This window comes from Phoenix dactylifera, unplaced genomic scaffold (assembly GCF_009389715.1).
Source record: "Phoenix dactylifera cultivar Barhee BC4 unplaced genomic scaffold, palm_55x_up_171113_PBpolish2nd_filt_p 000120F, whole genome shotgun sequence".
NCBI lineage: Eukaryota > Viridiplantae > Streptophyta > Magnoliopsida > Arecales > Arecaceae > Phoenix > Phoenix dactylifera.
The window spans coordinates 447,011-591,189 of record NW_024067688.1 but is presented as its reverse complement, the minus strand read 5'-3'; the positions used below and the strand labels follow the sequence as shown (position 1 = coordinate 591,189).

General features: G+C 42.5%; 1 protein-coding gene across 3 annotated transcripts; it reads left to right on the top strand.

Annotated features, from left to right (window-relative positions):
- The first annotated feature begins 48,555 nt into the window (after positions 1-48,555).
- On the top strand, positions 48,556-113,365 carry LOC103697491 (aspartic proteinase 39-like). 3 transcript variants are annotated; one of them, XM_039116696.1, is made up of 10 exons: positions 48,558-48,996; positions 49,116-49,245; positions 49,329-49,576; positions 60,348-60,572; positions 81,474-81,636; positions 81,717-81,787; positions 107,544-107,634; positions 108,148-108,223; positions 112,664-112,735; positions 113,038-113,365. In XM_039116696.1, exons 1-10 carry the CDS (start codon positions 48,785-48,787, stop codon positions 113,181-113,183), a joined length of 1,434 nt encoding a protein of 477 aa, XP_038972624.1. In that variant the 5' UTR covers positions 48,558-48,784; the 3' UTR covers positions 113,184-113,365. The 3 variants fall into 3 exon arrangements, with proteins under 3 accessions (XP_038972626.1, XP_038972625.1, XP_038972624.1); XM_039116698.1 differs by lacking the exons at positions 81,474-81,636; positions 81,717-81,787 and having other exon boundaries at positions 48,556-48,996; XM_039116697.1 differs by lacking the exons at positions 81,717-81,787; positions 107,544-107,634 and having other exon boundaries at positions 48,557-48,996.
- Positions 113,366-144,179: the final 30,814 nt, after the last annotated feature.

Here is a 144,179-nt window from a genome sequence, read left to right as displayed (position 1 = left end):
GTATATCCATTTAGTTCCTATTATTGAGTATTCAGTGGGTCTTTCTACCAAATTCCATACCTTGTTTCTAGTAAATTGATTTAGTTCCTCTTGCATAGCAGTTATCCAATTTACATCATTTTCAGCTTCTCCAATGTTTTTAGGTTCTAAGTGCGAAACAAAAGAAAGGTGATTCTTTAAGTTCCTAAGAGAAGCTCTAGTTCTAATAGGTTGTGATGGATCATCTAGTATTAATTCTTTAGGGTGATCGTATGCATACCTCCAAGCCTTTGTAAGCCCATGATCATCAATTACCTCTTGGCTTGTTGAAGTTTCTCCAATTTGCTTTGGTTCATTCTCTTGTAATGTCATATCATCTAACTTTTTCTCAAGTATTCCTGCATCATCATCAAGAGCTACTCTCTTGCTAGAAGAGACATCATTAGTATCATCAAAAACAATATGTATAGACTCTTCAATAACAAGGGTTCTTTTGTTGAAGACTCTATAAGCCTTACTTGATGCAGAGTATCCCAAAAAGATACCCTCATCAGATTTGGAATCAAATTTACCTAAGTTATCTTTTCCATTATTGTGAATGAAACACCTACACGCAAAAACATAAAAATAGCTTACTTTGGATTTTCTATCTCTCCAAAGTTCATAAGGTGTTTTCTTTATAATTGGTCTGAGTAAGACTCTATTTAATATATGGCATGATGTGTTAATAGCTTCTCCCCAAAAATACTTTGGGAGGTCACTTTCACACAACATGGTCCTAGCCATTTCCTCTAGGGTTCTATTCTTTCTTTCCACAACTCCATTTTGTTGTGGTGTCCTAGGTGCAGAGAAATTATGATTTATCCCCTTTTTACTACAGAATTCATCAAATAGATGATTTTCAAATTCTGTTCCATGATCACTCCTAATAGCTATAACTAAAGCATTTCTTGCGTTAGTTACTTTCTTATGAAATTTCTTAAATACAGAAAATGCTTCATCTTTATGAGCTAAAAACATGATCCATGTATATCTAGAAAAATCATCTACAATAACAAGACCATATTTGTTTCCACCAAGATTTGTGGTTCTAGTTGGTCCAAATAGATCCATGTGTAGTAGTTCAAGGGGTCTAGTAGTAGTGACACAATTTATGGATTTAAAAGAGCTCCTAGATTGTTTGCCATATTGACATGCATCACAAATTTTATTTTTCTCAAATTTTAGTTTTGGCAAACCAATTATAGAATCTCTTTTAACTAATTTAGATATTGTATCCATACTTGCATGACCTAATTTACGGTGCCATAACCAACTTGCATCATCAACCTTAGTATCACTAGCTACTAAGCAAGGACTGTTTTTAGCAAGATCTTCAAGATCTACTACATAGACGTTACCATGTCTAATTCCTTTAAATACTAGGCCATTATCAATTGAGTTGGTTATGATGCATAAAGATGGCTTAAACAAAACATCAAAACCTCTATCACATAACTGACTAACGCTAAGTAAGTTATGCTTAAGACCATCTACAAATCGTACATTATAAACAAAGGTTGAAGAGGTGATTTGTACTTTTCCTATACCAACGATGTGACCTTGGTTATTGTCTCCAAATGTCACAGCACCTCCCTTCTTAGGCTCTAGGGTGAAGAATTGCTCCTTGTCACCCGTCATGTGTCTTGAGCAGCCACTATCCAAGTACCAATAATTTTTGTCGACCTTGGCTGCAAGACACTCCTACACAAGAAAATCATACAATCTTAGGTACCCAAGTTTTCTTGGGTCCTTCATGGTTAGTAACATTGGTTCCTTTTGGAACCCAAATTTTTTTAATCTTTCTTTAATTTCAGGTTTTTTGTGATTACACACATTAGCTATATGTCCTACTTTACCACAATGAAAACAAGTTGCATTTTTGGTTTTACTTTCTCCGACCTTTACAAAAAAGTTTTTAAGAAATTTTTGTTTGTTGTTAGGCTTATACCCTAAGCCAGCTTTACTAAATACAACTCTTTGACTATTAAGTATCATGTCTAGTTTTTCAGAATTAAAGGTAAACTTCTCAACTATAGGTTTATACTTTTCAAGTTCTTTTGTTAAGTTTAATTTTTCTGTTTTTATTGAATTTAGATCTTTTGTAAAGTTATCTTTTAGAGTTCGGTTACAGTTTTTAAATTCTAAAACTTCCTTAGTTAGTCTTTCGTTATCTTTAATTAAGGTATTAGTTTTTTGAGTTAGCAATTGGTTGCTTGTTTTAAGTTCTAAGTTTTCCTTGATGATAGAGTTCTTGTCCTTAATTAATTTATCGTGCTTATGAGTGTAAGATTGATTAGTTAGTTTCAATTCTTTATTTTTAAGGTTTATTGTCTTATATTCATCCATTAATTCATTAAAAGCATCATATAATTCATCAAAGGTAAAATTTAAATGTGTTTCGGATATTACCTCATTATCATTTGCCATGAAGCAAAAATTTGCTTTTTTCTCTTGTTCCTCATTTGATGATGATGATGATTGATCAGAGTCTGTCAAGGTGGTGACAAGAGCTTTCTTCTTCTTGTATTTGATGCTCTTCTTCAGTAAGGGACAGTCGATTCTGAAATATCCCAGTTTCTTGCATTCATAGCAACCGGTTCCCTCACTTTCCCTTTCCTTACCTTTGTCCTTGTTGTAGGAACTTGAGGGACCTCTCCTTTGATGAAAGGACTTCTTTCGGTTGATGAATTTTCTGAACTTTCGCACGAGAAGAGCCTCATCATCATCTCCCTCATTGTCTTCTTCTTCGCTGCTGCTACTGCAAGATGGATCTTTGTTAGAAGAAGTAGATTTGAGGGCTATTACCTTTTTCTTATGAGAGAATTCTTCTTCGCTATGTTGTTTCATCGTGAGCTCATGCGTCATCAGGGATCCAAAAAGCTCCTTGAGTGGTAGCTTGTTCAAGTTCTTGGCTTCTTAGATTGCCGTTACCTTGGCTTCCCATGACCTTAGCAAAGATCGAAGAATTTTCCTGACAAGGTCACTGTTAGCATAACTTTTGCCAAGGCTTTTTAGACCATTGACAATATCAGTAAATCTAGTAAACATGCACGTGATAGTTTCATTAGAATCTATTTTAAATAGTTCATACTTATGAACTAGCATGTTTATTTTAGATTCCTTGACTTGATTCGTGCCCTCATGGGTCACTTCAAGTCTGTCCCATATCTCTTTTGCAGAACTGCAAGTAGAGACTCTATTGAATTCATTACGGTCTAAGGCACAATAAAGCACATTCATTGCTTTGGCATTTAGTTGTGCTCTCTTTCTATCATTGTCATCCCAATCTTTTTCAAGCTTGGGAATAGTAATGTTATCTACAAAAATAGAAGGAATGTATGGTCCATTAACTATGATGCTCCAAATCTCATAGTCTTGGGCTTGGATAAATATCCTCATCCTAGCCTTCCAATAGGTGTAGTCGGTTCCATTGAAGAATGGAGGCCTATGGGTGGATTGCCCCTCAATAAATGAAGATCCAAAAGGGTTGTCATTTTGATCTTTTACTCTTTTAATAGAAGAGCTCCTGCTCTGATACCACTTGTTGCCCAAGAAGACAACCCAAGAGGGGGGGTGAATTGGGTTTTGATTAATTTTCGATCAATTAAAAACTATGATTAGTAATTAACTAAATCTATCACAAGCAAATTAGTTAAGTTACTAGATGAAGTGAATGAAGAGAGAGAGAGAAAAAACAGCAACCAATACAAACACGAACCAATTTATAGTGGTTCGGAGCTAACCCTTGCTCCTACGTCCACTCCCCAAGCTTCACTTGGGAGTTCACTATAATCTCCTGGATTACAGCCGGTTGTTTTACAAGTTCACAACCCAACTTGTTGTTTTCGTGAGATCACAACGAACTCGGTCGGTTTTCACAGGCTCACCGACTAGAACCACCCGATTGTTTTCCCAGGATCACAATCGAACCCCTAAACCATTGGTTTTAACTTCGGCTCACCAACTAACCTTACAACCCTTGATTCAATCCCCTGACTGAATCAAGTAAGACAATAATTTGGGAAAAGTTACAAGGAAAGCTTCTTAATAAGCAAATATTAAACAATATGAATAGAGTAGAGTTAGAAGCCCTCAAACAGATTTTGAAAGAGGAAGAAGGGGCTTCTCGAACTTTGAGTCTCCTCTTTGAGTGCGCTGAAGATCTGATATCAGAGGAAGAGCCTTGAATGCGAAGGAAAGAGTTTGTTGGATGGAGTTCAATGCACTTCTTTCTTCTTTCTCTTGTATTTACTCTTAAGAGCCCTTGGTAGGTGGAAATCCCTTTTTGTTTGAATGGAATAGCTCTCTTGGTGTCTACTACTGTTCATTCTGACTATTTAAGCAGTTCCCATTGAAAACTAGCCGTTAGACACCAAATTGTGGCCGTTCTGCATATTCTGCAACTCCTGACAATGTATCCGTTGGGGTCGGAGTCGACTCGCTCGATCTGGAGTCGACTCGACTGTTGCTGGAGTCGACTCATGCTTTACTGGAGACGACTCGCCCACTGGTCAGGATTTGAATTAAAGTATTGTCCCGTTCTGGAGTCGACTCGGCCAAACCTGGAGTCGACTCGCCAATATCCGGAGATGACTCGGCCCTCTGGAGTCGACTCGTTCTCAGGGTTCCAGAGATCTATTTTTCTGCAATTCTTTCTCGAGTCGACTTGGATCATCTTGGAGTCGACTCGGCTCTCAGAGCCCAAAAACTGATCTTCTGTCTTTAGAGTTGAACTGCCTCGGAGTCGACTCGGATCGTCTTGGAGTCGACTTGGCTCTCAGAGCCCAAAATTGATCCTCTGTCTTTGGAGTTGAATTGCCTCGGAGTCGACTCGGATCGTCTTGGAGTCGACTCGGCTCTCAGAGCCCGAAGTTGGTTCTCTGACATTTAGTCTTGCTTTTCTCTGAGAGTCGACTCGGATGTAACTAGGAGTCGACTCGCCAAACTTCGGAGTCGACTCGTAACCTTCTGGAGTCGACTCGGTTGCAGGGTCTGAAATACATCGTTCTGTCTTTCTTCTGTTACCCTTAGGAGTTGACTCGGAAATGTCGGGAGTCGACTCGGAAACCATTGGAGTCGACTCGAAACCTTCTGGAGTCGACTCGCTGACAGGGTCTGAAAATCAACTTTCTGTTCTTCTGTCAGTTCTCAGTCGGAGTCGACTCGTAGTGTACCGGAGTCGACTCGAGCATGTGCCAGAACTTCTGAAACACTTGGAGTTGACTCGTAATCTTCTGGAGTCGACTCGAGCTTCAAACTTTGGTTCAAACTGAGTTCCTTACTTAACCAAAATATATTGAACCAAAGCTAAAGATACTTAAACATAAATTCACCAATATTTGCCTGAAACACTAGATTGAATTCATTAGTATAACATAAGATATACTCAAATGCTTTGAGCTCATCAAAATCAAATAGGGGTATAACCAATCACTCCACAAAAGAGTATTTATATATTTAACTAATCAAAGAAGAGTTTTGGCATAAGTTAAAATGGATGAAAACCAATGCTAAGAAGATCAAAAGCCTAGAACATAAATTGCATAAAAGAAAATTTAATGTATTGTATAAAAAGCAGAAAATTAAATTGAACCTAGAATAAGGATTGCATGAAAGAGAATTGGTGGATTTCATAAAAAGAAAACTGATTACAAATAAAAATGGAGATTAGAGGCCTAATACTCCTTCTATGTTGACCCCCTAATGGATTTTGATGAATACAAAACACTAGAGTATAATTCCATTTATCTTAATAATTTACTTGAGGATTTCATGTGTTTAATTAAGAATATTGTTAAGAAATGTCTAGGCAAGTTCCCATAATTTTTATGAATTTATTGAAGAATTTTTGAGATGAAGAAAACAGATCAGGGACAGCCGAGACGTCTCCGGTTTGTTCCAGAGACGTCTCTGGCACAAACAGGAAGAACTGGCACGTTTGGAGACGTCCCCGGCACCTGGCGAGGCGTCTCGCAGGGTCGGAGTTGACTCTCTCAGAAGCGGAGTCGACTCTCTCAGTGGCGGCAGAAAGGCCGATTTCAAGATGTTGCCCAGTAGATACAACCCAAGAGGGGGGGTGAATTGGGTCTTTTAAATCTTTTAACCTACTTCTTAAAGTTTTTGATTAATTATGCTAAGTTGTATAGATGCACAGTGAAAGTTAACTTAGCAACAGTTTGATGTATAGAATGTGACTTGATTGAATATGCTTGCAACTAAAGGATGTGCGGATAAGAGTTAAGCAAGCAATTTATCTAAGTAAGTAAGTGTGTTAGTTAGACAATGACAAGAGGCATTACAAACACAACAAACATATAGTGGTTCGGTGCACCCTAGCACCTACATCCACTCCCCAAGACCTCTTGGAAATTTCACTATAATCCTACAGATTACAGCCGGTTGTTTTTACAAGCTCACAACCCAACTTGTTGTTTTACGAGCGCACAACGAACTCGGTCGGTTTTCTCAGGCTCACCGACTAGAACCACCCCGATTGTTTTCCCGGGATCACAATCGAACCCTTACACGTTGGTTTTACCCTCGGCTCACCAACCAACCTAACACCGTTGGTTTTCCCTTTGGCTCACCAACAAACCTTAACCCCTTGATTCAATCCCTTGATTGAATCAAGTTACAAGATATTAAAAACAAAGTTTAAAACAAATCAAAGCTTCTTAAACAAGCAAATATAACAATATAAACAAAATAGTGTAAAGAGAAGCCTCAACCGAGTTTTGAAGATGAAGGAGCTCGGCTTCTTCTTTACTTGACCCTCTTCTGATTTGGCACGAAGTAGAGGATCACCGAGGCAGCACACGGATAAAGAGGAAGCTTTGTGATTCACTTGGATGCTCTTCTTCTCTCTATTTTGCTTTGAATGGCCCTTTTGTGCTTATGGGAGATTCCCTTGTAATCTCTTTCCTAAATGTTCTCTCCCCACTTCCATAACTTCTCCCCTAGCTCTCCTCTTGTTTTTATAGCTTTAGATGGCGTGGAAACAAGAATATAGCCGTTAGAGACAAAAATAGAGCCGTTGGACACAGTCTGTACTTCCTGACAATATTACCGTTGGGATCGGAGTCGACTCGCGCGATCAGGAGTCGACTCGTCTGTTGCAGGAGTCGACTCGTGCTTTACTGGAGACGACTCGGCCACTGTTCCAAATTTGAATTATTGTGCATCCTCGACTGGGAGTCGACTCGACTTAATCCGGAGTCGACTCGCCAACATCTGGAGCTGACTTGGCATTTTCAGAGTCGGCTCATCCCATGAATTTAGAGGACATTCTTTCTGATTTTCTTCCTCGAGTCGACTCGGATTCTCTTGGAGTCGACTCGGCTCTCAGAGCCCGAAAACTGCTCTCTGACTTTTTCCTTGTGTTCCACTGAGAGTCGACTCTCGCTTCTTTGGAGTCGACCTGCCAACCATTGGAGTCGACTCGCGTTCCACAGGAGTCGACTCGAATCTCAGGGTCGAAAATCGCTCTCTGACTTTTGCCTTGTTTTCCTTCGGTGTTGACTTGCCAGCTATTGGAGTCGACTCGAGTTCTTCAGGAGTCGACTCGCCTCTCAGGGTCCAAATAGCTTCTCTGTCTTTCTGTCTGTTACTCCCTGGAGTCGACTCGTTCTACTCTGGAGTCGACTCGAAGACTATTCTTTTGAATTTTCCTTTGAATTTGCTCCTCCAATTTGAATCCTTTGAACTTTAAACTTGGGCCAATAAATTGTAGCTTTCTTCCAACTTTTCTTGAGAGCTTTGGAGGCCTTCTTGTGTTCTTCCAACTTGCTATGTTCCTTGCAAAATAAATATCTTTCTCCTTGCAACATAAACATTAGTATCTATACTTCAAGGTTTTGTGATCATCAAAATCAATCTTTGAATCAATCTTTGGGTCATCAGTCTCCCCCTTTTTGATGATGACAAAACTTGGAGTATATGCAATATAAAAGATATTGTTTTCTAGGAGTAATACATAGCTAAGTTGCATGAAGTAGAAAACATATATATTTAAAAACATACTTCATGATAATGCTTTAGATTTAATCAGCTTAACACAATCAACATATTTCAATTTAAGCTGATTTGTATTCAATACAAAACACAAAGCATTATGAGCATATACTTAGATATTTCTCCCCCTTTTTGACAACATCAAAAAGATAGTGAAACATTAAGCACAAAGATAAGAATGCTCAAATATTTCTTTTCCTTATTGTACTCTGATTTGCATGTCAAATTATTGCAAGGATATGAATCATAAAACTCAAGGCAATAATATTAGAATCAGATTAATGAGCATAGATCAGAGCCAATTAAGATAATTTCAGAGCAGAACACATCGAATGTGATTTCAAGAAGTTTTCTAATTTGATACCACAGATAGTTTTCTAATCAAGTATAGGTGGAATCGTCCTTAGGTTAATACAAGAAGTACCACAAATGATATTCAAGAAAACACATGAGTGGAAATCTGCCCTCTCTTCAATAATAAGTATGAAAGCTTGTTCATTTAAGATCTTTTGCCCAATCTATTAAGTATTTTATCAACATGAGAGCAATTTAATTAATTTTCAGAGTAAAAGATCAAAACTTATATACTTGAAAAACATATCATCATGTTGGATCATTAATTCTTAATGACTTCAAAAGTTCTTTTATGATAATAAGAGCATTGGGGCACAAATACCAAAATATGAATTTATGCAGTTTTTGATACATCTTAGAGCTCTTTTAAAGACTTTCTTTTATTCCTTTAGAAAATAAGCACAATTTGATACATAAAATAATGAATTGGCACAAAATTGAAGTTCTAAAGAGCAAGCCAATTAGGACTCATTAGTGAAGTTCAAAATAGATTTTCTAAGAGATACTCAAGAAAATTTAACACATTATTCTCCCCCTTTTTCATTAAATTAGAGGCTCTTAAGATCAACTATTTGAATTGCAATTTGGTTCATGAGTGATGCATAAGATAGACTAACCAAATACAAGCCGCAAGGTATATCATAAAGATTTTCAGATTTAAATTTCAGATGATACATATTGGAGAGTATTAGGATCACTTTTCATTTAGTATTCTTTCCCTCTCCTTTAGTTATAGATTTATGCAATTAAGCTCCATAAGACCTCTCCTTCTGAAATTTTCTTTCTCCCCCTCAATTGATCATTCCATTTAAGAGTTTAAAATTTGAAGATAATGTTCATAAGATTGTCAATCTCAAAATGTATTTTCTATAAGTTTCAGCTTATTTTCATAAGACTCAAGGTTTTGAGATAAGACAACCTTTATAGAACTCATCTCAAGGTAATTAAAGCATGTCTTGCAATATAAGGAGGTTCATCAAAATCAATCCATAAAATCAAGGTATGCTTCAAATTGAAGTAACTTTAGGATAAGATATCTAAAGCTCCCCCTCAAAAGATGCATACTTCTTTAATCATTCTTTTCTTTTGTTGAATTTCAGATTTTAATGTTAAACGTGAATAAACCTGAAACTTTATGATATCAAGAATGTAGAGTGATCTAGAATTATTCAAAATTTATAGTAATCACTCTTTCTAATCCTTTAAGAACAAGTTATGCTTTCTCCCAATCTTAGAGAAAATGTATAGAAATATTAATCAGAAAATGATTCATTTGAAGCTCAGTTTCTTTCAAAGGCATTTACATTTTCTTTCTTTTAGAATCATTCGAGTGAGCTGAAAAATTTCTTGCTTTAAGATCATTCATTCTATTCTGTCTTTAATAATGTAGGAGAGAAAAACATATAGATGATCATTGAGATATATATATTTATAGAACTCAATTTCTTAATCACAGTTTTTCAGCAATGTATACATGAAGCCCAATAGTTTTTTTTTTAAATATCAAAATAAAATCATATATTTAAAAATATTTACTTGCAATCAAGATCATTGAAAGCCACCATCATTTAGGCCAATATTAGTATACTTTGAAGATAAGAAATGATATGTTTCGGATGCGTATCGAGCAATCAACCAAGGGCATCAAAATTAATTCTGTTTTTCTTTCATTAAGATTTTATTTAGAAATCATATGGAGTTTAAGCTTTTATACAAAATCAGATTCTGAATTACATAGGATTTTCAATTGAGGCTTTCAAAATCATAATTTGAGATATGTATCTTCCAGATTGTAGCTCATCTTAAATCATTACGTTTGAAAACACATATTTCAAACATGTAAGAGCATATTCAGAGTATTTGTATTTATGTTGAGTTTTGGTATGAGTTAAAACATTATATACCAAAGTTAATCAAGTTGAAGGATAAAAATAACTCAATTCATTTTGCCTAAATAGAGATATCCTTCTCTTCTCCTTTTTACAAATTTATTCAACTTTCAGGTTTTAACGATGATTGTTAACGACAAATCTGAAAATTTCTTTTCAATAATACCAACAAAAGATGTTATGTAGTATTTCAAACATTCAATCAAGTATGAAGCATTACAAAATATTGAGAACCCATAATTCAAGACATCATGCCACATGCAAGATATATTATGTGTTAAGTCATGCATTAAAATAATAAGACAAGCATATCAAGGATCCAAATCAATTCTTTTCAAATAAACTCTCCTTATTTAAATATAATTTTGCACTGATTTCATCCTTAAAGTGTGTTTTCAAGTGATTAAAAATTTGACTTGATTCTTCTTATATACTTTCATTTACTTTGTCTTTCATTTTTAACTTTCTTATGTTCTATACTCTATTTGCTCCCTATCCGGTGGAGTTGGGAAGGGGCACGAGGTACTACCACTAGCCTCCCTCTTGTGCCGTCCCTAATATGCCCTACACCGAATAGTTGGGTCAAATAGTGCCGGATACTACCACTAGCCTCCCCATTGGCACCATCCCTATGATGAGCAATATAGAAAGGTTAAAATGTTTACTTCAAATTCTCCCTGTTTAAGTGTAATTAATTATGGATTTTATTCCTTCCAAATGTGCCAAATATATTATGTTTGTTTTGCTTTTCCTTAAGATTGAAGTATTTGCCTTTTACTTAGATCTTTACTTCTCTTGAATAATGTTCATTTTCTTTTCTTTATCTCTCTTTCATTTTGTTATTCTCAAGTAATTTACATGAAAGAGCAGAATAAAGAAATAATCAAATGTATCATATAGAGGTATATCATGCAAACAACATTTTCATTATGCCCAAGAATTCGTAGCTTCTCACAAGTCATTCTAAATCAAAGTTTTAATCATATACTTGTGTATTTCATGGTTATGATATATCCATAGAAATATTTTAGTTTGAGCAAACCATGAAATAATTTCCAAAAGCATAAGTCAATGGACATGATATCAAAAGATTAACAATTAATGATTTTAATCATGTCATAATAAGATTTAAAGTTATTGACTTTGCTTAGCTAATTTATGAGAGAGATATCTAGAATTACTTATTCATTATATGTTCTTCAAGCCAAACTAGATTTCTTATGTGTGAACTTTTGGCTGAAGAAGATCCTCTCTCTTGTTTGCATGTGAATGTTTATTGTATCTTATGTGGAGGTGTCCTTCAAGCTGAAATCACTTATTTTCTTGCTCAAGGATTCTGCATTATTACCAAACTCCTTTTCTTTCTTGAAAGAAAGTCTTTAGTTTCTTTAAGATACAACCCATTCATCCAATATATTTCTAACTAGATGACTCAATTTAAGATAAGATAATAGTTGAATATTGAGTCACTTTACTCAAGAGATTGCCTAAATATAAGCAAGCACATATCACTTGAACTAAAGAAATAGTTTCATTAACCAAGATAGTTCAAGGACAAGCATGTGAGGCAATGGAAAGATTTATCAAGGTCAAATCAATTTTTTATTTCCAAAATCAATTTAGTTTAGATTCTATTTGCTTAAGATAATTATCAAAAGGATATGTTAGCTAGGTTCTAATCAACTTATCTTAAACGGTTGTTTCTTTCAAAATATGATTCATTAAAGTTGGATTGAAGTCTTGCATAAGGTCACATAATAAACATACATTCAGGTCTACTAGCTGTATGATAAAATAATTATTCTATCATGCTTCAATACAGCTTTAAACAATAGATCTACTTTGCTCATCCTTTTCAAATTCTACAAGATGGGGTCATAGATATACCTTCTTCATGCCAATCTTCTATAGGAGTTTTCTTGTGGACTAACGTTGGTCAATGAAGATCCCCTTTCCTGTTTGTCTTAGTTTGGAGTTTGAGAGAAGATGTTAATTCATTCATCATACGTATTTCAAACTCTCCTTGCATGAGCTAAGTAAAGTCTTCATATAACTCTTCATTAGTAGAACCAAAAATGATGTCATCAATGTAAACTTTGAGCAAGTAAGATATCACAAATTCTTCTTTTTGATGCAAAGATTTATCACTATTACTTTCTATCAAAAAGGTTGCTTAAGCTTTTGTATCATGCTGTTGATGCTTGTTCCAAATTATATATTGCTTTAACATATTTGTAATGAGTGTTTTCAAATATGGTGGTTATTTAACATAGATCTCCTTTTTAATGAAATAACCACATAGGAGTGCATTCTACACATTCATTTGACAGAATAGAAAGCTCATAAAGCAAGCACATGATGATGGTGATCTTGACTTCTAATCATGCAAAAATTTCATCAAGATCTATTTCATCTTTTCGTGATTTAGCCTTTTAGTAGTCATCAATTTTTTTTCATTAAGTGCATTTCTGAAAAGCTCAATTTGGTTCTAATTATTAACATGTTTTTAGATTGTTATATGTAAAAGATTAACCATATGCATATATAATTTGATCTTAGTATCTTGATAATAAATCATTAGTCTCATAAAGAATAAAATGAATTGATACCTCTACAACTAGAATTTTTCATGAATGTTCTATATGCATTGCTTGATGAATGATATCCAAGGATAGAAGTATCTTTATCAGATTTGGCATTATTTTCATAAGAGCATATCAAGTATAGTATGTACGACTGAAAAATATGAAAGATATGCAATGGTTCATTTTCCATTTTTCAGAAGATCATAAGGAGTTTTCATTAAGACTGGATCTAATAGAAATCATATGTATGACAAGCAGTGATGATAGTCTTTTAAAAATTATTTAAGTAGATGACTATCATATATAATTGTCTTTTTCATTTCTTCAAGAATTCTATTAACCCTATTTTACTTATGATGTCCTTGGAGCTGAAATAATTGAATTTAATATTATTTTCTGTATAACCTTAATCAGGATTTTGGTTTTCGACACTGTGCCATGATCTTCACAGTTTGGAAACCTTTTTCATTTGAAACGCTTGTACAAGATTCAGTAAATACAGAAAAATACTTTAGTTTTATTTTCCAAGAACAAATCCAATGTAAGCTTTTGAAAACTTAGAGATGGAAATAACATCTTTAGATTTAGAAATAATTTTTGTTTGTTTCCTTAGTTAGCATGCATAGCAAAACTTTGACCTTTAAGTAGATAATCTAAGTAAGCCTATGGCAAGGTCTTTTGAGATTAAGTACATACTAGCATGAGTTGATTCTATGTGCCAAGGATGGTTTCTTTAATCTTGGTATTCATAGTGCATATATTCACAAGCATACCAAGTACACATTATCATATCTATGATCAATAAACAATAATGCCATGGATAAAAACTCTCAATCAAGCATATAGAGAATTCATAGAATTAATCTTAATAATGATTAATCATTTAGCAACTTTATCCAATGGTGAGTAAAGTATCCTATAAAATGAAGTGATTTGATTATATTTTCAAAAGTATTTTCTATATCACAAAATTGATCAATACATGCAATTCATATTTTAATCAAATACTAAAGCAAAAATAATGATGAGATGCAAGGATTACTGATTTCCTTATTATTATTATTAATAACTTTTCATAAGTATATTTTAAGTTTCTTTTATTCCATGGGCATCTTGGCACACCTATGTTTGCATTCTCATATTTTCTTTTTGGGTACCCAAGCTTGCTTGGGTCCTTGAGAGTTAGGACATATGGTTCCTTTTGGAACCCAAATCTGTTTAATAGTAATAACTTTACCTTTTAATTTAATTGTGTTAGAATGATGGGAAAAGTTGTTATGCCCATTCTTTTCATGTTTGAAATAAGTTATCTTATTTAATGGTTTGCTTGGTGAATTGATAACCTTTTTCTCTAGAGATTTATGGCTAAGTGAAGGAGTCAAGCTAAATTTTGATTTATCAAAATCAGCATGTTGGCTTTCAAACATCATTTTTAATCTTTCAGAGCTTAGGGTGAATTTGTTAATAACAGATTTTAATTGATTAATTTCTTTACTTAAGTTTTGATTTTTTTTAATTAAGTTATGATTTTTTTGAATCAATTCTTCTGAAAACGACCTTAAGCTTTCATTTTCAGAAGTTAGTTTCTTAAGATTTTTATTCTTCATAGCTAGTTTTCTACATTCACCATACAAATCATGAAAAGCATTCAAAAGTTCATTATAAGAATATTCTTCATGAAATTCATTTGGTGTAAGATTAGATTCAGATTCTACTTTATCTTCTTGTACCATAAGACATAAATTAGTTACCTCTTGTGGTTCATTGTTGCTCCTAACTTTCAAATCCTTGTCTGAGTTTCTCTTGGTCAAGGCTTTCTTGCATTTTACCTCTTTCTTCCTTTCTTCTTGCTTCCTCTTCTTCTTTGTCTTTAGGAAGCTGATTTGCCTCGGAGTCGACTCGGACATAATTGGAGTCGACTCGGTTAACTTGAGGTGGGAGATTCAACACCTTTTTCTGCAGTCTCATTGTTAGTATGCAATTGAAACACATGTGAGCTAATCTGAGATTTATCATAAATATTTTCTAAAGTATCCCAGATTTCCTTAGCAGATAAGCATGCAGAAATTTCATTAAACTTTGTTTCTTGAATAGCACAATATAATATGTTCATAGCATTAGCATTCAATTGTGCTAAGTCCTTTTCATTAATAGTTTGAGAGAGTGTGTGAAGGTCATTTATTATAATTTTCCATAAATAATAGTTTTGTGATTGAATAAAAATGCGCATGCGTATTTTTCAATGTGTATAGTTTATGCCATTAAATAGTGGAGGTGTATCAATTGATTGTCCTTCTCCTAGAAAACTATCAATTTGAGTTGTCATGATCTTTGGCTCTAGTCGGTTAAGACTACAAATAATATTTGAGCACCTGCTCTGATACCACTTGTTGCCCAGTAGATACAACCCAAGAGGGGGGGTGAATTGGGTCTTTTAAATCTTTTAACCTACTTCTTAAAGTTTTTGATTAATTATGCTAAGTTGTATAGATGCACAGTGAAAGTTAAACTTAGCAACAGTTTGATGTATAGAATGTGACTTGATTGAATATGCTTGCAACTAAAGGATGTGCGGATAAGAGTTAAGCAAGCAATTTATCTAAGTAAGTAAGTGTGTTGTTAGACAATGACAAGAGGCATTACAAACACAACAAACATATAGTGGTTCGGTGCACCCCAGCACCTACATCCACTCCCCAAGACCTCTTGGGAATTTCACTATAATCCTACAGATTACAGCCGGTTGTTTTACAAGCTCACAATCCAACTTGTTGTTTTACGAGCGCACAACGAACTCGGTCGGTTTTCCCAGGCTCACCGACTAGAACCACCCCGATTGTTTTCCCGGGATCACAATCGAACCCTTACACGTTGGTTTTACCCTCGGCTCACCAACCAACCTAACACCGTTGGTTTTCCCTTTGGCTCACCAACAAACCTTAACCCCTTGATTCAATCCCTTGATTGAATCAAGTTACAAGATATTAAAAACAAAGTTTAAAATAAATCAAAGCTTCTTAAACAAGCAAATATAACAATATAAACAAAATAGTGTAAAGAGAAGCCCTCAACCGAGTTTTGAAGATGAAGGAGCTCGGCTTCTTCTTTACTTGACCCTCTTCTGATTTGGCACGAAGTAGAGGATCACCGAGGCAGCACACGGATGAAGAGGAAGCTTTGTGATTCACTTGGATGCTCTTCTTCTCCCTATTTTGCTTTAAATGGCCCTTTTGTGCTTATGGGAGATTTTTCTTGTAATCTCTTTGAAATCTCTTTCCTAAATGTTCTCTCCCACTTCCATAACTTCTCCCCTAGCTCTCCTCTTGTTTTTATAGCTTTTGATGGCGTGGAAACAAGAATATAGCCGTTAGAGACAAAAATAGAGCCGTTGGACACAGTCTGCACTTCCTGACAATATTACCGTTGGGATCGGAGTCGACTCGCGCGATCAGGAGTCGACTCGTCTGTTGCAGGAGTCGACTCGTGCTTTACTGGAGACGACTCGGCCACTGTTCCAAATTTGAATTATTGTGCATCCTCGACTGGGAGTCGACTCGACTTAACCCGGAGTCGACTCGCCAACATCTGGAGCTGACTTGGCATTTTCAGAGTCGGCTCATCCCATGAATTCAGAGGACATTCTTTCTGATTTTCTTCCTCGAGTCGACTCGGATTCTCTTGGAGTCGACTCGGCTCTCAGAGCCCGAAAACTGCTCTCTGACTTTTTCCTTGTGTTCCACTGAGAGTCGACTCTCGCTTTCTTTGGAGTCGACCTGCCAACCATTGGAGTCGACTCGTGTTCCACAGGAGTCGACTCGAATCTCAGGGTCGAAAATCGCTCTCTGACTTTTGCCTTGTTTTCCTTCGGTGTTGACTTGCCAGCTATTGGAGTCGACTCGAGTTCTTCAGGAGTCGACTCGCCTCTCAGGGTCCAAAATAGCTTCTCTGTCTTTCTGTCTGTTACTCCCTGGAGTCGACTCGTTCTACTCTGGAGTCGACTCGAAGACTATTCTTTTGAATTTTCCTTTGAATTTGCTCCTCCAATTTGAATCCTTTGAACTTTAAACTTGGGCCAATAAATTGTAGCTTTCTTCCAACTTTTCTTGAGAGCTTTGGAGGCCTTCTTGTGTTCTTCCAACTTGCTATGTTCCTTGCAAAATAAATATCTTTCTCCTTGCAACATAAACATTAGTATCTATACTTCAAGGTTTTGTGATCATCAAAATCAATCTTTGAATCAATCTTTGGGTCATCACAAGAGATGCGCGCGAGCCGTCTCCACAGTACGCGGAGTCGTCCCCGCAAGTAAAAGCTGAGTTTCCGAGTCGTCCCCAGAGAGTGCGGAGTCGACTCTCTCAGGGTATTCCAGAGGATGTCTTTTTCGGTGATAAGGCAGCGGAGACGTCCCGTGAAAGAGCGGAGTCGACTCTCTCAGAGAATTCCAGAAGACTTATTTTTCGGAGATATAACGGCGGAGTCGTCCCCAAGGCAGCGGAGTCGTCCCCATGCAAAAAGCGCAAACAAGCCGAGACGTCCCCGTAAAGTGCCGAGGCGACCCTCTCAGAAAAACAGAAAAACAAGGATTCAAACCGTTCATCATCGGAGTCATCCCCGTAAAGCGCCGAGTCGACCCCAAACAACGTCAAAAGTAAAATCTTACAGCCGAGACGTCTCGCGTTGAAGCGGAGACGTCTCCGAAGCGCTTGGGATGCGACTGACAACTTTATCAGGTTTGGTTTGAATTTCAAACTCCCTTAACTTTATCTCTAACGGCTATATTTGCTTTTTGGGCTATAAAAGGGAGCTCTTAAGTGCTTTCCTACAACTTCTCACCAACCCAACACAAGATCATTCAAGAGAGAAGAAAGAAAAAGAGGTTCAAGGGAGTTAGTGCATTCAAGTGAAGAAATCAAGTGCCTTCAAGCTTCCCAAGTGATTTCGTGCTCGACTACTCTCTTCCGCTAGGCATTCAAAGCTCACATTCAAGCCAACGCGATCCACATCGGAAGAACCACCATTTCCCACGCTTCCAACGACTAAAAGGGTTCTTCCAGGTTCTATTATTTCTCACTATTTTATTTGCTTCTTGAGAGCTTTTAAATCCTTGTAAAACTTTTTCAATATTGTGCTTGTTCCAGTCAAGGGACTTGGAACAAAGGAAAGGCGTCCCAAGCCTAGGTGAAATTGGGGGTTATAGGGTTCGTTGTTAGCCCGGTGTAAAACAACGAGTTGGGTAGTGCACTCGCAAAACTACCGGACTGTAATCTTGGATTATAGTGGAAATTCCCAAAGGTGCTTTGGGGAGTGGATGTAGGAGCAGTGGAAGCTCCAAACCACTATAAAACCTTGTGTTTGCGATTGATTGTTCTCATACCTCTATCTTTACTTTAGTTCATACATTTGTGTGTTTTATTTTTAATTAGGCAAAAAGTTTTAAAACACCCAATTCACCCCCCTCTTGGGTGACCATCTCTGGGCAACAAGTGGTATCAGTGCGGGTGCTCTGTGTATTTCTTGAAAGACCTAACCGTCTTAGCCAAAGATCTAGATGGCAACACCCTTTAACAATGTTCCTGCTGAGGGGCAGGCAACCAATAGACCTCCACTCTTCAATGGGACAAATTATACCTATTGGAAGACTAGAATGAGGATTTTTATTCAAGCACAAGATTATGCCTTGTGGAGGGTCATAATCAAGAGACCACACGAACCATCTCACATGGTTAATGGCATTCAAGTTCCCAAACCTGAGGAGGATTGGGATGAGAATGACAGTAAGATGGTTCAACTCAATTCTAGAGCCATGAACTCATTATTCTGTGCTCTAGATGTAAATGAGTTCAATAGAGTCTCCACCTGTAGTTCCGCCAAGGAAATATGGGATAGGCTTGAAGTTACTGTTAGATGTATGCCCTAGAAGCCAATTTGGCTGACACATTGTTGATTCTAGGGACATAATTTTGTACTTGACTATTTATTATTGAATAAATAAAAGGCATCTTTTCATTCATATTGTTTATGTGTCTATGAATCGTCCAAGAAATTAATAAGATGATGATACATATTCTCAAGAGTTGAGAATTTGAGCCATGTATCATTGGTGATTAATTTCTAAATGCTCCTGATCAATGGATCATCACGAGGACGGTGATCGATCCGATCAGTGCACAGATCACTTTTCTTCTGGATGGACGTGACTTGAGTCCACAGTGTAGGGACACTGAAGTGATAGTGCAGGTGCTTGTTAGAGAACAAGGGTACTGAGCGTGACCAATACAAGAAGTCACTTGGATGTCTATCCACTCGTCAGTGACTTGCTTGATGTTGCAGTAGTGTGACTGGTCCTTTGACCTGCGGTGCTTCGGCTACTCACAGTGAGGTTATTGTAGTTTGACTGCACACATACATGGTCTCTAGCCATATGGGTCCATGCAGTGTAGATTGGCTGCAGTAAGTTCACTGTAGGAGTAGGGTATGCACCTATATGGAATCTATCGACCTTGATAGATAAGGAGAGATCCTATGTGATTTATAAAACTGAGTTCGTAAGACCTCGGCCGGGGCAGTATACACAGTGGAGAAAGAGTTTTTCACTATCGAACTCGAGTCGAATAAATCTTGACATATGACAGACGATGGGGTTTGACGAGTTGTCCATGACCTCCGTCCTGTAGGGATCCACGATAGTAGGACTGTATCACACGTTAACTGCACCTAGAGGTTCATCTTTCTATTCTACTGGGTAGCCACTACATGCTGCTAGGTGTCACTGGTGGATGGTGGGACTCATAGGGATTATCTTGATGATCGATAAACCCTAATGAGTTGAGTTGGAATCGTTCCAATCCATTGAAAGGAGTTTTCAATGATATAGTGATAGAGATCACAATATATCTCACTACCAGTCAGAATAGAACCTATGGGGTCACACACACTAGAAGTATTGACCGATCCGATGGTTGAAATCGTGATTAGGAATCACAAGAAATCAATTTGATTGATAAGAAGTTAAAGAAGGAACAAAGGGAATTAATTAATTGGACTTAAACACAAATCCTACTTCGGGTAGGATTCCTAGAGTCCTAATTGGATTAGGACTGGGAATCCTAGTTGGAGTAGGACTGGGATTCCTATTTAGAATAGGATTCCTACAATCCTAATGAGATTAGGAATTTTGAATCAAAATCGGATTCCTACTTGGAGTAGGATTCCTAGAAATCCTAATTGGATTAGGACTACGGATTCAAATAGAGTCCTAATTGGATTAGGACTAAAATTAAACAAATCCTAATTGGATTAGGATTCCTTAAGTCTAAATTAATTATTAATCTAATGAATCAACATGACTCCTAATTGGATTAGGATTGAAGAGTTCAATTGAGTCATGGTTCATTCAAGTCCTAATTGGATTAGGACTAGCATAGATTGAACCCAATTGGCTAATCCTAATTGGATTGGGATTAAACCATGAGAGAGGCACCTAATCCTCTTTGGAAGAGGATTAGGTTAACCAAGTAAGAGGGACATCAGCCCCTCTCACATGGCTAGGGCGACATGAAGAAGAGGGGGCCGGCGCCCCCTCTTTGGAAAATTGTCTTGGAGCTCCTAATTGTTAGGAGCTCCAAACCTTATTAAAAGAGGACTAGGGCCGGCGCCCTAGGTGAAGCCTTTTCTTCCTCCAAGCCGTGGCCACCCTCTCCCTCTCCTCCCTTGGTTCAGCCGCCATCAGCTAGGAGAAAAGAAGAGGAGGCGTCTCCCTCCCCTTGGTCTTCTTCCTTGGCTTCAGCGCGTGTGAAGAGAAGAAAGCTGCGAAGGGATTTGATCTTCTTCCTCTTCTTCATCCTTCTTCTTCCTCCTCTCAAGTGCAATCAAGAGTTGATTGAAAGAGAGGACATCAGCCATCAAAGCTATCTCTGCAAGGGAGCTAGCACCCCGGTGAGATAGAGAGCTTGGATCGGATCCTGCTTCATGTGGATACCCGTAGAGGCCGGACGTTTGAACGGTTTCAAGCGAACCCTCTTCCTAAAACCATGAATTCAGATTCGCGGTGATCATCTACCCGCGCAAGGTGAAGATTTGATCTTCCTATTAGTTTTAAAAGTTTTAATTCTTACCTAATTACGAAAGGTCTCGAAACAAGCGTTCATGCGATGAACGTCGAACCCGTGCATGCCGATTCCGCTGCCATCTGAAAATTTTTGAAATATCAGCGGCATGGGCGGGTTCCCAACAGTGGTATCAGAGCCTAGGCTTCGTAGATTAAGGTAAGAATTAAATATCTAAAGGCATATTAGATCTGAAAATTAAATGATCATGCATGCTGAAAAATTCTGCATGCAGATTTTTTCAGGGGTGCTGATTTTTACATGCTGATTTTTATGTGATAAAAAGATGATTCTAATTGCATTGTTAATGGGATTACAAAGTTTAGAATCATGATTAGCATGATCAGCGACCTATGTCATGATATAATCAGTTAAGTTTCAGATCTGAAAATTATAATTGTAGCATACGGTGATGATCATAGGATTCAAACCCTTTTGGTATCAAATGTAATGACCTGCGATGTGATCTGCGATGTCATGTAATTTTTCAGATGCTTGCATGCATCTTATTTGATGTTTTGAGAGGCCTGCGTGCCTCCTAAAAGGAGATGTAAATTATTTTTATTTTTATTTTACATCTGGTTGTATTTCTGTGATGTGATGTACATCAACGATCAAGTCGAAGACGATGCATGAGATGAACAGGGGTCTAAGCGGTTGATGGCGATGGGATCAAGAGTTGATCAAGGATCGAATCAAGGAAGCTTGGATCCAATTCAAGAGTTGAAGACCACTTGATCGATTGATGTGCATGTGCTTGTAATACGACCTAATTAGAATCCATGATCATCACCTAGTTAAAGTTTAGCTTTAATTATTGCCGCGATTATAACTGCCTGCAATGCGCCGTTTGCATGTGATGTGAATGAGAGTCGGGTAGATAGGTCTACATGTGATGTAGCAAACCCAATTGAGACCTAAATCAAAACCTCCTCAATCAAGTCGAGAGTGAACCGACATGAGCAAGTCATATTAGATTAATTGATCTAATTGGTGTCTAGGAAAGCATGAAAGGTGGTTACTTAATTAGGACCTTACTCTCTGAGTAAGGGGAGCCTCCCACCTGCTTACCTGGCCAATTGTTCGATTACCTCTTATGAAAGGCTCAAGTTGCAAACACTAAGACCTGATTAACCAATATTAAGTCAATAGGTCTTCCACTGTAGTAGAGCTGCTAAGGCCTTTCTGATGTTGACTTGTCTCGGCTGGATACAGTGGTCAAGTTGCATTGGGGGGCTGGACCTCTCTATAGACATGAGATGTTGTAGGGTAAAGGTGGGGTTGGGCACCAATAACTGTTAGGTGAGGACCCAATGACGACTTTATTCCTACGGTTATACAGTGGGTCTGACTTAACTAAGAAATGGGACCAATAACTGTTAGGTGAGGTCTTCATGGCTTAGAGACCAAGTTGCACTGCAACATGCTTGAGAAGCATTGTACAAGAGTTGTACACTCATCCATCTATGTGTCACCAATAACTGTTAGGTGAGGTGGCATGTAAATTGGTGGGACCGCAGTACCCACTAGAAACCCTAGTCGTGTGGGATTTCCGTTTTCCTACCAGGGGAGTGTGAGGAATTCGAGAAAATAGTGGGAGTCACATTTGTTCTAAAAGACCTTAGGACAGATTAGGATCAAGTACAAAAGTCTAACTAGAATCTTTACTCTCTGCAGATACAATGTCGGCTTCAAACCCTTTGACCCGTATTCTTGAGACCAACCGACTGACCGGAACCAATTACAAGGACTGGCTTAGAAATCTCAAAATAGTTTTGGACTGTGAGAAGATAGGTTATATACTCGATTCAGATATCCCCACATTACCAGCACGTCCCACTGATGTTCAGCGTGAGATGCATAAAAAGTGGTTGGACGATGACATTAGAGTAAAATGCTATATGATGGCATCTATGTCTAATGAACTCCAATGCCAGCATGAAAATATAAAGACTGCTAGGGACATACTGGCACACCTACAAGAGTTGTATGGTGAGCAGAGTCGCACAGCTCGTTTTGAAGTGTCCAAGAGGCTTTTCAAAGCGAAGATGCGCGAAGGGCAGTCTGTTCATGATCACGGTCTGACCATGATCAAGGACCTAGAGGAGCTTGAGAAGCTCGGTATGGACATGCACAAGGAATTACAAGTGGATTTGATCCTACAGTCACTTCCTGATTCATTTGGTCAGTTTATAGTAAACTACCACATGAATAAGATTGAATGCACTAAGACTGAACTAATCAACATGTTGGTAACTGCTGAGGGAGCCTTGAAAGGTTCAAGGGGCAATGTCCTTGCTGCTGAGTTGACTTCTGGTTCCAAGAGAAAGTCTACTTGGAAGAAAAAGAAGCCTGCTAAGAAGCAGAAGAAAGACAAGAAGCCAAAGAAGGAAGTTCAAAAGAAAAAGGCTAACGACAAAGGAAAATGTTTCCACTGCAATGTCGAAGGCCACTGGAAGAGAAACTGTCCTTCATACCTCGAGAGCCTAAAGAACAAGAAAGGTGACACACCTTCAGAAGGTATAGACTTGCTCATAATTGAAACTAATCTAACGGTTTCTTCTACTTCTAGTTGGGTTATAGATTCTGGTTCTAGTGCTCATTTGTGCACTACCATGCAGGGTCTAAAGGAAAGTAGAAGGCTGGCGGAAGGTGCGGTAACCCTTCGGGTTGGCAACGGGGCAAAAGTTGCTGCTGTGGCTGTGGGCACCTACCATCTGCGACTACCGTCTGGATTTAGTTTAATACTTAGAGACTGCTATTATGTACCTGTTGCTAGCAGAAATTTGATTTCTGTTTCATGTCTAGCACAGGAAGGTCATGTTTTTAAATTTGACAAAGACTGCTGTTCTATTTATTTGAGAAATAAAATAGTAGCACGTGGTTTTATGATTGACAATCTCTACCATTTACATATGGATGTATCTGTGAATGTTACCGAGCAAGATGTGAGTGCCAAAGGATCCAAAAGATCCAGAGATGAGATAAACCAAAGATATTTGTGGCACCTCAGACTTGGCCATATTGGAGAAGATAGAATGAACAAAATGGATAAAGATGGGCTCTTAGGCTCATTGACTTCCGAGTCATATCCAGTTTGCGAGTCCTGTCTTCAAGGAAAGATGGCCAGACTACCCTTTGTAGGACATGGGGAGAGGACCACTGAAATACTTATCCTAGTACATACAGATGTATGTGGCCCATTCGATGTGCTAGCCAGGGGACGTTATTCTTACTTCATTACCTTTACCGATGATTATTCACGGTATGGGTATGTGTATCTTATGAGACACAAGTCTGAATCCTTTGAAAAGTTCAAAGAGTTCAAAAATGAAGTAGAAAAACAAACTGGAAAACCTCTTAAGGCTCTTCGATCAGATCGGGGAGGAGAATACCTTAGTGGGGAATTCCGGGACTATCTCAAAGAAAACGGCATAGTCTCACAATGGACACCTCCGGGTACACCTCAACTCAACGGGGTGTCAGAGAGGAGAAATCGGACCCTATTGGATATGGTCAGGTCCATGATGAGCTTCACTGATTTACCTATGTTCCTTTGGGGAGATGCCTTACTCACAGCGATTTATTTATTGAATAGAGTTTCCTCTAAATCCGTTCCTACCACACCGTATGAGATATGGCATGGTAAGAAACCAAGTCTGGGTCATCTCAAGATTTGGGGATGTCCGGCCCACGTCAAGCGACTACAGGCGAACAAGTTAGAGGCTAGGACCATAAGTGCTCGTTTTATAGGATATCCTAAAGAGTCATTAGGATACAATTTTTACGTCTCAGAGGATCACAATGCGTTTGTGAGCCGTCATGCCATCTTCTTGGAAAAACAGTTTATCCTTGATAGAGGCAGTGGGAGGAAAATTGAGCTTGAAGAGAAAGTCTCTGAAAAGCAACGAGTCATGGATCCTATAGAACCTATTCATAAGGAGCCAGTACACGATGTCCCTCAACCACCTCGTAGATCTAGTAGGGTCTCCCATCCTTCCGATAGATACTTAGGTATACTAGAAGAGGATACAGAGGAAATGTTCCTAGTGGGGGATAGGGATCACATACAGGATCCCAAAACCTACAACGAGGCGATATCTGATATCGATTCCGAGAAATGGCTGGAAGCTATGAAGTCAGAGATAGACTCCATGCATTCCAACCAAGTCTGGACCTTAGTAGATCCACCAGAAGGTATTGTACCTATTGGATGCAAATGGATCTACAAAAGGAAGATAGGTTCGGATGGAAAGGTAGAGACCTATAAGGCAAGGCTTGTGGCAAAAGGGTATAGTCAGCGCGAAGGCATTGACTATCAGGAGACCTTTTCACCGGTAGCCATGCTAAAATCCATCCGAATATTGCTTGCCATTGCAGCATTTCATGATTATGAAATCTGGCAGATGGATGTGAAAACTGCTTTCCTGAATGGATATCTTGATGAAGATATCTATATGAAACAGCCTTTGGGTTTCACTTCCAGTGATGGAGATCACAAGGTCTGCAAGCTGCAAAGATCCATCTATGGACTAAAGCAAGCCTCTCGGAGTTGGAACACTCGTTTCGATGATGCAATCAAAACGTTTGATTTCATCAAAAACGAGGAGGAACCATGTGTTTATAAAAAGGTTAGTGGGAGTGCTGTCGTTTTTCTCGTACGGTACGTAGATGACATTCTCCTGATTGGGAATGATATTCCCATGCTAACCTCGGTCAAGGTTTGGTTGTCAAAAGAATTCTCCATGAAAGACCTTAGGGAAGCATCCTATATTTTGGGAATAAAGGTCTATAGAGATAGATCTAAAAGGATGCTTGGCCTGTCACAGAAAATGTACATAGAGGAGGTGCTGAAGAGGTTCAGCATGGAAAACTCCAAGAGGGGTCTCTTACCCCTAAGGCATGGAATTCATCTCTCCAAGAAGATGTGCCCCAACACACTTGAGGAGATTCAACGCATGAGCAAGATTCCTTATGCATCGGCAATAGGAAGCCTCATGTATGCCATGCTATGTACACGACCTGATATAGCTCTTGCTGTGAGTGTCACAAGCAGATATCAGTCGAATCCAGGTGAAGAACACTGGACAGCTGTGAAGAATATTCTTAAGTACTTGAGAAGAACTAAAGATTTATTCTTGGTTTTTGGAGGATCATCAGAGTTAAAGGTAGAAGGGTACACAGATTCAGACTTCATGACTGATGTCGATGACAGAAAGTCAACATCTGGATACGTGTTCTTGTGCAATGGTGGTACGGTGAATTGGAAGAGTTCTAAACAACCGATCATTGCTGATTCGACTATGGAAGCCGAATACATCGCCGCCTCTGAAGCTGCTAAGGAAGGCTTCTGGTTCAAGAAATTCATTGCAGAGCTGGATGTGATGACATCAGATGCCATAACACTCTACTGCGATAACAATGGCGCCATAGCCCTTGCTAAGGAGCCAAGGTCTCATCAGAAGTCTAAGCATATAGAGCGGCGCTTTCACCTCATACGAGACTATGTGGAGAAGAAATATGTAGAGGTGCAGAGAGTAGACTCCGCGGATAACGTGGCAGACCCTTTCACTAAGCAGCTGAGTCAGCAAAAGACTGAAGCCCACCTTGAGAAGATGGGCCTAAGATATATGACCAATTGGCTTTAGTGCAAGTGGGAGATTGTTAGATGTATGCCCTAGAAGCCAATTTGGCTGACACATTGTTGATTCTAGGGACATAATTTTGTACTTGACTATTTATTATTGAATAAATAAAAGGCATCTTTTCATTCATATTGTTTATGTGTCTATGAATCGTCCAAGAAATTAATAAGATGATGATACATATTCTCAAGAGTTGAGAATTTGAGCCATGTATCATTGGTGATTAATTTCTAAATGCTCCTGATCAATGGATCATCACGAGGACGGTGATCGATCCGATCAGTGCACAGATCACTTTTCTTCTGGATGGACGAGACTTGAGTCCACAGTGTAGAGACACTGAAGTGATAGTGCAGGTGCTTGTTAGAGAACAAGGGTACTGAGCGTGACCAATACAAGAAGTCACTTGGATGTCTATCCACTCGTCAGTGACTTGCTTGATGTTGCAGTAGTGTGACTGGTCCTTTGACCTGCGGTGCTTCGGCTACTCACAGTGAGGTTATTGTAGTTTGACTGCACACATACATGGTCTCTAGCCATATGGGTCCATGCAGTGTAGATTGGCTGCAGTAAGTTCACTGTAGGAGTAGGGTATGCACCTATATGGAATCTATCGACCTTGATAGATAAGGAGAGATCCTATGTGATTTATAAAACTGAGTTCGTAAGACCTCGGCCGGGGCAGTATACACAGTGGAGAAAGAGTTTTTCACTATCGAACTCGAGTCGAATAAATCTTGACATATGACAGACGATGGGGTTTGACGAGTTGTCCATGACCTCCGTCCTGTAGGGATCCACGATAGTAGGACTGTATCACACGTTAACTGCACCTAGAGGTTCATCTTTCTATTCTACTGGGTAGCCACTACATGCTGCTAGGTGTCACTGGTGGATGGTGGGACTCATAGGGATTATCTTGATGATCGATAAACCCTAATGAGTTGAGTTGGAATCGTTCCAATCCATTGAAAGGAGTTTTCAATGATATAGTGATAGAGATCACAATATATCTCACTACCAGTCAGAATAGAACCTATGGGGTCACACACACTAGAAGTATTGACCGATCCGATGGTTGAAATCGTGATTAGGAATCACAAGAAATCAATTTGATTGATAAGAAGTTAAAGAAGGAACAAAGGGAATTAATTAATTGGACTTAAACACAAATCCTACTTCGGGTAGGATTCCTAGAGTCCTAATTGGATTAGGACTGGGAATCCTAGTTGGAGTAGGACTGGGATTCCTATTTAGAATAGGATTCCTACAATCCTAATGAGATTAGGAATTTTGAATCAAAATCGGATTCCTACTTGGAGTAGGATTCCTAGAAATCCTAATTGGATTAGGACTACGGATTCAAATAGAGTCCTAATTGGATTAGGACTAAAATTAAACAAATCCTAATTGGATTAGGATTCCTTAAGTCTAAATTAATTATTAATCTAATGAATCAACATGACTCCTAATTGGATTAGGATTGAAGAGTTCAATTGAGTCATGGTTCATTCAAGTCCTAATTGGATTAGGACTAGCATAGATTGAACCCAATTGGCTAATCCTAATTGGATTGGGATTAAACCATGAGAGAGGCACCTAATCCTCTTTGGAAGAGGATTAGGTTAACCAAGTAAGAGGGACATCAGCCCCTCTCACATGGCTAGGGCGACATGAAGAAGAGGGGGCCGGCGCCCCCTCTTTGGAAAATTGTCTTGGAGCTCCTAATTGTTAGGAGCTCCAAACCTTATTAAAAGAGGACTAGGGCCGGCGCCCTAGGTGAAGCCTTTTCTTCCTCTAAGCCGTGGCCACCCTCTCCCTCTCCTCCCTTGGTTCAGCCGCCATCAGCTAGGAGAAAAGAAGAGGAGGCGTCTCCCTCCTCTTGGTCTTCTTCCTTGGCTTCAGCGCGTGTGAAGAGAAGAAAGCTGCGAAGGGATTTGATCTTCTTCCTCTTCTTCATCCTTCTTCTTCCTCCTCTCAAGTGCAATCAAGAGTTGATTGAAAGAGAGGACATCAGCCATCAAAGCTATCTCTGCAAGGGAGCTAGCACCCCGGTGAGATAGAGAGCTTGGATCGGATCCTGCTTCATGTGGATACCCGTAGAGGCCGGACGTTTGAACGGTTTCAAGCGAACCCTCTTCCTAAAACCATGAATTCAGATTCGCGGTGATCATCTACCCGCGCAAGGTGAAGATTTGATCTTCCTATTAGTTTTAAAAGTTTTAATTCTTACCTAATTACGAAAGGTCTCGAAACAAGCGTTCATGCGATGAACGTCGAACCCGTGCATGCCGATTCCGCTGCCATCTGAAAATTTTTGAAATATCAGCGGCATGGGCGGGTTCCCAACAGTTACCCACGAGGGTACGAATCAAGTCAAAGAGTCTAAAGTGAACATTCTAGTTCACAAATATGAGTTGTTTAAGATGGAACCCAATGAAACCATCACATGCATGTTTACACGCTTCACCGATATAATTAATGGTCTAAAGAGTTTGGGTAAATCCTATACTAATCCGGAACTTGTGAGTAAAATTCTCAGGTCTTTGCCGAAAGCATGAGAAGCAAAGGTCACGGCGATCATAGAAGCCAAAGATCTCAACACTTTGGGACTAGAACAACTATTGGGCTCATTGATGACGCATGAGCTCACAATGAAGCAACATGAAGAAGAGTTGCCAAAGAAGAAGACAATTGCACTCAAGGCTACTTCGAGTGTGTGTGAAGAAGAAAGTAGTGAGAGTGAAGAAGAAAGCGAAGATGAGGACTTGGGTTTAATAGTAAAGAAGTTTAAGAAATTCATGAGAAGAAAGAAACCCTTCCCAAGAAAGAAATTTGGAGGGAGAAATGATTGGGAAAAAGAAAAGGAAAAAGAAAGAGACCCAATCATATGCTATGATTGCAAGAGACCGGGACACATTCGTTCTGAATACCTTCAACAAAAGAAGCACTTTGGAAAGAAGAAGAAGAAGGCGTTGAAGGCAACGTGGGACGATAGTGACACATCCTCCTCCGAGGAAGAGAAGGAAGAGACCGCAAATTTGTGCTTCATGGCATTTGAAAACGACGAGGTATGTCAAAGCTCAACTATAAATTTTACTTTAGAAGAATTATATGAAGCTTTTCAAGAACTTATGAGTGATTGTAGTATGTTAGGAGCAAAGAATAAAGAACTAAAGGCCTCCAATCAAAAACTAAAGGATGATATTAAAAAACTATTGATTGAGAAAGAGAGCGTTGAAAATGTTAACACCATTGATCTAGAAAATAAAAATTCAAAACTTAGCATTGAAAATGAAACGGCAAAAACACTAATTAAGGAATTGAATCTAAAAGTTAAATCTCTACTCAATAATAATACCTCACTTGCACAAAATGTTGAATCCCTTAAAAAGGATAAGGAAGAACTAGTTAAAGAAAATTTGGATCTTAAGAATGAGGTACATAAGTACAAACCAATTGTTGAAAAATTTATACAAAGCTCTGAAAAATTAAATCTTATTCTTTCAAATCAAAGAGCTGTTTTTAATAAAGCCGGATTAGGATATAAAACTAACAAGCAACAAAAGTATCTAAAGAATTTCTTTGTGAAAGCAAAAGATGTCAAAACTGAAAAACCTACATGCTTTCATTGTGGAAAAAGTGGACATAAAGCCTACTCTTGTATTCAAAGAAAGATCCAAACTAACAAGAGTACATTTGTAAAAGCTAAAAACATAACTAAAGTATGGGTGCCTAAGGGAACCAACTACACTAACCACGAAGGACCCAAGAAAACTTGGGTACCTAAGAGCTTCACATGATCATTTTGCAGGTATGCCTTGCAGCCGGGAATAAAAAGAGAATGTGGTATCTTGATAGTGGTTGCTCAAGGCATATGACCGGTGACAAGAATCTCTTCGTCACTTTAAAATCAAAAAAAGGAGTAGTCACATTTGAAGACAATGCTAAAGGTCAAATCATTGGTGTTGGTAAAATCTCCATATCACCCTCCTCATTTATTGACAATGTATTGTTAGTTAATGGACTCAAACATAATTTATTAAGTATAAGTCAATTTTGTGACAAGGGCTTTAAAGTGTCATTTGAATCTTCACTTTGCATAATTAGTAGTCCAGTTGACAATGAGATCATACTTACAGGACATAGGCATGGAAATGTTTACATGGTAGATCTTGATGATCTCACCATGAAGGATGGCCAATGTCTTGTAGCCATGGATCCCAAAGTCAATGAGACTAGTTGGTTATGGCATCGTAGGTTAGGGCATGCTAGCATGGATTTAATCTCTAAATTGATTACAAAAGATCTAGTCAAAGGACTACCAAAAATAGATTTTGAAAAGAACAAAATTTGTGCTGCATGTCAATTAGGGAAACAAACGAGAAGCTCTTTCAAGTCTAAAAACATAGTCTCAACATCAAAACCCTTAGAACTAATTCACATGGATTTATTTGGACCCACTAGAACTGCTAGTCTAGGGGGTAAGAAATTTGGTCTTGTAATTGTTGATGATTTTTCACGTTTTACATGGGTTTCATTTCTTGCACACAAAGATGAGTCCTTTCCCGCTTTTATCAAGTTTCATAATAGGGTTTCGAATGAACTCAATCTTAAACTAAAAGCAATTAGGAGTGATCATGGTACCGAGTTTGAAAATCAGTATTTTGAAAAATTTTGTGAAGAAAATGGTATCAATCACAATTTCTCGGCACCTAGGACACCCCAACAAAACGGGGTGGTAGAAAGGAAGAATCGCACACTAGCAGATATGGCTCGTACCATGTTGTGCGAATCGGATTTACCAAAGTACTTTTGGGCTGAAGCAATAAATACTTCATGTCATATTTTAAACCGTGCTTTAGTTAGATCCATCTTAAAGAAAACACCTTATGAGTTGATAAAAAGTAAGAAACCAAATATAAGCTATTTTCATGTTTTCGGTTGTCGATGCTTTATTTTAAACAATGGAAAGGACAATCTAAGTAAATTTAGTGCTAAATCAGATGAGGGGATCTTCTTAAGTTATTCCTCATCTAGTAGAGCATACAGGGTCTTCAACAAGAGAACTCTCGTTGTTGAAGAATCCATTCATGTTGTTTTTGATGAAGCTAATGGAGATTCTTCTAGAAAAGAAGAAGATGGTGATGCAGGTATACTTGAAGACCGAATGAAGGAATTCTCCATACAAGACAAACAACATGAAGATGAGATCAAAGAAGATACAATTCAGCAAGATGAAGAAGATCAACCTCCATCGAGAAATCAAGATCTTCCTAAGGAATGGAGGTATGCACATGGTCATCCAAGGGATCTAATCCTTGGTGATCCTTCACAAGGAATAAGAACTAGATCCTCTTTAAGAAACACTAGTAATTATCTTGCATTCGTTTCACAAATCGAGCCTAAATCACTAGAAGAAGCTGAAAAAGATGATAATTGGATGAATGCTATGCAAAAGGAATTAAACCAATTTGAAGGAAATGAAGTTTGGACTCTAATGAAAAGACCCCCTAATGTTTCAATTATAGGCACCAAATGTGTATATAGAAATAAACTAGATGAAGATGGAATAGTAATAAGAAACAAAGCTAGGCTAGTGGCCAAAGGATATAATCAGGAGGAAGGAATAGACTTTGATGAAACTTTTGCTCCTGTTGCTAGATTAGAGGCTATTAGACTACTTTTGGCATATGCATGCTTTATGGATTTCAAACTCTATCAAATGGATGTAAAAAGCGCCTTTTTAAATGGTTATATAATGGAGAAAGTTTATGTAGGACAACCTCCAGGTTTTGAGAACCACTTACATCCAGATTATGTTTTTAAATTGCATAAAGCATTATATGGACTTAAGCAAGCCCCTAGGGCATGGTATGAAAGATTAAGTAATTTCCTAATTGAAAATAAATTTAAAAGAGGAAATGTGGACAAAACCCTCTTCATTAAAAGAAAAGGAAATGACTTATTGCTTGTGCAAATTTATGTGGATGATATAATTTTTGGTGCTACTAATGATAGTCTTTGTCAAGAGTTTGCCAAGCTTATGCAGGGAGAATTTGAAATGAGCATGATGGGTGAGCTCAACTTCTTCCTTGGGCTACAAATAAAACAATCAGAGGAAGACATCTTCATCAGTCAGTCCAAATATATCAAGGAGATGTTGGAAAAATTCAAGATGAAATATGCAAAGGAAATCAGCACACCCATGGGCTCAAGTTGCAAGCTTGACAAAGATGAAAAAGGTAAAAGTATAGACTGCAAATTGTACAGAGGTATGATAGGCTCTTTACTTTACCTTACTGCTAGTAGACCAGATATATTATTCAGTGTTTGTATGTGTGCTAGATACCAAGCATGTCCTAAGGAATCACACTTGCAAGCTGTTAAAAGAATTTTTAGATATCTAGTAGGGACATCTAATGTAGGCTTATGGTATTCTAAACAATCTGACATAAATTTAATTGCTTATTCCGATGCTGATTTTGCCGGGTGCAAACTCGACAGAAAAAGCACAAGTGGCACATGTCAATTCTTGGGTGCTAATTTGGTTTCTTGGTTTAGCAAGAAACAGAATTCAGTTGCCTTATCCACAGCTGAGGCTGAGTACATTGCAGTTGGAAGCTGTTGTGCCCAAGTTCTATGGATTAAGCAACAACTTGAAGACTTCGGTATCAAAATGGACAATATACCAATTAAATGTGATAATACAAGTGCAATTAATTTAACAAAAAATCCTGTCCAACACTCAAAATCAAAACATATAGAGATTAGGCATCACTTTATTAGGGATCATGTGCTGAAAAATGATGTGATGATTGAGTATGTATGTACTGAAAATCAATTGGCCGATATCTTTACAAAGCCCCTTTGTAAAGATAGGTTCAACTTCTTAAGGAATGCATTGAGCTTGTATGATCCTAGCAATTAAATTGAACTTGCATTGCAATGCTTTGCTACTCAAACTAGTAATCCACCTCAAGGTCAACATAAGTGAAAGCATGAATCTATCTAAGTTAAATGACGAATTGTTCGACTTTCTGGAGGATGGTTACCCTCCCTTGGACTCTTCATGGAGATATTTTCAGAGCCTATTTCATAGGTATTCGAAATTTGGTCAAACATTCCTCATTTCAATGTTAATAATTCAAAAAATCATTATCAAACTTTTATAGGATGTATTATTAAGGGGGAGGATCACAAACAAACTCACTCTGTATTCACCAAAAGAAATCATGTTGATTAGTGTGATTGAGTAAAATAAATTGGGAAAAGATAGAAATTAGTCTGAAATTTTTCAATGCCGGAGACGTCTCTAGCAAATCGCAGAGACGTCCCCCCGGCGAGACGTCTCGCATCAGTCGCGGAGACGTCTCGGGGACCGAACGAGAGTTTTTAAATAGGTGAAACAGCTCGAGCCGACCCGAGCTATTCTCTTCCATCCCCGACAAAAACAAAAACCCTAGCCTCCATTTGCTCTCCACCACAAACCCTAGCCTCCATTTGCTCTCCATCACAAACCCTAGCATCCATGGCACCTAAGAGGGCTAGACGAACCGGTGGGAGGCGTCCTAGGGTAGCAACCGACGGTGAGGAACGGAGGGAAGAGCCATCCGCGCCGTCCCCTCCGGTTGCTCCGCCAACCACGACCATTTTCTGTGCGAATCGCACAGTAACCACCGGTAGGTACATAGATTTCCATTTTCTAGATAGTGAGGGGTTCTCTATTGGAGAGAAACTCCGTGCCCAAGGGTGGGAATACCTTTGTACCCTCAATACATCGACCTACCCCGGCCTAGTTAGAGAGATGTTTAGTAATATGGCCTTAGGGGACTTAGGGTACACTGCACATGTCCGGGGGACGTTGGTAGAGATTAATGAGGATGTCCTATCTAGCGTCTTGCAAATCCCTAAGGACGGTGAGGCTCCGACCTCACATCCCCAAAGGGAAATAGCCCTAAACTTGCTTTTAGGACGAGAGGACTGCGGGCCTCTTGATGTAGTGAACTCACAAGACCTAAATGCCGAAATGAGACTACTTTTGAGTATTGTCAACCGGGTCTTGTTTCCAAAAACCGGTCGCTTCGATTTTGTTTCGGAGCGAGACCTAGTTATCATGCACCACATCCTACTAGGGATTCCCCTAAACCTCCCTAGACTTATGTTGAACTACATTGCTATATGTCATAGGTATTCTAGGTTTAGCATACCCTATGGGATGATCTTTACCCTAGTATTCAAACATTTTAAGGTTCACATTCTAGAAAATGAACCTGCAAAACCCTTGAGAAACACCGACTATTATAATGAGAGCACAATGCGTAGAATGGAGTTTCACAAGGTAGATGGGTCATGGGTTAAGGTACCAAAAAGAAAAGCTCAAACCTTAGACCCTGAGATCCCACATCAGGAGCCTGACCACCACTCTCCTCCACTCAGCCACATGGACTTCCCTGATATACCCTCCAGCTCAGCTGGACCTTCCACCTCTATGCCACCTCCTCCTACAGTCACTGGGCCCTTCTCCCTATCAGAAGAACAGATGCGCACTTTAGCATCTGTGATATGCCAGCAAATGAGGGAGGAAATGAGATCGATGATCTCTACTGAGTTGGCCCCCATCAGAGCCTCACATGAAGGGCTTCTACAAGAGTTGAAGGAAATCAGAACTCAGATAGAAGCTACAGCGCAAGAACTAGTTAGTGTGAGTGCCACCCAAACCTTCAGATCAATTGAGCTACAAGACAGCTTGAGGAACATTTCAGATGGTCTTCAAGAGTTGACAAGCCCTGGAGGCAATGTGGGCACCGTGGCTGCCCAACTTAGAGGAAGAATTGAAAGGGCAAGCATTGAATTTGAAGCACTAGTGGCAGCCTTCCATCAATCTCAAGGAGAGCAGTTCAAAACTCTACTGGACTCAATTAATGCATTTATAGATGCAGCTGCTAGGGCTTATGAGCAACGTCGCCGATGAGGGACATTTTGTAGACATCTAGAGTTCATCTGTTTTTGTAAAACCCTAGGCTCATTTTGAAACTTCTTTTGTATTAGGAATCAATACTTGTAATGATTTCCATTTTAACCTTGTAATGACTTCAAATGTTTACAATGAATGACATACAATTCCTTTTGAAACCTTGTGTATGTAAATTTGACACAACTTATCAATGCATATGAAATAGGGGGAGCACAACCTGAATATCAAAGGGGGAGTGAAATGAATTCTGAATTCATTAATAAAACAATAGACAGAGGGAGCATAACTTGAATATCCTTGAGTGGTTCATTGTAATATGCTGAATTCCCCTAGGAATTGTGCTTTAAGTACTTACGTATAATTTGTCCCCTTCATTGTTGATGACAAAAAGGGGGAGTAGATATATAGAACTTATATATGGAGTAGAACCTGAATATGGAATGCAAAATTTACACTCATACTTAAAGTTGAATTAGAAAAGATAAAATTGAAGAATATTGGCTTTAAGATAATTGCCCTTCTGAAAAAGAAAGGGGAGTCAAAAAGAACTTAGCTTTCAATTATCTTTAGCATCAATATTTTATTTTAACTTGATTCAAATTCAGTTGATATGCTAAAATTGCTTAAGAGCTATTAAGATCAATCTTATGCATAAGGATAGAACTGAAAATTGACTATTTTGAATTATGCACACTGTATCTAGCTCTAATCAAAACATTATACTTGTACATCTGATCAAATACTGTGTATATGTTTAAATTTCGAATTTTGCATATACTCAGTGTTTTGTCATCATCAAAAAGGAGGAGATTGTTGACCCCCTAATGGATTTTGATGAATACAAAATACTAGAGTATAATTCCATTTATCTTAACAATTTACTTGAGGATTTCATGTGTTTAATTAAGAATATTGTTAAGAAATGTCTAGGCAAGTTCCCATAATTTTTATGAATTTATTGAAGAATTTTTGAGATGAAGAAAACAGATCAGGGACAGCCGAGACGTCTCCGGTTTGTTCCAGAGACGTCTCTGGCACAAACAGGAAGAACTGGCACGTTTGGAGACGTCCCCGGCACCTGGCGAGGCGTCTCGCAGGGTCGGAGTCGACTCTCTCAGAAGCGGAGTCGACTCTCTCAGTGGCGGCAGAAAGGCCGATTTCAAGAGATGCGCGCGAGCCGTCTCCACAGTACGCGGAGTCGTCCCCGCAAGTAAAAGCTGAGTTTCCGAGTCGTCCCCAGAGAGTGCGGAGTCGACTCTCTCAGGGTATTCCAGAGGATGTCTTTTTCGGTGATAAGGCAGCGGAGACGTCCCCTGAAAGAGCGGAGTCGACTCTCTCAGAGAATTCCAGAAGACTTGTTTTTCGGAGATATAACGGCGGAGTCGTCCCCAAGGCAGCGGAGTCGTCCCCATGCAAAAAGCGTAAACAAGCCGAGACGTCCCCGTAAAGTGCCGAGGCGACCCTCTCAGAAAAACAGAAAAACAAGGATTCAAACCGTTCATCATCGGAGTCATCCCCGTAAAGCGCCGAGTCGACCCCAAACAACGTCAAAAGTAAAATCTTACAGCCGAGACGTCTCGCGTTGAAGCGGAGACGTCTCCGAAGCGCCTGAGATGCGACTGACAACTTTTTCAGGTTTGGTTTGAATTTCAAACTCCCTTAACTTTATCTCTAACGGCTATATTTGCTTTTTGGGCTATAAAAGGGAGCTCTTAAGTGCTTTCCAACAACTTCTCACCAACCCAACACAAGATCATTCAAGAGAGAAGAAAGAAAAAGAGGTTCAAGGGAGTTAGTGCATTCAAGTGAAGAAATCAAGTGCCTTCAAGCTTCCCAAGTGATTTCGTGCTCGACTACTCTCTTCCGCTAGGCATTCAAAGCTCACATTCAAGCCAACGCGATCCACATCGGAAGAACCACCATTTTCCACGCTTCCAACGGCTAAAAGGGTTCTTCCGGGTTCTATTATTTCTCACTGTTTTATTTGCTTCTTGAGAGCTTTTAAATCCTTGTAAAACTTTTTCAATATTGTGCTTGTTCCAGTCAAGGGACTTGGAACAAGGGAAAGGCGTCCCAAGCCTAGGTGAAATTGGGGGTTATAGGGTTCGTTGTTAGCCCGGTGTAAAACAACGAGTTGGATAGTGCACTCGCAAAACTACCGGACTGTAATCTTGGATTATAGTGGAAATTCCCAAAGGTGCTTTGGGAAGTGGATGTAGGAGCAGTGGAAGCTCCGAACCACTATAAAACCTTGTGTTTGCGATTGATTGTTCTCATACCTCTATCTTTACTTTAGTTCATACATTTGTGTGTTTTATTTTTAATTAGGCAAAAAGTTTTAAAACACCCAATTCACCCTCCTCTTGGGTGACCATCTCTGGGCAACATTCTATTTTGTAAATAAAATAAAGAAAAGAAAAAAAAAACAAATTACTTCTCTTCTCCCTCTCTCTCCCACGGTGGAACATAAAACACTAATTTCCTCTCTCTTTTTTTCTTTCTTCTTCCCAAAAGAAACAGAGCACTCCCTTGTTCCCTCTCCTTTGAACCAGCCGACCACCTCCCTGCAGCTCCTCCTCTATTCTTTGGCCCCCAATCCCAACCGAGCTCACCTCCCCTTCTCCCTCTCTCTCCTCTACAGAGCTTCCATTCCCCCACTTTATATAGATCGCCCCCACCCCGGCGATGGATTCTCTGGATAGGGGGAAACGGACGCGTGATCTGTGAGGCGGGATGCACGCAAACAGCTGAATCATGGGAGCTGGTCGTTTTGCTGGGAGGAGGCTGATCCGGAATGAAGAGTGCCACAGGATCGACGGGAGGAAGGACGTGATACCCATCTAGCTGGCCATGGAATGCTGAGAGGTTGATTCGGGAAGGGAGGAGATGCGGAATGCCCATCCGGCTGGCCACGGAATCGCTGGATTACGGGATGGAGGCTAATGCCGCGAGATCGATGGGAGGATGCCGTGGAATCGCTGGGAGGAGCCGATCACGGATGCGGTGCTTGGGTCACAGAAGAGCTGGGACGTTGCGGACAGGTTGATGCTAGGAATCCGGAAGAGGGTGCTGCAATCGGGCACGGGAGGCTGGGGATGCTTCACGGGCGGATGGAGTGCTGGGCTGCATTCGAATGGGAGCCTGGGATCGAAGGAAATCTAGGACGCTGCATCGATCGTGTTGATGGCGTGGAAGCTGGATGCGGACGGGTCCTTGATGAAGGGCGCTGCGGAGGATCTAAAGGAAAAGGCTCCTTTCATTAATTGGTGAAACCGAGTGAAGTGTGGAAGGAGGTGGCTGCATGTTGGTTCGGCTCTGCTGGGAATTTGCTATTTGGGCACGAACCGCTGCTGTGCTATGCTGGGTTGTAGCTGGACTCGGTGCAGCTACTTTGTTGGTTGGAAATGGGCGCTTGGATTACTTGCACTCAAACACAAATAAAATATTTAATTAATCAATTTTTATTATTAATGATTAGCTATACTACTAATTAAAATAGTATGAAGATTGCACTTTTGTGCTCTTATCACTAACCTTAAACTATGAAGCCTAGGCTCTGATACCACTGTTGGGAACCTGCCCATGCCGTAGAAAATTTTAAAAAATTCAGATGGCAGCGGAAGTGGCATGCACGGGATTAACGTTCATCTCATGAATGTGTTTCAAAATCGTTCGTAGATAGATTAGGATTAAAAACTTTTGAACTAATTAGGAAGATCAGATCTTCACCTTGTGCGGGTAGATGATCACCGCAAACTAAAGTTTGTGGTTTAGAAAGAAGGCTCGCTTGAAGCCGCACACGTGTCCGGCCTCTACGGGTATCCACACGAAGCAAGAAAACCGATCCAAATGCTTCAATCTTCCCGGGGTGCTAGCTCTCTTGCAGAGATTTATTTTGATGGCTGATCACCTCCTTTACAATCAACCCTTGATTGTGCTTAGGAGGAGGAAGAAGAAGGATGAAACTTGAAGAAGAATCAAAGCACCTTGCAGCCCTTTTCTTTTTCCTGCGTTGGATGAAGGAAGGGAAGAGGTAGGAGGCCACCAAGACCTTCTTTGCTTTCTCCTTGCTTGCGGCTGAAACAAAAGGAGGAGAGGGGGCTCACAGCTGGAGAAGGAAGAGGGCTTGAATGCCCTAGTGTGCCGCCCCATACCCCTTTATAAAGGAAGTGGAGCTTCTAACTTTTAGGAGCTCCTTGACAACATTCCAAGAGGGGCGCCGGCCCCTCTTATTTGCCGCACCAAAGAAGAACCAAGAGGAGGGGCGTACGCCCCTCCCTCTTGTATAACCTAGTCCTCCTCTAAGGAGGACTAGGATGCCCCCACATGGTCAAGTCTTAACTATTTAGGCTTTGACCCAAGTGTGAACCAATTTGGGTTTTAATCCATGCAAGTCCTAATCCAATTAGAACTCAAAAGAATTATGACTCTATTGAACTCTTCAATCCTAATCCAATTAGAAGTCATGTTAATTCATTAGATTAATAATTAATTAGGACTTAAGAAATCCTAATTAATTTAGGACTTATTCAATTTTAATCTAATCCAATTAGGACTCTAATTTGAATCCGAAGTCCTAATCCAATTAGGATTTCTAGAAATTCTATTCTAAGTAGGAATCCAAATTGAATTCAAAATTCTAATTCAATTAGAATTGTAGTAATCCTACTCCAAGTAGGACTTCCAGTTCTAATCCAAGTAGGACTCCCAGCCCTAATCCAATTAGGACTCTAGAAATCCTACTCCAAGTAGGATTTGTGTTTAAGTCTAATTAATTAATTCCCATTGTTTCTTCTTCTACTGATTATCAATCGAATTGATTACTCGGGATTCATAATCACTTTTCAACCATCGGATCGGTCAATACTTCTACTGTGTGTGACCCCATAGGTTCTATTCTGTCTGGTAGTGAGAAATATTGCGATCTCTATTACAATATCATTGAAAACTCCTTTCAATGGGTTGGAACAGTTCCAACTCAACTCATCAGGGTTTATCGATCATCAAGATATTTCCTGCGAGTCTCACCATCCACCAGTGACACCTAACAGCATGTAGTGGCTACCCAGCAGAATGGAATGATGAACCTCTAGGTGCAGTTATCGTATGACACAGTCCTACTATCGTGGATCCCTACAGGACGGAGGTCATGGACAACTCGTCAAACCCCATCGTCTGTCATATGTCAAGATTTATTCGACTTAAGTTCGAGAGTGGAAAACTCTTTCTCCACTGTGCATACTGCCCCGGCCAAGGTCTTACGAACTCAGTCTTATAAATCACATAGGATCTCTCCTTATCTATCAAGATCGATAGATTCCATACAGATGCATAGTCTACTCCTACAGTGAACCTACTGCAACCAATCTACACTGCATGGACCCATATGTCTAGAGACCATGCATACGTGCAGTCAAACTACAATAACCTCACTTTGAGTAGCCGAAGCACCACAGGTCAAAGGACCAGTCATACTACTGCAACATCAAGCAAGTCACTGACGAGTGGATAGACATTCAAGTGACTTCTTGTCTTGGTCACGCTCAGTACCCTTGTTCTCAAACAAGCACATGCATTATTACTTCAGTGTCGCCACTCCGTGGACTCGAGTCTCGTCCATCCACAAGAAAAGCAATGTGTGCACTGATCTCATCGGATCGATCACCGTCCTCGTGATGATCCATTGATCAGGAGCATTTGGAAATTAATCATACATGGCTCAAATTCTCAACTCTTAAGAATATGCATCATCATCTTATTAATTCCTTGGACAATTCATAGACACATAAGCAATATGAATGAAAAAGATGCCTTTTATTTATTCAATAAAGTCAAGTACAAAACTATGTTCCAAAATTAATAATGTGTCAGCCATATTGGCTTCTAGGGCATATATCTAACAATTTCATGGTTCAAGAGGGTATAGTCTTGGGACACATTGTGTCTAAAAGGGGTATTGAGGTAGATAAAGCAAAAGTTGATCTTATTTCTAATCTTCCTCCGCCCAAATCTGTGAAACAAATCCATTCTTTTCTTGGCCATGCTGGTTTTTACCGTCGTTTCATTAAAGACTTCAACAAAATCTCTAGGCCCTTGTGCAATCTCCTTGCCAAGGATACACCCTTTGTCTTTGATGAAGCATGTAAAGAGGCCTTTGAAAAACTCTGATCTAAGTTGTCTACAGCACCTGTCATACAACCTCCCAATTGGACCCTTCCATTTGAACTTATGTGTGATACTTCTGACTATGCCATTGGGGCAGTTTTAGGGCAACGACTAGATAAGTTACCTCACGTCATCTACTATGCTAGTAAGACACTCTCAAATGCATAATTGAATTACACCACTACTGGGAAAGAATTACTAGCTATAATATTTGCTTTGGACAAGTTTCGGTTCTATCTTTTAGGGTCCAAGTTATTGTGTTCACTGATCATTCTACTCTCCGGTACCTCCTTTCAAAGAAGGACACCAAGCCTCGCCTAATTCGATGGATCCTGTTGTTACAAAAATTTAATCTAGAAATTCGTGATAAGAAAGGTACCACAAATGTTGTAGCAGACCATTTGTCTAGAATCCTTCTCGAGCCTCATAATATTTCACCACTTGATGACTCCTTTCCAGATGAACAATTGTTTGAGGTACAACAAGTGAAAACCTTGGTTTGCCAACATAATGAACTATCTTGCCATAGGACAAATTTCCGATCATTGGTCCAAGCAGGACAAGGATCAATTCTTTTCGCAAGTTAAGTTCTACTTTTGGGATGACCCTGATCTGTTTAAGTACTGTCCTGATCAAGTAATCCGTCGATGTGTGCCTGAATGTGAATTTCAGAGTATTCTTGATTTTTGTCATATCCAAGCCTGCGGGGAACATTTTGGGGTAGAAAAACTGCAACTAAAATCTTACAAAGTGGATTTTATTGACCCTCCTTGTTCAAAGATGCTCACAATTTTTGCCAGACTTGTGAGCGATGCCAGCGAATGGGTACAATCACCCGTAGAGATATGATGCCACTTAACCCCATTTTAATTATAGAAATTTTTGATGTCTGGGGTATTGACTTCATGGGTCCTTTTTCGCGTTCTTTTGGTTTTGAGTACATTCTTGTCGGGGTTGACTATGTCTCGAAGTGGGTCGAAGCAATTGCCACTAGGACTAACGATCATAAGGTTATGGTTAAGTTCTTACAAACCAATATATTTAGTCGCTTTGGCACACCCCGAGCTATCATTAGTGATGGGGGATCACATTTCTGCAACCGATCTTTTGAAGATTTGGTTCGCAAGTATTCAATCACCCACAAAGTTGCCACCCCGTACCATCCCCAAACAAGCGGGCAAGTTGAAGTTTCCAATAGGAAGATAAAACACATCTTAGAAATAACAATACGTCCTGATAGAAAAAATTGATCTCAGAGGTTAAACGATTCTCTCTGGGCCTACCGTACTGCCTATAAGACTCCTATTGGCATGTCTTCCTACCGACTGATTTTTGGTAAAGCTTGCCACTTACCGGTAGAACTTGAGCATAGAGCTTTTTGGGCTATTAAAAAGTTTAACTTTGATATGGCAGTAGCTGGTTCTAACTGGAAACTTCAACTGAATGAACTTGAAGAGTTACGCAATGAGGCATATGAAAATGCCAAAATATACAAGGCAAGGACTAAAGCTTTCCATGACAAATACATTAACCGTAAGTCTTTCGAGCCTAATCAAAAGGTTTGGCTATTCAATTCTAAATTGCGTCTCTTCCCTGGTAAACTTCGCTCTAGGTGGGATGGTCCCTTTTTAGTTAAGAAGGTTTTTCCTCATGGTGCGGTAGAAATTCAGAACATCAGTGATGGTCGTGTCCTGAACGTCAATGGTCAAAGATTAAAACCTTACATAGAGTGTCTTGCAGATGGACAGTTGATTGAATCCCTTGATTTGATGGATCCTATTTATCAGGATAATTAAGGATGTACTGCGTCTGGCTGAAGACGTTAAACTTAGCGCTTGTTGGGAGGTAACCCAATTTTCGTAGGTCATTTTTGCATTTTTTTTCTTATTGCATTTTTTTAACAGGATCCCTCATATTACTGATGCAACTACGGTAAAATGCTTCTATCCTCCATATGCATCATATTTTCGTCCAAACTAAAATAAAATAAAATAATAATAATAATAATATAATATTAAAAAAATTGAGGACAATGTCTGATCTAGGTTGGGGGGTATGGGATTGGAAAATTTTTAAAGAAATTTTTCAAAATTTTTGATTTTGTGAATAAGTTTTTCAAATTTTTGTTTTACCTTAAAAATTAAAAAAAAACCTAATTTCTATGCCTTAGTGCTGAAATGATAAATACACGAAGTATATAAAATCTAAAAAAGCTCAATGACTAGTGAGGAGTAAGACAATTTGAGTTCTTTTTATCAAAAGTTCTTTTAGCAAGTTGTAAGTTAATTTTTACTTTGGAATTTTACAACACACATGGCCTACACTTCTAAGGGTTAGGTTCAACATTATGTTGTTAAGTCTGGAAGCAACCTTGAGTCCTGATGAATCATACCTATCTAATTCACTATTATCCCATATTTATTTAAAAAAGAGAGAGAGTGAATTTAGTCAGGTACATTGAAAAGGGCTACCTATCATTAAAGATCAGCGGGCTTGTGATGATGAACCCGAGCATAGGTCCGTAGGGGAGTCTTGATGCCCAACACCCTATGCCATCTGGTGTGGGAGTTGTTAACTGAATGCTCGCTACACGGAGGAATCATTACAAGAGTAAAAGTGCATAATTTATTTATAAATACACAAAAAAATAATAATAAAAATAAAAATAATAATAATAAAAAGAAGAAGAAGAAGAAGAAAGAGAAAATAATATTGATCTTGAAAAAGATGATAGTGTGAAAGCCATTGCTATAAAAATTCGGGTAAACTGGAATATTATAGATAAAGCTCATGAGGTATTAAAGTAAACATCCACAACTCTCGAAATCCTACAAGATAGGATGATTTATAATCAGTGAATAGGTCTTATCTGACCAATTTTTGGAAACTACTAGCTTTAGCAGTATTTTGGGGGATCTAAAGCCTTAGCTTGTGTATGGTCCAGATTTCACCGAGCACCCAAGTATAATTAAGTCTTACAACTCCCTAACAGAAACTTAATGACTTCAACTTAAGTTGCATACTGACCTAGGATTTGGGCTGACTTAGTAATTAAAACTTTTTATGATTTCAAAATTATTGGCACTTATGCATTTGAAATTAGATTTTATAAAATAGTAAAATAAATTCTTTGGGTAGAGACAGCAGTTTGTGGGTAGCTGCGCCGAAACCCTCACGAGACAAAACTCGTCCACTAGGGCCACTTAGCGGTTTAAAGCCTTATTGCATACGCTAAATGCAATCGCGATTCCTGCGAAAGTGAGTTAGTTTTTTTTTATTTTTTATCTTGCTCGAGGACTAGCAAAATATAGGTTAGGGGATGTGATAAGTGCTAAATAATGTATAAATTAATCTATTTTACATGGCACTTATTCTTAGTTTTATGCACACATTCTAAATTTTAACATGAGAAAATATGTTCACTCTCATCAATGCACTTTAATTCGATTATTGATTGAGCCTAATGGATGTAGGTCGAGCCTAAACCTACACTGCATTATTCCACAACTCTGTATCTTCCAGAGTCGACTCCAAGAACTCTCCTCCAAAACCCAGTGCTCCCATTAATTCCTGTCTCTTCACAAGTTCACCTACTTCCCTTCCCACATTTTTCAATCAGATCTCAAAGTATATCATCTATTCATCTATAATCACACAGAACTCAGAGAATTCTAGTTATTAGCCTCTTCCCAGCCGGTGAACATCTCTTCTCAGGAGGCCGAATCCCATAGATAAAAGGAGGGAGAATACTTTTGGGTATTGTGGGAAGAACTTCCCACGGAAAAAAAAAGAAGAGATGAAATTCTAAGGGAGTTCCCACCGAATCCAGTGAAGGGAGAAGACAGAGAAAGAAAGGAGATGGCCGTGATGGGAGTCCTCTACATCGCTGTTACTACCCCCCATACCATGGAAAGCTGAGCTCTGCACTAGGGCTGGATGCAGCCCTAGCAAAAGGATAAGGGTTTTGTATTTTTTTATTTCTATTCTTGGGGTTGTATGAACTTATTGTTTTTAATGGATATTTTCTTTTATCTCACGTTTAATTTCTGTAATTTTAAATGTGAAGTTATACAACTGTTCTTCATGACCACGAAGTTAATAAAAGATCACCCATGCTTAGGGAAGATGCAGTGTCTTGCCATATTAGTTTAGGATAGACATTTCATGCCAACCGAAGATGGATGTTCCTAAATTACTTTTGTGAAACTTTGTTTAAATGCTTATTAGGCTTGTAGCTAATTTGCATGTTAATCCAAGAATAAATTAAAATACAAATAATCCTTGTTACGATGTTAGTGGTGAATTCCTTGCCCTAGGTTCTCTCTTAACTGATATCATTTCAATTGCATTTCTTTGAAATTATTTAGTTCAATAGTCATCACAAATTTTTTTTTTAAAAATATTTTTAAGAAAACAACTGTATCCCAATCCCTGTGGATCGATACCCGTAATCACTATCCTACCAGATACGTGCTATTGCGTGGTCTTTAAAATTGACTATCACCTCCATCCTTCGGCACATTCAAGGGAGACTCAGAAATCGAGAAGCCCCCACTTCCTCATCTAAAATCTGTTTGAGGGCTTCTAACTCAACTTTATTTATATTGTCTCACACTTGCTTTTTAGAAGCTTTCTTTGAGAACTTTTAAACTCTTATTTTGTATACTTGATTCAATCAGGGGATTGAATCAAGGGTTGTAAGGTTTGTTGTTGAGCTAAAGATAAAACAAACAATGTAAGGTTGTGGTTGGTGAACCGGACAAAACCAACTGGGTTTGATTGTGAACCCAGAAAAACAATCGGGTGGTTCTAGTCGGTGAGCCTGACAAAATCGACCGAGTTCGTTGTGACCTCGTGAAAACAACAAGTTGGGTTGTGAGTTTGTAAAACAACCGGCTGTAATCCTAGGGATTATAGTGAACTCCCAAGTGCGACTTGGGGAGTGGACATAGGAGCAAGAGTTGGCTCTGAACCACTATAAATCTTTCAGTATTTGTATTGCACCTTGTCTCTTTCACTCTCTTCACTCATTGCGTCTAGTGATCTAACTAATTCACTTGCAATACATTTAGTTAATCACTCATCTTATTTTTAATTGATCAATAATTAATTAAAACCCAATTCACCCCCCCTCTTGGGTTGTCTCCTTGGGCAACAACTTCAACCTCAACTTTTGATTGTAGTGAACATATATAAGGTCATTGAGACGCTTCTATGTCAAATAGTTTCTTTGCTTGCTATGGATGAGGGCGAAGATGGACCAGCTGCATTCACAACTACTCAAGAAGACTGTCTAGAAGAGGATCCAGATAGCTAGCTGTTTAAGATACGTTGGGATAACCGCCAACAAAGTGCCGCTTAAGAACTTTATGTTGCACCAGTTGTACTTTCAATGGTACTGATCCGAGAGCATTTGCCCATAATTCCAATCAATGCCACGCTCTAGCTCCTTCTTTTTCTTTGATGGTTCCATTCCTACAAGTTTATCATGTACATCAGTTTATCAATTATTTAAAAATAACAAAATTTTGTTACGATGAAGATAATTTTTTACCTTTAAAAATATATCTCATTTATCCAATACATAATACTAATTTTTTATTTTTTATATTTTTTAATAATTTTTAAATTTAAAAATATGTTTTCTACTTCAAAATATACTTCTGAATTATATAATATGTAATACTAATTTTTTATTATTTTTGGTATTAATTATCTATTTTTAATAAATTTTAAATATAAATATTTTTAGAAGATTAATTTTACGTCAAATCTATATAGAATTCAATAATAGATGTTACATATATTTTTCTAGGCCCGTGGGCATGCATCAAAGGCCTAGGCCACTATGCCCATGATCGCATCAAAACTTTAATAAATGGACACCAAATTCTGTCGGAGAGTAGCTTGTATGCTTCTAAATATACTTCTGATTTTATAATTTTTTAATTTTTTTTATTTTTTAATTCAAAAAATATATTTTATTTTTTAAAATTTATATATAATCCAAAAATTAAAAATTTTTATGTTATCATGTAGATCATCCATAGGTTTACAACATATTATAAAATCAAGCTCAAATAAAAAATTTTAGCATAATTTTTTCTTATTTTATAAATGTTGATCTATTTTTTAATAGAAAAAAGGAATGAGATAGGGAAGAGGAAACTCAAATTAATTGTGTTGAATCGATGTAATTTTACAAATTGAGAGAAAGTAGAAGCTGTTTAGGCCTTAAAACTTTAAATGAAATAGAGAAGTCTCCCATCACCTTCTTTTAACAAAAGAAGGAAAGGAGGAGGAGGCTCGATTCCAAACCAGGTCGACTCGGTGCAATCCAGACAGTTTAGGCTGGCAGTTTTCAACCAATTTGGACATTTTTTGGCCAGTTTTGGTCAATTCGGAATTCGTTCCGGCCAGTTCGGGGCCAAAACCAAATTTAATGGATGAATTTCTACCAGGTCGGCTCGGTATAAAATGAACGGGGCAGTTTGGTCCATCGAGTTCGGGCAACCTTGACGTGAAATAAATACCCTAGATAAATTGCCACCTAATCACTAGTAGCAAGCTTCGACTCTAGTTGACAGATCGGTGTGCAATATTGCAACAATCTGAAAGATAGATATTACAACAATCGAAAATGCCAAAAAATGTCTGCAAATTTATGCAGATTAGAGGATGTTTTCTTTTTAGCCAAAGATTAATTATTATAGCATGTGGGTGAAAATATCAAAATGTTGCTTAAAAGTAACCGTTGAAGTCTTCTCGGGATCTCCCCACCATCGTTTTCCTTTTGAAGTCTTCTCACGATCTCCCCACCATCGTTTTTCTCTGTCCTCCGCCTTTTTTCGTTCTCCTTCCCTCGGCCCCTTCTTCCTTCGTTATTCTTTTTTTTTATTATTGCGTGTGCGAATAAGGAATTATTTCCTCCCCCCCCCCTAATCTTTTCTTCGCGCTATATCTACCAAGACGTACTCATAAGAAACTGCAGCTCCATAGCAAAGGAAGGAAAGGAACAAAAGAGCCTCCTCTCATGGGTCCGCGGAGACGACTTCTTTCTCTCCTCTTCTTCTTTTCCTTCGCCCCCTTCGCCCGCGCCACCGGCGTCTTCCCGGTCCGCCACAAATACCTCCACCACAAGCGCCCAATCGCCGATCTCCGCTCCCACGACGTCCGCCGCCACGGTCGCATCCTCTCCGCCGTCGATCTCCCGATTGGCGGCGTCGGACTCCCCACGGACACCGGGTCCGCCCCCCATTCCTGACTCGTTTCTTCTTCTTCTTCTTCTTATCATTAACTATTGTTTTGAACATCCAAGAACTGAATTGAATTCAACAATTGCTTTCCTTTTCTTCATATTGTAGTCTGTATTTCGCGGAAATCGGGATCGGAACGCCTCCGAAGACGTACTACGTGCAGGTCGACACCGGAAGCGACATTCTTTGGGTGAATTGCGTCACCTGCACCCGCTGCCCCAAGAAGAGCGATCTCGGGGTATGCTTGGGAACTTATAACTTCCATTGGATCTCATGTTGTAGCTTTGAACGATTAAATTGGGGATTGGATATTTGATGCAGATAGAATTGACGTTGTATGACCCGAAGGGTTCCCATAGCGGTAGTTTGGTGTCGTGCAACGAGAATTTCTGCACGTCGACTTATGGGGGTGAGATTGAGGGCTGCTCGCCGAACAACCCATGCCAATACAGTGTGATGTATGGAGATGGGAGCTCGACTGCTGGATACTTTGTCACGGATGTTGTAGAGTATAACCAAGTCTCTGGTAATCACCGAACAACACCAGCCAATGCAAGTGTTTCATTTGGGTGAGTTGCATTCTGCCTATTCTGGAGCTAAATGGGTAATTTCAACTAAATGTACATAATGTCTGTTTTCTTTCATTAAAAGAGATGTGTGACACAAATATCTTAGAGATTTTGCATGACAAGGAATCCAAATATAGTTGATATATGTATGACTTGAGGATACAGAATCTAACTTAAGACATGACATTCCTGATTAACTTGTTCTTATTTGGTTCTAGTATTCCATATAAATTGTGTTAGAGGAGCATGCCTCTAGTAGAATTTTAGTGACAACAATATGATCATTTGGAATGTTAAATGAATTATCATATACCATAGAGACTTGAATGGAAGAGCAAATATTAGCACATGTTAGTTAATATTTTTGACATTGAAGAGGAGGTATGAGAACATAGGAGCATGGTGGGAGTAAGGGTGTTAAGATTTGTGTTTGAAATGGAAATGATTATATTGTTAAACAAGGTGATGAGAGGTTTCTTATATGGTTTGGACGCAATGTAAACTAGAGATTTGCGATGGCTTTGGAATGAGGCTTAAAGACCTGGAGAAAGCAAGCATAAAATAAAAATACTCTAAACCAAAGTTGTCGGACAGTTTTTGAATATACATTTCTTTTTGAAAGAATCTTGCTTCCATAGGAACCAATGGTGAAGTTTCAATTATAAACTTGGTGCTCTCGGTAGATTGTGAGATGCCTATTATTTACATTTCATTGTATGTTGGCATCTAAAAGGGGTCTTACTTGATGTATATAGATGTGAAAGATGTTTGAAAAGATTTTATATCTTACTTTCGCAAGCAAATAAAGAACAATTATGGCAGAAAAATTGATTGGCGAAGCAAGATAATGTCATCTTAAATAGCATATTTCTGGCAATTTAGTTTTAGGAGTTTATAGAGTGATTCAGAAATCACATTCTCCAAGTCCTTTATTGCTTAGTATGGAAATTACCAAACTACTGTGACTTGGTTATTTTTTGCAACAACTTTTATTGTCAAACTCTCATTTTTAGTCATTCAATTTTCATGCTTCCAAAATGGATCCAAATAGGAATTAGGTCAAAATTGTCTGTCAATTTTGTTGATGTACGATGATTCCAAACAAATTCTGTTGCTCAATCTTAATTTCTAATTCTTAGGGCCCAATGTCAACACAACACTTTGCATCTGGAATGCTTGTTATAACATGTTGTTTGCATATGGAATCATTGTTATAACATGTTGATCATAGCTAATATTGATGTTTCTGGGCAAAGATTGGGTTGTTTTCGGTACTTAAGGACCATGATGGAACCTTGCTGCATCTATCTTGTACTCTTCTGACAGATTCCATTTAGTTGCTCAAACTTGATGGCATGGTTTCTTTTGTTAGTTTTCTTTTGCATCCAGTAACAACCAATCTATGGTTGGTACTAGGCTCCTTGTTTATGACTAATTGTAAGACTTTGTTAGATGCCCATGGAGACAGAATTTGTTCCTGAGCTCATGGAGCTGTTTAGCTAAAGTGCCTCATTTACTAAGAGGTGAGCCAATGGCTCTTATATGATTGCAAAGTGGATGGTTAACTGTTGGTGAAAATTTTCTCCCTTGAAGTCATGGTAGCTCTGAGAAACAAAAGATGGTGTTGTTGTTTGCAGGACAAAGAAGCTTCTGTTTGGTGTTCATTTTTGAACATTTATGGCTTTTTGTACTGTTGACTTGGGATAAATAAATTTGAGAGTTAGGCATCATTTTCAGATATATCCTCAGAGAATTGTCCAGATGAAAACATGAATAAACTTGGAATGACACTTAGGGGGACTCAATATTCTTTTGTTCTGGAGCAGTGAGTCCCATTCCTCAATAAGTAGGCAGAGATCTACAGAAAAAAAGAAGAAGAAAAAGACTTAATAAAGAATTAGACTCTCTGCTGTTTTCATGAATGCCTAAAGGATCTATATTCACTCTCAATACAGTAGAAACACTTAAAAAGAAAATTCTCCATTGGGCTTTCCATGATCTTCTCTTAACTCAGTATTTGCATGCTATGTGGATATAGAGTTTATTTCTTCAACCTGTGACTTCTCACAGCAAATCCATAATTTCTCCTTCTTTAGTGGGTACTATGCCCAACCATATCTCTTGAATCAATTGGTCTTGGTATAGACAATATCTTGCACTGAGTGTTTTGTAGACTATATTAACCTTGTATGTGTGGCCAGTTCATAGAACCATCTTGTGTATTATTCAATTTTTTCCTCTCCTCATTGTAACTTTGTTTTAATATAGTATGAACTAGACGGTACCGGACGTACCGCATCATACGGTTGGGTACTTGTACCGGTACGGATGGCTTGCCGACCTTGGTACGCCAAAAAAAAACTCCGTACCGTACTGTAGCGATGCTATGCTACTGTGACACCGGTACGAGCTCTGGTACCGGTACGATGAACCTTGGTTTTAAGATTGTCTTCATCTCTACCCCTTCTGTGATGTCTTGGCTTGCTCTTCTATGGGCATCGGCTGTATCATCAACTACATATAAGCTGATCATCCAATGGGTTGTGAATTGTATTTTATGAGTATCAAAACTTTGATGCCACTCTGGTGTGGACACCAGTGCCAGATCGCCCGTCACTCGAGTCTACAGTCGCCGCAGGAGGATGGTTCAGCTAGTTTCATTGTGGTTGGAGTGATTTTATTTTATTGGGCTTATTAGGATATTTTGTTATTTGATAGCCTCTAGGGCTTATTTTGGTATTTCGTTATTTTGAGGATCTTTTGTGAGATTAGTTTCTTTAGTGGTCTTTTTGCATTTTTTGGATCTTATAAATAAGTTGGACTGTGCATCGTTTAGGGTTATGCTATGAATGAAATTGTGATTTCTTTCTTTTAGCTCTCGTGTGAAACCCTGAGCAGAGCTAGATGCGAAGCCCAGTTCTTTCTTCCTCCTTCCTCCTCTCTTCTTCTTTATTTCTTCTTCTCTCTCTCTTTTCTTCCTCTGCTGCCGGCATCAGCATTTGTATCAGAGCATGCTACGGGAAAGAAACCCTGTCTTTCCGTGCCCTCCCTGTTCCGTGGGTTCCTTCTTCCCGAAAGTTGCACTCCAAGCCCTAAATCAAGTGCCGGTCCCTCACGGCTACAATGTTTGCCTTTGGATCCCATCGCTTCCAACCTCGCCGAATCATCGTTTCACACGCGGATCGAGATCCTTCATGGCCAGACCAAGCGAACCCTCGCTCCCTTTCGGCCGGATCAAGCGGCTCTCGTCGCTGCCCGTGACCAGTCGTGTTGCCCAAGGTGACAAGCCAAGAGGGGGGGGGTGAATTGGTTTCTTCTAAAATTTTGGTGCTTTAAACGTTTTCTTAATTAAGTGCGGTGGATGCTTCCTTAAACTATTTGAATGATTTAAACTAGTGCAAAGATAGAAGATGATGCAAGAATAAACGTAAGCACAAGCACAACACAAACACAACAATATATAGTGGTTCGGTGCTCTCCTTAGCACCTACGTCCACTCCCCAAGCGTCCCCTTGGGAATTCACTATAATCCCGCGGATTACAGTTGGATTGTTTTCCGGGCTCACAATCCAAAAACCTTTGTTGGTTTTACGGGCTCACCAACGAACCTATACACTTTGGTTTTCCGGGTTCACCAAAAACCTTTGTTGGTTTTACGGGCTCACCAACGAACCTATACACTTTGGTTTTCCGGGTTCACCAAAAATCTTTGTTGGTTTTGCGGGCTCACCAACGAACCTTTACAAAGTGTTTAATAAATAAAAAGAAAAGATTCAAACTCCTAAATGAGCATATAAAACAATATGAACTACAAAGAAGAGTTGGAAAGTATTTATCGCTTTAAAGTCGCTTTGCTCTTCTTTGTCAAGGATGCTTCACTCTTCAAGGGAGGATGGAGCTCTTGATGACTCTTTGAATCTGCTCAACCCCTTTCTTTTGACTCTTGAATGAAGCACTTGGATGAAGCTTGCCTTGCTAGGGTTCTCTCTTGAATGCACTAGATGTATTTTCCCAAAAGCTTGCTTCCTCTGATGAATACTCCCTCTTAAATACTTCTCCAACCTCCAAATAGTCCTTTCTGACCGTTGGATTGAAGAAACTAACCGTTTATAGCCGTTGGGAGTCCAAAAAGCATTTCTGCACAACTAGCCGTTATGTTCAGCCCGTGTTTGGGTCGGCTCAACCTGTCCTTGGGTCGACCCAACTTTGCCTTGGGTCGACTCAAACATTCCTTGGGTCGACCATCTCAGAAACCACAGAAACTTCAATTTCAGCCTTCCTTCCCATGGGTCGGCTCAAACTTTTCTTGGGTCGACCCAACTTTCAGAAAATTCAGAATCTTGAATTTCAGCCTTTCTTCACTTGGGTCGACTCAACCTTTCTTTGGGTCGACTCAAGGTTTACTTGGGTCGACTCAACTTCTTCTTGGGTCGACCCTCTCAGTAAATCCAGAGAACCATTTTCTGAGTTGTTTGAGGATCTTGATGTTTGGGTCGACTCATGCTTTCCTTGGGTCGACCCAACTCACTGTTCATCTGTGCCATTTTTGCAGAAGTGTGCCAAATGATTTCTTGATGTGCCGGGATCGACCTAATCATCCTTTGGGTCGACTCAATCCACACTTTGCTGCATCTCAAGGTTAGATTCATTCATATAAACAATGAAATGTATTTATATCAATTTATACAAATATACTGAGAGTAATGAACTTATAAATGAAGTATCGATTTAACTTATAACATACTCTTGTTAAATGCTTGTTAATCATCAAAATAACACTATCATTCTCAATCTCCCCCTTTTTGATGATTACAAAATAAAGAGTATGAGCCTATTGATACTTATCTTAAAATCAATTTTTGAAAAGGGCTTAACTTGCTGAATTTCAGCTTTTCATATATAAGAGTGAAGTCTCCCCCTATATCATTTAAATGTTGCCAATTTGACTTTTTGAGTTACTCCCCCTTTCATTTATAATTCATTAAAGATGAAACTCCAAAAATTTGAGATAAAACATGAGTTTCAGATTATGTATCGAGGTGTGAAAGGTGCGTGCCAAATTCTAAAATTATGTGTGCCAAATTCTGAAATTTGATATAAATTTTTGAGTTGATCATTTTCATTGGTGCAAATTGCTCCCCCTTGGATGTATATGCTTTCCTATATGATTTTCAATTTATTTTACAAATTATTTCTCTTTCTTTCTTTACTTCTCCTCTTATTACTCTTTCTTTACTTCTCCCCCTTTTTGTTATTCTATTTACTCTAAAGATATCTTTACTTCTCCCTTTACTTCTCCCCCTATTACTCTTTCTTTACTTCTCCCCTTATTTCTCTTTCTTTACTTCTCCTTTCTTTACTTCTTCCCTTTTTGTTACTTTATTTACTCTAATTTATTTACTCTAAAGATATCTTTACTTCTCCCCTAAAGATATCTTTACTTCTCCCCTAATACTCTTTCCTTACTTCTCCCCCTTTTTGTTATCATCAAAAAGATACATGGGAAAAGATGCAAAAAAATAACAAACTTCAAACTTCATTGATCAAAATAGGAACATTTTAGTACATTCATGCCAAAAACAAAAGCACAATGTTCCTTAATCAAAGTTTAAGATACATGATAAACACAAAATAAATATGAGAACTAGATACATATCCTAGGCTTTAAAGAAAGATCGTGAGACTCTCCCGGATAGCTTGACTACGGCTCTCTTGGGTCCCATTTCTCCAAGATCTTGAAGTATTCTACTATTTGGAGATGATTGGAGAAGATTTGAGAGTGGGGAATAGGGTTTTTGGAAGAGGACAAAGGGTAAACAGTGCCCTAGATATGCTCTCAGGTCCCCTTTTAACAGTGGGGTCCCGACGTTGGGTCGACTCAAGATTTTTCTTGGGTCGACTCAACGTTGGGTCGACCCTGTTCTGGGTTGGGTCGACCCAAGTGCAGAATTTTTCTTTTCTCTTCCTTTTTGCTTTTAAAAATTTTTCTTGCTTCCAATCCTTATAAATTCTTTCTGGGACAATGATACATGAGTAAGAAATCTATAAATAACACGTTTGACTCATGTTTCATGGGTTTTTAGAAATTGGAGGAATGTATCATGAGACTACTTGCTCCCTTTTATATTTCTTCAATATAAAGGATCACATATGCCTAATTTCCTCCTTAGCGTGCAGAATCTATCTTCACTCAAGGGTTTTGTGAATATGTCGTCTAATTGTTTTTAGTGCATATATGCTTAATACATATGTTTCTATTTTGCACATGATCCCTAATAAAATGATATCTTATTTCTATGTGTTTGGCTTTAGGAATGAGATATTTAGGATGTAAGCCAGAAGTGATCTCTAAATGTAGATTCCAAAGATAGTTTTGAAATCAAGTGTAGATGGAATCCTTTTCAAGTTATTTCAAGGAGTATCAAGAATAATATTCAAAAAAAGCACGAATGAAAATCCAATACCCCTTTTTTTTAATATATTAAGTATATAGCCACATTAGAGCAATCTAATTAATTTTTAGAGTATAGTATAAGAGCAGATAAAGATCAAAACTTATTTACTCGAAAAACATAAGATCATGTTGAATCCTTAGTTCTTAATGACTTCAAAGTTCTTTCATGATATAAAAGTGTTGGAGCATAGATACCAAAATGTGAATTTATGCAATGTAGGATACATAAAATTCAGGGCTTTGAAAGTTCTTTTAAAGCTCTCTTAAAGACTTTCTTTTACTCCTTTAAAGATCATAGCATCAAAATCAATTAAAATGAATTGGCTCATGATTGAAACGCTAAAGTGCAAGCCAATAAGAGCTCATTAGTAGATTCCAAAGTAAATTTCCAATACTAAGACAAATGGAATCCTTTTCACTTAGTTTTCAAAACAAGTGATTTACCAATTAAGTACAGATAAAAATCCAACTTTCAAAAGATATTCAATGAAGCACAAAGTTTAATACCACTTTACATTTAGTATTCTTTCTCTTATCTTTAGTTGAATTTCAGATTTTAATGATAAACGTGAATAAAACTGAAACTTTATGATATCAAGAATGTAGAGTGATCTAGAATTATTCAAAATTTATAACCACCACTCTTTTTAATCTTTTAAGAACAAGTTATGCTTCCTCTTAATCTTTGAGAAAATGTACTGAAATATTAATTAAAAAATGATTCATTTGAAGCTCAAATTCTTTCAAAAGCATTTACATTTTCTTTCTTTTAAGAATTATTTGAGTGAGCTGAAATATTTCTAGACTTAAGATCATTCACTCTTTTAATAATATATATACATATATTTTTTGATGGAAGTCTTTAATAATGTAGGAGAGGAAAAACATATAGATGATCATTGAAGTATATATATTTATAGGACTCAATTTTTTAATCAAGATTTTTCAGCAATGTATATATGAAGCACAATAAATCTTTTCAATATCAAAATAAAATCATATATTAAAAAAAATATTTGTTTGCAATTAAGATCATCGAAAGACACATCATTTAGACCAATATTAGTACACTTTGAAGATAAGAAATGATATGTTTCAGATGCGTATCGGTGCAAGCAATCAAGGCATCAGAATTATTCTATTTTTCTTAAGCTGTAGTTTTATCGAGAAATTCATATTGAGTTTAAGTTTTTATACAAAATCAGATTCTGAATTTCATAAAGATTCTCAAGGAGGCTTTCAAAGTTGTAATTTGAGATATGTATCTTCACATTGTAGCTCATCTTAAATCATTACGATTGAAAACACATATTTCAAGCATATAAGAGCATATTCAGAATATTTGTATTTATGTTGAGTTTTGGTATGAATTATATACCAAAGTTAGGCAAGTTGAAGGATAAAACAAAATCAATTCATTTTGCCTAAATAGAGATATCCTTCTCTTCTCCTTTTTACAAATTTATTCAACTTTCAGATTTTAAAGATGATTGGAGCATTACAAAATATTGAGAACCCATAATTCAAGACATTATGCCATATGCAAAATATATTATGTGTTAAGTTATGCATTAAAATATTAAGAGCAAGCATGTCAATGATCAAAATCAATTCTTTTCAAATAAACTCCTCCTATTTAAATATAATCTTGCACTGATTTCATTCTTAAAGTGTATTTTCAAGTGATTAAAAATTTGACTTGATTCTTCTTATATACTTTCATTTTTACCTTCTTATGCTCTATACTCTATTTGCTCCCTATCCGGTGGAGTTGGAAGGGGCACGAGGTACTACCACTAGCCTCCCTCTTGTGCCGTCCCTAATATACCCTACACCGAATAGTTGGGTCAAATAGTGCCGGGTACTACCACTAGCCTCCCCATTGGCACCATCCCTATGATGAGCAATATAGAAATGTTAAAATGTTCACTTCAAACTCTCCCTGTTTAAGTGTAATTTATTACTGATTTTATCCCTTTCACTAGTCTCACAAATGTGCCGAATGTATTATGCTTGTTTTGCTTTTTCTTAAGATTGAAGTATTTGCCTTTACTTAGATTTTACTTCTCTTGAATAATATCCAATTTTTTTTTTTATCTCTCTCTCTTTTTGTTATTCTCAAGTAATTTACATGAAAGAGCAGAATAAAGAAATAATCTTATATGCTGCATATAAATGAATATCATGCAAACATCATTTTCATTATGCCCAATGATTCATAGCTTATCACAAGTTATTTTGAATTAGAGATTTGAGGCATAAACTTGTGTATTTCATGGTTATGCATTATATAAAAAAAATAAACTTCAATTTAATCACACCATGAAACAATCATCACTAGCATGAGAATGAAGCATGATATCAAGATGATCAGCAATTAAAGGTTTAATCATGCTACCATATAATTTCAAACTATTGATTTTGCTCAACTAACTTACAAGAGAAGAGTTTAGATTACCAGTGCATTTAGCATTCTTCAAGCCAAATACCTTTTAGATTCTTTATACCCTTGGCTGAAGAAAATCTCTCTTTTTTTTTTGTTTGCAAGGGAATGTTTATTGTATCTTTCATCGAGGTGTCCTTCAAGTTGAAATTTCTTGCTCATAAATCCTGTATCATTAATAAAATCTTTTTCTTTCTTGAAGGAAAGTCATTAGTTTCTTCAAGATACAAAACATTCATACAATATATTTCTTAGCTAGATGACTCAACATAAGATATGACAATAATTGAATATTAAGTCACTTTACTCAACATAAGGAGTTCCATGGGTACAAATTATTTGAATTATTTTTGTTTTCCTTTCTTTCTTTTTTTAGTGTGTTTAATCTGAAAATGAATAGTCAATTCTTTCTTTTCCCATGTGGTAGTAGGATTTGCTCTCTTAGAGAAGGATCCTCTCCACCCCTCCCTTTTCCTTTCCTATTTCCTCAATTTACAATGACCAAGAAGGGCCTGCATAATTTTTGGTAGCAAAGAAGGGCCTGCATAAGGTTCCTGCTTCAATCTACTTTTAAGCAATGAAGCAAATTTTTTTCTTGTTTTTCATGATGTAATGACCTATCAACCCTAGGTGCGACTCCTAGGTACCTCGGTGGTGGCATTTGTGGTGACAAAGCCAATTTATATTTTCTCAGTAATCTCTCTATTTCTTTGAGTTCCCTTTTTTTCCTTGTTCATTTTTCCAATATGTTGAATTTCTGATATTACATGCTATGGAGGGGTGGATTAGGGCTCACAGTGAAGTTGCGCCTGTCGCCACCAGATCAGGCTGGCCTCTGCTAGTTCTAGTTTGCAACCAGGATAACCCCAGAATGGTGGCTGTGACCTAGGTTGTGGGCTTCAATAAAGTGGTGACTGAAAGAAAATCTGATGTAGGCTAACCTAGTGGATAGGACAAGTAAAAGTGAGAAAGGACTGGAAAAAGAATGAAAGATGGAGAGGTTTAGAGAGGAAAAGAGGTGGTAGAGGATGAAGGTAGGTATGAGAAGAACATATGTAGAATGATTATTGTTGATGATTGGTTTTGCATGGATATCATTTATCAAGAGGTGATATGTAGGTCTTTACCAAAGCAAAAAGCTGATGCAGAGAATCCTCAACAGCAAGCAAGATAATTGTTTTCTGTTCGATTAAACTATAAGTAATTGAGTCTTCACCTTACTTCCATCTATGGTGTTGTTGAAAATTGAAATCATCCATGTTTCCCTAGTTGTATCCTGTAGAAAATAAATTAAAGAGACTAGGCTAGGGACAGGCTGCTCCATTTTCATTGCCTGTAAGTCGGATAGTCAATTTTCTACAAGGTAGTCATTTTCTAAGACATTGGAAGTTTTAACACATTTCTTTCACTAGAAAGCTCTTGACTTAATCTTGATATGAGAAATGGTTTTTGTATACTGAATACAGAAAAAGGATGAAAAATTAGCCTTTTGATTTTATGTATTTATTTTTGTTTCTTTTTGTCCTGTCTATGAATTAATGATTTTAAATCTTGATGCAAGAATTTGTCAAAAGTCTCGGTACTGGACCTCGTACCGATACCATACTAGCATAACATCGATACGGTACGGTATACAGTTTTTTGGCGTACCGAGTGTTGGAACGTCTACGGTACGATACGTTCGGTACTGTCCGGTTCGGTACGTTTGGTATCATTCGGTTCGGTACGGTACGACATATCATCTCAAAACAAATCCCGAGTGCCTTGACTTTTTAGTGTTTTTTTATGTTATAACTTATCAGTGTGTGATTTTTTGGTTGTTTCATGTGGCTTATCAATCTTCTTTTGGAAATTACAATCTCATTTTGGTACAGGTGTGGTGCACAACAATCTGGGGATTTGGGTTCATCTAGTGAAGCACTTGATGGGATTCTTGGTTTTGGTCAGTCAAACTCATCCATGATTTCACAACTAGCTGCTGCTGGAAGAGTGAGGAAGGTATTCGCTCACTGCTTAGATACAGTAAAAGGAGGCGGAATTTTCGCTCTAGGAAATGTTGTGGAACCCAAAGTGAAAACAACACCATTGATACCCAATATGTATGTTATGCTAGACCTAGCTATTAAATTAGTTTGTGTTTTATTTTTCTATCACTTTTATTCATGTGTAATTACTATGACAATCTCTTTACTTAGAACGTTATGCGCTGGATGCATAAAAAATATATTCACCATAGAGAGTTTCTTGTTTAGTGGACATGCATACTAGTTATATAGCAAAATATTGGGTGCATCGAGCAAGGCTGACAATTATCTGCTTGTATATGAATGTTGGATAATTTATTGTGATAAGAAATCTAGACAAGTGAACATGAGATGTTGCTATGCATGCATATGCAATCTTTTATTTTATTTATTATTCTTATCTATTAACTTCATTAGGATGTCATTCTCATTGCATTAGATTTTGAATTATGCCCTTGTTACACTTAACAGATCACTTGCTTAACTGGATGGAACCTTAACATCTTTTGTTTATGATTTAAATCATACTTTAAGAAATGAACTAATGTGTGCTTTTTACAGAACTTGGAGATTGATAGCAATTTGAATTCAACAAAAAGTTTAAAGTAGGTTCGCTGTCTCAGTGCCGGACCCTATATTGGTATCACATTGGTATAATTTTGGCATGCTTCGTATAGGAGTCGGTGTAGCGTACAGAGATATGGTATGCCTAGTAAGGTTGGCATGTAGCAATATGGGTTAAACCAAGGTTTGCTGTGCCATACCGAACTGGGCGGTATGGGTCGTACTGTACTGGTTCGGTACTGGTACATGGTACTGGGAGCATATCGAAACTCGGTATACCGAACCGACACCATACCGTACTAACACACTGATAGTGTGGCACCGGTATGGCCTTGTACCAAGATGGCATACCTCGGTTTAAACCATGTATGTAGTATTTAAATGGCAAGGTGCAAATATGATTAGTATTGAAGAGAAGGTAAGAAGCTAATCTATAAAGATCACCAGTCTTGATGTAGACTATTCTAACCCCAATGAGGAGGATTTGATAGGGTCCAAGAATGAGATCTATATTGAGAAGCTGAATCTCATGCCAAACTTTTAGAGATCCTAACTTTTTGTATGATATCCTATTAAGATGTTTTTTTTGAAATTGATTAATGTTTCAAGCTCGACAATATGGCGCCACTCGATAATGGTGCAGTGAATAAAGCAATCAGGGCCAAATTTTATAGTATAGGTCTTGAAACGGGCTAGTCAAACAAAAAATTTCTTTTCATAAAAGACTTTAACCAGGTATATTTTCCAATCTAGGAAGAATTAGGCAAAACGGTAGAGACGAAATTGCTATAGCAGTTAAAATCAACCTCCTGTAGCATTTAGTTTTTTATGATTATTTTCACTAGTCATGTTTATTTTGGAAAAGCTATAATCTCTTTTAACTAGGAGAGGAATCTGATCCTACTGCTTAAGCGTGGATCTCACTAGCATAGATAGAAGCTTTGTAACTTAGTTTTATTATTCATTAATTAAAAAAGAAGGTACTTAGATCATACTTTTGCAAATTTTCCTATTTTCTAAATTTTCTTTTGAAAGATATCCAAATTGAATAGGTTGAAGGAATTTCTTCCATCTTCTCGATCGAATCCAGTTGTTATTAGAGCTTCAGTCTTCTTCATTTGTAGGGGTCAGTTTATAATCAAGATGTGCGAGCAGTACATGCAGATGAGAGAACCACTATAGGTATTTGTAGTTCATTGAAGGACAAAAGCGAGAATGGATACTATTTCTACCTTGATGGGTGATGTGATGAAGATACGCCTTATAGGCTTATACAATAGGAGAAAAAGATTGCCCAACGCACCAAGCTTGTATCTTGATCAGCGACACCTTTAGTTTAAGAACCCCCAACTCCTGTTCGAAGCTATCTTCAACATCTGGAGATGAGAATCTACCATCCAATGAGGGGAATGAACAATCTGCAGTCACTCAAAATTTCTCTTTTAAACCTTTGAAAGTTGAAGCTCAAATTGAGATCTTTGTATATGATGGAGGAAATAGAGAAGTTGAATAATTGGCTAGACTAGTTAGAGGCCTATTTCACTATCTTTGGATACACTAGCGTCTAAAAGATAGGGTTTGCCTTATGCTTTCTTGTCATATTTTTATCTAGTGGAATTCGTATATAAGAAATAACAATATCTTTGATCTGGCATGGAGCAAATTTAAGAGCTTAATCAAGAAACTGAAGGGAATTCGAGCATCGTATGCGCCGAGGATTCACCGATTAAGGTGAAAGTATGCAATTTGAAAACAATTTTCAGCGGAATAAAACAGGGCTGTTCAAAACAGCCCATTGCAAACTTTGGATCTGATCCAATCCTATGAAATTCCCTGATGAATCCGCAGGATATGTGATAGAAATATTCATGCATGGATCACATCGTATGTGTTCTTGAATTGAGATCAAATCTCAACTCCAAAAAACTGAAAACAGAATACTAACTGTTGCTGGTGGTCCAAACCGAGAACGATTGGCACAGCGGTGTGAACGGGGTTCCGTTTGAGTTGCCTTGGTTGGTGTTGATTGCGCTCCACCTTCCACCGGAAAACCTGCAAGCAAGCCTCGCACCACCACTGGGGTAGTGGGGGCCCTCCGACGATCAAGTCAGAGGAGATTGGAGGAGAAGGAGAGATAATAGTAGCAAGTAGGAGAATGCGCTGGAAGTTCTTGCTTACCCCCCCTCCTCCCCCCAGCCGCATATATACCAGGCTGGGGGGTCTTTCAGGGGGGTTCGTCATCGTGGGGCACGATGGAGCTGCCACTGACACGGCCGTTACAGGGCGTCGTGGGGCAGCGCTGGGTACGGCCATGACAGGGCGTAGTGGAGCTCCGCCTTGTACGGCTGTTACAGGGGATCGTGGAGCAGGAGGCTGCGGCGTGCCTCTGGGGAATAGCCTGTTGTTATCGAGAGATGTCCGACTCGGGGTCGGGCTGCGGAGACGAAGATGTCCGACTCGGGGTCGGATTGCTGGATCAAGGGGCAGCCGACTCGGGGTCGGGCTGCGGAGCCGAAGATGTCCGACTCGGGGTCGAATTGCTGGATCAAGGGGCAGCCGACTCGGGGTCGGGCTGCGGAGCCGAAGATGTCCGACTCGGGGTCGGATTGCTGGATCAAGGGGCTGCCGTAGTCTTCCTGGGCGCGCGTGCCGGTCACGTGGGGCATGGTGGCTAAGTTCCCCCGTAACAGTAGCCCCCCACTTCCGAGCCCGGAACCAGAAGGGGAACGGATGAAGGGAGTGATGCTCCGAGATTGCCGCCATCCCTCGGAAAGGCGCGCGCGCTTCGAGCTCCCCGCCTTCTTTATGGCGTATGGCGGTTGTTGCTGACCTGGCAGTCTGAGGATTTCGGCGGACATCCTTCCTTAATGGCGTCGATTCGCCTTTGGGGCGCGAGCGACCCTTCGGCAGCCAGGCGTCCTCTGGCGTCACCGAGGCGTCAGGCGGTACAGGCTTATCGTCAGTCCGCCGAGTTCACCCGTGATATGTCGGAGGCGGTACAGGCCTATCGTCAGTCTGACGAGTTCGTCCGTGACATGTCGGACGCGGGGTCCGACTCCTTTATCTTAGGCTTCGAGGAAGGCCTGACAAGGGTGTCGGCTAAGTACCCCGAAATTGACCTGAGTGGGATCTCTCTTCTAGACTCCTCTCCGGCGCCATTGCCTGCTGATTCTCCAACCGCCTCCCTACCCCCTGCGGACGTGCCCGGCGTTCCCGACCCGGGGGTTCCTCCAAGCTGACCTTCTGTATTTTTGTTCTTTTCTTTGTGTGTTGGCGTTTTGCCAAGTTGTATGGGTCTCGGCCCTGAAACAATGAAAGTTAATGCAAATAGAGTTTCTTCATTTCACTTTCGTCCTTCTTCTTTTTAACTCTTGGTAGCGTCTCGCTGACTTCCGACTCTTGAAATTCTTCTGGCGCTAGGCCAGGTATCTGAGGGTTAGGCCTCAGGAACTTCTTCCGGCGCTAGGCCAGGCATCCGAGGGTTAGGCCTCAGGGACTTCTTCCGGCGCTAGGCCAGGCATCCGAGGGTTAGGCCTCAGGGAATTCTTCCGGCGCTAGGCCAGGCATCCGAGGGTTAGGCCTCAGGGAATTCTTCCGGCGCTAGGCCAGGCATCCGAGGGTTAGGCCTCAGGAACTTCTTCCGGCGCTAGGCCAGGCATCCGAGGGTTAGGCCTCAGGAACTTCTTCCGGCGCTAAGCCAGGCATCCGAGGGTTAGGCCTCAGGAAATTCCGCTCGTTGGTCGGCCAAGGCTGGCGCAAGCCGAGGCGACCGGTCGGGGCTTCAGGCTAGTTTGCTCCCGGGATGATCATCGGGTTAGCCTGGCATCCGAGGGCCAAGCTTCGGGAACTTCTTCCGGCGCTAAGCCAGGCATCCGAGGGTTAGGCCTCAGGAACTTTTTCCGGCGCTAAGCCAGGCTTCCGAGGGTTAGGCCTCAGGAACTTCTTCCGGCGCTAAGCCAGGCATCCGAGGGTTAGGCCTCAGGAACTTCTTCCGGCGCTAAGCCAGGCATCCGAGGGTTAGGCCTCAGGAAATTCCGCTCGTTGGTCGGCCAAGGCTGGCGCAAGCCGAGGCGACCGGTCGGGGCTTCAGGCTAGTTTGCTCCCGGGATGATCATCGGGTTAGCCTGGCATCCGAGGGCCAAGCCTCGGGAGATTCCGCTCGTTGGTCGGCCAAGGCTCGCGCAAGCCGAGGCGACCGGTCGGGGCTTCAGGCTAGTCTGCTCCCGGGATGATCATCGGGTTAGCCTGGCATCCGAGGGCCGAGCCTCGGGAGATTCCGCTCGTTGGTCGGCCAAGGCTGGCGCAAGCCGAGGCGACCGGTCGGGGCTTCAGGCTAGTCTGCTCCCGGGATGACCATCGGGTTAGCCTGGCATCCGAGGGCCGAGCCTCGGGAGATTCCGCTCGTTGGTCGGCCAAGGCTGGCGCAAGCCGAGGCGACCGGTCGGGGCTTCAGGCTAGTCTGCTCCCGGGATGATCATCGGGTTAGCCTGGCATCTGAGGGTTGTCAGGCCTCAGGAAATTCCGCTCGTTGGTCGGCCAAGGCTGGCGCAAGCCGAGGCGACCGGTCGGGGCTTCAGGCTAGTCTGCTCCCGGGATGATCATCGGGTTAGCCTGGCATCCGAGGGCCGAGCCTCGGAAAATTCCGCTCGTTGGTCGGCCAAGGCTGGCGCAAGCCGAGGCGACCGGTCGGGGCTTCAGGCTAGTCTGCTCCCGGGATGATCATCGGGTTAGCCTGGCATCCGAGGGCCGAGCCTCGGGAGATTCCGCTCGTTGGTCGGCCAAGGCTGGCGCAAGCCGAGGCGACCGGTCGGGGCTTCAGGCTAGTCTGCTCCCGGGATGATCATCGGGTTAGCCTGGCATCCGAGGGCCGAGCCTCGGGAGATTCCGCTCGTTGGTCGGCCAAGGCTGGCGCAAGCCGAGGCGACCGGTCGGGGCTTCAGGCTAGTCTGCTCCCGGGATGACCATCGGGTTAGCCTGGCATCCGAGGGCCGAGCCTCGGGAAATTCCGCTCGTTGGTCGGCCAAGGCTGGCGCAAGCCGAGGCGACCGGTCGGGGCTTCAGGCTAGTCTGCTCCCGGGATGATCATCGGGTTAGCCTGGCATCCGAGGGCCGAGCCTCGGGAGATTCCGCTCGCTGGTCGTGCGCCTGTCGCTTGCCGCCCGACGGAATTTCTCCGTGGCCAGCTGCGATCGCGTTTCTCCTCCTCTCCAAGCGTCGCCTGGGGAACACCAGATGGGCATTAAATGCTAATTGAGGGGTTACCTGGGAAATCGGATCGCCAGTTGCTGCTTGCGAGGAGTGTCAATTAAGCGGCCGCGATACGCGCGTTCTTCGAGGCGGATGCGGCCTGGGCGCGAGCGGAGATATGTGGACCTAGGGGTACAGGGCACCCGGAGTGTCCTGCACAAAGAATGCGATTAAGGAGAATAACGCTTAGGAAATCGCGGGAAGATACGCCTCGAGAGCCGGATCGGCTCCGGATTCAATGCGCCCGCATTTATTGGAGCCACCCGCATCGGAACGACCGGGGGGCCGCAGTTTGGCTATAAATATAGGTGCAGGTGCGATGGAGCCTGCCAAGCCGGAGCTGTTCAGGTTGCCATGGATCGTGGGCCTCCTCTCCGGCGCATGGTTGAGAGACTCCTACCGAAGGAACGGGAGGCGCGCCCTTCGCGACTTCCGCCAACTAGCCGTTTCATCTGGGATCAACAAGGAGGTTCTCCCCGGCGGAACTCCGCTCTAGGCGTTTCATCCGGGATCACGTCTCCCCTCCTTGAAGTTCGGCCTTCCGATTGAGCTCCGCGCCAGACGCTTGATCCGGGACCGCGCCTCCATATGCTCTTCTCCCTTGTATTCCTTCTCTCCCCTAACACTGGGGAGGACCGGAATATCCCTTGGAGGTGGCGTTCCCCTGGAGGCAGCGGGAGCTTCTTCTGCGGCGGCTCCTCGTCTTTTTCGTGAGGCGTGGATGGCGCCTCTGGGTAGGAGCAGTGTGGACTTCTCCTTCGTCCACTTCTTCTTCATCCGCGCTGGCTCTTCGTCTTTTTCGTGAGACGTCGATGGCGCCTCCGGTTGGAAGTACCCACTTCCGGTGGGATTGCAGCCGCTTCGGATGGAGGTTTCGGGATCCCAGATCTTCAGCTCCTCGGAGTCTCCACCTCTTCTTTACTTTCTTTACACCCTAATTCCCCTCTGGGAATTCCTTGTAATCACACGAGCACGTCATTGTAACCAGAAATTATTGAAATGAAAAGTGTTATACATTTTTGAACTGTCTTTCTGGCATTGTCGTTCTACTGGTAATACATCCGCAGGTTAGCGGAATTCCAGCTCCTTGGAATTTCTCGACCATCTAGGGCCTCCAACTGGTAGGAGCCAGGTCGGTTTACCCAGCGAACCCTATACGGGCCTTCCCAATTTGGCGCTAGCTTCCCACCTTCCGCAGGTTGAGATGCTTTAGCTCGCCTTAGCACCAGATCTCCGATTCTGAAAAGCTTCGGTTGGACCTTGGAGTTGTAATATCCGGCCACCCTCCGCTGATACATCGCCATCCGAACCTGCGCCATTTCCCTCGCTTCTTCCAAGAGATCCAGGTTCCCTCGGAGTTGCTCCGAATTGGCCTCGGGTCGGTGCGCGGCCACCCGAGGTGAGGGGAGTCCGAGCTCCACGGGGACAACGGCTTCCGTGCCATAGGTTAGGCTGAAAGGCGTCTCCCCGGTAGGGGTCCGATGCGTGGTCCGATACGCCCAAAGGACATTCTCGAGTTCTTCGACCCAAGCTTGCCCCGTCCGACCGATTCGCGCTTTGATTCCTTGGAGGATTGTCCGATTTGTGACCTCGGCTTCGCCGTTGGTTTGGGGATGCGACACAGATGTGAACCGATGCTCGATCCCGAACTCCTCGCAGAAGTCACGGAAATGCTTGTTGTCGAACTGTCGACCATTATCCGAGATGAGGACCCGAGGTACCCCAAATCGGACAATGATGTTCTTCTTCACGAACTTCCGGACTTGCGCCTCCGTGATAGTGGCCTAGCGCCATCTGTTGCGGGATTTTCACACCGGCAACAGCCTTAGTCCCAACCGAGCCGAGCAGAAAGAGACCGCGTCCCCCACGAGGTATTGTCCGCTTTGGGCGCTCCGGTCCGCGCGTCCAGCGCTGACGGAGGGAGACGTTTTCGGCCCGCGCGTCCAGCGCTGACGGGGGGATTGCCCTCACGGTTTTGTCCCACAAAAGGGCCCTCGTAAGGAAAAGGCTTCGCCCTCCTCATTATAAGGCACGGAACCTTTCCGCTCTAGCCGATGTGGGACTAAATTCAAGGCCCCCTCCCCCCCCACAACATAGCCCCCCCAGCGGGAAGGTTCCGGCCAGGTTTTACCCCAACGGGCCCCCACAGTCCTGGAGGGTAGTCAATGGAGAGAGGAGGCTGCCCTCCTTCTAGCGCCAACTGTTGCTGGTGGTCCAAACCGAGAACGATTGGCACAGCGGTGTGAACGGGGTTCCGTTTGAGTTGCCTTGGTTGGTGTTGATTGCGCTCCACCTTCCACCGGGAAACCTGCAAGCAAGCCTCGCACCACCACTGGGGTAGTGGGGGCCCTCCGACGATCAAGTCAGAGGAGATTGGAGGAGAAGGAGAGATAATAGTAGCAAGTAGGAGAATGCTCTGGAAGTTCTTGCTTACCCCCCCTTCTCCCCCCAGCCGCATATATACCAGGCTGGGGGGTCTTTCAGGGGGGTTCGTCATCGTGGGGCACGATGGAGCTGCCACTGACACGGCCGTTATAGGGCGTCGTGGGGCAGCGCTGGGTACGGACATGACAGGGCGTAGTGGAGCTCCGCCTTGTACGGCCGTTACAGGGGATCGTGGAGCAGCGCCAGATACAACCGTTGCAGGGAGTAGTGGAGCAGGAGGCTGCGGCGTGCCTCTGGGGAATAGCCTGTCGTTATCGAGAGATGTCCGACTCGGGGTCGGGCTGCGGAGACGAAGATGTCCGACTCGGGGTCGGATTGCTGGATCAAGGGGCAGCCGACTCGGGGTCGGGCTGCGGAGCCGAAGATGTCCGACTCGGGGTCGGATTGCTGGATCAAGGGGCAGCCGACTCGGGGTCGGGCTGCGGAGCCGAAGATGTCCGACTCGGGGTCGGGCTGCGGAGACGAAGATGTCCGACTCGGGGTCGGATTGCTGGATCAAGGGGCAGCCGACTCGGGGTCGGGCTGCGGAGCCGAAGATGTCCGACTCGGGGTCGGATTGCTGGATCAAGGGGCAGCCGACTCGGGGTCGGGCTGCGGAGCCGAAGATGTCCGACTCGGGGTCGGATTGCTGGATCAAGGGGCTGCCGTAGTCTTCCTGGGCGCGCGTGCCGGTCACGTGGGGCATGGTGGCTAAGTTCCCCCGTAACAGTAGCCCCCCACTTCCGAGCCCGGAACCAGAAGGGGAACGGGTGAAGGGAGTGATGCTCCGAGATTGCCGCCATCCCTCGGAAAGGCGCGCGCGCTTCGAGCTCCCCGCCTTTTTTATGGCGTATGGCGGTTGTTGCTGACCTGGCAGTCTGAGGATTTCGGCGGACATCCTTCCTTAATGGCGTCGATTCGCCTTTGGGGCGCGAGCGACCCTTCGGCAGCCAGGCGTCCTCTGGCGTCACCGAGGCGTCAGACGGTACAGGCTTATCGTCAGTCCGCCGAGTTCACCAGTGATATGTCGGAGGCGGTACAGGCCTATCGTCAGTCTGACGAGTTCGTCCGTGACATGTCGGACGCGGGGTCCGACTCCTTTATCTTAGGCTTCGAGGAAGGCCTGACAAGGGTGTCGGCTAAGTATCCCGAAATTGACCTGAGTGGGATCTCTCTTCTAGACTCCTCTCCGGCGCCATTGCCTGCTGATTCTCCAACCGCCTCCCTACCCCCTGCGGACGTGCCCGACGTTCCCGACCCGGGGGTTCCTCCAAGCTGACCTTCTGTATTTTTGTTCTTTTCTTTGTGTGTTGGCGTTTTGCCAAGTTGTATGGGTCTCGGCCCTGAAACAATGAAAGTTAATGCAAATAGAGTTTCTTCATTTCACTTTCGTCCTTCTTCTTTTTAACTCTTGGTAGCGTCTCGCTGACTCCCGACTCTTGAAATTCTTCTGGCGCTAGGCCAGGTATCTGAGGGTTAGGCCTCAGGAACTTCTTCCGGCGCTATAGGGTTAGGCCTCAGGAACTTCTTCCGGCGCTAAGCCAGGCATCCGAGGGTTAGGCCTCAGGAACTTCTTCCGGCGCTAGGCCAGGCATCCGAGGGTTAGGCCTCAGGGAATTCTTCCGGCGCTAGGCCAGGCATCCGAGGGTTAGGCCTCAGGGAATTCTTCCGGCGCTAAGCCAGGCATCCGAGGGTTAGGCCTCGGAACTTCTTCCGGCGCTAAGCCAGGCATCCGAGGGTTAGGCCTCAGGAACTTCTTCCGGCGCTAAGCCAGGCATCCGAGGGTTAGGCCTCAGGAACTTCTTCCGGCGCTAAGCCAGGCATCCGAGGGTTAGGCCTCAGGAAATTCCGCTCGTTGGTCGGCCAAGGCTGGCGCAAGCCGAGGCGACCGGTCGGGGCTTCAGGCTAGTTTGCTCCCGGGATGATCATCGGGTTAGCCTGGCATCCGAGGGCCAAGCCTCGGGAACTTCTTCCGGCGCTAAGCCAGGCATCCGAGGGTTAGGCCTCAGGAACTTCTTCCGGCGCTAAGCCAGGCATCCGAGGGTTAGGCCTCAGGAACTTTTTCCGGCGCTAAGCCAGGCATCCGAGGGTTAGGCCTCAGGAAATTCCGCTCGTTGGTCGGCGAAGGTTGGCGCAAGCCGAGGCGACCGGTCGGGGCTTCAGGCTAGTTTGCTCCCGGGATGATCATCGGGTTAGCCTGGCATCCGAGGGCCAAGCCTCGGGAGATTCCGCTCGTTGGTCGGCCAAGGCTGGCGCAAGCCGAGGCGACCGGTCGGGGCTTCAGGCTAGTCTGCTCCCGGGATGATCATCGGGTTAGCCTGGCATCCGAGGGCCGAGCCTCGGAAGATTCCGCTCGTTGGTCGGCCAAGGCTGGCGCAAGCCGAGGCGACCGGTCGGGGCTTCAGGCTAGTCTGCTCCCGGGATGACCATCGGGTTAGCCTGGCATCCGAGGGCCGAGCCTCGGGAGATTCCGCTCGTTGGTCGGCCAAGGCTGGCGCAAGCCGAGGCGACCGGTCGGGGCTTCAGGCTAGTCTGCTCCCGGGATGATCATCGGGTTAGCCTGGCATCTGAGGGTTGTCAGGCCTCGGGAGATTCCGCTCGTTGGTCGGCCAAGGCTGGCGCAAGCCGAGGCGACCGGTCGGGGCTTCAGGCTAGTCTGCTCCCGGGATGATCATCGGGTTAGCCTGGCATCCGAGGGCCGAGCCTCGGAAAATTCCGCTCGTTGGTCGGCCAAGGCTGGCGCAAGCCGAGGCGACCGGTCGGGGCTTCAGGCTAGTCTGCTCCCGGGATGATCATCGGGTTAGCCTGGCATCCGAGGGCCAAGCCTCGGGAGATTCCGCTCGTTGGTCGGCCAAGGCTGGCGCAAGCCGAGGCGACCGGTCGGGGCTTCAGGCTAGTCTGCTCCCGGGATGATCATCGGGTTAGCCTGGCATCCGAGGGCCGAGCCTCGGGAGATTCCGCTCGTTGGTCGGCCAAGGCTGGCGCAAGCCGAGGCGACCGGTCGGGGCTTCAGGCTAGTCTGCTCCCGGGATGACCATCGGGTTAGCCTGGCATCCGAGGGCCGAGCCTCGGAAAATTCCGCTCGTTGGTCGGCCAAGGCTGGCGCAAGCCGAGGCGACCGGTCGGGGCTTCAGGCTAGTCTGCTCCCGGGATGATCATCGGGTTAGCCTGGCATCCGAGGGCCGAGCCTCGGGAAATTCCGCTCGCTGGTCGTGCGCCTGTCGCTTGCCGCCCGACGGGATTTCTCCGTGGCCAGCTGCGATCACGTCTCCCCTCCTTGAAGTTCGGCCTCCCGATTGAGCTCCGCGCCAGACGCTTGATCCGGGACCGCGCCTCCATATGCTCTTCTCCCTTGTATTCCTTCTCTCCCCTAACACTGGGGAGGACCGGAATATCCCTTGGAGGTGGCGTTCCCCTGGAGGCAGCGGGAGCTTCTTCTGCGGCGGCTCCTCGTCTTTTTCGTGAGGCGTGGATGGTGCCTCTGGGTAGGAGCAGTGTGGACTTCTCCTTCGTCCACTTCTTCTTCATCCGCGCTGGCTCTTCGTCTTTTTCGTGAGACATCGATGGCGCCTCCGGTTGGAAGCACCCACTTCCGGTGGGATTGCAGCCGCTTCGGATGGAGGTTTCGGGATCCCAGATCTTCAGCTCCTCGGAGTCTCCACCTCTTCTTTACTTTCTTTACACCCTAATTCCCCTCTGGGAATTTCTTGTAATCACACGAGCACGTCATTGTAACCAGAAATTATTGAAATGAAAAGTGTTATACATTTTTAACACTAGGGAGCCTCCTCTCTAGCAAGAACTTCTTCATCCGAGGGTTATTGAAAAGTGTTATTGTAGTCATACGAGGTATTGTCCGCTTTGGGCGCTCCGGTCCGCGCGTCCAGCGCTGACGGAGGGAGACGTTTCCGGCCCGCGCGTCCAGCGCTGACGGGGGGATTGCCCTCACGGTTTTGTCCCACAAAAGGGCCCTCGTAAGGAAAAGGCTTCGCCCTCCTCATTATAAGGCACGGAACCTTTCCGCTCTAGCCGATGTGGGACTAAATTCAAGGCCCCCTCCCCCCCCACAACACTAACCTTTTAGCAGGTTGGTTCTAGCTTGTTGCTCCGCAACCGCACAAGCGTCCGGCTTCTACAAGTAATCAACGTGAGGCCTCTGGATCAACCGGCGTCCCGGGGAGTGCTAGCTCGTAGGGATGCAGCAGGTGGCCGAGAGGGAGGGAGAGAACTAGGAGGAAGAGGACTAGCTACCCTTTCCTTCAATCTTTTCTTTTTTCTTTCTTTTTCTTACAACATGAACTCTCAAAGCTCACTTCACTCTTTCCTAACCGGTGTCAAAACACCAAATACTCTAAGCCAGGTCTTTTTTCTCTACAAAGATGGCAGCCATCTTCCCTATTTATAGAGGGAGAGAAAGTCCAACAAAGGAGCTCACTTGCCACATGTCAAACATGTATGATGCCACGTGTCCTGGTGCTCATGATGGCCTATAAAGCTCTCATGAAGTGTGATTGGATGGCTATGAGAAATAATCTCAGTCTATGGGGTGAGGTGCCCTGGACGGTGGAGGTGTGAGGTGTCCTGTAAAGAGTACAAATCTAATTTGAATTCTACCACAGGGCTAGGATGCATCCAGTATGCAGTCCTCACCTGCATCACGAGGTGTGGGTCCCACTCAAGCAAGATGTGGGGCCCACAAGGACATAAGGTGGGACCTATGCAAAGGGCAAAAGGGGAAAAGAAGATGGTCCCAACCCTATATAAGGGAAAAGGGTTCTAATCAACCTTTTAGCTAGTCAAATCTGATTTGACTCGAACCCAAGGGAATTAAACACCGAAATGGAACTTCTGGGTGCCTGAAATGGGCTGAAAAGTGTGTGGACTCGAGCCTGAGACGGGGCCTGCGGTCGCTTGGGCCTGGGCTGCACTCAAAAATCTGGCGCGCGGGCCTGTACCACGCTCAAACAACCTGGAGCGCGGGCTTGGGCCGCGCTTAAGGAACCAGGCGCGCAGGGGTTCGGTGGCAGCAAATAAAAGGGACGGCGAGCGGCGCTTGTGGGCGGCGAGCAGATGGACGGCGAAGGGGGTGAAGAAGGCAGAGGCGGCGGCGGTCTGGTGCAGCGGCAAACGGAGGGGAAGCCGGAGGTGGCGAGGTGCTTTGGTGGAGGGGACGACAATGGGAGTTTGAAAGGTGGCGGTGAGGCGGAAGCAGCAGTGGGCATCGTGTGATCGGAGAAGAAGCGGCGGGGTGGTGAAGGCGGCCAGGCGGAGCGGCGTGGTGATAGTAGAAGTGGAAGCGGCGACGGCGTTCACGAAGGATGGCGGCACGGCGGAAGAAGTGGCGGCCGATCGGGACGATGAACAGAGGTAAGGATTTTTTTTTCTTTTTTTCTTTTTTTTTGCGCCCAAGGCACGTGTTACTTTTTTTTTTGTGTGCAAGGCATGTACTATTTTTTTTTTGGATTCGGGCTATCAGATTCAGGTTAACGGGTTTTGTGACTTATCCGTTAATCTTTTCTTCAACCTCCCAATGGATTCGGGAGGGCTCTCTGACCTTTGCGGCGGTGGCTGCGGGGCAGGGCTTCGATGGCCATGACGGAGGGCGGTGATCTCGGTTGCGGCTTCGTGGTCCGCGGCGACGGGTGGCGGCCGGTGGTGCGAGGGGTCTTCTCCGGCCGATTGTGGACCGTGCAGTTGGAAGAGGTGCGTAGGCGACGCAGCGGATGGCCGGTTCAGTGGACAACAGCGCGGGCGGTGGCGGTATTCTTCTCCGGCGGTTGGGTGCAAGTGGAGCGGCGCTCCGAGATGGTCACAGGGCGGCCGAAGGAAGCGCGAAGGGGCTGGCGACGCTGTTGGGAAGGCTCTGCCGAGAGAGAGAGAGATGGCCCTCTTTTTCTTTTTTTTTTTATGAGCAGAGCTGACGGAGAGAGGGTGGAGGCCTGTTCTGGTTGGTGGGAACCGAGGGAGAGAAGAGAACCTAGATTGTGGCTTTGGTAGCAGGGGCAAAGCCGAGGCTCTGATACCAAGTTGATGCAGTACCGATCACGGGAGAGGCTGCTGCAGCGACTGAATAGGGAATAGTGACGATGGACCAAGCACGAGAGAGGATGCTGTGGTGACAGAATCAGGAAATAAGGGGAAGAGGGAGGAAGAAGAGGAGGAGAAGAAGAAAGGAAGGGAGGAAGAGAGGAGGGAGAAAGAACGTGGGGAGAAATTTAGTTCACTTTCGTTGAAACCCTAATCATCATGATAAAAGTCCCCTATATATAGGGCCCAAACAAGAATAATTAACATAAACCCCTTACACAAAAATAATTCCCAATAAATCCCTTAAATAACACAAATAAAGCCCTACACAAAAATAAAATGCAAACAAGCCTAGAAATAAAATAAAATGCTAATGAAGATGGTGGACTAGATGGGCGGATGATCAGCTCTGATGTCCCCATTAGCCATTCTGTGGCATTTAACGCATCCGCGCTGTTTTTTTTTTTTTTTTACATCTGCGCACAGACATGCGAAGGGAGAATTGCATGCCTAGCTCGCGCTCGTGCGCGATTTTTCGTGCGGGTAACCATGGCCGCGACCGGTTCCCAGGTAGAAAATTGCGCCCGCACTCGGTTTCCCACGCGGGGCAGCGCGCCTACGCGGGGCAGTGTGCCTACGCGGGCTGGCAGTCTGCGTGGGCCATTTAATGCAACTCTGTGGCATTTAATGCAACTCTGTGGCATTTAATGTATTCGCGTTGTTTTTTTCGCGTCTGTGCTTAGTTTTTTTTTTCACGTCCATGCATTGCGTCCGCGCGCGCGCGTCTGTTCTGTTGACCGAACTGGTACCGAACTGGCACCGAACCGGTACCGAACCTACCGGCCCACTGGTACGTTGGTACTATCGGTCCGACGGACCTTGGTTCCATCTATAAACGGATGGACAAATGTAGATCATGAATCATATGGTGGTGCAGCTCCTTTGATGCTATAGTCAAAGCATTCAAATAATTCGGATGAGAGGTCGCCCTACCACCAGTTTCTCTACGACAGAAGTTGCCATTTAAGGTCTGCTTGGGCTATCTGCCACAGAGCCCCTTCGACCTAGAGTTCACATTTTGTGCTAAGCCAAAGGGCAATAATGAGGGAGACCAAGCACGAGCTCCAAGGTTTATTGAGATTATTAGGAAGATGCATCAGAAGGTCGAGGCATGGCTGCATCAATCACAACAACTGTATGAGGATTGCCGTGACAAGGCATCATGTGGAGTATAACTTCCAAGAGGGAGAGCTAGTTTGGCTTTGTTTCCAGAAAGAAGGGTTGAAGGGTGAAAGAAAGAAACTAAAAGTAATTCGATATAGTCCTTTCAAAATTTTCAAAAAGATGAAAAAAAATGACTTTCAACTTGATTTGCCACTAAACATGGAGATGTACTTATTAATCATTGTTAAGAATCTAAAGTTGTTTGAGCTTTCCATGCTCGATGAAGATCATGGCTACTAGTAGTCGTGGATGATCTATAGGTAGAGCGGGAAAAGCTGCTGGACAAGGGTCATCCTTGAGAGAAAAGTCACAAAAGCTAAATGTGAGAGGATTGAGACCTTTTGGATCTTCTGGAATGGCCTGACTTTCTAGCAAAGCCAAATGATTTAGTTGCAAGATGGGGATGCGAGGATTTCGTATCTTCAATTTTGATTTAGCATAAGCTAAATCCTTCAAACAAGGAGAACCCTGATTCGGGAGAGTCACACTAGACTCGATGCAGACCATTTGCCACTGCAGAGAAAAATTGGATAGGGTCTATAGCAAGATCCACTGCATCAGAAAGTTGAGTAGTGAGTCAAACCTTGGAAGACCCTAACTTGCCTTAACAATATCGGCTGAGGTGCATTTTTTTCTTTTAAATCGAATAACTTGTTCAAGCTCAATGACGTGGTGCAACACCATAAAAGGTGCGGCGCATCAAGCAATCATGTCCAATTCCATCATTTGGACCTTGAAATAGGTTGGCTGAAGGAAAAATTTCCTTTTGAGATTTCGATGGGGCATATCTTTCAATCTTGATATAATTAAACAAAGCGATTGAAGATAAAGCTAACACATAAGTCAAGATTTACCTCCTGTAAGATTTCAACTTCCATTAGTCATATCTATTTCGGAAATGTTCTAACCATTTTAATTAGAAGAGAAATCCAACCGGAATTGTGCAAGGATGGACCTAACTGGTATTAATAAAGGTTTTATAACTCAGTTTTATATTCATTAATAAAAGAAAAGGCTTCCTAGATCCTACTATTGTCAATTTTTCTATTTTCTAAATTTACTTTTAAGAGATTTGAGTTGAGCAAGTTGAAGGAATTTTTTCTTTCTCCCCGATAAAATCGAAAGCTAAGGCATCTAATTTAAAAGGAGTGGCATCTTCCAATGAGAAATTGTTGGAGGAACTACTGTGTTCTACTTACGGGTGGTTTAATGAAATGTATTTCTTGGAAAGTCAGAAGATGTGTGAGCTTAACTATAGTTGATTGTGTAATTTAATGTCTTTTGATTGAAAGATTCTATGTAAACGATTTAGTAAATTATGCTTTAATTTTGGACCCACATGTGACATGTTATACACCTATTAGCATTGGGTTCTTGACCGGAGGATATATCGTTTGCTTATTTGTTAAGAATTTGTGATGTTTTGATAGGAGGCCTGGTTGAATCCTTGCTCTTTTTTTTTCCTTCCTTTCCTTCCATTTCCTTCCTTTTTAATCCTTTTTCTCCATATTTCTATATGCTTTGCTACTCATTTTATCATGAACTCATCTTTTGGCATTTATATTTCTTTATGAAGGTAGCAGATTTGTGTACTACAAAGTTCCAAGTGGTTAGAGCTTTTTAAGGCTCCCTAAGATTAGGCGTTGATACATTGTATAGACTTACAGTTTTTAAAGAAAATTGGCTAGTGTAGGGGTGCAGAGAAATTAGGAATGGTGAATATAGAAGGAATATGTTAGAAACAACTTAAGAATTGTTAAAAATGATAAGATGACGGAAATGACTGTTATATGCTGGTTATGTGCAAGGAAGGACCAAAATTGCCTGTATAAATTATAGGAAGGTGAACCAGAGGACTTGTAGGTGAATATTATAACAAAGGATCGGAATAATCTTGTCTTGGTGGAGGATAAGGTTCAATGAATAGCCAAATAGGACTCATAGAGAACCCTGAGTTGACAACTGGAGATCGGTATTGGATAATGGATATCACAGAAACATACATACACAAACATTTATGTATGCATACACATGATTGTGGAGATGGGTATGGGTATGAGTGTGACATTGGATAATGGATATCACAGAAACATACATAGACAAACATATATGTATACATACACATGGTTGTTTATGTATCCTCATCCTCAATCCTGTGAAAGGCTTGTATCATGTTTTCCTGACAATTCTAATTAATGCGCGTTCTTTCTTCTGTTATTTATTTTCTTTGTCCGGGGTAAGAAGAATTGTTCTTTCAGATAGGTTTCAACAGTTGCTTCGATATGCTACTGCTGATTAATTCGAGTGAAAACTAGTTTAGTCAGGGGTGTAACCAGGATTTTTTCGTCAGGGACTGGTGTTCAAATTATAGAAGTTCAGCAATGAAAGATTAATATCTCAAAAAAAAAAGATTAAAACTTTTATAAAAATATATTTATTTTTGCATATATGTATCAAAATTGTGCATAATATTTTCTAAATCAGCTAACTAATTAATTAATTGCTACAAGTTACAATCCTTGTAACTTGATAGCTTTTTTCCCTTTTATAATTTGGGGCAATAGAGGTTTGCAATTCTAAATTTTACTCTCATCAGAAATCGTTAAACATTTTTTATTTTGGAAAAAAGGTTGGACTCTCCGCCATGCTTAATTTAATATGACCCAAAAAAATTTGGTAGATGCTCTGTCCTTGTAATTAGATTATAATTGTTGGTATTGGTTTATGCTCTTACATTAGATGCTGCAACTTGGGCTGCATTTGGCGTCGTTGTCACTTTTATTTTTTAAAAAAATTAAAAACAGGAGTCAGGAATTCTGTTTCCTATATTTGATTAGATTTCCGACAGCATAAACATGCTTGGTAGTCACTATTTTTTCAATTTTTACAATAGGAAAAGAAAACATGTTTGGTAAGTGAAAATTTAAAATTCAATGTCGTTGTATTTTCTCTGCTATTAACAAGGTACTCCATGTTATTGAAAAGCGATTGAATTCTTGAAAGGAAAATAAGAGAATATTCAGAAAATTTACATAAGTGCTAGCTTCCTCCCCAAAACTTTATGGGTCATCCATCAAATTAAAAAACAGATGTAAAATCCCGGAATGGACTCGAAAGGGAACCTTGACGAACTCCTTAACCCATATAAGCGATCTTCTTGAGGGAAGAATGGGTTTGGTAAGAAGCAGCAAGAAAACATCAAGAATTTACTAAGAAACTAGAGAAGGAACACATCAACAGGAGCAAACAGCATCAGATTCAGGCCTATGATTTTGGCAGCAAAACCTTGCCACCAACCAAAGAGTTCACGTAAAAAAAATTCCAAAGGCCTCTTCCCCACCCATTGGAATGCCTCCCCCCTTTGTCCCCAAAATCCAATCACATGACTCTTGGAAGATCCCCCTCCCCAAAACCCACCAGAACACCCAGGTCAATACCGTTCGCTTAACGGATGCTGTGTGATTGCCTCTTCTTCACCCATTGGAAAGCCTCCTCCCATGCCCCAAAATCTAATCTTTTGACTCTTGGAAGATCCCTACCCCCGAAACCCACTAGAACACTCTTGCTGGTACCGAAAAACCGTTGTCACTACCAATTTATGGACGACTCCAAATGAGGCAAGAAAAGTTCTCGCCGATGGGAAAGAGAAAGAGAGGATGAGTGGAAGGGAGGACTTAGCGGATCTCAAATGGGCGGTGCGTTTGTGTGCTGGATCTCAAACGGGCGATGCAGCAAAGTGCCAAAGCTCCACCTATATGGATGGTTGACTTGGGAAGTGTATGTAAGAGGCATAGTGGAATAAAAATCGGGGGAGTATGATGCACGAGGAGCTATTTCGGGCCTCAAAAAGTTACTTTTGCAAAAAGAGGATATAAAATATTTTCACTTCCACTTTTTCCGTAAATAGTGAAAGTCACTTAAAAAAAAATAATGCGACCAAAAATCTTTTTTCACATCGATTTTTGTGTTTTCATGTTTAAAAATAAAAAACAGAAAAATACTTATACTAAACAGATGCTTACAATAACTACTTAAAAGAAAGTTACTAATATCATTAGCAATAATACAAAGTTCTATGAACATGTTTGTGAAATAAGGATTCTAACTTTTAAGAATTTATTTTTCTCAAAGAATTGGAAGACTTTATAGTTCAAAATTAAGAAATACTTTGCATCTATGTAACAAATTTCTTGATTATAAAAAGATTAATGAATAATTTAGAAAAAGTTTTAGGGAAGAACCAGGGTCTACTATGTCTGTACTGGGCACCGTACCGGTTGCCCAGCGGCACGAGTTGTTACGGGCCTGACAACCAAGATCTACTATGTCGGTACCGGGCACTGTACCGGTTGTCTGGCGGCATGAGTCGGTACGGGCCGTGCCAGGCCAGGCCCGTACTGAAAGAGAAAACCAGTTGGAGCCGGAGAAGGAGAGAGAGCGAGGGAGGGAGGGAGGGAGGAGCGGCTGCAGACGCCTGCGGAGGGCTGCGCGGGGGAGGGGGTGGCGGCGGAGGCCATGGGGGCGCGGTGGGGGCCGTGGAAAACAATTTGAAAATTTTTACGTGAAATCTTCTTCTCTGACTCCGGCAGTGAACCATTTTCAAAGTCGGAACCGTACTGGTAAGCCACCGGTACGGCTCGGAACGGGCGAAACCGTCCGGTTCGGGATGGTTCCGCATTCCTTGAGAGGAACACAAAAAAATCTGAAACTATTCCCTCTCGCTCATATATCTAAATCTGGCTACAAATTTGTCATGCATTTGCAATCCAAAATCAGAAATTGAAGGAATCACGAGTATCCCATCAAAAATTTTGTATAGGAGGCTGTTATGTGATTGTCTATATTGGAAAGTAATAAAGTGATGTTAATGGATCCTAATTCCATGATTTTTAGGATGATAAGCATGGCGGCATAGCCATTCTATTTCAGGCTTTTATGATATGCGTTACTTAGGATTTCAAAGAAGTGGAGGAAGACCATGTCTGTTAAGAGTGTTTGAAAGGAGTCCTATAATAAAATAAGATAAGATCAAGGAAGGACCATGAGACACATAATCAAAGATTGGCTTCCTATCTATAAAACCTTAGATATTAATTTTGAGAACCTAATCAAACATTTGTTTCTATTTATAAAAATTTAGAAATTAAATTTGGCATGTTTATGGATTCTTAATTAGATGATATAAAAATTTTGAGCAAATGAGTAGGGTTGGGGGGTATATAGCCCATACAACAAGACAATGAGTGTTAGGAGGTTGTTGGGGGAAGGGATCCCAGATGTAATATCACAAGAGAAAGTTCCTCCTAAAGAAATTACCCCTTGGGTCCGCCTTTGTTTTTAATGTAATTCAGTATTTATGCTCCCTTATTTCTGCTATAACATGTGAATAAATTCTTTTTTTTATTTTATTTTGTCTGCTGATTGCTAACTCTTGAGTAATCTATTGGCTTTTCAATTCTGCCATAGCTGATAATTTTACCGCTACTTCAGGCCACATTATAATGTCAATCTCAGGGCAATTGAGGTTGCTGGGGCTTTTCTACGGCTTCCAACTGACTTGTTTGAAAATGGAGACAAGAAAGGAACAATAATTGATAGTGGTACAACCTTATCTTATCTCCCAGAGGCGGCTTATAAACCATTATTGAATGCGGTATAAGACATGTCAAATTGGTTCTTTTTGGAGATCTTTCTGTGTCTTTTTTTACTTACTCTTCACTTCTTCTTTTCTAGATTTTCTCTTACCAACCAAATTTAAGCTTCCGCACCATTCAGGACTTTTTATGTTTTCGATATAGTGGAAGGTATGCTTGTGTGCCAACCATTTTATATCTTTGTTTATGGTCCTGGCAATTATGGAACTAAAGAGCTTAGCTATAAAACCAATTTGTCTTTTTATTTCCTTTTTTTTTGACATAAATGTTAGCCCAAATTGTGCCATTATGCTTTTTATACGATGTAAAATTATGAAACTTCATCATTCTACCATTTTTGGTTATCAGTGCAATCATGAGTTATATTTCTTTTTCCCTGTCTTTGTAGCTGGTAAACATCCTTCCAGTCAGATGATTTATTCTTAATGATGGGGACGTCATACTGGTGTTTTATGTCAGGGAATACAGATTATTTAAGTTTATATATTTGGGTATTGTCCCCCCCATCATGGATTGTATTTTATTTTTGCATCTCTCAGCACATGCTTACAGATTGCACACCATCCGAGTCTGCAGATCCATGACTTATATAGTTCTAGCCATTACAGTGAAGGATTGCTTATCCATGGCACTCTGTTATGGGATTCAACTGGTCCTTTGTCCCCTCCTCAAGACCTATGAGGACATATTGCAAACATTTCAGAGGCATTTTTTTCAGTTCAAACAAGGTTAAGGAATTGGGTTTTTTGCATGTAAAACCTTATAAATATTTGAAAATTTGCATATACCCTCACAAAGTTACTATTTGCATGGATACCATTTTAAATTATTCCTTTTGCATGTATACCCCTATGAATATATGAAATTGTATGTATATCCTTGTAAATTTACTATTTACATATACACCCTTATAAATCATTTCTTTTTGTGTCTATACCCTTGTAAATTTACTATTTGCGTGTATATCCTTATAAATTAATTCTTTTTGCATGTTTAGCTTTATTGAGTTAGCAGTATACATGTAGAAAGAAACAATTTATAATGGTATTTATACAGGCAAAAAGAATAATTTATAAGCATATACATGTAAATTTCAAATTACGAGGGTATTCCTGTAATTTGAGATATATATGGGTATACATGCAATAATAGGATTCATTTAGATAATTACTGAAACTCATGCTAATATCTCATGACTCCCAAGTATCTATACCTGCTCTAAATTTTTAAGATTGATTTTATTTGTTATCATTTTAAATTAATTCATGTTCAAAAATTAATTTAAAACTTGTACAATTTTTGATAATCAAATTTGGTTGGGGGCTTTCGCAGATTCTCCTTAAGCCCTACTTGTATATTAACTAACTCAAACTAAGGCATTTTGGTTTGATTAATTTTAAGATATGCCAAGTTAGAGCACAGGTTTGGGTGCTTCCGAACATACCCAAAAATGATGCAATTCTAACAATATTATGGAATGTGTGCATCTGTAATTCAAGCATTATATCATTTTGTTGCCCAGATAGACAACCCAAGAGGGGGGGGTGAATTGGGTTTTAAAATAATTTTAACTATTAAAGCGTTTGTGGGTGACTAATTAATGCTTTTTACAAGATGATTAATTAGTTGCTGTGATGTGTATGAAATGAGAGTAATGGTAAGAGACAAGCAATCACAAACACAAAGCTTTTATAGTGGTTCGGAGCTAACCCTTGCTCCTACGTCCACTCCCCAAGTCTCTCTTGGGAATTCACTATAACCCCTTGGATTACAGCCGGTTGTTTTCCAAGCTCACAACCAAACTTGTTGTTTTACGAGCTCACAACGAACTCGGTCGGTTTTCCCAGGCTCACCGACTAGAACCAACCCCGATTGTTTTCCCGGGATCACAATCGAACCCTTACACGTTGGTTTTACACTCGGCTCACCAACCAACCTCAATACTCTTGATTCAATGCCCCGATTGAACCAAGCAAAGATAAAGGTGTAGATAAAAGAGACAAACAGAAAAATACAGCTTCTCAAAAGCAGATAAATGGCAATATGAACAATAACGAAGTTAAGAGCCCTCAAACGCTTTTAAGTTGGAGAAGAGGAAGGGCTTCTTGAACTTCGGGTCTCCTCTTGAATGTGTAGTCGACTTGAATGCAGGAGAAGGCTCTTTCAATGTTGGGAAGAAGTAGGTGGATGCAGTTAATGCTGCTCTTCCCTCTTTTTCGTTGAAGAACAAGTTGCAGAGATTGAAAGCTTGATTACTTGGAGTGGAATGGTTGTTCTCTGCCTTGCTACAGTCTTTTGTGGCTATTTAAACCAACCCCCACGGAAACTAGCCGTTAGAGAGCTTTTTCTGCCCGTTCTGCACACTCTGCGCAGCCTGACAATGTGTCCGTTGGTGGGTTAGAGTCGACTCGCGCGATCAGGAGTCGACTCGACTGTAGCGGGAGTCGACTCAAGCTTTTCCGGAGTCGACTCGGCAACTGTTCCAAATTTGAATTAAAGTTGCCTTCACGACTGGGAGTCGACTCGTCTTGACCTGGAGTCGACTCGCCAACTTCTGGAGCTGACTTGGCAATTTCGGAGTCGGCTCATCCACTGAAGTCCGTGGATCCAATTTTGAATTTGATCCACTCGAGTCGACTCGACTATCCTGGGAGTCGACTCGAATCTCAGAGCCCGAACTCCCGATTCTCTGTCTTTTGGCTCGTCCAGTCTTGGAGTCGACTCGAACTTCCTCGGAGTCGACTCGGCTCTCAGTTTCCGAAACTTGGTCTTCTGCCTTTTTGATGTGAAGCTGTCTTGGAGTCGACTCGAGCTGTCTGGGAGTCGACTCGAATCTCAGAGGCAGTAACTTGGTCTTCTGTCTGTTGATGGTCGCGGAGTCTTGGAGTCGACTCGCATATTGCGGGAGTCGACTCGAATCTCAGAGTCCGAAAATTGCTCTCTGACTTTTTCTTGTGTTCCTCTGAGAGTCGACTCTCACCTTCTTTGGAGTCGACTTGCCATCCATCGGAGTCGACTCGCGTTTCACTGGAGTCGACTCGAATCTCAGACCCGAAAACTGCTCTCTGACTTTTTCTTTGTGTTCCTCTTGGAGTCGACTCTTACTATCCTGGAGTCGACTCGGTGAACATCGGAGTCGACTCGCGCACTTTGGGAGTCGACTCGTTGACAGGTTCTGAGTTGAAACTTTCTGTTCTTCTGTCTGTTCTCAGTCGGAGTCGACTCGTACAGATCTGGAGTCGACTCGAGCCCGTGCCAGTGAACTTGATACGCTTGGAGTCGACTCGTGATACTCTGGAGTCGACTCGAGTCTCAGACTTTGGTTCAAGCTGACTTCTTAACTTATCCAAAAATTATGAACCAAGTCTTGAGACACTTAGACAAGATTTTCACTGAAACACTTAATTGAATTCATTAGTAAACAAGAAATATACTCAATTGCTTTGATCTCATCAAAATCAAATAGGGTTTTAATCAATCACTCCACAATCTCCCCCTTTTTGATGATGGCAAAACACTGAGTATATGTAAAGTGAATTGCACAATAAACAATGAAATAAAATCCATAAATGAATTCAAATGTCTGGTAATTCAATTTATCCAAGCTTGAAAGGAGTGAAACAATAAATTTCGGAGTTAAAGCTCCCCCTTTCATTTGGAATTATATAAGCCTTCATATTATACAATCAATTGTTTGGCTTATATGTCATTAATGATTTTGCTTGATTAAAATTCAGATTCTCCCCCTCAACATATGTATTCTACTATGTTTTGATTCTTTGAATTTTCTTTTAATGCTTTGAAGTTTTTGAACTGAATTTTTTTGGTTTTTAGAGGGAAAATCTGTCAATTTGTTCTTGAGTAGGATTCAGCTAATCTCCGAATATCCCTTGAATAGATTCTGGAGATTACTCCATTAGGAGCCCCAAAAGAGAGATAATGAGCCTCGAGGTACCGAATCCACTAAGAACGAATTTGTGTGTTTTAAGAGTTTATCTTTTTATTGATTTCCATTGATTTCCAAAAGTACTTAGGGAGGTTACTTTCACATAACATAGTTCTAGCCATTTCCTCTAGAGTTCTATTTTTCCTCTCCACAACTCCATTTTGTTGTGGTGTCCTAGGTGCAGAAAAATTATGAGTTATTCCCTTTTTACTACAAAACTCATTGAATAACTGATTTTCAAATTCGGTACCATGGTCACTTCTAATGGCTATTACTGAAGTATCTCTAGCATTGGTTACTTCCTTATGAAACTTTTTAAATACTGAAAAGGCTTGATCTTTATGTGCTAAGAACATAACCCAAGTGTACCTAGAATAATCATCTACAATAACTAGACCATATTTATTTCCACCTAGGCTTGTTGTTCTAGTTGGTCCGAATAGGTCCATGTGTAATTGTTGCTGGTGGTCCAAACCGAGAACGATTGGCACAGCGGTGTGAACGGGGTTCCGTTTGAGTTGCCTTGGTTGGTGTTGATCGCGCTCCACCTTCCACTGGGAAACCTGCAAGCAAGCCTCGCACCACCACTGGGGTAGTGGGGGCCCTCCGACGATCAAGTCAGAGGAGATTGGAGGAGAGGGAGAGATAATAGTAGCAAGTAAGAGAATGCTCTGGAAGTTCTTGCTTACCCTCCCCCTTCTCCCCCCAGCCGCATATATACCAGGCTGGGGGGTCCTTTTGGGGGGTTGGTCATCGTGTAGCACGATGGAGCTGCCACTGACATGGCCGTTACAGGGCGTCGTGGGGCAGCGCTGGGTACGGCTATGACAGGGCGTAGTGGAGCTCCGCTTTGTACGGCTGTTACAGGGGATCGTGGAGCAGCGCCGGATACGACCGTTGCTGGGTGTAGTGGAGCAGAGGGCCGCGGCGTGCCTCTGGGGAATAGCCTGTCGTTGTCGAGAGATGACCAACTCGGGGTCGGGCTGCGGAGACGAAGATGTCCGACTCGGGGTCGGATTGCTGGATCAAGGGGCAGCCGACTCGGGGTCGGGCTGCGGAGCCGAAGATGCCCGACTCGGGGTCGGATTGCTGGATCAAGGGGCTGCCGTAGTCTTCCTGGGCGCGCGTGCCGGTCACGTGGGGCATGGTGGCTAAGTTCCCCCGTAACAGTAGCCCCCCACTTCCGAGCCTGGAACCAGAAGGGGAACGGGTGAAGGGAGTGATGCTTCGTGATTGCCGCCATCCCTCGGAGGGGCGCGTGCGCTTCGAGCTCCCCGCCTTCTTTATGGCGTATGGCGGTTGTTGCTGACCTGGCAGTCTGAGGATTTCGGCGGACATCCTTCCTTAATGGCGTCGATTCGCCTTTGGGGCGCGAGCGACCCTTCGGCAGCCAGGCGTCCTCTGGCGTCACCGAGGCGTCACCCACCTTTCCGCCTATTTAACCGGGGGCCCTCCTCCGTCCGCCTTTCTCTTTATAGACATCGCTGCCGTCATTGCCGTCGGACTGTTCGCTTGCTCCTCCTTTGACGCTCTCGGAGCCGTTCTTCCTTCTCTTCCGGTGAGTTGCCCCATTCTTCAATTTAAGGCTCTCCATACTTTCTCCTTTTGTATTAGGGTACTCCAGTCGTTCCGGTCCTTTCCCCCTTCTTGACCCCATCCTGACCGTAGATTCACTGGCCATTAGGGAGGGGCGAAGTGAGAGCAGACCGCATTAAGTCGGAGCTGGTCGCTGAAGACCTAGATAGGTTCGTGGCTCGATACCACCTTCCCGAGGCCTGCAATGTTACGCTCCCGGGGCCTGAGGAGAGGATGTCCCATCCTCCTCCAGGGAAGGTCGCCATCAATGAGGGCATTCTTCAGGCTGGGTTTCGCTTTCCCCCCTCGGACTTAGTTGTGCAGGTGCTTCGGGGTTTAAGAGTGGCGCCGACGCAACTGGTGCCGAACTCATGGCGCGCTCTGACGGCCTTCCAGGTTCTCTGCCGCATGCACGAGGTTTCCGCCACCCTGAATGTCTTTTGGGAATGCTACGGCCTGAGCGGCCACCCCCAGGACAAAGGGTGGTGGTGCTTTGCGGCGCGGCGAGGGTGCGGCCTCGTCAAGGAGGCTCCTTCCTCCATTCACGGCTGGAAGGAGCGTTTCTTTTTCATTGACGTAGATCCCTCTTGGGGAATCAGGGCAACCTGGGAGACGCCGATGAAGTCCCCGATTGGCCTATCGAGGTTGTCGAGGGAGGAATCCGATGGCGTCGCCGTCTTGAAGGGGTTGGTTGCCGAGGGCCGGCTCCCCTCGGTGGCTTGCCTTATTTCCGAGGATACCTTGGTGAACGTTGGTCTGAGCTCGGTCCCCACTGACCGTGAGCCCGCCACCATTTCTTTTTTAGCTCTTTTCTCCTCTTTCGTCTCGTTCTTTCCTTCAGTTTCTCAACCTCCGACCACCTCGTCCTTTTTGCAGAGATCGACGACGTCATGCGGTCGGACAAGGCAACGGCTGTTGGTAGGACGTCCCTACTGGAAGCAGTCCGGAGGAAGAAACGAGCTCCTCCGAGCGGGGCCCCACCGGCGAAGAAGTCCCGCCGGCAGGCGACTCCGACGCCGACAGACGGGTCCGGACCCACCGATCAGGGGGACGCCGCGGGCGCGGACCGGGAGTTGACGCTGTATCAGTCCTTCGATGCCGAGACTACCGTTTCTCCGGAGGCATCACCCGGGCGCGGCCGAGATGGACGGGTCGGACGTGATCGGTCCCCAGCCCAGCCTTTGACTCGGTCGGCTCCGGATGATACGAGGAGGGACGCGCCGAGGCCCCGGCCGAGCGGGACCCTGTCAATTCCAGGGGCGGTCCCCGCCCCGAGCATGGTCAGCATGACTCTTCCCCAAGCGATGGGTAAGGGTAAGGCTGCAGAACTACCGTCCGACTCCGGGGAGAAGTCGGGGTCGGCCTTCACTTTCGCCGGCGCCCGAAACCTCATCGAGACGGTGCTGCTGGAGAAGGACCGCAGGCAGGTCCGGGAGATGAGGGTCCCTGACATTGGGGCTGCCAGCTGCGTCTGTCTCATGTCGGTGAGTGTTCTTTTGGTCGCTTTCATCATTTATAGGCTCTGTTGATCCCCGCCTGACGCCCTCGTTTTTTCCTATCTCTTAGCTCGCCCAGTACATGATCCGCCTGGAGGAGTGCTACGAGGAACAGGCGAGGCTTCTGACGAGGGCCGAGAGCCAACTGAAGGCAGTAGAGGAGGGAGGTCAGGCTGCGGCGGGGAGGACGACCAGGGACCTCGAGATGAGGCTCCGGGTGGCCGAAGAGCGGGCACTCGGCTTCGCCACCCTCGAGAAGCAACTGTTGGAGGCTCAGGAGCAACTCAAGGTTGCCTCGGGTCTCGAGGGCGAGATCAAGAAGGCGGAGGAGCGGGCCGAGAAGCAGTCCCGGAAGGCTGCCGACTACCGGGAGAGGTGGGAGAAGGCCCAGCGGTCTGCCGACAGCGCCCGCAACCGAACCCGGTCTCTTGAAGCCAAGCTGGGCGAATTGGAGTCGGCCTTGGAGAAGTTCCGCGCGAGCGACCAGGAGCTTCATTCGCGCCTGGAGGAGGCTGAGGCTGCTCGCATTGCTGCCGAGGCGAAGCACAAGGAGGCTCAGGCTGATCTGCTGAGGGTCTCCTCCGAGGCGGATGACCGGATTGTGGCGAAGGTCTTGGAGGCGAAGGCTCAGATTATGGAGCGGGCAGAGGCGGCGCTGGCCGAGAAGGGTGCGGAGATCGGGCGTCAGGCGGTACAGGCTTATCGTCAGTCCGCCGAGTTCACCCGTGATATGTCGGAGGCGGTACAGGCCTATCGTCAGTCCGACGAGTTCGTCCGTGACATGTCGGACGCGGGGTCCGACTCCTTTGTCTTAGGCTTCGAGGAAGGCCTGGCAAGGGTGTCGGCTAAGTACCCCGAAATTGACCTGAGTGGGATCTCCCTTCTCGACTCCCCTCCGGCGCCATTGCCTGCTGCTTCTCCAACCGTCTCCCTACCCCCTGCGGACGCGCCCGACGTTCTCGACCCGGGGGTTCCTCCAAGCTGACCTTCTGTATTTTTGTTCTTTTCTTTGTGTGTTGGCGTTTTGCCAAGTTGTATGGGTCTCGGCCCTGAAACAATGAAAGTTAATGCAAATAGAGTTTCTTCATTTCACTTTCGTCCTTCTTCTTTTTAACTCTTGATAGCGTCTCGCTGACTCCCGACTCTTGAAATTCTTCGGGCGCTCGGCCAGGCATCCGAGGGTTAGTCCTCAGGAAATTCCGCTCGTTAGTCGGCCAAGGCTGGCGCAAGCCGAGGCGACCGGTCGGGGCTTCAGGCTAGTCTGCTCCCGGGATGATCATCGGGTTAGCCTGGCATCCGAGGGCCGAGCCTCGGGAGATTCCGCTCGTTGGTCGGCCAAGGCTGGCGCAAGCCGAGGCGACCGGTCGGGGCTTCAGGCTAGTCTGCTCCCGGGATGATCATCGGGTTAGCCTGGCATCTGAGGGTCGTCAGGCCTCAGGAGCTTCCGCTCGTTGGTCGGCCAAGGCTGGCGCAAGCCGAGGCGACCGGTCGGGGCTTCAGGCTAGTCTGCTCCCGGGATGATCATCGGGTTAGCCTGGCATCCGAGGGCCGAGCCTCGGGAGATTCCGCTCGTTGGTCGGCCAAGGCTGGCGCAAGCCGAGGCGACCGGTCGGGGCTTCAGGCTAGTTTGCTCCCGGGATGATCATCGGGTTAGCCTGGCATCTGAGGGTCGTCAGGCCTCAGGAGATTCCGCTCGTTGGTCGGCCAAGGCTGGCGCAAGCCGAGGCGACCGGTCGGGGCTTCAGGCTAGTCTGCTCCCGGGATGATCGTCGGGTTAGCCTGGCATCCGAGGGCCGAGCCTCGGAAAATTCCGCTCGTTGGTCGGCCAAGGCTGGCGCAAGCCGAGGCGACCGGTCGGGGCTTCAGGCTAGTCTGCTCCCGGGATGATCGTCGGGTTAGCCTGGCATCCGAGGGCCGTGCCTCGGGAAATTCCGCTCGTTGGTCGGCCAAGGCTGGCGCAAGCCGAGGCGACCGGTCGGGGCTTCAGGCTAGTCTGCTCCTGGGATGATCATCGGGTTAGCCTGGCATTCGAGGGCCGAGCCTCGGAAAATTCCGCTCGTTGGTCAGCCAAGGCTGGCGCAAGCCGAGGCGACCGGTCGGGGCTTCAGGCTAGTCTGCTCCCGGGATGATCATCGGGTTAGCCTGGCATCCGAGGGCCGTGCCTCAGGAGATTCCGCTCGTTGGTCGGCCAAGGCTGGCGCAAGCCGAGGCGACCGGTCGGGGCTTCAGGCTAGTCTGCTCCCGGGATGATCGTCGGGTTAGCCTGGCATCCGAGGGCCGAGCCTCGGGAAATTCCGCTCGCTGGTCGTGCGCCTGTCGCTTGCCGCCCGACGGGATTTCTCCATGGCCAGCTGCGATCGTGTTTCTCCTCCTCTCCAAGCGTCGCCTGGGGAACACCAGATGGGCATTAAATGCTAATTAAGGGGTTACCTGGGAAATCGGATCGCCAGTTGCTGCTTGCGAGGAGTGTCAGTTAAGTGGCCGCGATACGCGCGTTCTTCGAGGCGGATGCGGCCTGGGGCGCGAGCGGAGATACGCGGACCTAGGGGTACAGGCCACCCGGAGTGTCCTGCACAAAGAATGCGATTAAGGAGAATGACGCTTAGGAAATCGCGGGAAGATACGCCTCGAGAGCCGGATCGGCTCCGGATTCAATGCGCCCACATTTATTGGAGCCACCCGCATCGGAACGACCGGGGGGCCGCAGTTTGGCTATAAATATAGGTGCAGGTGCGATGAAGCCTGCCAAGCCGGAGCTGTTCAGGTTGCCATGGATCGTGGGCCTCCTCTCCGGCGCATGGTTGAGAGACCCCTACCGAAGGAACGGGAGACGCGCCCTTCGCGGCTTCCGCCAACTAGCCGTTTCATCTGGGATCAACAAGGAGGTTCTCCCCGGCGGAACTCCGCTCTAGGCGTTTCATCCGGGATCACGTCTCCCCTCCTTGAAGTTCGGCCTCCCGATTGAGCTCCGCACCAGGCGCTTGATCCGGGACCGCGCCTCCATATGCTCTTCTCCCATGTATTCCTTCTCTCCCCTAACACTGGGGAGGACCGGAATATCCCTTGGAGGTGGCGTTCCCCTGGAGGCAGCGGGAGCTTCGTCTGCGGCGGCTCCTCGTCTTTTTCGTGAGGCGTGGATGGCGCCTCTGGGTAGGAGCAGTGTGGACTTCTCCTTCGTCCAGTTCTTCTTCATCCGCGCCGGCTCTTCGTCTTCTTCGTGAGACGCCGATGGCGCCTCCGGTTGGAAGCACCCACTCCCGGCGGGATTGCAGCCGCTTCGGATGGAGGTTTCGGGATCCCAGATCTTCAGCTCCTCGGAGTCTCCACCTCTTCTTTACTTTCTTTACGCCCTAATTCCCCTCTGAGAATTCCTTGTAATCACACGAGCACGCCATTGTAACCAGAAATTATTGAAATGAAAAGTGTTATACATTTTTGAACTGTCTTTCTGGCATTGTCGTTCTACTGGTAATACATCCGCAGGTTAGCGGAATTCCAGCTCCTTGGAATTTCTCGACCATCTAGGGCCTCCAACTGGTAGGAGCCAGGTCGGTTTACCCAGCGAACCCTATACGGGCCTTCCCAATTTGGCGCTAGCTTCCCACCTTCCGCAGGTTGAGATGCTTTAGCTCGCCTTAGCACCAGATCTCCGATTCTGAAAAGCTTCGGTCGGACCTTGGAGTTGTAATATCGGGCCACCCTCCGCTGATACATCGCCATCCGAACCTGCGCCATTTCCCTTGCTTCTTCCAAGAGATCCAGGTTCCCTCGGAGTTGCTCCGAATTGGCCTCGGGTCGGTGCGCGGCCACCCGAGGTGAGGGGAGTCCGAGCTCCACGGGGACAACGGCTTCCGTGCCATAGGTTAGGCTGAAAGGCATCTCCCCGGTAGGGGTCCGATGCGTGGTCCGGTACGCCCAAAGGACGTTCTCGAGTTCTTCGACCCAAGCTTGCCCCGTCCGACCGATTCGCGCTTTGATTCCTTGGAGGATTGTCCGATTTGTGACCTCGGCCTCGCCGTTGGTTTGGGGATGCGACACAGATGTGAACCGATGCTCGATCCCAAACTCCTCGCAGAAGTCACGGAAATGCTTGTTGTCGAACTGTCGACCATTATCCGAGATGAGGACCCGAGGTACCCCAAATCGGACAATGATGTTCTTCTTCACGAACTTTCGGACTTGCGCCTCCGTGATAGTGGCCAGCGGCTCTGCCTCCACCCACTTGGTGAAGTAGTCGATTGCAACAATCAAAAATTTCCGCTGAGCTGAAGCGACGGGGAATGGTCCGAGGATATCCATTCCCCACTGGGCGAAGGGCCAGGGTGCAGTGATTGGCGCCAAGGGGACAGAAGGGACTCTCTGGACGTTGGCGTGGCGCTGGCAGGCGTCGCATTTCCGTACATGATCCTTTGAGTCCTCCAACAAGGTAGGCCAATAATAGCCTTGCCTCATGATCTTGTGCGCCAAGGACCTAGCCCCCAAGTGCGATCCGCAAACGCCTTCGTGGACTTCGCCGAGGACGTAGGTCGCTTCCGAGGGGCGGAGGCACTTTAAGAGGGGGGCGGTGAACGAGGTCCGATACAGCCTCCCTTCATAGAGTACGTAGTGGGCGGACTTCATAACAAGTCGCCGAGCTTGATCTTCGTCTTCAGGGAGGATCCCTTCGGCGAGGTAGGCGACAAGCGGGTCCATCCAAGACGGCTCCGGATCAATCGCCATCACCGCTCCAGCCTCGCCGATGCTCGGGGCATCCAGGGTCTCCAGGTAGATCGCCCTCGACAAGTTGTGCGCGTCTGCGCTCACTAAGCGGGACAACCTGTCGGCCCTGGCATTTTCACTTCTTGGGACCTGCTGGATGTCGACACTGCCGAGGTCGGGAATGAGTGCTTGCACCTTCCGGACGTAATTCTGCATGGTCGGGTTCCGGGCTTCGAACTCCCCACGGACCTGCCCGACCACCAGCTGGGAGTCGGTGAAGACCTTCAGGCGCCGGATGCCGAGCTCCTTGGTGAGTTTGAGTCCCGTGACTAGGGCCTCGTACTCCGCCTCGTTGTTGGTCACTGGAAATTCGAACCTCAAGGCATACTCGGCTATCACTCCATCTGGACTGGTAAGGACCAGCCCGGCCCCTCCACCTTCGGGGTTCGACGACCCATCGATGTGAAGCGTCCAAATCGGGAGGTCGAGGCTGGGTGTTTCCGGCGACCTAGGTTCCGCCTCCTGCACCGTGCACTCAGCGAGGAAATCCGCGAGCGCCTGGGCCTTGATGGCGGGTCGGGGCTGGTAGCGGATGTCGAACTCACCAAGTTCTATTGCCCACTTCACCAGCCGTCCCGCATTCTCTGGATTGCTGAGGATCTGCCGCAGCGGTTGATCGGTCAAGAGGGTGACAGAATGGGCCTGGAAATAGGGGCGAAGCCTCCTGGTCGCGGTCAGCAGCGCGAAGGCGATCTTTTCAGCCTTCATATACCGCGTCTCGGCATCCCGTAGGACCCGGCTGATGTAGTACACAGGCTTCTGGAGCTTTGCCTCTTCCCGAACCAGTACCGCACTGACTGCAGTTGGGGAGACCGCCAGATAGAGGTAGAGCATTTCCCCTTCTTGCGGCTTGGACAGCAGGGGAGGAGACGCCAAGTATTCCTTGAGCTGGTCGAATGCTGCTTGACATTCGGCCGTCCAGCGGAAGTCTTTCGGGCGTTTCAACACCTTGAAGAAAGGTTGGCAGCGTTCGGCCGATTTTGCCACAAATCGTCCGAGCGCGGCGACCCTCCCAGCGAGCTCCTGAACCTCCTTCACTTTGGTCGGAGGGGACATATCTTGGATGGCCTTGATTTTGTCCGGGTTGGCTTCGATCCCCCGCTGGTTGACAATGAAACCGAGGAACCTCCCGGCCGAAGCGCCAAAGGCACACTTCGCTGGGTTCAGCTTCATGTGAAACTTCCGCAAGGTGGCGAAAGTCTCCTCCAGATCCGCGATGTGCTGGTCTGCATGGCGGCTCTTCACCAGCATATCGTCCACGTACACCTCCATGTTCCGGCCGATTTGCTCTTTGAAGATTTTGTTAACGAGGCGCTGGTAAGTGGCGCCAGCATTCTTCAGACCGAAGGGCATTACCTTGTAACAGTACAGCCCCCGGTCTGTTATAAAGGCAGTTTTCTCCTCGTCCTGTGGAGCCATCATTATCTGGTTGTAGCCGGAGAAGGCGTCCATGAAAGACAGCAGCTGATATCCGGAAGTCGCGTCGACCAGTTGGTCTATCCGCGGACGCGGAAAGCTATCCTTGGGGCATGCCTTGTTCAGGTCGGTGTAGTCGACGCACATCCTCCACTTTCCGCTCGCCTTCCGGACAAGTACGACATTTGCCAGCCATTCGGGGTAGCTGATCTCCCTTATGAATCCTGCCTCCAAGAGTTTGTCTACCTCCTGGTCGACCACTTGGATCCGATCCGGGGCACAGTGTCTCTTCTTCTGTTTTACCGGTCGGTGGGTCGGGTCGACGTTGAGGGCGTGAGAAATGACCTCCGGGTCGATCCCAGGTACATCGGCCGCCGACCAGGCAAACACATCGACATTGGCTCGGAGGAATTCCATCAACCGGGCCCGAGCTCCCAGGTCGAGATTGGCGCCGACCCGGATCGTCCTGTCCGGGCGACCTTCCTCGAGGGGAACTTCGATCACACCCTCGGCCGGCTCCCCGTGCCGCAAGGCCACCTCGTCTCTGGCGTCGAGGGACTCGACGCTTAAGGCTTCTACGGGCTTCTTCCCTTTGAGAGTTGCTAGGAAACATTGCCTTGCGGTCGGTTGGTCACCTCGGACCTCTCCAATCCCGGCCGCCGTGGGGAACCGCATGAGCAAGTGGTACGTAGAGACCACCGCGCGAAGGGCGTTCAGTCCGGGTCGTCCGAGGATAGCGTTGTAGGCCGAGGGAACACGGACGACCAAGAACCCGAGCCGCACCGTGGCTTCTGCGGGTGCAACGCCCGCAGTCACAGGCAGCTCAACGACATCTTCGGCCGAGATAGCGTCACCAGTGAATCCTATGAGGGGGGTGGATGTTTTGTGCAACAATTGTCTGGACAAGCTCATCTTTTGGAAGGCCTCGTAAAACAAAATATCAGCTGAGCTTCCACTATCCACAAGAACACGCCTTACATCATAGTTTGCCATAGTGAGGGAGATCACCATGGCGTCATCGTGGGGGGTCTGAACCCCCTTTACATCTTCATCACAAAAAGTGATTACATTACCGACCCTCTGCCTCTTTGCGACGGCTGCCCCTGACGCTTCAGTCGAGCCCCCTGCGTTCCTCTCGGGCCGGGGGCAGCCCCCAGTGATAGTGTGGATCACGCCCGCGACGGGTCGATTCTGCTCCCGAGGCTCCTGAGGGGCCGGATCGGCCGGACGCGGGTCTGCGGGGGGACGTCGGTCGTTCACATATCGACCGAGACGCCCTCGGCGGATGAGAGCCTCGATCTCGTCCCGAAGCTGGAAGCAGTCTTCGGTGTCGTGGCCGTGGTCCCGGTGGTACTCACAGTACGCCCGAGAGGGCCTCCTCCTAGGAATCTTCTTCATCTGTCTCGGGACCGGGAGGTCCTCCCGCTCCTTGATTTCCATGAGGATCTGGGCCCGGGGAGTCAGGAGAGGAGTGTACCGGTTGAAACGTCGGGGTGGAGAACGAGGGCGTAGGGCGCCGTGGTTCCTCGCCGGCGACGGGCTCCTGCGCCGACGTTGAGGTGTCGGGCTCCTCCTCTGGCGTGCCTCTTTTCGCCTTTTCTTCCCGAGCTTTGGAGGGATCTCGGCGGCCTCCTTGCTCCGGTGGGCGGCCGCCTCCTCGGCGTCCGCATACTGGTTCGCCCGGGGACAACAGCTCCGGGAAGCTCCGCGGCAGGCGTTTGTCCAGGGAGAAGGTGAGTCTGCCCTTTCGGAAGCCACGCTTCAGGGCTGAAAGAGCCACTTCCTGGCTCAGGTTCCGGACTTCCAGCGTAGCCTTGTTGAAGCGGGTAAGATAATCCCGCAAGCTTTCTCCCTCGTTTTGCCGGACATCAAAGAGGGAGTCGGAGACCAGTCGCCGCCGGCTACTGACGGCGAAATGGGTGATGAAGAGGCGAGTAAACTGGTCGAAGGACTGGATTGAGTTAGCCTCCAAGCCGGCGAACCACGCCCTTGCCGGGCCACGGAGGGTCGCCGGGAAGGCCTTGCAGAGGAGAGGATCTGATGCTCCGTGGAGGAGCATAAGGGTCCTGAAACTCTCGACGTGATTCCGCGGGTCCGCCGCCCCGTCATAGGGCTCGATCGCCGGCATTTTAAACCCCGGCGGATTCGGGGTCCGCAGGATCCTCGAGGCAAGCGCCGGCTGGGAGGAGATCTCCAAGTCGGCGAAGGGATCTTTAGAGTGGCCCTTCAGGACCTGGAGTTGTCGGTGGAGATCGTCCACCCGCCGGTCTAGGGAGCGCGACCGGTGGGTGGGAGACAAGGAGCACCGAGAGGGGGACCGACTGGAGCGCGGGTTCCTTGAGGACTGGGGGGTCTGGGAACGCGCCCGGGCCCGCCTCTCGTACCCCGCGCAGCTCCGATGGGAAGGTCCCGGCAGAATGGACCGTGCTCGAGAATCTTCCTCGCGCCGGCGCTCCTCCCCATGGGAGAGGAAGGAGCGCGGGTTGAGGAGGACAGGTGAGCGCTCAGGGAGCGGCGGCTCCTGGGCCCGCTGCGGCGCCCGAGACATCACACCCTGCAGGTTCTGCACTGCCTCCGCGAGGGTGCGAACCTGCTGGGCTAACTGGTCGAACTGAGCAGCTTCGACCATCTGAATGGGGGGTGGAACGGTGGAGTGTTGCTGAAAATGTGTTGGAGACGCAGCGGCCTCCCGGCCGGAGGCGCGAGAGGCCCCGCGACCGGAGGCATTGGAAGCTCCACGACCACCTCGCCGTGCCATTACGATCGCTCTGAGATTCGGGCCCTTCCTCTAGCGCCAACTGTTGCTGGTGGTCCAAACCGAGAACGATTGGCACAGCGGTGTGAACGGGGTTCCGTTTGAGTTGCCTTGGTTGGTGTTGATCGCGCTCCACCTTCCACTGGGAAACCTGCAAGCAAGCCTCGCACCACCACTGGGGTAGTGGGGGCCCTCCGACGATCAAGTCAGAGGAGATTGGAGGAGAGGGAGAGATAATAGTAGCAAGTAAGAGAATGCTCTGGAAGTTCTTGCTTACCCTCCCCCTTCTCCCCCCAGCCGCATATATACCAGGCTGGGGGGTCCTTTTGGGGGGTTGGTCATCGTGTAGCACGATGGAGCTGCCACTGACATGGCCGTTACAGGGCGTCGTGGGGCAGCGCTGGGTACGGCTATGACAGGGCGTAGTGGAGCTCCGCTTTGTACGGCTGTTACAGGGGATCGTGGAGCAGCGCCGGATACGACCGTTGCTGGGTGTAGTGGAGCAGAGGGCCGCGGCGTGCCTCTGGGGAATAGCCTGTCGTTGTCGAGAGATGACCGACTCGGGGTCGGGCTGCGGAGACGAAGATGTCCGACTCGGGGTCGGATTGCTGGATCAAGGGGCAGCCGACTCGGGGTCGGGCTGCGGAGCCGAAGATGCCCGACTCGGGGTCGGATTGCTGGATCAAGGGGCTGCCGTAGTCTTTCTGGGCGCGCGTGCCGGTCACGTGGGGCATGGTGGCTAAGTTCCCCCGTAACAGTAATAATTCTAGAGGTCTAGAGGTAGAGACACATTTTATGGATTTAAATGAGTTCCTAGATTGTTTGCCAAATTGACATGCTTCACATATTTTGTTCTTTTCAAATTTTAATTTTGGCAAACCTATCACGGAATCTCTTTTAACTAGTTTAGTTATTGTGTCCATGCTTGCATGACCTAACTTACGGTGCCATAACCAACTAGCATCATTATCTTTAGTTTCATTAACAACTAAACATTGGTTATGTTTTGCAAGATCTTCAAGGTCTACAACATACACATTTCCACGTCTAATTCCTTTAAAGACTAAACTATTGTCATTAGGGTTTGTTATAATGCATAGTGATGGTTTAAACATAACATCATATCCTTTATCACATAATTGACTAATGCTTAACAAGTTCTGCTTAAGACCATCAACATATCTAACATTATCAATAAAAGTAGAAGGGGTGATTTGAACTTTACCAATACCAATGATGTGACCTTGGTTGTTGTCTCCAAAAATCACAGCACCTCCCTTCTTAGCTTCAAGGGTGAAAAATTGATCCTTATCACCCGTCATGTGTCTTGAGCAGCCACTATCCAAATACCAGCAGTTTTTGTTGGCCTTGGCTGCAAGACACTCCTACACAAGCAAATCATGTCATCTTAGGTACCCAAGTTTTCTTGGGTCCTTCATGGTTAGTCAAGTTGGTTCCTTTTGGAACCCATACCCTTTTAATTTTCCTTTTTGTTTTACCTTTTCTAAAATTACACACATTTGCTTTATGACCTATAGTTCCACAACAAAAGCAGGTTATTTTCTTAGTTTTACTTTCCCCAGCTTTAACAAAGAAGTTACTAAGAAGTTTTTGTTTATTTCTTGGTTGATATCCTAAACCCGCTTTATTAAATACTGCTCGTTGACTATTTAGTATCATATTCAATTTTTCTGAGCTATATGTAAATTTTTCAACTAAGGGTTTGTATTTGTTAAGTTCTTTGGTTAGTGTTTGATTTTCTGCCTTTAGATCATTTAGTTCTTTTGTGAGATCCTTGTTTAAGATTTGTTTATGGTTTTTAAGTTCTGAGAGTTCCTTAGTTAGTTTTTCATTATCCTTAGTTAAGGTATTAGTCTTTTGAGTTAAAAGTTGGTTGCTTGTCTTAAGGTCTATACTTTCTTTGGTGATTAAATCCTTATCCTTAACTAATGAATCATACTTACGGATATAAGTTTGGTTAGTTACTTTTAATTCTCTGTTTTTAACATTTATAGCCTTATATTCAATCATTAGTTCATTAAAGGCATCATAAAGCTCATCAAAAGTAAAATCTAAAGGCGATTCGAGCGTTACCTCATTTCCATTGGCCATGAAGCAGAAATTGGCCTTTTCCTCTTGTTCCTCATCCGATGAAGAGGATGATGAGTCTGAGTCGGATAGTGTCGTGACAAGAGCCTTCTTCTTCTTGTACTTGCTCCCCTTCTTCAGTAAAGGGCACTCAGCTCTTATGTGACCCGGCTTCTTGCACTCGTAACAGCCAATCCCCTCATTTTCCCTTTCCTTACCTTTGTCCTTGCGGTAGGAATTTGAGGGGCCTCTCCTTTGATGATAGGACTTCTTGTGGTTGATGAATTTTCTGAATTTGCGCACAAGAAGTGCCTCACCATCATCATCCTCATGTTCTTCTTCTTCACTGCTGCTACTGCAAGATAAGTCCTTGTTAGATGAAGTAGATTTTAAGAGCTATTACCTTTTTCTTATGGGAGGACTCTTCCTCGTTGTGTTGTTTCATGGTTAGCTCGTGCGTCATTAGGGATCCAAGAAGCTCCTCAAGTGGTAATTTGTTCAGGTCCTTGGCTTCTTGGATTGCGGTCACTTTAGCTTCCCATGACCTTGGTAGACACCGAAGGATTTTCCTGACAAGCTCACTGTTAGTATAGTTCTTGCCAAGGCTTTTTAGGCCATTGACAATGTTAGTAAACCTAGTAAACATGCATGTAATTGTTTCATTAGAATCCATTTTAAATAGTTCATATTTATGAACCAAAATATTTATTTTGGATTCTTTGACTTGATTCGTGCCCTCATGGGTCACTTCAAGTCTGTCCCAAATCTCTTTTGCAGAATTGCAAGTAGAGACCCTATTAAATTCATTTCTATCTAAGGCACAATAAAGCACATTCATAGCTTTAGAGTTTAGTTGTGCCTTCCTCATGTCATGTTCATCCCAATCCTTTTCTAGTTTGGGTACCGTGACACCCTCTACATATATGGATGGGATGTATGGGCCATTTACTACAATGGTCCACATCTCATAGTCTTGGGCTTGGATGAATATTCTCATCCTAGCCTTCCAATATGAGTAGTCGGATCCATTAAAGAATGGGGGTCTTTGGGTGGACTGACCCTCAATGTGGGAAGATCCAAATGGGGTTGTCATTTTGATCTTTTACTCTTGGGTGGAAGAGTTTATGCTCTGATACCACTTGTTGCCCAGATAGACAACCCAAGAGGGGGGGTGAATTGGGTTTTAAAATAATTTTAACTATTAAAGCGTTTGTGGGTGACTAATTAATGCTTTTTACAAGATGATTAATTAGTTGCTGTGATGTGTATGAAATGAGAGTAATGGTAAGAGACAAGCAATCACAAACACAAAGCTTTTATAGTGGTTCGGAGCTAACCCTTGCTCCTACGTCCACTCCCCAAGTCTCTCTTGGGAATTTACTATAACTCCTTGGATTACAGCCGGTTGTTTTCCAAGCTCACAACCAAACTTGTTGTTTTACGAGCTCACAACGAACTCGGTCGGTTTTCCCAGGCTCACCGACTAGAACCAACCCCGATTGTTTTCCCGGGATCACAATCGAACCCTTACACGTTGGTTTTACACTCGGCTCACCAACCAACCTCAATACTCTTGATTCAATGCCCCGATTGAACCAAGCAAAGACAAAGGTGGAGATAAAAGAGACAAACAGAAAAATACAGCTTCTCAAAAGCAGATAAATGGCAATATGAACAATAACGAAGTTAAGAGCCCTCAAACGCTTTTAAGTTGGAGAAGAGGAAGGGCTTCTTGAACTTCGGGTCTCCTCTTGAATGTGTAGTCGACTTGAATGCAGGAGAAGGTTCTTTCAATGTTGGGAAGAAGTAGGTGGATGCAGTTAATGCTGCTCTTCCCTCTTTTTCGTTGAAGAACAAGTTGCAGAGATTGAAAGCTTGATTACTTTGAGTGGAATGGTTGTTCTCTGCCTTGCTACAGTCTTCTGTGGCTATTTAAACCAACCCCCACGGAAACTAGCCGTTAGAGAGCTTTTTCTGCCCGTTCTGCACACTCTGCGCAGCCTGACAATGTGTCCGTTGGTGGGTTAGAGTCGACTCGCGCGATCAGGAGTCGACTCGACTGTAGCGGGAGTCGACTCAAGCTTTTCCGGAGTCGACTCGGCAACTGTTCCAAATTTGAATTAAAGTTGCCTTCACGACTGGAAGTCGACTCGTCTTGACCTGGAGTCGACTCGCCAACTTCTGGAGCTGACTTGGCAATTTCGGAGTCGGCTCATCCACTGAAGTCCGTGGATCCAATTTTGAATTTGATCCACTCGAGTCGACTCGACTATCCTGGGAGTCGACTCGAATCTCAGAGCCCGAACTCCCGATTCTCTGTCTTTTGGCTCGTCCAGTCTTGGAGTCGACTCGGCTCTCAGTTTCCGAAACTTGGTCTTCTGCCTTTTTGATGTGAAGCTGTCTTGGAGTCGACTCGAGCTGTCTGGGAGTCGACTCGAATCTCAGAGGCAGTAACTTGGTCTTCTGTCTGTTGATGGTCGCGGAGTCTCGGAGTCGACTCGCATATTGCGGGAGTCGACTCGAATCTCAGAGTCCGAAAATTGCTCTCTGACTTTTTTTTGTGTTCCTCTGAGAGTCGACTCTCACCTTCTTTGGAGTCGACTTGCCATCCATCGGAGTCGACTCGCGTTTCACTGGAGTCGACTCGAATCTCAGACCCGAAAACTGCTCTCTGACTTTTTCTTTGTGTTCCTCTTGGAGTCGACTCTTACTATCCTGGAGTCGACTCGGTGAACATCGGAGTCGACTCGCGCACTTTGGGAGTCGACTCGTTGACAGGTTCTGAGTTGAAGCTTTCTGTTCTTCTGTCTGTTCTCAGTCGGAGTCGACTCGTACAGATCTGGAGTCGACTCGAGCCCGTGCCAGTGAACTTGATACGCTTGGAGTCGACTCGTGATACTCTGGAGTCGACTCGAGTCTCAGACTTTGGTTCAAGCTGACTTCTTAACTTATCCAAAACATTTGTTCCAAAACTACTTTTATTTGTAATTTTATTCTGAAAGTAACATAATTATGTAAAATGCATAGCCCATAAAACATGGGATTGTAGGTTGATGCCAGACTTACAACATGTCAAAAAATGAAAAAGAAAGGACAAAATGAAAAATGAACATACCCAATAATTATTTTTCTGTTCTTTTGATTTTCAACCAAAAAATGAAAAAGAAAGGACAAAATGAGGTGATAGATTAATGGATTTTAATTTGGATTGGAGTAGGTTGAAGGGTCTCTTTTGTAAGGTGGGGTGGCGGGGCATCTCACTATCTCAAATGTCAGGACGGTGTCCCATCTCGAGTGTAGGAATCCTTATCTCAAGTATTAGGACTAGACGAGTCAAGAAATGGACGTGGATGAAATAGGACATCCACCATCCTGAGTATCAATATGTGGGGCATGTTGTTCCACAAAAAGATCAGGATGGTCTCATTGGGTCCAAGGGAGGAAAAGAGCTCTCTCCCCCCTCCTATCATGTGCAAAACAAACAAGAAAAAGAAGAGGCTTGGAAGTTGGAACCTTTGTATGATGCAACCTAGTTGGTACCTAGGGTTATAGGCTAGTGCTGTCATTGACCTGGATTGTACCAGTTGGTACCTATCGAGATGACCTAGGTTTCCCAGTACTAGAGTCCCAAACCAATCCCAAGACGGACATCTCACCGGTCTGATCTGGGATAATTGGGATGGATGGGTACATATCAAGTATTGGAACTTGGCCTAAACTTCTATATTATGCTTCTAAGAAGTTTTCAGATCAAACAAATTCAAAAAAAATTTCTTATGTTCTTTCAAGGATGACAAAATTGGTGTTGCATAATTTTTTATTTTCATTTTTATCATATTAGTAAATGTAATGCTAAATAACATTTTTGGCACTTATGTCATTATTTGAGTATGCTTCATTATGATCTTCCACCTTAGATCCGAATGGTTGGTACTCTTTGAAATTTTGTGGAATAAGTTTTAAGCCACTCGTGAACATCCACCTTTAATAGTCTATTCCATTTCAGTTCAAATCATAGCCCTTTCTCGCATTTCCTCTCCCTCCAATTTTCTCCTTTGACCATTTAAAACCATATGTTGGAGTATTTATTAGATTTTTTGAGGCCATAATTTACCAGAGTAATACTAGGTCAGGATAATTTGATTGAATTGTACTCAGGACTGATAGGATGTTATGCATATCTGCAATAGTGGACCCTAAGAACTATAATATCCAAGGTTTCAATGAAATAAACCACTGGCTATCTGCTATTAGAAAAGAGAACACAAAAATGGTGGATTAAAGGAACTGGAGAAGCTTCTACATCAAACGTAGGGTTTAGGGATGCATTCTAGGGACAGTGATTTAGCAGTTCTTATTAACCTAAAATCTAGTTTTGGATAATGGTGTCATTTTTGTTTAGGAAATAAATTAACAATGTGTAGAAGTCTGTGTATGAGAGAAAGAGAGGATGTAATTTTGTTGTCAATGGTAATCTAGGGTTTAGGAATGGTTATGAGTTGTAGGAACAATGACTTAGCAGTTCTTACGATGGATTCCATATGTTGACCTAAAATCGAGTTTTGGATAACGACGATATTTTTGTTTATAAAAAGGAAATTAACAGTGTGCAGATGTGTGTGTATGAGAGAGAGAGGATGTAATTTGGTTGTCAATGATAATCTAGGGTTGCATCGCAATTTTAAGTGATCTAGGATAATGAACAATTGAAATTGAGAGCTTGCTGAAATTGTCCTAGGAAACACCTGATATGCATATGACATGCAAGATCAATGGAAAATAAAATTATGTTTTGATCAAGTACAATTGAGAGAAAGGCAGGTTATGACCAAAAGAGAGAGAAGGAAATGAAACAAGGGTAAAGGGAAGAAAAAGGAGAGCACTGGACTCACTTTAGAATCTAGGAAGCACACCGAAGGTTTGAAGGTTTCACACCTCCTCTGCAGAATCACGACAAAAGGATAAAAAAATAAAATCTTCATTCATTTCTTCCTTAATCAACATCCATTCTATTACAATAGGTGTGAAATCCAGGGACTAGGCCTAGTCCACTTGACCGGCCTAGCCATTTTGGCCTTGGGCTGCACGTGCGATGCACGTGAGGGCAATCGGGAGGAAGACTTTGGCCGGAATCTTCTTCCTCTCCGATCGCGATGAAGATCGAAAGTTCATCGCAATCCAAAGACCGACTGGATAAGGCCGGGATCATCTATTTAAAGATCCCCTTCTCCTTCGAGTTCACCCGAGATTGATCCACTGATCCCAAGCTCCTTTGATCTTCTTCCTCGATTTGTCGCCAGAAGGAGCTGCTGGACCATCTTGCCAGATCAAGGTAGGACTTCTCTCTCCTGGTATTTTAGCCCTGAACCACCCTGATTTGGGCATGTGAATCGCCAGAAAACTGTTTGAACCAGCGTGCGCTATTTCGGCCCCTTCTTCTGAGTTCATCGCTGTCGGGCGCCGAGGTTGGCGGAGCCTGCCTTGCTGTCTCCTGCCGTTGTCGGGGCTGGCCACTACGACTGCCCTTGGATCTGATCGAAGAGGAAAGGGATAGACGAACTCCCCATATTTTGGGAAAAAAGAAGATAGTCTCTCTTCTTTCTCTCTCCTCTTCTCTTTCTTTTCTCTCTTGTTTCTCTCTCTACTTGGACTTTCTCTCTCTACTCTCTCTAGGATAGTGGATCCAGTAGGACTCTTCACAGTGATTTTGAATTGACCCTGGTGAATGGCCCTGATCTAGGATCGTCGGACGACGTGTTAGCTCCCACCCTGGCCCTTGCCAAACACTGTTAGATTTGATCGTCCTAATTCTTGTTGAACTATCTGTGCCCTAGTTCGAGCATGATTCGATGAATTTCACTTTGATCGGACCAACCGGAGTGTTGGGCACTCTCGCTTGGTCAGCCTATGAGGGTGTTAGAATTTAATTTTTTTTTTATAATTGGATCTGTTAAATGGATTGCATTTCTAAGGTAAGTAATGTTTCACTTTTTCTAAATTTATCAGCAATTATAAAATTATTATATTCATAACTTTTGGGTGGTATTATTCATGATGCATGAATTTGATGCATAGTATATATTATTACAGAATATGTTATTTTGGAATATTATGACGATATATAATCTTATTATGGATATGATTAATTGATTTTGATACCGCATAATTTTAGAACTGAAATATGAAACCTAGAACTATTTGAGTTTCAACCTGGCTATATTGAGGACCCCATCAACGGGGGCCATACGTTGGCATATAATTTGTCTTGAAGGTTGTGTTCAAGATGATTGGCGATATGCCGCCAGCAGACCGGCGGTCCTGAAGGACTTTGTTGTAAAATGATGCGTAGCTCACCGCAAGAAGATTAGTCAGTGTTATGACCCTGCCACAAGACGATGTTGTCATAGCTCAGGATCGATAAGATGAATTGAATATTTGAAAGAATTTGAATCTATGAATAAAATTTAATATTTAAGAAAGATTTAATTCATATATTAGTACTGCATATTTGCTTATTTTCTGTAAATTACAATCATTTAATTGCCTGTTTTGTTTACCTAAAGTGATCATTGATTACTGGGCTATCTAGCTTATTATACGATTTATTTCTTTTTACAGACTCAGAGAGCTAGCCTACTGGGGTTTTCAATATGGGAAAGCGACTAGAAGAACTGTGACACGAGTTATCTTAGATTAGAGTTTATTTAAATTGATGTTTTATCTTAGACTAATGTTAGAATTTTGAGACATTTTATGTTGAGTTAGTTAATGAAATAAAGTTTGCATATTATTTAGTTAAATTGTTCTGCTGCATATTTATGATATCATATTGAGATGCCTTACATGCTTGTGGGAAGAGTTTGGTTGATGCGACCTTTTGCTCGCAATCTCAAGTCGGGGGCATGACAATAGGACTCTAAGGCCCCTAATTCTAATTTTTTTGAGAGAAAGGCCCCTATTTATAACAAAAGGAAAGTTTAGTAATTTTTCTTAATCCCAAAACTAACTGCCATAAAGCATGTTTACTGTTTGCAGTTACGGTAGCATGAGTAGTTCTGTGTGAGCAGTAATGCTTCAATAATTTAGCCTATCAATTTGTGAAATAAGATATAAGATCTTTTAATATCACTTTAAATTAGCCCAGTAAAACTAAAATAACGAGAGAAAAAGGGAAAGTACAGCAGAATGACAACTAAAATTAAAATCTAAGAAAATCCTAAGTTTTGCTAACCTCTGGTGAATTATGATATGATCCTGGATCTTCATCATCTAACTTGGATCAAACCTAGATCGCATTATAAGAATGATAGAGAAAATATGTCCTGCAGAATGTTATGGCTGAAAACAAATCAATTAAGTCTTGCAGATGCCATTACTATTATTAATGACTACTGTTGGGTTCATGGAGCAAGACCAGATGATAAGATACTGGATTTAGACTATTTGTTGAATACATCTAAAATTGATAGGGATACATAGCTTTCTATCAAATCATAAGTCAGCTGTCAAACTGTACTCAATGTTTATATAATTAATTATGATATGGGATTCCTTGTTGAACTCAAATTGTCACTCAATGCTAATTTAAATGTCTAGTAGGCTTCATATGAAGGACAAATTGATCCATATTATTAGAAGAACCCGAGAGAAGTAGAGTTGCAACCTTGCAATGGTTGAGTTCATTGGGCTTTGTTTAATGTATTTTGCATAGAGCTTTTAGATGATTCTAGGATCATCATTCTAGTTTAAACCCTCTGATTTGGTCATTGTATTATTCAAAAATTTGCAAGGATTTTATTACACATTCTTTTATATAAGATAGTACTTGATAGTTATTTACCGTATTAATACGTTGTTGAATCTTTGTTGCAGTGTGGATGATGGCTTTCCTGATATAGTCTTTCATTTTGAGAATTCACTTTCATTGAATGTATATCCACATGATTATCTTTTTCAAAATGAGGTAATTAAGATCCTCTGCAATGTTGGTGCTTAAAAACTTACATATGATTTAACAAAGGTGCATTTGCTTTTTCATCCTAATTTGCAATGTTTATTTCTTTTGTTTGCTTAGAGTGTGATTATCACTTTTGTCTTTGTATTGTGTGTCTGTATGTGCTTTGATCTTGGACTTATGCTTGAAGATCCTTGTTATTTCTTGCATTCTGCTTATTGGCTTTCAGGTTTACATCTTTTAATTTTAGGTTGAAAACTATTGCTCATGCTTATTAAGGAGTTTTTTTTTGTATTTTGATTTGAAGTTTTAACTTGTTTTACCAAAAGGACCATGGATAGGCTGGTATTGTTAGGAATGTGCAAAACATCTTTATTGATGCTGCTTCCTGATTTTATTATCTATTGATGCTTGTTGACATGGTTTATCTGTTCAATAATTCTTTTTCCTTTTAGATACTGTATATGCTGCTTGTCATATTTTCCAGATTCATTAGTATTTTTATTTATGGTATCTACTCAGGATGATGTCTATTGTGTTGGCTGGCAAAATGGTGGAATGCAGTCTAAGGATGGGAAAGACATGTTTCTTTTGGGAGGTACTCATTTTTACACGACATGCTCACTATATTTTTTTGTTTATTCTGAAATTTTATTATCAGTATAAGCTTACAGATGTTATTACTCGGTTATTACATTATATCAGCTAAGCAAATCAGCATGGTTAAATTACAGTGCTGGAGTTTCATGGCATGTAGATCAGTAGATGAATAAAAAAGATAGGATTATTTCAACTCTCAAAATATGCAATTGCTAGCAATATCATATTTCTAATAATATTTCTAAAGCATTCTCAAATAATGAGATATATCTTAAGTACTGTAAATCATAAATTGTATATATGCCATACTCGCTACTCTTGCTGTCATTTTGGCCCAGTGGCGTGTCACTTTGCTTGACAACCCCTGAGGTGGTCCTGCAATATCTATTAAGCCTGATATACATTTTTGACTCCTTCACTGTCAGCTTAAGCTGTTGGGGTCTAGTGGTTAATTAACATGGTACAGACTACAGAGCATGGGTTGGCTGGAGGTTATAAGTTTGAATCACTCTATGCTGATTATTTATTCAAGTAACCTGCTTATTATTTTGACTCTTCTCAGCCATTGTTAATTATCTTGATTCATGTCAATCATTGTGGTCCGTCCACATGCATGGCCCAGGCCACATGTGAGAGGGCTTTATTTGAGTCTAATGTACATTGTTGACCCTTCCTTCTCATCTTAAGCTTTTGAGCTATAGTGGTTAACAATATCAGATATGGGATGGAATATAAGGACTATGTGATTCTATTTTTTGCTAGCAAAGGGTTTTTGGGAGTTCTTGATGCAATTCATATTCAAGAGGCCTGTGCAACATGTTTATTTTATACATATGCATTTTAGACCTTGAAGAACATAGCCAATGGTTTAGATTTGCAATGCCCAACCCCCCACATTAGATGTCATGGTAGTCATAAATCCTGTCTTTACACCCCATGTGTATTATAACGTTTCCCTATGTATAAGTATGCCTTATATACTAAATATGCATATATATACATTTGTGTAACCACACATAGATGAGCATAATAAATATATCCTCTATATTGTAAGCTATAGTCAAACGTATACAAATAAGTACAAATATAGAACATAATAAATATCTCGCTATCTCAATCATTGTTAATTATCTTGATTCATGACCATCGTTGTGGTCCCACCACGTGCATGGTCCTGGCCACATGTGAGGGGGGTTTGTTGAGCCTGATGTAAATTGTTGACCCTTTCCTTCTCATCTTAAGCTTTTGAGCTCTAGTGGTTAAAATATCAGATGTGGGATGGAATATAACAGATTATGTGATTCTATTTTTTGCTAGCAAAGACTTTATGAGAGGTCTTGATGTAATGCATAATCAAGAGGCCTCTGCAACATGTTTATTTTATACATATGCATTTTAGACCTTGGAGAACACAGGCAAAGGTTTAGATTTGCAATGTCCAATTCCCAACACCAGATGTCATGGTTGTCATAAATTCCTATCTTTATACACCATGTGTATTATAACCTTTTCCTATGAATAAATATACATTATATACTATGCATGCATACATATATGTTTGCATAATGCGCTCGTAGATGATAATAACTATACCTCTATATTGTAAGACATGTAGTCAAATGTATACAAATAAGTACATTTGTGTCTATAACTACATATATATGTAATATAAATGCATAGTTTTTTTGCAATTTTCCTTTTATGAATGTCAAATTGATGCTTATAAGAGAGTGGGATAAATCACATGGGGCCTCAAGGTAAAATCAGATTGTATCTAGAAGTAAAAAATAACTTGATGCTTGTAAAAGAGTGAGATAAATTACATTGGACCTCAAGGTAAGATTGTATTGAAAACTAAAATAAATAACTTAAAATTTAGTTTTACAAAGTGGCTCTAGAAGGCTTTTTATTGTAAACCCTAGACCCAAGCTCTAGCCTCAAGATGGACAATTTCTATTATTTTTTATTCATGAGGTTAGTGAAATTTTTCATACTAAAATATGAGCTTCTTTATGTTTGCCATATATACCCCAAGATATGCCAAAATGTTATTGAAATAGTACAAAAAAGATATTAATATAAATGAAATAGATGAACTGAGTACAAAAATGCTTAGCATGAGCATGATAATTATTTGTTTCTAGTTATGAATATGACTGAAGAAGAAAACAAAACACTGGGTGGTGTTTGGTTCCCCAAAGAGATATATTAGGTGTCAATTTGTGCAAATGTGGCTGAGTCACCTCCCTTCTATTCTCTTTCTTTTGAAATAAATGATAAAACCAAGCAATGCCAACCTTTCAGCTTGTTGTGGCTGAAGCAGTTTACAAGAACTATGACACCAAAATAAATACAGACAATGCCATACAAATCTGGAGGGGTTAAACCCTTGGAAGATTCAAACACTTAGTTCGATGTTTTGTTGTAGTAAGATTTTAAAATCACCACCACCAAAATATTAGATGTCATGTCACAATACAATTGCATAAGATCTTTGAATTAGAAAGTTCAAAAACTTAAATAGTTCCACCAGCAGCCATATAAGATAATGTACTGGATTGATAAAATGGGAGAGCATGTCCAGCTAAGAATCAAGAACCCGTCCTTTACAACAACTATAACTATGGAATTTTGGATGAAATGTTTTAGGCAAGAGCACCCCTTAAATAAATGCTGAAAGACTTCTGTGAGGATCTACGCCAGCCCAACCCCCAACTCATGTGGCTAGGATATACTAGCATGAGCCCTCTTCAGGCCGTCCAAGAGCCGGTCATGGTGTTTGTGATGACCCTCCTAATGAGGATGCCTAGGCTTAAACAGAGGGAGTGTAAGAGGACCTGCACGGGTGTATGTTTAGTCCCACCGTAGATGTGCATTAAAAAGGTCTTGGATACCTAAGTAGTGTCAAGAACCCCAATTGATAACCTTCTGGCCACCCCTTTGCATGAGGTCTTGGTTCTTTACAAGTGTACATCATGATAATGATAAATCTTTCTGGGAAAATACATAATTTGATAATTAGAGGTGGAAAGGAAACATCTAGACAAATGTTTGTACAATTAATCAATTTCCCACCAGTTATCTATAATTTCATCGACTGTACAAAAGGTATTCTTTAATCACGTCTATAAGATTCATGTTGGGACCATCGAAATATGCTTGAGCTTAGGTCCTGGTGTTCTGGTCTTGGATATATAATTAGAGACACGCTACTGGTGGCTGCCTGGTTAGACTCAAGAACTGATGCAATTCTTTTAGATCTAATTCTATGGTCTCTTCAAGGGATCAACATCCAAGTTGTGTTTGCTTCCTTTGAAATCAATTAATGCAAACATCTGTTAAAAGAATGAAGAATAAAAGAAAAGTGAGGACTTTTAGAAGAGGGATGTAGACAATGGGGAAAGGAGAAGATTTAAGAAAAGAAGGTAAGGGTTTGCAGGATCACTACACAGCATGCATGTCTTTGAGGCTTATGAATGCATCCAACTTACAGGGTGAAAAAGGACAAACTGCCCCTATCCAGTGGCCGACCACTTAGTTTGCTGCTTATAGAGGATGTGGGTTTATGAGTCTAGTTGCATAAAAGAAATTAATTTGAGCTATTGAGTTGTTTTATGTATAAATAAATAGAACAGATTAAACTAGAATTGTTTGACAAGGTATATTATCTTAATGTTTAATTATGACAAGAATAAATCTTGGTTATGGATTTTATTATATGTTTTTCTATATGTTGGTTCTTGCTCATATAGTGAAAGGTGACTTTGAACACCTCACAACCATGTAGTCTTATGCGGTGGAAACCTAATCTTGCAAATAAATTTACTTGACGAGGAACCGATAATAAGACGAACATATTCAAATAAGACCACGATAACATCTCACTTTGATATGCTCTTCTAAAGGTATATGATTCATATTTTTGAAGAAATTCATGTCGACTTCGCAGAAAAACCATCAAAAAGCTGAATTTCTAGTTCAAAGACCAGTATACTGCATAATTAATTGCATGCAGCAGTCTAGATGATTAAGAAAGTTTTCTTTTTGAGGATCATGATTTATCTCCTATTCTTAATTAAGAACCTCCAGGTCCAAACATATGGCCTTTGAAGTAGGCATAAGAGTGACACTAGAGAGTACCACTCATCATGGGACTTCCAAGAAAAGGGATAGTGAAGATGCGTCCGACCTGGTTAATGATCTTTTGACCTAATATGAAAAATTTTGTAGTCATCGTGCTTATAATCTCATACCCTCACTAACAGGATGTGTTCTGCTATATCTTAGCAGTTAACTTTTTTATTAGTGCGAACCAACAAGCAGCATACAACAGTTGGTCTAATTTTACTGTTTTTCTGTGCAGCACTGAATGCCCTAAAGTTTGATTCGTTATACATACTTTGAAGACTTCATGCTTACACTTGAAACTTGTTTGCAGATCTAGCCCTATCAAACAAGTTAGTTCTGTATGACCTCGAGAATCAAGTTATTGGTTGGACTGAACACAATTGTAAGTCTCATAGAACTTCTTGTTTGATCATTCTTTACTCTGTTGAACATAAACTATTAGCAAGTTTTTAAGAAAGCAATAATAAGCATTAGCTTTTAAAGCAACAATCATTTAGTAATTTAAATTTAATAGATATAACAGCTATCTTGTGCCAGTAGCCTATCAGCCAAGCATGGCACAAAGCATATTGTACCAGTGTTTGGCATGCTTAGCATACTGGCTCAGCAGCATGCCAAGTAATAGAATGCAGCCCTGTTCCAGTTCAGTTGATAAAGTTTGGCTAATGACATGGTTGATTTCAGGCTCTTCAAGCATCCAAATAAAAGACGACAAAACTGGAGCAATTTTTACAGTTGATGCTCACAACATATCCTCAGCCCACAGATTGGAGGTGGGAATGTCCATATTGTTGTTATTGATCATCATGATATGTTATTTAAGTTGTTAGACTGTTGACAATGAATGATACATGGGTTTCATGAGTATGCTTCATTCATATTCTTTTTATTAAGAAAAATGCATTCATTCTCTTTCCTTATATTACCATTAACTACAAGGTAGCTAATTCTATTCCAATCCCTGGAACATTGTAACATTAATCAATGATTTTTGCCATTTTATTTTCTGGAATATGTTGATTTTTCTTCAGTCCCCTATTTTAAAGGCACGCAATATGGGGGCTATGGGCTCATGATGATTGAGGAATAATTGTCTATTTCTCCCAAAGACCACTTCTTGCCTCTTTTCATTTCAACATCTCATATGCTTTCTTTTTTAGTACATAAGAAGGTAGAAAAAGAAAGAATAATAATGCACATCTTCGGCTCAGTAGGCAAGCTACTCTCCCTGCTGACTTCTTTAAAGCTGATGTGGGGCACTGCTGATGTCATGGTCTCATCAGAACATCAAAGAGTAACTCTTCAGCATGTTGGTTGCAGAACTGTATATTGCTAGGAATCAGGAAGTGGTCTCTTAAACAAGGTGTTGGATGAAGGGAACAGTGCTTGGATAGGTGAATAGTTCAATCTTTTGGTTACATCCTCTTCTCGGAAGCATTCTTATGTGCATACCTGCGGTGGAGTGGGGTTGTCTAGCTTGTTCCAAACTGCAATCTATTTTCAGGTGATCAAGTCTTAAAGGCAGGATACAGAGGTTCCCTGGTCCACATTGAGCAGAAAAACTTAAAAACGTGTAAGCATTAGGTCCTATTCAACTATCAGATGCTCAGGAGCTTTCATGCATGCTCATCGCATAAAAGCATTACATAAACAATTATTTGAAAGAGGAATTTAGCACCTCGTCGTTTGCCCAACTGCTATTTTTACATTTATTCTTAATACCATTAGCATTTTGTTGTTTAGGGACTTTAGGGTCTGTATATGTTTAGCTGTGTAACTTGTGCACAATTGGACCTATTTCTGTACATAGTTTCCTGTTCTATGTGTGTTGGGGTTGAAATTTGGCCTAAGGGTGACCACGCCGGAGGAAGCCGAGAAGACGCTAGCCAGGACGGAGAAAGGGAGCCACCTCCTGCGCTCCGGTGTATCTGCACAAAGCCTTGTCCGGAAATTCCGGCGAAGGTCCTTCGATGGCTAAGTTAGAGTTGATCCAGAGTTAAAAAAAAAGTTTCTGAGTGTTTTTCATGGCCCCTTATGGCTTACCGAGGGTTTTTTCCTTCCTCTTTTCTATAGAGTGAGGGTCTCGACCGTTACTTGAAATCTCGGGTCGAGCTGTGATCAGCTGGCCATTAGCCGTTACCTGAAATCTTGGGCCGAGCTGTGATCAGTTGGCCATTAGCTGGAGGCGGCGCAAATCACAAAGTCAATCCCGCTGATGGAGGATTCAGGGGATATCATTCTAGGTTTGTTTGAATATGGATTCTAAGGATTTGCGGGATCTTCGATGGGATCAAGGTTGATAGGGTTGGGGTCAGCTCGGCCTTGGGCCGAGGTCGGCTCAGCCTTCAGCGGGATCCGAGGTCGACCTGGCCTTCAGCAGGATCCGAGGTCGGCCTGCCTCTTAGCGGGACCGAGGTATGGCTTGCTCGGCTCTGAGGTCTGCTCGGCCGGAATTGGGTGGCTCCACGCTGGAGTAGGACAATCCATTTTGCCCTCCATCGTCCCGGGGCGCCCTGCAATGTCGACCGCGAGACGAAGAGGCTTCCTCTACCACAGAAATAATGACGCTTCGGCCCGAGCTCGAGGCACCCTACAGTGTCGACCGCGTGCCAAAGAGGCTCCCTTGACCGCATGCAATGACACCCCGGTCCGAGCTCGAGGCGCCCTGCAGTGTCGACTGCGAGTCGAAGAGGCTCCCTCGATCACAGGCAATGATGCCTCGACTCGAGCTCGGGGTGCCCTACAGTGTCGACCGCGAGCCGAAGAGACTCCCTCGACCGCAGGCAATGATACCCCGGCCTGAGCTTGGGGCACCCTATAGTGTCGACCGTGAGCCGAAGAGGCTCTCTTGACCGCAGGCAATGATGCCCCGGCCCGAGCTCGCGACGCTTTGTAGTGTGGACTGCGAACCGAAGAGGCTCCCTTGACCGCAGGCAAGACGCTTTGGCTCGAGCTCGGTGTTGGAAACTATGCATGCCGTAGAAAATCAGATCTGCAATGGAAGAAGCATGCACGGATCCGTTCATCGCATGAACGTATGTTAAAACTGTTCGTAGATAGATTAGAATTAATTGCTTTAGATAAGAAAAATCAGAACTTCACTTTGTGCGGATATATGTTCCCCGCAATCTGATGATCGTGGTTATCTTGAAAGGCTCGCTTAAATCCGCATATGTGTCCGGCCTCTATGGGTATCCCATGAGAAAGAGAACCGATCCAAGCGCCTAGATCTCACCGGGGTGCTAGCTCACTTGCAGAGATTGCTTTTGATGGCTGGAATTCTCTTGAACAATCGACTCTTGATCGCTCTCAAGAGGAAGAAGAAGAAGAGAATAAGAAGAGGAGGCCACGCCCAATAGAAGGGAAGGGAGGACGCATGCACCAAGAGAAGGAAAAAGAGAGTCGTCGGCCCTTTTTATTTTTTTCTTTCTTTTTCTTACGGTCTAGATTTGCCCCCAAAGCCCCTAGGGCTTCCTCTCATGCACACCCCAAAAAAAATCCAAAAATAAAAATAAATAATGGGGGGCGCACGCCCCTCCTTTTATTTTGTGCGTGAATTCTTTAAATCATGACTCAATTGAACTCTTAATCCTTATCTAATAAGGAATCATACTTATCTATTAGATCAAAATTAATTAGGACTCTAGGAGTCCTAATCCAATTAAGACTCGTATAATCTTAGTCCTAATCCTATTAAGACTTTAGGAATCCTACTCCAAGTAGGATTCTAATAATTTGCAGTCCTAATCTAATTAGGACTCTAGGAGTCCTACTCCAAGTAGGACTCTTGAACCTTATCTAATAAGATCAAGCCCAATTAATTTAGTCCAATTGATTCAATCAAATTGCAATCCAATTGTAATTATTTCTTCTTCAATTCACTAACTCTTAGTTTGTTAAACCAATTATTAATCAAATTGATAATCATAATCTATTGTGATCAATCAAATTGATAATCATAATCTATTGTGATTCTAAATCACAATTCAACCATCAGATCGGTTAATACCTCTAATTTGCGTGATCCCATAGGTTCTATTCTGTCTGGTAGTAAGATATATTGTGATCTTTATCACAATATCATTGAAAACTCCTTTCAATGGGTTGGAACAATTCCAACCCATCTTACCAGGGATCATTGACCATCAAGATAACCCCTGTGAGTCTCACCATCCACCAATAACACCTAGTAGCATGTAGTGGCAACCCAGCAAAATGAAATGAATGAACCTTTAGGTGCAGTTATCGTATGGTACAGTCTTTCTATCGTAGATTTCTACAAGATGGAGGTCATGGATAACTCGTCAAACTTCTTCGTCTGTCATATGTCAAGATTTATTCGACTTTAGTTCAAGAGTGGAAAACTCCTTTTTCACTTTACATACTGCCCTGGCCAAGGTCTTACAAACTTAGTATTATAAATTACATAGGATCACTCCTTATCTGACAAGATCGATAGATTCCATATAGGTGGATACCTTACTCCTACAGTGAACCTACTGCACCCAATCTGTACCACAAGGACCTATGTGGCTAGAGACCATGTATTTGTGCAGTCAAACTACAGCAACCTCACTGTGAATAGCCAAAGCACCACAGGTCAAAGGACTAGTCACACTACTACTGTTGGGTTCCCGCACACGCCGCAGAAAAATCAGAATGCAGCGGAAGAGGCATGTGTGAGATCGCGTCCATCGCATGAACGTATTTTAAAACCAATGTTCGTAGATAGATTAAGAAAATTTTTTTCATAAGAATAGGAAGATCAGATCTTCACCTTGTGCGGGTAGATATTCACCGCAATCTGATGATCGTGGATTTGTTGGAAGGTTCGCTTGAAGCCGCACACGCGTCTGGCCTCTACAGGTATCCACACGAGGCAGAGGACCAATCTAAACTTTCTAATCTCTCCGAGATGGTAGCTCCCTTTTAGAGATATGTTTTGATGGCTGAAGTCCTCTCTAATGAATCAACTCTTGATTGCCTTAGAGAGAAGGAAGAAGGACTAGAAGGGATGAGGATGATAGTGGTATTTTGCTGATTAATACAATGATTAAGAGTATGTTACAAGTTAATTCGATACATCATTAATAAGTCCGTCACTCTCGATACATTAGTATAATGAGATTAAGATGTATTTCAATGATTATTAATGAGATAAAATTTGCGATAGGAAAGGGATAGTGAATTCTAAATTCTAATTCGGCAAAGTTTCAAGTGAAACATACTCTTAAGTGGACAATAGTAATTTTCATTGTTTGGAGTATGTAGCACTACCATGACATATATTCAAAATTGTTTAAAGTTTATTTCATTGATTATATGGATGAATCTAACCTTAAGTTGTAGCAAAGTGTAGATTGAGTCGACCCCAAGATTGATTGAGTCGACCTCAAGATTGATTGAGTCGACCCCGACACATCAAGAAACCATCTGGCACACTTCTGCAAAAATGGCATGGATGAACAGTACTTGGGTCGACCCAAGCAAAGGATGAGTCAACCCAATCCTCAAGCCTCAAGAAAACAGTTCTCTGGAAACCCTGAGAGGGTCGACCCAAATGAAACTTGAGTCGACCCCAAGTTAACATGAGTCAACCCAAAGGCAATGACATTCAAAAATAGGTTCTCTGAAAATCCTGAGAGGGTCCACCCAAGTGGAAGTTGAGTCGACCCAACTGAACCTTGAGTCGACCCAAAAAGTGTTGAGTCGACCCAAGTGAAGGAAGGCTGAAATACAAGGTTCTGTGGTTTCTGAGAGGGTCGACCCCAATGTTGCTTGAGTCGACCCAAGTGAAAGTTGGGTCGACCCCAGTAAAAGTTGAGTCGACCCAAGCACGGGCAGAAGCATAACGGCTAGTTCTGCAGAAGTACTTTCAGACCTCCCAACAGTGAGTAATGGCTAGTTTTTGAATTCTAACCATTGGGGCTTGTCCAATGGATGAAGGAAACTATTTAAAGTGGCACTATTCATCAGAGAAAACATCCTTTTGCAAAATATCAAAGCTTACACAAGAAAGACAAGTGCCCTAATTTTCTTCATCCAAGTGCTTCATTCAAGAGTCAAAAGAAAGTGGTTGAGCAGATTCCAAGAGATATTAAGAGCTCCATCCACCCTTGAAGAGTGAAGCATTCCTGACAAAGAAGAGAGAAGTTTCATCAAGCGATAACTATTCTCTAAACTCTTCTTTGTAGCTTATAAATGTTATATTTGCTCATCTAGGAGTTTCAACATTCTTCTTTCTTTTTAATCACCTTGTAAAGGTTTGTTGGTGAGCCCGTAAAACCAACGGTGTAGGTTTATTGGTGAACCCGTAAAACCAATTGTGAAGGTTCGTTGGTGAGCCCGTAAAACCAACATAGGTTCTTGGTGATCCCGAAAAACCAAAGTGTAAAGGTTTTTGGATTGTGAGCCCGAAAAACAATCCAACTGTAATCCGCGGGATTATAGTGAATTTCCAAGGGGTCGCTTGAGAAGTGGACGTAGGTGCTTAGGAGAGCACCGAACCACTATACTTCTTGTGTGTTTGTATTGTGCATTGTTCTAATTTTACTCACTCATCAATTGACTAAAGTAAGAAAGTAAAAATTAAGAGAAACCAATTCACCCCCCCTCTTGGCTTGTCACCTTGGGCAACAAGTGGTATCAGAGCGAGGTTTTCATATAGTATTTGTTGATCTCACAATCAAGAGACAAAGATCATGACAACCCAAGTGGGATGTTCTATGAGTGAGGGACAATCCACAAATAGACCTCCTCTATTTAATGGCACTAATTACACATACTGGAAAGCTAGGATGAGGATATTCATTCAAGCTCTAGACTATGAATTGTGGTATATTATAACTAGAGAACCTCACACACCCACAATTAGTATAGAGGGCACTATCATTTCCAAACCAGAAATGGATTGGAATGAGAATGATAGAAGACTAGCACAATTAAATGCTAAAGCAATAAATGTACTTTACTGTTCACTAGATGTAAGTGAATTCAATAGAATATCTACATGCATCTCCGCAAAAGAAATTTGGGATAAACTTGAGGTCACACATGAAGGAACTAATCAAGTTAAGGAGTCAAAAATAAACATATTAGTACATAAGTATGAGTTGTTTAAAATGGAATCCACTGAGTCCATAACTGAAATGTTTACTCGTTTCATGGAAATCATAAATGGGCTAAAGAGTCTAGGAAAGTCTCTCTATCAAGAGTTTGGGAGGCCAAGGTAACCGCAATTCAGGAAGCAAAGGACCTCAATACACTACAATTGGAGGAACTTCTAGGATCACTCATGACCCATGAGTTGACCATGAGGCAAAATTCAGAAGATGAGGTCAAGAGAAGAAAGACCATTGCCCTAAAGTCTACCACTCCAAAACAAGAAACTGAATCGGAAGAATCTGATGATGATGATGAATTTGATGAAGAAAGAATGGCTATGCTTGGAAGAAAATTCAGAAAATTTATGAGAGGTAAGAAGAGATTTTATAAAAAGAAACCTTTCTTCAAAGGTAGCTCAAGCAAAGAAAAGGGTAAGGACAAAGAGAAAGAAAAGGAAACACCAATTTGTTATGAGTGTAACAAGCCCGGGCATTTCAAGATAGATTGTCCGGAATTAAAGTGGATGGCAAGAAAATTTAAGAAGAAGAACTTCATGGCTGAATGGGGTGAAAGTGAGGAGTCAAGTTCAGAAGAGGAAGATCATCAAGAGACGGCCCAAATCTGCCATATGGCCAATGACAATGAGGTAGATTCTGAACTTGAATGTAATTTTACTATTAATGAATTACATGATGCATTTTTAGAACTCATGGAAGAACACAAAAAACTGATCAATAAAAATAAAGTTATAAAAGAAGAAAATCAATCTCTTATCAAAGATAAGCTGAAACTATCTAATAACTATGAAACATTAAGTAGGAGACTCACAAATGAAACCAAGAATCTAATTGCTGAAAATGTCAAGTTAAAAGAAGATGCTGAAAAATATAAATCCTTAGTAGACAAGTTTACACTTAGCTCAATCAAATTAAATATGATTCTTGATAGTCAAAAAGCTGTATATGATAAAGCTGGATTAGGATATAAAACAAATAGGAAACAAAAATACTTAAAGAACATATTTGTAAAAGCTAAAAATGAAAATATAACTTGTCATTGTTGCAATAAATTAGGACATAAAGCATATGAATGTAACTATAAAAAGTCTAGCTACAACAAATTGAGTAATAATTATAAGCTTAAATCCAAGAAAGTTTGGGTTCTAAAAGGAACATCAAGTACTAACCCTAAAGGACCCAACATAGTTTGGGTACCTAAAGCTCATTCTTGATCTTGATTGTAGGGGTGTCTTGCAGCTAATAAGGTGGATAAACGATGGTATCTAGATAGCGGCTGTTCAAGACACATGACCGGTGACGTAGACCAATTTGTCACCTTGGAGTCTAAGAAGGGTGGAGTAGTAACCTATGGAGACAATGGAAAAGGGTATATCATTGGAAAGGGTAAAATTTTCATTACTCCATCTACCTTCATAGAAAATGTCTTATTTGTTAATGGTTTGAAACATAACCTACTTAGCATAAGTCAATTTTGTGATAAAGGGTTTAAAGTCACATTTGAAGCATCAGTATGTATAATCACAAATCCTAAAGATAATAGCATTGTACTTATAGGACAAAGGCAAAGAAATATTTACATGGTAGATCTTCATGAATTAGGCAAGAAAAATAGATTATGTTTAATTACTAATAAAGAAAAGAAAAATGAAACAAGTTGGCTTTGGCATCGTAGACTAGGACATGCTAGTATGGATTTAATATCAAAACTAGTCAAGAAGGAATTAATAAAAGATGTGCCAAAATTGATCTTTGAAAAGGACAAAATTTGTGGACCATGCTCATTAGCAAAACAAACAAAATCATCCTTCAAATCAAAGAATATAGTATCAACAACTAGGCCTTTTGAACTCATACATATGGATCTATTTGGACCCACTAGAACTGCGAGTCTAGGAGGGAAGAAGTATGGACTAGTTATAGTAGATGATTTTTCAAGATATACATGGGTTTCATTTTTGGCACATAAGAATGAAGCATTTTCAGCATTCTTGAAATATTATAATGTTGCCCAGATAGACAACCCAAGAGGGGGGGTGAATTGGGTTTTAAAATAATTTAGATAATTTAAAACGTTATGGATGATTAATTAAAAACTATTGCAAGTTATTTAATTAATTACTATGTGCTGTGAGTAATATGAAATGAGAAGAAGGAGAGACAATCAATCACAAACACAAGTTTTATAGTGGTTCGGAGCTAACCCTTGCTCCTACGTCCACTCCCCAAGTCTCACTTGGGAATTCACTATAATCCCCTTGGATTACAGCCAGTTGTTTTCCAAGCTCACAACCAAACTTGTTGTTTTACGAGCTCACAACGAACTCGGTCGGTTTTTCCAGGCTCACCGACTAGAACCACCCCCGATTGTTTTCCCGGGATCACAATCGAACTCTTACACACGTTGGTTTTAACTCGGCTCACCAACCAACCTCAATCTCCTTGATTCAGTCCCCGATTGAACCAAGTAAATACAAGTTGTAGAAAGAAAACAGAAAATGAGCTTCTCAAAAAGCAGATGAAAACAATATGAACAATAAATAAAGTTAAGAAGCCTCAAACGCTTTTAGATTGGAGATGAGGAATGGCTTCTTAAACTTCTGGTCTCCTCTTGAAAGAGTAGTCGACTTGAATGCAGGAGAAGGAGGCTTTAATTGCTGGGAAGATGTAGTTGGAAGCAGTAAATGCAGATCTTCCTCTTTTTCGTTGAAGAGCACGTTGCAGAGCTTGAATGCTTGATTAGTTGGAGTGAAATAGTTGTTCTTTCTCTTGCTACAGTCCTCTGTGGCTATTTAAGCCAACCCTCACGGAAACTAGCCGTTAGAGTGCTTTTTCTCCCCGTTCTGAACACTCTGCACAGCCTGACAATATGACCGTTGGTGGGTTGGAGTCGACTCGCGCGATCAGGAGTCGACTCGGCTGTAGCGGGAGTCGACTCAAGCTTTTCCAGAGTCGACTCGGCAACTGTTCCAAATTTGAATTAAAGTTGCCTTCACGACTGGGAGTCGACTCCTCTTGACCTGGAGTCGACTCGTCAACTTCTGGAGCTGACTTGGCAATTTTGGAGTCGGCTCATCCACTGAAGTCCGTGGATCCAATTTTGAATTTTGTCCACTCGAGTCGACTCGACTGTCCTGGGAGTCGACTCGAATCTCAGAGCCCGAACTCCCGATCCTCTGTCTTTTGGCTCGTCCAGTCTTGGAGTCGACTCGAACTTCCTTGGAGTCGACTCGGCTCTCAGTTTCCGAAAGATGGTCTTCTGCCTTTTGACGTGAAGCTGTCTTGGAGTCGACTCGAGCTGTCTGGGAGTCGACTCGAATCTCAGAGGCAGTAACTTGGTTTTCTGTCTGTCTTGGGGTCGCGGTGTCTTGGAGTCGACTCGCGTATTGCGGGAGTCGACTCGAATCTCAGAGTCCATAAAATGGTCTCTGACTTTCTTTGTGTACCGCTGAGAGTCGACTCTTGCTTTCTTTGGAGTCGACCTGTCAACCATCGGAGTCGACTCGCGTTCCACTGGAGTCGACTCGAATCTCAGACTCGAAAACTGCTCTCTGACTTTTCTGCCTGTGACTGCTTGGAGTCGACTCTTACTTCCCTGGAGTCGACTTGGTGAACATTGGAGTCGACTCGCGCACTTCAGGAGTCGACTCGTTGACAGGTTCTGAGTTGATCCTTTCTGTTCTTCTGTCTGTTCTCAGTCGGAGTTGACTCGTACTCATCTGGAGTCGACTCGAGCTCGTGCCAGTGAACTTGATACGCTTGGAGTCGACTCGTGATACTCGGGAGTCGACTCGAATCTCAGACATTGGTTCAAACAGACTCCTTAACTTATCCAACAATTATGAACCAAGTCTTGGGACACTTAGACAGGATTTTCACTGAAACACTCAATTGAATTCATTAGTAATTAAAAGATATACTCAAATGCTTTGAGCTCATCAAAATCAAATGGAATTTTAATCAATCACTCCACAATCTCCCCCTTTTTGATGATGACAAAACATTGAGTATATGTAAAATGAATTGCTCAATAAATAATGAAATAAAATCCATAAATGAATTCAAATGTCTGGTAATTCAATTTATCCAAGCTTGAAAGAAGTGAAATATTAAATTTCGGAGTTAAAGCTCCCCCTTTCATTTGGAATTATATAAGCCTTCATATTTTGCAATCAATTGTTTGGCTTATATGTCATTAATGATTTAGTTTGATTAAAATTCAGATTCTCCCCCTCAACATATGCATCCAACTATGTTTTGATTCTCTGAATTTCCTTTTAATGCTTTGAAGTTTTTGAACTGAATTTTTTGGTTTTTAGAGGAAAAATCTGTCAATTTGTTCATGAGTAGGATTCAGCTAATCTCCGAATATCCCTTGAATAGATTCTGGAGATTACTCCATTAGGAGCCCCAAAAGAGAGATAATGAGCCTCGAGGTACCGAATCCACTTAGAACAAATTTGTGTGTGTTTTTAAGAGTTTATTTTTTTATTGATTTCTTTTACATATTTTATCCATGTTTCTCCCCTTTTACATATTTTATACATATTTCTCCCCCTTTTTGTCATCATATCAAAAAGGAGGTAATCACACACAATCAATGGCACAAATGGCACAACCAATCATCAAATGGCACAGAAATGAAGATAAGATGTCTACTCATTGTATTGATATGAATGTGAATACATTTGAGCATACAATAAGTAAAGCAAAACAATACAAAACAAAACAAAAAGAACATCTATGGTCTCCTCGAGGATGAAGATCCCCCCTCGAGGATGTATCTCCCCCTCTCGATGAGGTGGCTCCTCCTCTCGAGGATGTGGCTCCTCCTCTCGAGGATGGTGCTCCTCCTCTCAATCGGCTCTGCTCCATGAGGAGGGTGACTGCATCTGTAACATGTCCGTGCTGCGTGATAATAGACGTAGTGGCTCTGCTATGTGTAGTGGAGAGCTCAGTCACCGACGTCTGAAGCCCAGTCACTGACGTCTGAAGAGCGTCCAGCTTGTCGATGAGTACATTCGACAAGCGCTCGGCCCCCTCGGTGGTGGTGTGCATGTCACGACCTATGTCCTCTCGCATCTGTCGAGTGGTGCTCGTGACCTCACTCATGCTCTGGAACTGGGCCTGGACCAAACTCCGGACATTGTAGATCTCTTCCCGTACATGAGCCGTCATGTCAGTCACGGCTGTCAAGGAAGGGACCAACTGAGAAGATACGGGTGCAGGAGTGGGAGCAGGCACCGCACCTCGGAGCTCCCGAAGCAGCTCATCCCTCACCTCTCTGACTATCTCCTGTCGCAGCTCCCGGAGCTACTCAGGATCAATCCGGACCGCCATAGAGGGTGGTGCCGAGGAGGAAGGTCCGGCGGAGGTGGTAGGAGCAGGAGGAGTGGATGGAAGGTCTGGATGGTCTGGAAGGTCTGGGTAGTCTGAATCGGGCTCAGGACTGGGTGAAGGTCTGGTGGTCTGAGCGGTGAGGGTAGACTTCCTAACCCATACCCCCTCTCTCTTCCGAAACCCCATCCTGTGTAGGGTCCCCGCACGCGTGCGATCAGTCCATCGCAAAGCGCGAAAGGGCTCCCCCTCAGAAATGGGAACCTCGTACTCCCTAAACAGAAGGGTGAATATCATGCCATATGGGAGGGTGAGCCTAGGTCTATCTAGGGGCTCACACATGTATCGATATATGAGTTTAGGGAAGTTGATTGGGGTGTCATGAAGCATATAGAACATAAGAGCTAGGTCCCTCTCATTTACAAAATCAAACTCCCTGTCTTAGGGAAGATGGACCTAGACAGTATACTCAAGAGGATCCGCATCTCAATCGGTAGTGAGCTGGCGGATACCTCGTCTACGGGTGACTGGGGTGGATGCCCGAGAACGGCCGTAAGGGCCTCAACTCTGTCCTCGGGATGTGTGGGAGCCACCCCTACTAGTGGAAGGTGGAGGATGTGGCCAATAAGATCCTCCGTGACAAACACAGGGACACCGGCTACTGTGCCCTCGATACCCCCATCTCCCCGATGGACGGTACCGTAAAACTTTCTAACGAGCCCTGGATATGTGGGGAGGTCCAATGTAAGGAAGAACTCTAAGCCCTAGACCCTAAGTCTTTCACCTATGGTGAACCCTTCCCGGGAGAGGAAGTCGAAATCGACGTACCTCCCGGTGGAGACGACCTTCCCGGCCAATGGCCTCGCGGGAACCGCCCTAGGCGGGGAACGAGCCGGAGGTGGTTGCCTCGCGGGATCGTGCCGCGCCTTGGAGCGCCGCTCGGGACCGGCCTCGGGACGGGACCTCTTCCTAACCACGGTCTTACGTGGCATTTTGACCTAAAATGGAATGAAGAACCTAAAGGACGGAGAAGGGTCGACGGAGGAAGCTTGGGACGGACCGGAGACGACCTAGGAACGGACGAAAACCCTAAGAACCGGTGAAAAATCGACGGAAAAAGGGTTGGAGACGATCGGGGACGACCTAGGAGTCGGCTCTAGGGCTTTTTGAACAGTGGCGGCTTGAGAGAAAAGTGTTTTCGAAACGACAAACCTAGGGTTAAAAAGTCGGATCCCGACTGCGAGTCGACTCCACTGAGTCGCGAGTCGACTCGACCTCGAGTCGACTCCAGAATATGCGCGAGTCGACTCTCCTTATGCGCCTGTAGGCCTCGAGTCGACTCCCGACAATATGCGAGTCGACTCCCCCTCTGCTGCCATCTTTGCGAGTCGACTCCCGCCAATGCGCGAGTCGACTCCCCCTTAGGAGCCGGCTCTGTAACTTACTCGAGTCGTCTCTAACCTTGGCACGCACCTAAAAATCATGCTATAATCGTGCCAAATGAGGGAAAATCACCTAATTAAGATCTGATTTGATGATCATTGAAAAGGAACTCTATTTTAACCACATTGTAATCATCAAAATCAATGAATCTAGTGGAAACTACCACTAGGATGGATCAATCACTCCTAATCCCCTCCTAAGCACACTAAACCTCTCTTCACTTAGGGGTTTTGTAAAAATATCTGCTAATTGATTATCAGTACAAACAAATTGGAGTGTCACATCACCATTCAATACATGATCTCTTATGAAGTGATGTCTTATCTCAATGTGTTTAGTTCTTGAATGTTGAATTGGATTTTTAGTTAGATTTATGGCACTTGTATTATCACAATTAATGGGAATTTTATCTTGTTTAATGCCATAATCTTCTAACTGTTGTTTAATCCATAAGATTTGAGCACAACAACTCTCGGCTGCAACATATTCAGCTTCTGCAGTGGATAATGCAACCGAGTTTTGTTTCTTGCTAAACCATGAGATAAGGTTTTCTCCTAGAAATTGACACGACCCGCTGGTACTTTTTCTATCAAGCTTACATCCAGCGAAGTCTGAATCTGTGTATCCTATTAAGTTTAGGCTAGATTCTTTAGAGTACCATAGCCCTATGTTCTTAGTTCCTATTAAGTATTTAAAAATTCTCTTAACTGCAGCTAGGTGTGTTTCTTTAGGATTAGCCTGATATCTAGCACACATGCACACACTAAACATAATATCAGGTCTACTTGCAGTAAGATACAGTAAAGATCCTATCATACCTCTATAAAGTTTTTGATCTACAGATTTACCTGATTCATCTTGGTCTAATTTGCATGATGAGCTCATGGGGGTGCTGATTGATTTGTTTCCCTCCATATCAAACTTCTTGAGCATCTCCTTGATATATTTAGCTTGATTGATGAAGATGCCTCCTTCAGACTGTTTGATTTGAAGCCCGAGGAAGTAGTTCAGCTCTCCCATCATACTCATCTCAAACTCACTCTGCATCAAATCAGCAAACTCTTCGCAGAGGCGATTGTTAGTAGCACCGAAAATGATATCATCAACATAAATCTGTACTAATAACATATCCTTATTTTGCTTTTTCAGAAATAATGTTGTATCTACATTTTCCCTAGAGAATTCATGTTCTAATAGGAATTTGCTAAGCCTCTCATACCATGCTCTAGGTGCTTGTTTTAAACCATAAAGTGCTTTGTTTAGTTTATATACATGATTGGGATATTGATGATTTTCAAAACCAGGAGGTTGTTCTACATATACCTCCTCATTAATATACCCATTTAAAAAAGCACTTTTTACATCCATTTGATATAGTTTGAAGTCCTTAGAGCATGCATATGCTAATAATAATCTAATAGCCTCAAGTCTAGCTACGGGAGCAAAGGTTTCATCAAAATCTATGCCTTCTTCTTGATTATAACCCTTTGCTACTAGTCTAGCCTTATTCCTTATAACAATTCCATTTTCATCTAGCTTATTTTTATATATCCATTTAGTACCTATAATTGGATATTCAGAAGGTCTCTCTACTAGATTCCACACTTTGTTTCTAGTAAATTGGTTTAGTTCTTCTTGCATTGCATTTATCCAATTTACATCATTTTCGGCTTCTTCTATATGTTTGGGCTCAAAGTGTGAAACAAAAGCTAGATGGTTATTCAAATTCCTAAGGGATGCTCTAGTCCTAACGGGTTGAGATGGATCATCTAGAATTAGTTCCTTAGGATGCCCATGAGCATACCTCCAAGCTTTAGTTAGCCCATGATCCACAATACCCTCTTGGCTTGATGATTCTCCTTCAATCAACTTTTGATTATTATCTTGAAATCCCATCTCATCTATCTTTTCTTCAAGTATTTCAACATCATCATCAAAATTAATCTTCTTACTAGACGAGATGTCACTAGAGTCATCAAAAACAACATGTATAGATTCTTCTATAACTAAGGTTCTTTTATTAAAGACTCTATAACAACATGTATAGCTTTCCACGACCTAGGTAGACACCGAAGGATTTTTCTGACAAGATCACTGTTAGTATAGCTCTTGCCAAGGCTTTTTAGGCCATTGACAATGTCTGTAAACCTAGTGAACATGCTAGTGATTGTCTTATTAGAATCCATTCTAAATAGTTCATACTTATGAACCAGTATATTTATTTTGGATTCTTTAACTTGATTTGTGCCCTCATGGGTCACTTCAAGTCTATCCCAAATCTCTTTTGCAGAGTTGCAAGTAGAGACCCTATTGAATTCATTTCTATCTAAGGCACAATAAAACACATTCATAGCTTTAGAGTTTAGTTGTGCCTTCCTCATGTCATGTTCATCCCAATCCGTTTCTAGTTTGGGTACCTTGACACCATCTACATATATGGATGGGATGTATGGCCCATTTACTACAATAGTCCACATCTCATAGTCTTGGGCTTGGATGAATATTCTCATCCTAGCCTTCCAATATGAGTAGTCAGACCCATTAAAGAATGGGGGTCTTTGGGTGGACTGACCCTCAATGTGGGAAGATCCAAATGGGGTTGTCATTTCGATCTTTTACTCTTGGGTGGAAGAGTTTAGGCTCTGATACCACTTGTTGCCCAGATAGACAACCCAAGAGGGGGGGGTGAATTGGGTTTTAAAATAATTTAGATAATTTAAAACGTTATGGATGATTAATTAAAAACTATTGCAAGTTTTTTAATTAATTACTATGTGCTGTGAGTAATATGAAATGAGAAGAAGGAGAGACAATCAATCACAAACACAAGTTTTATAGTGGTTCGGAGCTAACCCTTGCTCCTACGTCCACTCCCCAAGTCTCACTTGGGAATTCACTATAATCCTCTTGGATTACAGCCGGTTGTTTTCCAAGCTCACAACCAAACTTGTTGTTTTACGAGCTCACAACGAACTCGGTCGGTTTTCCCAGGCTCACCGACTAGAACCACCCCCGATTGTTTTTCCGGGATCACAATCGAACCCTTACACACGTTGGTTTTAACTCGGCTCACCAACCAACCTCAATCCCCTTGATTCAGTCCCCGATTGAACCAAGTAAATACAAGTTGTAGAAAGAAAACAGAAAATGAGCTTCTCAAAAAGCAGATGAAAACAATATGAACAATAAATGAAGTTAAGAAGCCTCAAACGCTTTTAGATTGGAGATGAGGAATGGCTTCTTAAACTTCTGGTCTCCTCTTGAAAGAGTAGTCGACTTGAATGCAGGAGAAGGAGGCTTTAATTGCTGGGAAGATGTAGTTGGAAGCAGTAAATGCAGATCTTCCTCTTTTTCGTTGAAGAGCACGTTGCAGAGCTTGAATGCTTGATTAGTTGGAGTGAAATAGTTGTTCTTTCTCTTGCTATAGTCCTCTGTGGCTATTTAAGCCAACCCCCACGGAAACTAGCCGTTAGAGTGCTTTTTCTCCCCGTTCTGAACACTCTGCGCAGCCTGACAATATGACCGTTGGTGGGTTGGAGTCGACTCGCGCGATCAGGAGTCGACTCGGCTGTAGCGGGAGTCGACTCAAGCTTTTCCGGAGTCGACTCGGCAACTGTTCTAAATTTGAATTAAAGTTGTCTTCACGACTGGGAGTCGACTCATCTTGACCTGGAGTCGACTCGTCAACTTCTGGAGCTGACTTGGCAATTTTGGAGTCGGCTCATCCACTGAAGTCCGTGGATCCAATTTTGAATTTTGTCCACTCGAGTCGACTCGACTGTCCTGGGAGTCGACTCGAATCTCAGAGCCCGAACTCCCGATCCTCTGTCTTTTGGCTCGTCCAGTCTTGGAGTCGACTCGAACTTCCTTGGAGTCGACTCGGCTCTCAGTTTCCGAAAGATGGTCTTCTGCCTTTTGACGTGAAGCTGTCTTGGAGTCGACTCGAGCTGTCTGGGAGTCGACTCGAATCTCAGAGGCAGTAACTTGGTTTTCTGTCTGTCTTGGGGTCGTGGTGTCTTGGAGTCGACTCGCGTATTGCGGGAGTCGACTCGAATCTCAGAGTCCATAAAATGGTCTCTGACTTTCTTTGTGTACCGCTGAGAGTCGACTCTTGCTTTCTTTGGAGTCGACCTGTCAACCATCGGAGTCGACTCGCGTTCCACTGGAGTCGACTCGAATCTCAGACTCGAAAACTGCTCTCTGACTTTTCTGCCTGTGACTGCTTGGAGTCGACTCTTACTTCCCTGGAGTCGACTTGGTGAACATTGGAGTCGACTCGCGCACTTCAGGAGTCGACTCGTTGACAGGTTCTGAGTTGATCCTTTCTGTTCTTCTGTCTGTTCTCAGTCGGAGTCGACTCGTACTCATCTGGAGTCGACTCGAGCTCGTGCCAGTGAACTTGATACGCTTGGAGTCGACTCGTGATACTCGGGAGTCGACTCGAGTCTCAGACATTGGTTCAAACAGACTCCTTAACTTATCCAACAATTATGAACCAAGTCTTGGGACACTTAGACAGGATTTTCACTGAAACACTCAATTGAATTCATTAGTAATTAAAAGATATACTCAAATGCTTTGAGCTCATCAAAATCAAATGGGGTTTTAATCAATCACTCCACATATAATAATATCATAAATGAAAAGAAGCTCACCTTAATAGCAATTTGAAGTGATCGTGGAACTGAATTTGAAAATCAACACTTTGAAGAATTTTGTAATGAAAATGGTATCTCACATCAATTTTCAGCACCTAGAACGCCTCAACAAAATGGGGTTGTTGAAAGAAAAAATAGGACCTTGGCAGAAATGGCACGCATGATGTTGTGCGAGTCAAATCTTCCAAAGTACTTTTGGGCTGAAGCTATAAGCACTGCTTGCCATATTCTAAATCGGGTTTTAATACGACCTATAACCAAGAAAACTTCTTATGAACTTTGGAAGAATAAGAAACCAACCGCTAAATATCTTAGAGTATTTGGATGTAGATGTTTCATTTTAAACAATGGCAAGGAGGATCTAAGTAAATTTGATGCCAAGTCAGATGAAGGTATCTTTTTAGGATACTCCACATCTAGCAGGGCATACAGAGTGTTTAATAAAAGAACTCTTGTAGTCGAAGAGTCAGTTAATATCATATTTGATGAGTCTGATAGTGAGTCTGCTAGGAAAGAAAATATCCTTGATGATGATGTAGGAATTATTAACTTTGAAAAATTGAATCTTGATGACGTGCCAAATCAAGATAAGGAAAATGATCGCGTGCCACCACAATCTCAAGACTTGCCAAAGGAATGGAGGTATGCATATGGACACCCTAAAGACTTAATCATTGGTGATCCATCTCAAGGGGTAAGAACTCGATCCTCTCTTAGAAATTTAAATGATTATCTTGTTTTTGTTTCACAGTTAGAACCTAAGACTTATGAAGTAGCTGAAAAAGATACCAATTGGATAAATGCTATGCAAGAAGAATTAAATCAATTCAAAAGAAGTAATGTATGGACATTAACTGAGAGACCAAAGCATAACTCTATAATTGGAACAAAATGGATCTTTAGAAATAAATTAGATGAAAATGGGGTAGTTATAAGAAATAAAGCTAGACTTGTAGCTAAGGGATACAATCAAGAAGAAGGGATATATTTTGAGGAAACATTTGCTCCCGTAGCTAGATTAGAGGCTATTAGATTACTTCTAGCTTTTGCATGTTTCATGGATTTCAAATTGTATCAAATGGATGTAAAAAGTGCCTTCTTAAACGGTTTTATAGAGGAAGAAGTATATGTAGAGCAACCTCCTGGTTTTGAGAATCATGAATTGCCAAATCATGTGTTTAGACTACATAAGGCATTATATGGATTAAAGCAAGCACCTAGGGCTTGGTATGATCGACTAAGCAAATTTCTACTAAATAATGACTTCAGTAGAGGAAATATAGATAAAACATTTTTTTCTCAAAAGGAAAGACAAAAATCTGCTAGTGGTACAAATATATGTAGATGACATAATCTTTGGTGCCACAAATGATAATCTTTGCAAAGAGTTTGCTAATTTAATGCACGGAGAATTCGAGATGAGTTTGATGGGAGAACTAAGTTTCTTTCTCGGATTACAAATCAAGCAAACCAAAGAAGGTATTTTCATTCATCAAACTAAGTATACAAAGAAAATATTAAAGAAGTTTGGGAATGAAATCACAAGGGAATAGGCACCCCAATAAATCCCACTAGTAAGCTAGACAAAGATGAGAAAGGAAAAAGTATAGATATGAAGCTTTATAGAGGCTTAATTGGATCTTTGCTCTACCTTACTGCTAGTAGACCAGACAAAGTATTTAGTGTGGGAATATGTGCTAGATATCAATCAGATCCTAAGGAGTCACATTTAAGTGCTGTTAAAAGAATCCTTAGATATTTAAGAGGAACTACAAACATAGGATTATGGTACTCAAGAGACTCCTGTCTAGATTTGCTTGCCTACTCAGATGCAGATTTTGCTGGATGCAAATTAGATAGGAAGAGCACTAGTGGAACATGTCAATTTTTAGGAAATAACTTAGTATCATGGTTTAGCAAAAAGCACAATTCAGTAGCACTGTCAACGGCTGAAGCTGAATATATAGCTGCCGGCAGTTGTTGTGCTCAAGTACTATGGCTTAAGCAACAACTAGAGGACTATGGAGTTAAACTAGATAACATTCCTATAAAGTGTGATAATACTAGTGCCATCAACCTTACTAAAAATCCGGTTCAGCACTCTAAAGCCAAACACATTGAAATAAGATATTATTTTATTAGAGATTATGTGCAAAATGGAAATATATGTATTGAGCATGTATGTACTGAGAAACAATTAGCTGACATATTCACAAAACCTTTGAGTGAAGATAGATTTTGCATGCTTAGGAGGGAATTAAGCATATGTGATCCTTTTGATTGAGGAGATATAAAAAGGAGCAAGCTGTCTCATGATACTCTCCTTCCATTTCTAAAAACCCATAAAACATTAGTCAAACTAGTCATCTATAGATTCCTTACTCATGTATCATTGTCCCAGTAAGAATTTGTAAGGATTGGAAGAAAGAAAAATTTTTAAAAGGGAAAAAAAGAGAAAAAAAAATTTCTGAACTAGGGTCGACCCAACCCAGAATGGGGTCGACCCAACGTTGAGTCGACCCAAGAAAAATCTAGGGTCGACCCAACGACGGGACCCCACTGTTAAAAGGGGGACCCGTGAGCAATCTAGGGCACTGTTTTCACTTTGTCCTCTTCCAAAAATCCTATTCCCCACTCTCAAATCTCTTCCAGTCATCTCCAAACAGTAGAAGGAAGCTTCCCCAAGCCGTTAGATCAAGATCTTGAAGAAATGGGACTCAAGAAAGCCGTAGCCAAGCGATCCAGGAGGGTTTCATGGACCACCCGTGTTGAAAGAGATGCTACAGAGCCTTCTACAGTGTCTCCACAAGGTGAGACACGTGTAGAGCCTCCTCCTCCTCCCTCCCCTTCAGTCCAACTTGCAAAATTTGCGGGGAGACAGGTCACCACGGGAAGAAGGATCCACTCCGAGTTTTTGGATCAAGAAGGGTTTCGGTTGGGTGATTGGATCTGAAGGCAAGGATGGGAGTATCTTTGCTCCCTAGATGTGGTGATCTACCCAGGATTGGTTTGTGAGTTTTATGCCTTCCTGAAAACTAGAATGGGAGGGCTTATATCTGAAGTCCGAGGAGTAAGGGTTAGGATTTCCGAAGAAAGTTTAAGTGAGTTGCTTCATCTCCCCTGCGAAGGAGCAACTCCAGAAAAGCCTGAAAATAAGTTGAGAGCTCTACAGTTGATTCTTGAGGATGATAATTTTGACTATTCCGAAAATGTAATAGCAAGCTCTCTTTCAGCTGAAATGAGGTTGTTGCACAACTTCATAGGTCGGATTTTGTTTCCGAAAAGCGGGAGATTTGATCTCATTTCTGAGCGAGACCTGGGCGTCATGGAGCACATTATTCAGGGCATTCCCCTGAACCTCCCATCTATGATACTTAGGCAGATGAGAAAGGTTATATGCAATTCGAGAGTCTCCCTGCCTTATGGTATGATACTCACCCTGATCTTCCGACAGCATGACATATCAGTAGAGGGAGAGATCTCCAAGCATCTACTATTCACTGACACATACACTGCACGATCCCTTATTCGCATGGGTTATGAGATGGTGAACGGGCAGTGGGTACGTGTAGGAGCTGGGATTCAGGGTGATGTACGAGAGGGTGATGCACCAGAGATTGGAGACCCCATCCCTGAGGATGAGGAGCCTACGGATCATCCTACAGCACCTTCAGAGGCTGGACCTTCGTCATCTATTCCTGCGGGATACGCAGATGAGTTTTGGAGTAGGATGACTGAGCTTATGTCAGCTCAGACGAGGACTATCACTGATGGACTGACGAGCAGATTGGATGCTATGACTGCTGAGATTAGCGATCTTAGAGAGCAGGTAGGAGCTCTACGGAGAGAGAGAGAGGTTCATGGACCATCTGTGCCCCAGGCAGCTGAGTCAGAGATTTCGGCACAGAGTCATCCAGCTCACCGAGCTCCACGCCAGACTTAGTCCCATCAGGCTCGACCTCCCGTCGCCACTTATGCTAGGAGGATGAGGACTAGATCACAGCCATTAGATACCCCCTAGGCTGATGTTAGCACCTTTGGTATTAGTGCTTAGGATTTATCTAGTTCTCATATGTATTTTGTGTTGATCATGTACTTTGTACTTTGATTGAGGAACATTGTTTTGTTTTGGCATTAATGTATTACAATATTCCATTTTGATCAATGAAATTGAACTGTTTATTATTTATTGTGTCTACTTATTGTGTCTATTTGATGATAACAAAAAGGGGGAGAAGCAAGGAAAGAGAAATAAGTTGACAAACAAGGTTGAACATTATATTAGGAAAGACTGTACATTTAAGGGGGAGTAATCTGTAACAATGAAAATGTTAAAGTCTAAGATTTAAATCGAATTTCAGAATTTGGCACATAGAATTTCAGAATTTGGCACATATCTTTCACACCTCGATACATAATCTGAAACTCATGCTTTATCTCAAATTTTTGAAGTTTCATCTTTAATGAAATATAAAAAAAAGGGGGAGTAATTCAACAGGTCAAATTAGAAACATTTGGATGAAATAGGAGGAGACTTCACTCTCAAATTTGAAAAGCTGAAATTCAGCAACTTGAGCCCTTCTAAAGCTAATTTTAAGATAAGTATCAATAGGCTCATACTCAATATTTTGTAATCATCAAAAAGGAGAAGATTGAGGATGATAGTGGTATTTTGATGATTAATACAATGATTAAGAGTATGTTACAAGTTAATTCGATACATCATTAATAAGTCCGTCACTCTCGATACATTAGTATAATGAGATTAAGATGTATTTCAATGATTATTAATGAAATAAAATTTGCGATAGAAAAGGGATAGTGAATTCTAAATTCTAAATTCTAATTCGGCAAAGTTTCAAGTGAAACATACTCTTAAGTGGACAATAGTAATTTTCATTGTTTAGAGTATGTAGCACTACCATGACATATATTCAAAATTGTTTAAAGTTTATTTCATTGATTATATGGATGAATCTAACCTTAAGTTGCAGCAAAGTGTAGATTGAGTCGACCCCAAGATTGATTGAGTCGACCTCAAGATTGATTGAGTCGACCCCGGCACATCAAGAAACCATCTGGCACACTTCTGCAAAAATGGCACGGATGAACAGTACTTGGGTCGACCCAAGCAAAGGATGAGTCGACCCAATCCTCAAGCCTCAAGAAAACAGTTCTCTGGAAACCCTGAGAGGGTCGACCCAAATGAAACTTGAGTCGACCCCAAGTTAACATGAGTCGACCCAAAGGCAATGACATTCAAAAATAGGTTCTCTGGAAATCCTGAGAGGGTCGACCCAAGTGGAAGTTGAGTCGACCCAACTGAACCTTGAGTCGACCCAAAAAGTGTTGAGTCGACCCAAATGAAGGAAGGCTGAAATACAAGGTTTTGTGGTTTTTGAGAGGGTCGACCCCAATGTTGCTTGAGTCGACCCAAGTGAAAGTTGGGTCGACCCCAGTAAAAGTTGAGTCGACCCAAGCACGGGCAGAAGCATAACGGCTAGTTCTGCAGAAGTACTTTCAGACCTCCCAACAGTGAGTAACGGCTAGTTTTTGAATTCTAACCATTGGGGCTTGTCCAATGGATGAAGGAAACTATTTAAAGTGATACTATTCATCAGAGAAAACATCTTTTTTGCAAAATATCGAAGCTTACACAAGAAAGACAAGTGCCCTATTCTTCTTCATCCAAGTGCTTCATTCAAGAGTCAAAAGGAAGTGGTTGAGCAGATTCCAAGAGATATTAAGAGCTCCATCCACCCTTGAAGAGTGAAGCATTCCTGACAAAGAAGAGAGAAGTTTCATCAAGCGATAACTATTCTCTAAACTCTTCTTTGTAGCTTATAAATGTTATATTTGCTCATCTAGGAGTTTCAACATTCTTCTTTCTTTTTAATTACCTTGTAAAGGTTTGTTGGTGAGCCCGTAAAACCAACGGTGTAGGTTTATTGGTGAACCCATAAAACCAATTGTGAAGGTTCGTTGGTGAGCCCGTAAAACCAACATAGGTTCTTGGTGATCCCGGAAAATCAAAGTGTAAAGGTTTTTGGATTGTGAGCCCGGAAAACAATCCAACTGTAATCCGCGGGATTATAGTGAATTCCCAAGGGGTCGCTTGGGGAGTGGACGTAGGTGCTTAGGAGAGCACCGAACCACTATACTTCTTGTGTGTTTGTATTGTGCATTGTTCTAATTTCACTCACTCATCAATTGACTAAAGTAAGATAGTGAAAATTAAGAGAAACCAATTCACCCCCCCCTCTTGGCTTGTCACCTTGGGCAACAAGGGAGAAAAAGGATTGACCCTTCTTGCTGCCCTTTCCCTTTGATTCTTTTTCTTGCACTGGAAGAAGGAAGAAGGGAAGAACCACATGCCTCCCTCCCTTTTCTTTTGTTTGCGGTTGAAACTCAAGAGTATTTTTGGGGGCCTTACGGCTGAAAGAAGAGAAGAAAAGCCCTAGGGGGCCGCCCCCTATTTTTTCTTTCAAGACGTGTGGAGCTCCTAACTTTTAGGAGCTCCAAGTCTATCTTAGGAGGGGCGTATGTCCCTCCTATTCTCTTATCACGTAAAAACCAAGGCGTGGTCTTTTTCACCCATGCCCCACGCTCCACTTCATTAAATTAAGTGGGGCATGGTCTTTTTCACTCATGCCCCATGCTCCACTTCATTAAATTATGTGGGGCGTGGGGCCTCTTTATGGGTGTCTAATTTCTTTGAAAAAAAGGATTAGGTTGCCTCATATTTATCCATAAGGGTCCTAATCTGATTAGGACCCAATTATATTATGACTCAATTGAACTCTTCAATCCCAATCCAATTAGGAGCCACCTTTATCTATTATACCAAAAATTAATTAGGACTCTAGGAGTCCTAATCCAATTAGGACTCATATAATTTCAGTCCTAATCCAATTAGGACTTTAGGAATCCTAATCCAATTAGGATTTTAATAATTTGAAGTTCTAATCTAATTAGGACTCTGAGAGTCCTACTCCAAGTAGGACTCTTATTTAATAAGATCAAGCCCAATTAATTAAGTCCAATTGATTCAATTAAATTGCAATCCAATTGCAATTATTTCTTCTTCTACTCACTAACTCTTAGTAAGTTAAACTAATTATCAATCAAATTGATAATAATGAACTATTGTGATTCCAAATCACAATTCAACCATCGGATCAGTCAATACTTCTAATGTGTGTGTCCCCATAGGTTCTATCTGTCTGGTAGCAAGATATATTGTGATCCCTATCACAATATCATTGAAACTTCTTTCAATGGGTTGGAACAATTCCAACTCTTCTCATTCGGGTTCACTAATCATCAAGTGAATACTTTTGAGTCTCACAATCCACCAGTGACACTTAACAGCATGTAGTGGCTACCCAGCAGAATTGAATAGATGAATCTAGGTGCAGTTAATGTATGATACAGTCCCTCTATCGTGGATCTCGACTGGATGGAGGTCATGGATAACTCGTCAAACCTCATCATCTGTCATATGTAAAATTTATTCGACTCCAGTTCGAGATTGGAAAACTCTTTTTTCAAAAACTACCTTGGCGAAGGATTTACAAACTTAGTTTCATAAATCACATAGGATCTCTCCTAATCTATCAAGGTCGATAGATTCCATCTAGATGCACCCCTACTCCTACAATGAATCTACTGTAGCCAATCTGCACCATAAGGACCCAAATGGATATGGCCCATGTTTATGTGCTCGTCAAACTACAACAACCTCACTGTAAATAGCCAAGACATTACAGGTCAAAGGACCAGTCATACAACTGCAGCATCAAGTAAGTCACTGACGAGTAGATAGACATCCAAGTGACTACCAACTATGGTCACGCTCAGTACCCTTTTTCTCTAACAAGCACTTGCAATCACTCCAATATCCCCACACTGTAACTCAAGACTCGTCTAACAAAGAAAGTGATATGTGCACTAATCTCAGCAAATCGATCACCGTCCTCATGATGATCCATCAATCAGAAGTAATTCAGAAATTAATCACCAATGACACATGCCTCAAATTCTCAACTCTTGGGAATGTGTCATCATCTTATTAATTCTTTGGACAATTCATGGACACATAAGAACATGAATGATATGAATGCCCAACTTAATAAATTCATAATTAGGTCAAGTACAAATTTATATCCCAGAATAAAATAATGCATTAGTCAAATTGGCTTCTAGGGCATACTTCTAACAATTTCCGACTTGCACTAAAGTCAATCAGTCATAAATCTAAGCCCCATTTTCTCAAGATGTGCTTCAGTTTTCTACTTACTTAGCTGCTTAGTGAATTGGTCTACCAAATTTTCTATGGAGTCTACTCTCTAGGCCTCTACTTATTTCTTTTCGAGGTAGTCACGGATTAGGTTAAACTGAAAGTGCATCTTAGGTTCTTCGGTGTTTAGCATGCTGATTTTTTTTTTTTTTGAAAACCATGGCTGAACCTGATCGGATGCCTACGTACCCTTCACAAGGAGGATCAAGCCACACGTAGTTCTTTTTAAGTTTCAAAAATGCAGCAGAAAAATGAATCAAATAATTTAATTCATGCATGCTTACAAGATCAAATCTAAAAATTAGCACATTAAGAACACATAGGATTATGCCGGAATCGTTTAAACAATTATGCAAAAACTTTTATGCATGATTAACTATCAGATCTCAAACTTAAGAACTCTATTCCAATTAATCTCCGAATATCCATCGAATGGATTCTTGTTGCCCAGAGATGGTCACCCAAGAGGGGGGTGAATTGGGTGTTTAAAACTTTTTGTCTAATTAAAACAAAACACACAAGTGTATGTGCAAAGGTGAAGCTAAAGTTGCAACCACAATCAAACACAAACACACAAAGATTTATAGTGGTTCGGAGCTTTCACTGCTCCTACATCCACTCCCCAAACACCTTTGAGAATTTCCACTATAATCAGCGATTACAGTCCGGTAGTTTTGCGAGTGCACTACCCAACTCGTTGTTTTACCCCGGGCTAACAACGAACCCTACAATCCCCCAATTTAACCTAGGCTTGGGACGCCTATCTCTTGTTCCAAGTCCCTTGACTGGAACAAGCACAATAATCAAATGTTTTACAAAGATTTGAAAGCTCTTAAGAAAGCAAATATATCAATGAAAAACAACAAAACCGGAAGAACCCTTTTTGCCGTTGGAAGCGTGGGTGATGGTGGTTTCTTCTGATGTGGATCACGTTTGCTTGAATGCGAGGCTTTTGAATGGCCGAGTGGGAGTGAGTATTTGAGCATGAAATCAGATGGGAAAGCTTGAATGCACTTGATTTCTCCTCTTGAAAGCACTAACTCCCTTGAACCTCTTTCTCTTTCTTCTCTCTTGAATGATCTTGTGTTTGGTTGGTGAGAAGTTGTTTAAAGGCACTTAAAAGCTTTCTTTTATAGCTCCTACAAGCAATAGATCCGTTAGACACCAAAAATATAGCCGTTTGAAATTCAAACAAACCTGCAAAAGTGTGTCAGTCGCGTCCCAGGCGCTCCGGAGACGTCTCCGCTTGAACGCGAGACGTCTCAGGCTGCTATAAAAATCTTTTGACGATGTTTGGGAGTCGACTCGGCGCTTTACGGGGACGTCTCTGGAAGAAGAACAGCTTGAATGCTTGTTTTTCTGTTTTTCTGAGAGAGTCGGCTCGGCACTTTACGGGGACGTCTCAGGATGTTTGCGCTTTTTGCATGGGGACGACTCCGCGAAGTCCGGGGACGACTCCGCAGTTTTATCACCGAAAAACAAGTCCTCTGGAATCCCCTGAGAGAGTCGACTCCGCGCTTTCTGGGGACGTCTCGGGAAGTTTACTTTTTATGCGTGGGGACGACTCCGCGTCCTTTGGAGACGACTCGCGCGCATCCCTTGAAATCGGCCTTTCTGCCGTCTCTGAGAGAGTCGACTCCGCAGAGTCGGGAGTCGACTCCGACCCTGCGAGACGCCTCGCCAGGTGCCGGGGACGTCTCCAGATGTGCCAATTCATCCTCTTCGTGCCAGAGACGTCTCTGGGACAACCGGAGACGTCTCGGCTGTCCCTGATCTGTTTTCTTCATCTCAAAAAATCTTCAAAAAATTCTTGAAAAATATGGAAACATGCCTTGACCATTCTTAACAATATTCTTAGTTAAACACCTGAAATCCTCAAATAAATTGTTAATATAAAAGAAATTATACTCTAGTGTTTTGTATTCATCAAAATCCATTAGGGGTCAACAATTCTAGAGATATCTCCATGAGGAGCCCCAAAAGAGGATAAAACCTCGGGGAATCAGACCTATAACTTGACACCATAATAAATGATTAATGCTAGATTAATACCTTTTATGATGGATGAAAGTTGTGGATCTGATTCTTGACTTCGCATCCATGAACACGAATGGCCTCTACGAGAAGTACACGCGAAGCCCTGAAGGATCTTCTTCCGCAACAGTGCTAGCAGCTGCAGAACACTTGAAAGCTGAAATCTGCTCGCCGGGATTCAATCAACTCTTGATCAATCGTCTTGAAGCAGATGGAGATGAGGTTTGTAAGAAAAGTAGAGGACTCAGATCTGATCTTGAATCTTCTAGATATTCACCTTGAAACCCAATCTAAAATGAAGAAGAAGAGGAGGAGGAGGTGTGTGAGGAAGAAGGCTGCAATGGATGTGTTGTCGGTGCCCATGTTTGACCCCTTTTAATGGTCTCTGAATTTTTATTCAAAATTCAAAAATTATCTTCAGAAAACCTCCTTTAGTTGGCGCATGCAATGGAATAGGAACAACCCAAATCAGATCTCAACCAAATCTGATTTAAATTCAAATTTTAAACACATGGGCAAGAGGAGAGGAATTTGAAATCCATGCGGCAGAATTTTTCTTCCTCTTGTCGCATATATTTTATTTGAAATTTGAATTTAAATGATTCAGAGGTTCACACGCCAGCTAGGAAAGTTATTTGATGTATGAAATCATTTAATATATTGCTTAATGTTTGAATTCAAATTCAAACAACAAACAATGTTGCAATGTGTCAAGCAATGCGCCATGCAATAATTTTGGTTTATTTAAAATTCATGAAATCCAATTTCATGTCACGACTAATTGCCACATCATCTGAGCCTAATTCTCTTGGGTTGCACCTAATCAAATTTGGTCAAATCCGGATTAAAACAAAGCGATTTGGTTGAACCCAATCTAATCAGGTCAGACCCTAATTGAGCTCAAATTGAATCCAATTCAATTTTTGGCTCATCCAAACTCAATCAAATTAAATTAATTACTTTGTGTGGACTTAATGCAATTAGTTCAATCCCCAATTAAGTGCAAATTAATTTAAAATTAATTTGATCAGCTTAAGTCCTTTTTGGTTCCGACCTAATCCAATCAGATCAAAATCCTGATTGATCCCAAAGTTGAATCTAATTTAATTTGGCTCATCCTTAGCACAATTACTCAATCAAATTAAGTTTATTAGTAATTTAATTACTAATAATCCTCCAATAATTACTTTAATTATTTTATAAAATAATTTGCCAATCAAATTGATCAAATTACCCTAGAATGATTCTTAATCATTCATCAGCCTTCTTGATCAATCAGGAATCTTCTATGCGTGTGACCTCATAGGTTCGAACCTAGGCCGGTAGTATAGGGACGACTTTCTACACTAATCGATGTGACCATCTAGCAATGGTACTCGACGTCCGGATAGGCCGAATATATGCGAAGCAAATATTCTGGAATCCTAGACTATGGTTTACTGTATAATTCAATCTTTTGACTCCTATTGCCAGGATGACTTAGAGCTCACTGTCAACCCTATAATTAGTACATCTATTATGTGATTAACTTTAGATATCCCGTGACTCCTTACTCGGATTATCTTGGGCCAAAATTTTTGCTAAATTAATCACAAGACATTATCTCCTGTTTTCAGGAGGGGTCAATTCCATCTTGACTCACAACTGACTACGCAAGTACTTGACTGCACCGGTGACTCTTCCGTCACTGAATTAGAAAATTCAGGGTAGTCCGCGGTACCAAAGTACAGTGAGTTTGCTTTGCTAGTCCACAGGTTGCTATTCTCAAGTTAGAGGGCCAAACTTATACCCATAATCCACTCGGAACATCTCTCGATAGTAGAGCGTTCCAGAATTGATCATGTTTCAGTTAAATGTATTCCTACACTTCACCTGTGTGGCATACCAGTGTCTCCACACTCCTTGGTTAAGAGGACAATCAACGTATATGTCACACAATGACCTAATCTCGATGATGCTGTCGGCCTAGTAACAACATATCATTTGGTCGCGAACAAGTTTAAGGACTCAGGACATCATCAAATAAGAGTTCATTTTGAAGATGAAATGATGAATAATGCCAAATAACACTTTATTAATTTATCAATTTATTTACAAAATTCAATCATCAATATGCTGACGATTGACATTTAGGATACAAATCTCAACAACTCCCACTTAGCCTATTGCCAATCGTCACAGTATCTAATACCGCTATCTTCGACTTGTGTTCGTCGAACTCTTTGATGCCGAAGACTTTGGTTAATGGGTCAGCTAGATTTCTTTTATATGCATTTATTTGTCCTTTTTTTTTTTTTTTTTTTGTCAATTCTGAATATCAATATCACCTCGATCGATGATCTCTCGAACCAGTGGTAGCGACGTAGAATATGCTTGGTCCGCTGATGTGCTTTGGGTTCTCTTGCTTGAGCTATGGCCCCAGTATTGTCACAAAATACAGGCACTGGACCATCAATGGAGGGTGTCACTCCAAGCTCGGTGATGAACTTCCGCAACCATACAGCTTCCTTGGCGGCATCAGATGCTGCGATATATTCTGCTTCACATGTAGAATCTGCCACTGTATGCTGCTTGGAACTCTTCCAGCAGATGGCCCCACCCTTAAGAGTGAAGATATATCCTGACACGCTCTTGCTATCATCTTGATCTGACTGAAAACTTGAATCAGTATATCCCTCAAGTTTTAAGTCAGAATCACCATAGACAAGCCACTGATCTTTAGTATTTCTCAAATACTTAAGGATGGTTTTTACAACCTTCCAGTGGTTGCTACCTGGATCAGACTGGTATCTGCTCACTACTCCTAGTGAGTATGCCACGTCTGGTCTAGTACATGTCATGGCATACATTATAGATCCCACTGCCGAAGCATATGGAATTCTATCCATACTCTCTCTTTCTTGAGGGGTTGTCGGACAATCCCTTTTAGAGAGG

Excerpts from the sequence above, each read along its gene's own strand:
- LOC103697491 (XM_039116696.1), top strand. The coding sequence starts at position 48,785 with ATGGGTCCGCGGAGACGACTTCTTTCTCTCCTCTTCTTCTTTTCCTTC. Across the intron at positions 49,577-60,347 it reads AATGCAAGTGTTTCATTTGG|GTGTGGTGCACAACAATCTG; the intron begins GTGAGTTGCATT and ends ATTTTGGTACAG. Across the intron at positions 107,635-108,147 it reads ATTATCTTTTTCAAAATGAG|GATGATGTCTATTGTGTTGG; the intron begins GTAATTAAGATC and ends GTATCTACTCAG.